Source organism: Oncorhynchus tshawytscha, linkage group LG33 (assembly GCF_018296145.1).
Source record: "Oncorhynchus tshawytscha isolate Ot180627B linkage group LG33, Otsh_v2.0, whole genome shotgun sequence".
Taxonomy (NCBI): Eukaryota; Metazoa; Chordata; class Actinopteri; order Salmoniformes; family Salmonidae; genus Oncorhynchus; species Oncorhynchus tshawytscha.
Window position 1 is genome coordinate 19,915,531 of NC_056461.1, and position 115,073 is coordinate 20,030,603.

A 115,073-nucleotide genomic window follows, 5' to 3' on the forward strand; every position below is an offset into this window, starting at 1 on the left:
TGCTATTTCTGACTAATGTTGACTACACAATATGGCGGATATCTTTTTGGCTGCTTTGTTTTCTGAACGCTGTACTCAGATTATTGCATGGTTTGCTTTTTCCATAAAGTTTTTTTGAAATATGACACAGCGGTTGTATTAAGGAGAAGTATATCTCTAATTCCATGTATAACACTTGTATAACACTTGTATGAAAATACATCAGCCTGGTTCCTCTCTAGGTTTCTTTCTAGGTTTTAGCCTTTCTAGAGAGTTTTTCCTAGCCACGGTGCTTCTACACCTGCATTGCTTGCTGTTTTGGGCTTTAGGCTGGGTTTCTGTACAGCACTTTGAGATATCAGCTTATGTAAGAAGGGCTATATAAATACATTTGATTTGATTTGTTTAGGGGGAAACATTTAAATGTCTTGGAATGGCCTAGTCAAAGCACAGACCTCAATCCAATTCAGAATCTGTGGTATGGCTTAAAGATGGCTGTACACCAGTGGAACCCATCTAACTTGAAGGAGCTGGAGCAGTTTTGCCTTGAAGAATGGGCAAAATTCCCAGTGGCTAGATGTGCCAAGCTTATAAACATACCCCAAGATATTTGCAGCTGTAATTGCTGCAAAAGGTGACTCTACAAAGTATTGACTTTGGGGAGGTGAATAGTTATACATGCTCAAAAAATTTTTTGTCTGGTTTGTTTCACAAAACAAATAATTTTTGCATCTTCAAAGTGGTAGGTATGTTGTGTCAATCAAATGATACAAACCCCCCAAAATCCATTTTAATTCCAGGTTGTAATGCAACAAAATATGAAAAATGCAAAGGCGTTGAATACTTTCACAAGCCACTGTGAACATGTTACCTCAATATTCTGAGTCATATTGTACATTTACACATTACATAACTGAATTAAATAGGGTAAATTGATGAGACGGAGTTGTTAGTTTTCAGTCGTAGTCATTCTCCAAGATTGAAGAAGAAACCTCCAAGACCATCTCACTAACGTACGCCATTGACATCACAGCTCCCCCTAGTGGCAGTAATCATATACATACATTTCATGTACAGTGCCTTGCGAAAGTATTCGGCCCCCTTGAACTTTGCGACCTTTTGCCACATTTCAGGCGTTCAAACATAAAGATATAAAACTGTATTTTTTGTGAAGAATCAACAAGTGGGACACAATCATGAAGTGGAATGACATTTATTGGATATTTCAAACTTTTTTAACAAATCAAAAACTGAAAAATTGGGCGTGCAAAATTATTCAGCCCCTTTACTTTCAGTGCAGCAAACTCTCTCCAGAAGTTCAGTGAGGATCTCTGAATGATCCAATGTTGACCTAAATGACTAATGATGATAAATACAATCCACCTGTGTGTAATCAAGTCTCCGTATAAATGCACCTGCACTGTGATAGTCTCAGAGGTCCGTTAAAAGCGCAGAGAGCATCATGAAGAACAAGGAACACACCAGGCAGGTCCGAGATACTGTTGTGAAGAAGTTTAAAGCCGGATTTGGATACAAAAAGATTTCCCAAGCTTTAAACATCCTAAGGAGCACTGTGCAAGCGATAATATTGAAATGGAAGGAGTATCAGACCACTGCAAATCTACCAAGACCTGGCCGTCCCTCTAAACTTTCAGCTCATACAAGTAGAGAAGACTGATCAGAGATGCAGCCAAGAGGCCCATGATCACTCTGGATGAACTGCAGAGATCTACAGCTGAGGTGGGAGACTCTGTCCATAGGACAACAATCAGTCGTATATTGCACAAATCTGGCCTTTATGGAAGAGTGGCAAGAAGAAAGCCATTTCTTAAAGATATCCATAAAAAGTGTCGTTTAAAGTTTGCCACAAGCCACCTGGGAGACACACCAAACATGTGGAAGAAGGTGCTCTGGTCAGATGAAACCAAAATTGAACATTTTGGCAACAATGCAAAACGTTATGTTTGGCGTAAAAGCAACACAGCTCATCACCCTGAACACACCATCCCCACTGTCAAACATGGTGGTGGCAGCATCATGGTTTGGGCCTGCTTTTCTTCAGCAGGGACAGGGAAGATGGTTCAAATTGATGGGAAGATGGATGGAGCCAAATACAGGACCATTCTGGAAGAAAACCTGATGGAGTCTGCAAAAGACCTGAGACTGCGACGAAGATTTGTCTTCCAACAAGACAATGATCCAAAACATAAAGCAAAATCTACAATGGAATGGTTCAAAAATAAACATATCCAGGTGTTAGAATGGCCAAGTCAAAGTCCAGACCTGAATCCAATCGAGAATCTGCGGAAAGAACTGAAAACTGCTGTTCATAAATGCTCTCCATCCAACCTCACTGAGCTCGAGCTGTTTTGCAAGGAGGAATGGGAAAAGATTTCAGTCTCTCGATGTGCAAAACTGATAAGAGACATACCCCAAGCGACTTACAGCTGTAATCGCAGCAAAAGGTGGCGCTACAAAGTATTAACTTAAGGGGGCTGAATAATTTTGCAAGCCCAATTTTTCAGTTTTTGGTATGTTAAAAAAGTTTGAAATATCCAATAAATGTCATTCCACTTCATGATTGTGTCCCACTTGTTGTTGATTCTTCACAAAAAAATACAGTTTTATATCTTTATGTTTGAAGCCTGAAATGTGGCAAAAGGTCGCAAAGTTCAAGGGGGCCGAATACTTTCGCAAGGCACTGTATAGTGTTGCAGTCCTCACCAGGAGAGACGGACACAGCCAGAACCTGCGCAGCTAAGTCTAGTGCCTATTTATAGATCCCACCTCATTAGACCTATTCTCATCGTATATCCTTGTAATTTTAAGGTGTTTAACCTTTCTGCTTTCAATAGGACATGGTGTTATGAACAATCATTGAAAGTGCCCCTTGTTCCAGTGTGTTGTACTGAATGTTTTTACAGCCCATGTCTATACTTTTGATATTGTAGAAGATGTCAGTATGGATCACGATGACTATGACCTGACATGACATGAGTTCGGGTGATACCGGCATGGGGGCAGTTTCTCTACCGGCTACGATCACAGGTGAAATTCCCCTCTAGTCACTGTTTTCCTTTTCTCATTTTCTCATCCCTCTCTTCTGCTCCTGCTGTATATGTGCCATATGGCCACACAGCAAGCAGCTCCGGGTGCAACAATGCTGGGATGAGAAAGACAACACATTGGGCTGTGTTTCAAGAATACAGATCTAATGAGAATCTCCTGCATTAGCACATACCAACACACACCATAGGAACCATGGAAACTACTGAACCTGCTGTGTTATCTCTGGAGGCACGACACATTCAGACATGCAAATATTCACTCATTTGTATTTAGCTGGATACACGCAGTGATCTGCACACTACATCCTCTTACATTTGCCCTTTCTGCCACACAGCTGCCTTTATTACATGACTAAGGAGGACCAGACCAACTGATATCAAAAGAATACATTGCCATGGAATGTCGGGTCATCTGCAGCAAAGAAGGGAGGAGAGACTATAGTGAAAAAGAGTTGATTACCACTGAGGTAAGACAATTTGAAAAAACATGGGAATCCATCCTCTGAGGTAATTATTTGTATGAGCATTGGACAAGTAACCGAAAGGTTGCAAGTTCAAATCCCCGAGCTGACAAGGTACAAATCTGTCATTCTGCCCCTGAACAGGCAGTTAACCCACTGTTCCTAGGCCGTCATTGAAAATAAGAATTTGTTCTTAACTGACTTGCCTAGTTAAATAAAATGTAAAAAAATTAAATGGTGTGGCTGAAATATACAAATCTACTAATTTGAAGGGGTGTCCACATGCTTTTGTATATGTGGTGTATGTCTGAACATCATTGCTTTTCCATTCTTATTATCTAAATGTAGAATGAAAATATACATGACTCAGGGGTAGGTATCATTGTTTTTTCTATTTTGTGAAAATCCTGCCTATAAATAACAACACAAGTGCTAATTGGTGGGTTGTGAGGGGGCAAGGGGTGGGTTGCAGTGGGGACATTCATTTCTCATGCCTACAACAATAGACCATGGTCGTGTTCAGCAGGCATAACATGGGGACTAATTTCAAATGTAATGAGGTACGCATTTCATTTCCTGCCGTTTGAAAACAACCCCAAGCTCTCTGTTTCTTCTTCTTCCTGCAGCAATACAAAAGCTCTCCAGGGTGAGTCATTAAGAAGCTGTGAGGTGTGTATGAATTTGGCAGAGTATGTGTGTTTGCGTGCATGCACGAGTGTGCAGTGTGTGTGTGTGTGTGTGCGTGCATGTTCAAGGTTTAAAGGGAAGGCAGTCTGCTTTGGTTTGGGATAACAGGACAGCTCTCCTCTAAGGCACCTTTTTTTAAAGCCACAAAATATTGGCATCTATTCTAGGCTAAAGAGTCAAATGATAGAATGTCATTATTCCGTGAGAAATTAGAACATGGAAATGTTCTAAATGACTAATGGGGTGAATGCATAGACTGATGTTTGCTTTTTCACCAGGTAGGTTAAAGCCTTGCTGTAAGAAACCCCAGCAGCTGGAGAGAAAAAACAAGTTAATGGGAATGTCTGAGGATGTGAATGTGAATGAATAAGAGCAGTATTTCAGTGTTATCTGTGCAATCAATCGAAGTTAGGACCTGGAATGAAAATTCTCAGAAATTGTGACACCATGTTGCCATATAGTGTTGTCCTTGTGGTAGTGGGAAAAAAGGTGCTGACCACAATACATACAGTACTTTAGCATTTAGGCAGATAAATTACATTTCTCATTTCGAACAGCTATTGTAGAGAACCTTAGTCTATTATCAACAATAAAATAAACCATTATTTTGAGATTAAGCCAAGGAGCATCTGAGTACTGATTATATAAAACCTGCGTGAGAATCTTCCATATCATCATGTTTCCTGGGGTTTTTGAAGCCTAATCTGTATAATTCTCCCCGGGATCTAAGCAGTATTAGAGTTGTGCCTAAGAACAACCCTTAGCCATGGTATACTTAAGCAATAAGGCACGAGGAGGTGTGGTATACAACCCTGAGCCGTGGTAAATTGCCCACATACCACAACCCCCCAAGCTGCCTTATTGCTATTATTATATACCAACGTAATTAATGGTCATTATAAACCGGATGGTTCAAACCCAGAATGCTGATTGGTTGAAAGCCATGGTATATCAGACCGTATACCATGGGTATGACAAAACATTTATTTTTACTGCTCTAATTACGTTGGTAACCAGTTTATAATAGCAGTAAGACACCTCTGGGGTTTGTGGTATATGGCCAATACAACACGGCTAAGGGCTGTGTCCAGGCACTCTGCAGTATATTGGCAATATACCACACCTCGTGTCTTATTGCTTAAATATACCACATTCCCTCAGGCCTAATTGCTTATTTAACCCCCTTAACCCCATCAGTCACCATACAATTGTGTTTGTGATGGCTAATGACAGTGAGTGGATGGAAGGAGGAGGACAGGTGCAAAGCGGAGGTTTGGAGAGGAAGATTTAGTTGTGGCTGATAAAAGCTGACCTGGCTCCAGCGGCTCCTCCTGTCATTGTAGTGCTGTGATACCATAATCCCCCTGCTCCCTCTTATGTAACGGACTGGAGAACACATTAATAATCCCAGCCTGCCTCTGTCTCTGTACACACACACACACACACACACACACACACGCATACACAGTCAGTCAGTCAATGAGTGGGCGCAGCGAGCAGCAGAAGCGGCCTGTTGTGGGGATAGCCAGGGAGCTCTGGATGCATGGCAGCAGCACTGGTAAACTATGGACAGGTATCTGTGTTACAGGGAGGTGAAAGGCTTGAGCAACAGGTTATTGGATTTACACCTAATCCAAGGATGAAGCCGTATTGTGTTTGTAATGTGAGTACAGTGTGCATATGTGTGAGCATGAGTATGTTTTTTAAATACACAAAGTCTAAATTTGTAGTGTGTCTGTGCGTGCGTGCGTGTTTTTTTTTTCCACAGCATCCATCTCTGTGTCTCTTTGTGATTTACGATGTGTGTGTGCGCCAGACTGCCAGGACATCATGCGAGGTCATAGGTCAAGTGACATTGAGGAGCTTCTGAGACAGTCTCACTCAGAGCTGCTGTGGATCCAGAGACAGCTGTCAATCATCGCTGCCAGGAACTCCCATCACCTGCAGGTCCAAGGGAAGGTAAGGTTCCACCCACGTGAGCTCACTTTTGGCCTTCTGACCTTGCTTGATCTTTTATGTTACCTTTTCTGTATAACCCAAATTGTATACATATCCTTGTTAAAGGTCCATCTGTTCATATGTTGTACTATAAATCAATTGTCAATGTGTCCAGGAGAGGACAGCATAGTTCTCTGAAAACACCAATGACTCTATGGTAAAAAGCAGTGTCTGGATTCACCAATCAGAGGAAGAAAAAGGGTGAAATCCATGTTGACGTGTTATTAGCATCTTTAGTGGGTGTGGCCAGAATGTCTTGTCAAATGGCACCTTGCTTCCTCAGACTCATTTACATTTTGAAGGGAGTGGTTGGATTTTGGCTGTCCAATCCCACCTAGGTTTTGCATTGTGCCTGAAAACCAACTGGCTTATAAAGAACTGTATCTAAGGACAGAGAGAAAGTGTGTACACTCAAAGCAGTTGGTGTTGCTAGGCAACATAATGGAGGAGATTGAGTTTTTTCCTCTCCCTCTCCATCCCTGTACATAGAGATCTGCTAACCAATACCTGCAGCTCTTATTTTATAGTCTCCCTAAAAGCACCACTGCTTTTAGAGGTATGATCTGGGATTGGGGAGGGCTGAGAGGGCACTGATGCTTATTGGTCAGTCAATGTGACAGTTAGTTTTGATTGGTCTGTCCTGGGGGTTTTGGTTTTTCCATTGGTCCTTGTCCTCCAGTACTTTAGTATAAGTGTCTTTTAGAGGTTACGTAGCAGTTAAGAAAATAAATGCATAAAGGAATCGAGATTAAAAAGTGAGGGATGTATGTCAGTGTTTGAATGGGAGGGGAGAAAGGATGATGAATAATGGCTAAGAGGATTGAAAAAGGAGCATTGAGCAAGGTTACATGTACCAGGGGAGGAATCCATTGACGCAGTGGGCTCAGGTCATGCATTTCTCTGTTTTAGAAAGAGAGAGAGAGATGGTGAGAGCGAGACGGGTGTGAGGGCTGCTCAGGGACGGCTGCAGGTAGGAGATGCGTGTAAAGGAAACGCTCATCCATGATGCAATCATTTACACAGGCCAATGATATGAATGCTCACACACTTCAGTGGGTTTGTCTGTGAATTCTTGTGACTGGGATGAAGAGGAGGGATGTGGACTGCACTGAGCATGTGCGTGCATCTGTGAGAGAGGGAAGGGAGCGAGAGAAAGAGAGATGGAGAAGTAGAGTAGGTGAGGAAGGGAGGGAGGGAGATAGTGAGTGTCGTGGTAGAGAACCTGAGAGAGCTACTAAGGAGGAGAGAGCGCGAGAGAGAGCGGGAACACAAGCAAGTGACAGAAATGGTGTGTGTGTTAGAGAGCACTAGTGTGTATCTGACTCTCGGAGGGTGTGTTGTTGCTTGAGTTTTCCTCTGAGAGGGCTGAGAGGCTCTCTCACTGTCTGTCTTTTGGCTCTCCGTTCGGCTACAAGCTGCAGACTGGACCAACCATTAAGCCTGCGGAACGCTCACGCTGCACACACTCGTAGGCACACACACACACACCACTGGGGTGTCAGCCCTGCCAGCCGGTGATGAGAGGGAGGATACAGTCGTTTTGACACAAAGGGGGAACTGCCTTTGAGGTATGGAGCTTTTTTACCCTCTGCACCACTATTGTTGTGCCACTGTCTCAGCGGGAATTGTTATTGCCATATTCCTTAGCAAAATGCAGCATACACATTTCTGAAAAAGCATAGGCATATACATGCTTGGTTACACTAAACACACACGCACACACACAAATCAGAATCAAAATGTATTGGTCACATATTTTGCAGATGTTATCGCAGGCACAGCGAAATGCTTATGTTTCTAATTCCAACATTTATACATAACAGTACAAAACAATACACACAAATCTGAAAAATAAATGAATTAAGAAATATCAGCACGGGTAATGTCAGAGTCCGGAATATAAATATATACAGTATGTACACTGTACACAAATAAATATGTGGACACCCCTTCAAATTAGGGGATTCGGCTATTTCAGCCACACCCGTTGCTGACAGGTGTATAAAATTGAACACACAGCCATACAATCTCCATAGACAACCATTGGCAGTAGAATGGTGTTACTGAAGAGCTCAGTGACTTTCAACGTGGCACCGTCATAGGATGCCACCTTTCCAACAAGTCAGCTAGTCAAATTTCTGCCCCGGTCAACTGTAAGTGCTGTTATTGTGAAGTGGAAACTAGGAGCAACAACGGCTCAGCCGCGAAGTGGTAGGCCACACAAGCACACAGAACGGGACCGCCAAGTGCAGAAGCGCCTAGCGTGTAAAAAGCGTCTGTCGTCAGTTGCAACACTCACTACCGAGTTCCAAACTTCCTCTGGAAGCAAAGTCGGCACAAGAACTGTTCGTAGGGAGCTTCATGAAATGGGTTTCCATGACTGAGCAGCCGCACACAAGCCTAAGATCACCATGCGCAATGCCAAGTGTCGGCTGGAGCGGTGTAAAGCTTGCTGTCATTGGACTCTGAAGCAGTGGAAATGCTTTCTCTCGAGTGATGAATCACACTTCACCATCTGGCAGTCTGACAGATGAATCTGGGTTTGGCAGATGCCAGAAGAACGCTACCTGCCTGAATGCATAGTGCCAACTGTAAAGTTTGGTGGAGGCCTCCAGAGTGGCGCAGAGGTCTAAGGCACTGCATCGCAGTGCTTGAGGCAATACTACAGACCTGGGTTCGATCCCAGGTTGTGTCACAACTGGCCATATCCGGGAGTCCCATAGGGCGGCATACAATTGACCCAGCGTTTACTTGGCTCATCGCGCTCTACCAGTTGTCAGTCGAACGGTGTTTCCTCAGACACATTGGTGCGGCTGGCTTTTGGGTTAAGTGGGCGGGTGTTAAGAACCGCGGTTTGGTGGGTCATCATTTGGGGGACGCAGGACTTGATCTTAGTCTCGCCCAAGCAGCGATGAGACAAGATCGCAATTGGATGTCATGAAATTAGGGAGAAAAAGGGGATAAAATACAACAATAAAAACAGTTTGGAGGAGGAATAATGGTCTGGGGCCGTTTTTCAACATTCGAGCTAGGCCCCTTAGTTCCAGTGAAGGGAAATCTTAACGCTACAACACAATGAAATTCTAGAAAGTTCGGTGCTTCTAACTTTGTGGCAACAGTTTGGGGAAGATGGCCCTTTCCTGTTTCAGCATGACAATGCCTCCGTGAACAAAGCGAGGTCCATACAGAAATTGTTTGTCGAGATCGGTGTGGAAGAACTCGACTGGCCTGCACAGAGCCCTGATCTCAACCCTATCGAACACCTTTGAGATGAATTGGAACGCAGACTGAGAGCCAGGCCTAATCGTCCAACATCAGGGCCCGACCTCACTAATACTCTTCCAGCAATGTTCCAACATCTAGTGGAAAGCCTTCCCAGAAATTGTGGAGGCTGTTATAGCAGCAAAGGGGGAACCAACTCCATATTAATGCCCATGATTTTGTAATGAGATGTTCGACAAGCAGGTGTCCACATACTTTTGGTCATGTAGTGTTTATAATGGAGTGTGAAGACAGTATGGCCAGTATATGAATAGAAAAGTTCTGTGCAGCAGTAGTTATATAGGATTAGCCTTGACTAGAATACTGTATATACATATAAACCGGGTAAAACAGTATGTAAACATTATTCAAGTGACCAGTGTTCATTGACTATGTACATAGTTGCACTTGCATCATAAACCAGATGTTATCCGTGACTTCCCTCTTCAATCCACTGAAGAGGAATATATCACGACTAACCAGGTGTGTGTGTGCTAGCACGCTTACGTGTGTGTGTTTGTGATTTGTACACGGTTGCCCATTGACTTGTTTGCGTGGGCGATACTTCTGTGTTGCCGAGAGAGCGACGTGTCTGCTGTGAGCCCCTCCTCAGCTCTACTCTGCTGTTATGAAAACTGCTATGGCTGGGACTGCAGCGGAAACAATCTAGCCTAGGCTGGGCCAGGCTGAGTAGCTACATTAGACAGGACCATGGCTCCATGGAGCTGGGAAGGCCTGTGGAGAGCTTGGCTAGGCTACATGCATGGGTCTAAACATGTAGGACCGTGCAGGCTTTTGTGCTTCTGTCTAGGGCTAAATGGAGCTAGCCATGGCAGGGCAAGGCAGTGTGGGGTTTGCCAGTGCCATATGCCATTTAACTGGGTTGGCTGGTGCCAGCAGGACTTGGCATGGGCTGTGGAGGGAGTGGGAAGAGTATAGGCTGGGTGAGGCTTCCTCATGGCTAGGGAGGTAGGATGGGTGGAACTGGGTAGGTAAAGCAGAGTTTAATATACCTGAGCAGATTTGACCAGGTAAAAATAATTTTTGTGGACGAAGCCATTGAGTGTGTGATAACTCAGAGTGAATATCTGTGTGTGGTAGCATGTGACTAGTTGGTATTGCTTTCAAAAGATGAAAAATGGAGAGAGAGTGAGAGAGAACGCCCCCACAGGCTGTGTTAGTATAGGAGTGTGTCAAGGTCACAGTGGGTGCTATTATTATTGAGGTTGACATTTAGCACATTGGATGTTGTGGCTAACAGACCTCAGGTTTTTTCCAACTCACTCCATTCCAGTCCATCTGCGCTGAGGTTGGCTTTCGCTGGGTTTCACTTCAATACAACCATCACAGGCAATGTCCCAAATGGTACCCTTATCCCGATATACTGCACTACTTGGGCTCTGGTCAAAAGTAGTGCAATATTGGGAATAGGGTGCCGTTTGGGACACAATCAGACTCATGAATGCCTTGATAGCACTGTAGTTCCTCCAAAATCAACCTCTGTGTGATGGACAGAATAGTTCAGGCTTCTAGCTTCTCATAGGGATGTTTATATATATATATAATTGTTCCAATTATATTTTGGCTAACTGGTAGACTAGTTATCTCTCCGAAGTAGTTGGGCTAGTGGTAGAATGGCTGCCTGGCGTTGTGTAGAAGCATCTGGCTACATTCACTGCTAGCTAAAAATCATGGTTAGAATATCTGGCTATATGAATGGTCTTGAAGCCTGTTTCTTCCAGCCTGGCTGGCTGGTTTTCTGATTGGGTGTATGATATATTGGTTTCCTTGCCCTGTATGCAGTCTATGGACAAGGTTCGATAGCAACCCGTGCTTTGGTTTTGTTGTCCACTGCTTCAAACTTTTTTAGCATTTGTGGCACAAATCCAATGCAAGTTAATGGTACCTATATTTGCATTGTTACACTTAATGTTCAAAGTATCTAAAAATTGATTGTGTATGTTACCTGAGATGATTTGGATATGAAGCGTGAACATACTTATATAGACATACATTTGAAACAGTGTCCAGGTAAACAAAATCAAAGCATGGGGTGCTGTTGTACCTTGTCCATAGACTGCTTACAAGGTAAGGAAATCAATATATAATTTTGTAATTTGGGTGAACTATCCCTATAACATTTAGGGGGGGTGGGGAATAAACAAAATCACACCTAATAGCAGGAACTTGGCCATCTTTGGTCAGAATCTGGTCATATCAGGATGTAGGATGGGACCTAAACATAACAACTTCAATTACTAATTTCTCTGAACAGGGAAAAAAACATTTTTATTTTATTTTTATTTAACCTTTATTTAACCAGGTAGGCCAGTCGAGAAGAAGTTCTCATTTACAACTGCGACCTGGCCAAGATAAAGCAAAGCAGTGTGACAAAAACAACAACACAGAGTTACACATGGGATAAACAAACAAGTCAATAACACAATAGAAAAATCTGTATACAGTGTGTGCAAATTAAGTAAGGAGGTAAGGCAATAAATAGTCCATAGTGGCGAAGTAATTACAATTTAGCAATTTACACTGGAGTGATATAGTTGCGGATGAGGATGTGCAAGTAGAAATACTGGTTTGCAAAAGAGCAGAAAAACAAATATGGGGATGAGTTAGGTAGTTGGTTGGATGGGCTATTTACAGATGAACTGTGCACAGCTGCAGTGATCGGTAAGCTGCTCTGACAGCTGACGCTTAAAGTTAGTGAGGGAGATATGTCTCCAACTTCAGTGATTTTTGCAATTCATTCCAGTCATTGGCAGCAGAGAACTGGAAAGAAAGGCGGCCAAAGAAGTGTTAGCTTTGGGGATGACCAGTGAAATATACCTGCTGGAGTGCGTGCTATGGATGGGTGTTGCTATGGTGACCAGTGAGCTGAGATAAGGCAGAGCTTTGCCTAGCAAAGACTTATAGATGATCTGGAGCCAGTGGGTTTGGCGACGAATATGTAGCGAGGACCAGCCAAGAGCATTCAGGTCGCAGTGGCGGGTAGTATATGGGGCTTTGGTGACAAAACGGATGTCACTGTGATAGACTGAATCCAATTCGCTGAGTAGAGTGTTGGAGGCTATTTTGTAAATGGCATCGCCAAAGTCAAGGATCGGTAAGATAGTCAGTTTTACGAGGGTATGTTTGGCAGCATGAGTGAAGGATGCTTTGTTGCGAAATAGGAAGTTGATTCTAGTTTTAACTTTGGATTGGAGATGCTTAATGTGAGTCTGGAAGGAGAGTTTACAGTCTAGCCAGACACCTAGGTATATATAGATGTCCACATATTCAGAACTGTCCAGAGTAGTGATGCTAGTCGGGCGGGCAGGTGCAGGCAGCTATCGGTTGAAGAGCATGCATTTAATTTTACTAGCATTTAAGAGCAATTGGAGGCCACTGAAGGAGTGTTGTATGGCGTTGAAGCTTGTTTGGAGGTTTGTTAAACACAGTGTCCAAAGAAGGGCCAGATGTATACAGAATGGTGTCGTCTGCGCAGAGGTGGATCAAAGAATCACCCGCGACGTCATTGATATATACAGAGAAGAGTCGGCCCAAGAATTGAACCCTGTGGCAGCCCCAGAGAGACTGCCAGAGGTCCGGACAACAGGCCTTCCCATTTGACACACTGAACTCTGTCTGAGGAGTAGTTAGTGAATCAGGCGAGGCAGTCATTAGAGAAACCAAGGCGGTTGAGTCTGCCGATAAGAATACGGTGATTGACAGAGTCGAAAGCCTTGGCCAGGTCGATGAAGATGGCTGCACAGTACTGTCTTTTATCGATGGCGGTGATGATATTGTTTAGGACCTTGAGTGTCGCTGAGGTGCACCCGTGACCAGCATGGAAACCAGATTGCATAGCGGAGAAGGTACGGTGGGATTCGAAATGGTTGGTGATCTGTTTGTTCACTTGGCTGTCAAAGACTTTCGAAAGGCAGGGCAAGAGCAGGATGGTTATAGGTCTGCAACAGTTTGGTTCTAGAGTATCTCCCCCTTTGAAGAGGGGGATGACCGCTGCCGCTTTCCAATCTTTAGGAATCTCAGACGATACGAAAGAGAGTTTGAACAGACTAGTAATAGGGGTTGCAACAATGGCGGTGGATAATTTTAGGAAGAGAGGTTCCAGATTGTCTAGCCCAGCTGATTTGTAGGTATCCAGATTTTGCAGCTCTTTCAGAACATCAGCTGTCTGGTTTGAGTGAAGGAGAAGCGGGGGAATGGTGATGGTGGACTTGGGCCAGTTGCTTATCGAGTGCAGAGCTATTGGCCGGGGTTGGGGTAGCCAGGTGAAAAGCATGGCCAGCCGTAGAGAAATGCTTATTGAAATTCTTGATTATCGGGTATTTATCAGTGGTGACAGTGTTTCAAAGTCTCAGTGCAGTGGGCAGCTGGGAGGAGGTACTCTTATTCTCCATGGACTTTACGGTGTCCCAAAACTGGAATTAGCGCTGCAGGATGCAAATTTCTGTTTGAAAAAGCTTTGCTTTCCTAACTGACTGTGTGTGCATCTGTATTGGTTCCTGACTTCCCTCCTGAGGTTGAAAGGCGCTGAAAGGTTGGGTGTGAGGTTATTTTCCTGACACCACACTCCGGGCATGCTTATTTAAGATTGTGAGGAAAGCACTTTTAAACTTGATTAACCAGGCATCCTATACATGGGATGTCAATTGGGCCAGTTGCTGGGGGATGTGTTGAAAGCTGTAGTCGATGAACAGCATTCTCACATAGGTGCCAAGGCCTATATATGTTCTTAGGGAAAGGGGCATGCTTATTTACTTTTAAAGATTAACCAGGCATCCTATACTGATGGGATGAGGTCAATATCCTTCCAGGATAACCGGGCCAGGTTGATTAGAAAGGCCTGCTCGCAGAAGTGTTTTAGGGAGCGTTTGATAGTGATGAGGGTTGGCCGTTTGACCACGGAGGCAGGCAATGAGGCAGTATCACTGAGATCTTGGTTGAAAACAGCAGAGGTGTATTTAGAGGGCAAGTTGGTCAGGATGATATCTATGAGGATGCCCATGTTTACGGGTTTGGGGTTGTACCTAGTACGTTCCTTGATAATTTGTGTGAGATTGAGTGCATCTAGTTTAGATTGTAGTACGTCCGGGGTGTTAAGCATATCCCAATTTAGGTCACCTAGCAGTACGAACTCTGACGATAGATGGGGGGCACAGCTGGGAGCTGAGGGGGGTCTATAACAAGCGGAAATTGTGAGGGACTTATACTCTCTTGTGAGGGAGAGATGGATCTTTAAAAGTAGAAGCTCGAACTGTTTGGGCATCGACCTGGATAGTATGACAGAACTCTGCAGGCAATCTCTACAGTACATTGCAATTCCGCCCCCTTTCAGTTCTGTCTTGACGGAAAATGTTGTAATTGGGGATGGAAATATCAGAAATTTTGGTAGCCTTCCTAGGCCAGGATTCAGGCACAGCTAGGATATCAGGGTTTGCGGAGTGTGCTAAAGCAGTAAAGCAAATTTTGCGATACATGATGTTAACATGTATGAACCCAAGGCTTTTACGGTTGCAGAAGTCAACCAATGAGAGCGCCTGGGGACACACAGGGCCTGGGTTAACCTCTACATCACCAGAGGAACAGAGGAGGAGTAGGATGAGGGTATGGCTAAAGGCTATATGAACTGATCGTTTAGTGCTTTGGGAACATAGAATTAAAGGAGCAGATTTCTGGGCGTTGTAGGATAGATTCAGGGCATAGTGTACAGACAAGGGTATGGTAGGGTCCTAGTACAGTGGGGGTAAATCTAGGGATTGTGTGATGATGAGAGAGGTTGCATCTCTGGAGGCACCAGTTAAGCTAGGTGTGGTCTCCGCATGTGTGGGGGGTGGGACAAGGGGGCTATCTGAGGCATGTTGAGCAGGACTAGGTGCTCAGCGGTAAAATAAAACAATGAGAGCTACCCTAAACAACAGTATACAAGGTATATTGACATTAGAGAGTGGCATAAAGCAATCACATGTGCTGATTGGGAGAGCTAAGACAACAACTGGTGAGACAACAACGGGTAAACAGCTAAGACAACAACAACAGGTACATGGCGATGAATGGGCAGAGATGGTCAGTTATCTACACACAGGGCCTGAGTTCGAGGCTGGGGGCGACAGAATTGGGTCCGTGGGTGGCTTCCTTTGGAATCCTTATATCATACTCATTGTTGGAATTTTGGGAGTCCAAATCAGATGTTATGTACTATATTTATTTAATATTTGAATCCTATCATTTAAAGTGGCCAATTTCAGTGCAGTCAATTAGCTTAATTTCTCAGAGATCAAATACATTGCAACAAAATAATGTTGCTTGAATGCTAATCTTCTTCGTTTATAACTACAGAAACAATTTCAGAACAATCTGAGATTGGGGGTGTCATGGCTTGCTGAAAAGACATGGAACGACCCTCTCTCTGGTCTTAATGGCTTGTGAATCAGATGTCTCGCGTATGTGTCCATCTGCCACTTTTCTGCTATATGAGCTGGTTGGCTTATCCGCAGGTTTGTCTGGCTGGCTTCCTGCCTGGTTTCCTGGTTGGTGTTGTGGCTGTTGGTCTATCTGTCAGAGGGGCTGTTGTGTGTGGGTACCAGCTGGATGGTTGACAAACAGTCTTCCAATGGTAAGTGTTAGTGATTTGCACAGCACGTGTGTGTATGTCAAGATTAGGAAATCCTACCCTGGATGGTTCAGTTTAAGATCCCAAACACATTCATATCCTAGGAATTAAATAACAAATAGCCCAAATAAAACACACACCTGTGGTCTTGGCTCCTGGTGTTTTCGTGACTTGGTTCATGTGGTTGGAAGACCTTCTGATCAGAGGTCACTGAGGGACCAAAGCTATTTATCTGAAAAGCTTTTAGAGAGACTAAATGGATATTCTGAAAAGCTTGTCTTTCAGACACATTTTTCTCATTATACACTATGGTCATTAAACATTTCAAAGAGAAAGATGTATCACAGAAGAGTGGGCATGGAACAGAACAGGAAGACAGCGCCATTACAGCGTACAGGGAGGCTTTCAAAGTAGTGTTCTACAGGTTGCTTTTGTCTAGGTGGATACGTTGCTTTTTATATCTCTAGATATTGGAGTGCCTGAGCCGGCTAAGTGCCTCGCTTAGGGGCTCAACAGGAGCACTACACCTCACTAGGGATTTCAAACTGCAGCTGACCAACTTTCAGCCCTACATCATTCCCCCATAATGCTTTGTGAGAGGCCTGGATGTCTTTTCGGCCCGGCCGGCCCTCTCCCTTTTTCCTTCCACAGAGCTGTGTGTGGGTCTGAGGGATATATCTGTTTGCTCATCAACTACCATTAACACACACACACACACACACACACACACACACACACACACACACACACACACACACACACACACACACACACACACACACACACACACCCTGAGGGGATGGAGTGTTTAGACAGAGTCATGGGGGAGACGTGTCCACTGGAGCGTGGCTAATTTCAGCAGACAGGGACAGAGGCAGCATTAGTGTTCCCTTGAGTCAGCTGTCCCGTCAAACTGGCCCTGGATCCCTAGTTCCATGCAGCCACAGCCACAACCCTATCCCCTCCCTGCTGTATGACAGTTCCTGGGGAGGACCTATGCCTGGGCACACATGTGAGACTGGCAATTATGAAATCATCTCATCTCCTATGTCTTCCTGTACAGTTGTCTTACAGAAATAATGTGCACTGTAGCACTGGGGGATGCTAAAAACGTTCATTTGGGGTATGGCATTTATTATGTCCTTGGTTTAAGGGATGGCACCCTTTGCAGGGCAGTGTCCCCATCACTGCTCTTGGGCAGTGGGGTCTCCATAGACCAGATGGAGGAGTTTGTCACTCTGTATTAGTGGCCCTCTAAATCTAGAACACCCCACCCTGTTTTTTCCCCCCAGGTTGTCTCCCATTCAAATACTGACCAGACCCAAGCCTATTCAGCTTCCTCTTTCAAAAGCCTGCATGGAGATTCAGGATAAGACTGCTGGCTAGCGTATATCTTTCCCTCCTTCTCTTGCAGCTGAGACATGAGGTTACTCCCCTGCACTCCACAGTTCTTTCATCCCACAACGTCAGCCTCTTCCGCCTTCTGGAGGATAGAAACCGAGCCCTAAAGCTTGAGGTGGCTACCCTTCGCCAGGAGAAACAGCAGTACAGAACACTGGTGAGTCTGGACTTTCTCCTCTCTCCTCCACACAACTAGCCCAGACAGTGCTCAATCACTAAAAGGTGTTTTGTTATGGGCCATCTATTCTCCAGAGTATAGCATATTACACCATATCTGTGTTTTTGATCAGTCTACATCTATCCCGATTACCCTCAGTTTGGGCCTTCAAGGCAGTGATTTATCATACTCTTTACTGCATTTATTTTGATCACAATATTTGTGCTCAGAGTATGTCTATTGTATAGACTAGCGAGTTTATGTTTCTTTCCTTAGTGGCAAATAGGTCTTTATGGCAAGCTCTCATGCATAGCAGATGTTGTGCGGTTTGTCGTGCCACTGTGTATTGTGCAGTCAGGTTAGTGTGTAAGATATGAAGAGAAGAGCAGAGGAGAACAGGGGAAGGGGAGGAAGTCCTCTGGGGCTCACCCTAGTCCCAGGGGTGAAGGTGCAAAAGCCGTTGCCATGGCAACAGGCCCACTAGCACGATAGGGACAGATTGGTAAAGGGAAACTGACAGACCGTAATGGCTGCTTGCTGTTGCAAGCCTCACTTGTTCCAAATCAATTTCACCCAATGGAGATGTGAGGTGGAGAAGGCAGAGATGGGTACTTACTTGTACACACAATATTGGCTTGTCATTGGCCAACACGCTTAGGCCTAAATCCCAGAACATGCTTTCTGGCATCCACATGACTTGATGATCAGCTGTCACGTCTGTCCAGTATCTTAATGCTCTCATGGTAATTTAATGTGGTTTACTATTGTGTATGCACTGTATGCATATGTGTATGTGTTAGGAGTGTATGTGCATCACCTGTTAACACATCCTCATTGTTGTGTGCACGTTTCATTTCGTAACTCCATGGTCCTTGTGCAGGAGGAATGCTTTCCCGTTCCAGCTGTGTGAAATGTAATGGATGATGAGTCACCAGAGGCGGGGTTGTTAGAGTGGGGATGTGTTAAAGTGACAGCGACTGGTTTTCTATGTGTTATGACATGCTGGATTGTAGTATACAGGTAACTGCCAAAATAAAGGAAAAACTTAATAGGGAGTTGGGCCACCATGAACTGCCAGAACAGCTTCAATGTGCCTTGGCACATACACCCTTTAAATCCCCTATCCTCTTTTGAGACCCCATCTTTCCAATTGAGATTTACTGAGATTTATTCTTCTAGCCATGTTAGCCAAAATAATGGGCAACTGGGCGTTTTATACCTGACTCTAATATGTATGGATGCATATTCAAGAAAGCGAACCGTATTATATAGAGCTATTATTGCATGGAACTCCGTTCCATCTCATATTGCTCAAATGAACAGCAAACCTGGTTTCGAAAAACAGATAAAGCAACATCTCACGGCACAACGCCTCTTATTTGACCTATATAGTTTGTGTGTATGTATTAATATGCAGGCTACGTATGGAACTCGGTAGTTAGTGATTTTTTACACGCTTTAGCACTCGGTGGTCCCATTCTGTGAGCTTGTGTGACCTCCCACTTCGCGGCTGAGCTGTTGTTGCTCCTAGATGTTTCCACTTCATAATAACAGAACTTACAGTTGACCGGGTAGCTCTAGCAGGGCAGAAATTTGATGAACATACTTGTTGGAAAGGTGACATCCTATGACGGTGCCCCTTTGAAAGTCACTGAGCTCTTCAGTAATGCCAATCTACTGCCAATGTTTGTCTATGGAAATTGCAAAGCTGTGTGCTCGATTTTATACACCTGTCAGCAACGGGTGTGGCTGAAATAGTTGAATCCACTAATTTGAAGGGTTGTCCACATACTTTTGTGTATCTCGTGACAGAGAGGGCTGCTGAAGCCCTGTTGCTTGTTGCCTGGCGACCCTCTGTGTTGGACAGGGCATGGCAGGAGTGGACCCTGGGTGAGAAATTACCTTCTGTGTGTCTTTAAGGAGGGCTCCCGCTAAAAGGCGACAGCCATCTTTCCGGACACCATCCCCATGGCAACACCTCCACTGTGCGAGCCCCGGGCACAGCCCCTGCAATGATAGTCCTCATGATAAGAACAATGTGGACGCTCACTGGAACAACGGCGAATTAACAATAAAGGCTAATGACAGTGTAGTGTCAGGGTCATAATTTGCATCACTAATGTGTGTTATTCAAATGCATGAAGACAAAATCACAGGGTTAACATATCCCATTCAAATTCAGTACATTGCAAACCTATTAGATCCCATTAAACTCACCCCCAGGAAATTCATATTGTTTTGACGAAGGGTTCCTAAAGAGATTTTCGTCACAGTCTGCTTTGGCTGAGGTCTCCATCCTCCCTAATTGAATTTGACCCAGGCAGAGCAGACCTCTTTTAGCTGTTTCTCTCTCGATCTCTCAGGCAGCCTCCATAAATCCATTATCCTCTCGAGGAGACCGCTAAAAGTACAGCCCCGTTTTCATAGAGGGAGGAAAAAATGTACAGGGCCGACATGATTCCTCTATTCCACAATGAGAGACACAGTAGCAGTATGGGAACAGAAAGGAGTTACCCATAAAATGTTGGGTTAATTAAGCAATAGATTGAGTGTTTGCCCCCCTCCTTTGCACAATCTGTCTGGATCCTACTTTACCCCCCACCACTTTATTTACCAAGCCCCACCACTCCTCTAACAAGTCCCTACGCTAGATGACTAATATGATGCGCTGTATTGAGGCCACCTTGCCTCCATCTCGGCACTCCCCCACCATTTACATTTTTTGGGGGGAAGCTATATAAATGCATTTATACATCTCTAGGTTTGTTTTAGCACATTTATTCTATTACAGACACGTTAATGTATACTTTTAAATTATATTATGTGAGCTAAACATATATATATATATATATACAATTTTTAAAAATACATGATTGACATGAAGGTCAGTCAATCTGGAACATTTCAAGAACTTTGAAAGATTCTTCAAATGCAGTTGCAAAAACCATAAATCGCTATGATGAACCTGGCACTCATGAGGACCGCCACAGGAAACGAAGATCCAGAGTTACCTCTGCTGCAGAGGATAAGTTCATTAGAGTTACCAGCAGTGTTGGAAAAACTACTCAACTTGAGTAAAAGTAAAGATACCATAATAGAAAATGACTCAAGTGAAAGTCACCCAGTTAAATACTACTTGAGTAAAAGACTAAAAGTATTTGGTTTTCAATATACTTAAGTATAAAAAGTAAATGGAATTACTAAAATGTACTTAGTATCAAAAGTAAAAAGAACATTTTTCAAGTTCCTTATATTAAACAAACCAGACGGCACAAATGTCTTGTTTTTTTTATTGATGGAGCATTTGTGTTTAGTAATGTTCTCTTGATAAATGTGTGAATTGGAAAATTTTGGAAAAAGTACATTATTTTCTTTAGGAATATAGTGAAGTAAAAGTTGCCAAAAATGTAAAGTACAGATACCCCAAAAAACGACTTAAGTAGTACTTTAAAGCATTTTTACTTAATAAGTACTTTACACCACTGGTTACTAGCCTCTGAAATTGTAGCCCAAATAAATGCTTCACAGAGTTAAAGTAACATACACATCTCAGCATCAACTGTTCAGAGGAGACTGCGTGAATCAGGCCTTCATGGTCGAATTGCTGCAAAGAAACCACTACTAAAGGACACCAATAAGAAGAAGAGACTTACTTGGGCCAAGAAACATGAGCAATGGACATTAGATCGGTGTAAATCTGTCCTTTGGTCTGATGAGTCCAAATTTGACATTTTTGGCTCCAACCGCTGTGTTTTTGGGAGACGCAGAGTAGATTAATGGATGATCTCCGCAAGTGTGGTTCCCACCGTGAAGCATGGTGGAGGAGGTGCGATGGTGTGGAGGTGTGTTGGCGGAGACACTGTCTGTGATTTATTTAGAATTCAAGGCACACTTAACCAGCATGGCTACCACAGCATTCCGCAGCGATACACCATCCCATCTGGTTTGCACTTAGTGGGACTATAATTTGTTTTGAAACTGGACAATGACCCAATACATCCAGGCTATGTAAGGTCTATTTGACCAAGAAGGAGAGTGATGGAGTGCTGCATCGGATGACCTGGCCTCCACAGTCACCTGACCTCAACCCAGTTGAGATGGTTTGGGATGAGTTGGACCACAGAATGAAGGAAAAGCAGCCAACAAGTGCTCAGCATATGTTGGAAAAGCAATCTAGGTGAAGCTCGTTGAGAGAATGCCAAGATGTGTGCAAAGCTCTCATTAAGGCAAAGGGGGGCTACTTTGAAGAATCTCAAATATAAACTATATTTAGATTTGTTTGACACTTTTTTGGTTACTACATGATTCCAAATGTGTTATTTCCTTGTTTTGATGTCTTCACTATTTTTCTACAATGTGGAACATAGTCAAAATAAAGAAAAACCCTTGAATGATTAGTAGTTGTGTCCAAACTTGACTGGAACTGTATGTCCTTGAAGAATTTAATTGAAATACTGTAGAATTCCAAGGGTGCCAGCTGTGCCACCCGAGACTCTGGGTTCGCGCCCAGGCTCTGTCGCAACCGGCCGCGACTGGGAGGTCCGTGGGGCAACGCGTAATTGGCCTAGCGTCGTCCGGGTTAGGGAGGGCTTGGCCGGTAGGGATATCCTTGTCTCATCGCGCACCTGTGGCGGGCCGGGCACAGTGCACGCTAACCAAGGTTGCCAGGTGCACGGTGTTTCCTCCGACACATTGGTGCGGCTGGCTTCCGAGTTGGATGCGCGCTGTGTTAAGAAGCAGTGCGGCTTGGTTGGGTTGTGTATCATAGGACGCATGACTTTCAACCTTCGTCTCTCCCGAGCCCGTACGGGAGTTGTAGCGATGAGACAAGATAGTAGCTACTAAAACAATTGGATACCATGAAATTGGGGAGAAAAAGGGGTAAAAATTCTCTAATAAATTCATACTGTAGAATTCCATTTATTCCTATGGAAGACTGCTCCTTCTAGGGAGTGCCAATATGACTGACCAGTGGCTTCAAAGCATCTCAATGGCCAATACATTGCATCAGCAATCCAGCGTTTATATTCATCATTGATGTAGCCAGCCAGGGCACTGAGTTCAGCTGGGCAGCAAGGTTTGTGTCGGCATTAATCAAAGCAGACTTGATCCAGATCTGAACAGACTGAGCCAACCCATAATCAAATTGGAGGCAGAGCAGAGAGCTCATTGCTGGCACATAGGCTAAGTAATTGAAAGGTCAGTTTAAATATATAACTACCTACCAACTAGGGCTGGGAATTGCCAGGGACCTCAAGATACGATATTGTCACGATACTTTGGTGGCAATACGATATGTATTGCGATTCAATCTTCCAAACATGTTGCTCACCATACAGTGCCTTCAGCAAATATTCATACCCCTTGACTTATTCCACATTTTGTGTTACACCCTGAATTCAAAATGTATTACATAGAGCTTTCCATGCCTGGCTTGTGCAACATTTGCCCATTTTTCTTTTCATAATTCTTCAAGCTTTCCTATGCAAACATTTTCAGGTCTTGCCTTAGATTTTCAAGTAGATTTAAGCAAAACTGTAACTCGGCCACTCAGGAACATTCACTGTTTTCTTTGTAAGCATCTTGTGTTTTCGGCTATTGTCCTGCTGAAAGGTGAATTCATCTCCCAGTGTCTGGTGGAAAGCAGACTGAACCAGGTTTTCCTGAGGGGGAATGGGCTTTGTTGTGCCCTCTTCACGACTGTCTTGGTGTGTTTGGACCAATCTAGTTTGTTGTTGATGTGGACACCAAGGATTTTGAAGCTCTCAACCTGCTCCACTACAGCCCCGTCGATGAGAATACTCCTGGGGAGGATGAGCTGACCAATCAATGGTCTAGACGAGGATGAGCTGGCCAATGAGCGGTCTCCTCACATTCATATTTTTATGAACAATATATGCCCACACCATTCTGTTGTTGGGGTATGCCCACACTATTCCAACACAGAAAAGTTGCTTTTTAACATACTTAATTATACTTTTTTTGCAAGGAAAGCTATTTCACTCATAGTGTAAGTAATGATAGAAATCTGGAAACACTAGACAGTTTAAGTAATTTTAGGCTGTAACAGCAGTGGGCACCCACTGATTAGGGCAATATGATATACAGTTATGAGGTGTGTGCGCTAGGGTTGAATGGTGAGAACCCGGTTACCAAGATTTACCAGGATTTACCAACCAAAACCACTTCCCTTTTCCCGGGATAAATAACAGCAAGGAACCAGAAATTATAATACATTATTTATATGAACAGCATGGCGTGGAATGGAACTATTACATTATATGCGATGTCGAAATCTGGCTTCTCTACGGCCTCTGCATGATGAATCATCAATGCTCAGGGTGGGGACAGACAGCCCATCTCAGTATGGATCACAGTTTGTATTTGTATTTATTATAGATCCCCATTAGATGCTGCCAAAGCAGCAGCTACTCTTCCTGGGGTCCAGCGAAATTAAGCAGTTTTGTACAATTTTAAAACATTACAATACATTAACAGATTTCACAACACACTGTGTGCCCTCAGGCCCCTACTCCACCACTACCACATATCTACAGTACTAAATCCATGTGGATGTATAGTGCGTGTGTTATTGTGTGTGTGTGCATGCATGTCTGTGCCAATGTTTGTGATGCTTCACAGTCCCCCGCTGTTCCATAAGGTGTTTTTGTTATCTGTTTTTTTTATCAATGTAGTCATGGCTCTATGTAGTACAGTGTGCCTCCCACAGTCTGTTCTGGACTTGGGGATTGTGAAGAGACCACTTGTAGCATGTCTGTGCATTCAACATGTCAAAACATCTCATAAATACAAGTAGGGATGAAGTCAATCTCTCCACTTTGAGCCAGAACCTTCCAGAAGGACAAGCATCTCTGCAACAACGCAGGTCCTACAGGCCCTAGTTTTGTCGCACCTTGACTAATGTTCAGTCATGTGGTCAGGTGCCACAAAAAAGGACTTTGGAAAATTGCAATTGGCTCAGAACAGGGCAGCACGGCTGGCCCTTGGATGTACACAGAGAGCTAATATTAATAATATGCATGTCAATGTGTTGTTAAGAAGGCAGAGCATTGCTTTATTACAGACAGCCTTCTTCCCATCTTAGCTACTACTGCATCAATATGTCTTGACCATGACAGTTTACAATCTAGGGTTACTCCAAGCAGTTTATACATCTCAACTTGCTCAATTTCCACATTATTTATTACAAGATTTTGTTGAGGTTTATGGTTTAGTGAGTGTTTTGTTCTAAATACAATGTTTTTAGTTTTAGAAATATTTAGGGATCACTTATTCCTTGCCACCCATTCTGAAACTAACTTCAGCTCTTTTTTGATTGTTGCAGTCATTTCAGTCTCTGTGGTAGCTGACGTGTATAGTGTTGAGTCATCCGCATACATAGACACTCTGGCTTTACTCAAATTCAGTGGCATGTCGTTTGTAAAAATTGAAAAAAGCAAGGGGCCTAAACAGCTACCATGGGGAATTCCTGATTCTAACTGGATTATGTTTGAGAGGCTTCCATTAAAGAACACCCTCTGTGTTCTGTTACACAAGTAACTCTTTATCCACATTATAGCAGGGGGTGTAAAGCCTAACACAAGTTTTTCCAGCAGCAGACTATGATTGATAATGTCAAAAGCTGCACTGAAGTCTAACAAGACAGCATCAATTTCTCTCAGCCAATCATCAGTCATTTGTGTGACAAGTGCTGTGCTTGTTGAGTGTCCTTCCCTATAAATGTGCTGAAATTCTGTTGTCAATTTTACTGTGAAATAGCATTGTATCTGGTCAAACACAATTTTTTCCAGAAGTTTACTAAGGGTTGGTAACAGGCTGATTTGTCGGCTATTTGAGATAGTGAAGGGGGCTTTGCTATTCTTGGGTAGCGGAATGACTTTAGCTTACCTCCAGGCCTGAGGGATCACACAAATCATCCAGAAAGTATACTTCTCTGTTGATATCACGTACATTATCAAGCATTTCACACATATAATCCACAGTTCCCAATGCATGGAGACCTATCATCTCATCATGGTAACTTTTTTTTGTGTGACAGATAGGCCTGCATTTGTTGCAGGATAGTCTATGCTACAGTAATTTAAAGACAGAAAGAAGGACTAATTTACCCATCTCCATCTGGCTTTCGGGGGTCACCTTATTTTGTAAAGATTATTATATTTAAATTGCAGCTGCAGTTTTAAAACAGCCTATCACTCGAATATCATTGCGTTAAATTAGTACTCGCGTGAGCTCTCTTTTGTAGTCTTTCTCTCGCTCCATCTCCATGAACTCCATTCAAATTACATCCCTCGATCCTGACTAGTCTCCTAGTCCCTGCCACTGAAAAACTTCCCACAGCATGATGCTGCCACCACTATGCTTCATCGTAGGTATGGTGCCAGGTTTCCTCCAGACGTGACACTTGGCATTCAGGCTAAAGAGTTCAATCTTGGTTTCAACAGACCAGAGAATCTTGTTTCTCATGGTCTGAGAGTCCTTTAGGTGCCTTTTGGCAAACTCCAAGCGAGCTGACATGTGCTTTTTACTGAGGAGTGGCTTCCGTCTGGCCATTCTACCGTAAAGGCCTTATTGGTGGAGTGCTGCAGAGATGGTTGTCCTTCTGGAAGGTACTCCCATCTCCATAGAGGAACTCTGGAGCCCTTCAGAGTGACCATCTTGTTCTTGGTCAACTCCCTGACCAAGGCTCTTCTTCCCCAATTGCTCAGTTTGGCCAGGTGGTCTTGGGGACCTTCAATTCTGCAGAAATGTTTTGGTATTCTTCTCCAGATCTGTCCCTCGACACAATCCTGTCTCAGCGCTCTACGGACAATTTCTTTGACCTAATGGCTCGGATGGCTCGGTTTTTGCTCTGACATGCATGTCAACTGTGGGACCTTATATAGACAGGTGTGAGCCTTTTCAAATCATGTCCAATCAATTGAATTTACCACAGGTGGACTCCAATCAAGTTGTAGAAACATCTCAAGTATGATCAATGGAAACAGGATGCACCACCACAGGATGCAATACTTATGTAAATAAGGTATTTCTGTTTTTTATTTTTTATACATTTGCAAACATTCCAAAAACATGTTTTCGCTTTGTCATTATGAGGCATTGTGTGTGGATTGATGAGTAAAACAATTATTTTGACAATTTTAGAGTAAGGCTGTAGCTTAACAAAATGTGGAAAAGGAGAAGTGGTCTGAATACTTTCCGAATGCATTATTATATACATAGGTATGTGGACACCCCTTCAAATTAGTGGATTTGGCTATTTCAACCATGTGTGTGTTGCTGTGTGTCTATGGTGTCTACCATGTTCTTGTAACCCATCACATCTGGCTTGCTATCCAATCTCCAACCATGTGTAACTGTAAAGTATGTAACGCCTGATTTTGCCATAAGCTGATATGTGATGTTAAATGGATGTACATAACATGATAGACACTTTATATACAAAAGTATGTGGACACCCCTTCAAATTAGTGGATTTGGCTATTTCAGCCACACCAGTTTCTGACAGGAGTATAAAATCGAGCACACAGCCATGCAATCTTCATAGACAAGCATTGGCAGTAGAATGGCCTAACTGAAGAGCTCAGTAACTTTCAACATGGCATAGGATGCCACCTTTTCAAAAAGTCAGTTTGTCAAATTTCTTCCCAGTCAACTGTAAGTGCTGTTATTGTGATGTGAAAACGTCTAAAAGCAACAACGTCTCAGCCGCGAAGTGGTATGCCACACCACACAAGCTCACAGAATGGGACCGCCAAATGCTGACGCACGTAGCTTATACAATTGGTCTGTTCTCGGTTGCGACAGTCACTGCCGAGTTCCTAACTGCCTCTGGAATCAACACCAGCACAATAACTGTTCGTCGGGAGCTTCATTAAATGGGTTTTCATGTCCGAGCAGCCGCACACAAGCCTAACTTCAACATGCGCAATGCCATGCATCGGCTGGAGTGGTGTAAAGCTTGCAGCCATTGGACTCTGTAGCAGTGGAAATGCGTTCTCTGGAGTAATGAATCACGCTTCACCATCTGGCTGTCCGACAGACAAATCTGAATTTGATGGATGCCAGGAGAACTCTACCTGCCCCAATGCATAGTGCCAACTGTAAAGTTTGGTGAAGGAGGAATAAAGGTCTGGGGCTGTTTTTCATGGTTCAGGCTAGGCCCCTTATTTCCAGTGAAGGGAAATCTTAACTTTACAGCATACAATGATATTCTGGAAAATTATATGCTTCCAACTTTGTGGCAACAGTTTGGGGAAGATGGCCCTTTCCTGTTTCAGCAAGACAATTTCCCCGTGCACAAGTGAGGTCCATACAGAAATGGTTTGTCGAGATCGGTGTGGAAGAACTTGACTGGCCGGAACAGAGCCCTGACCTCAACCCCATCCAACAACTTCGGGATGAATTGGATTGGCGACTGCGAGCCAGACCTAATCGCCCAACATCAGTGCAGACTTCCCTAATGCTCTTGTGGCTGAATGGAAGCAAGCCCCCACAGCAGTGTTCCAACATCTTGTTGAAAGCCTTCTCAGAAGAGTGGAGGCTGTTATAGCAGGTGTCGACGAGCAGGTGTCTAGGTCATGTAGTGTACTTTATTTCTGGTTTTAGTCATTTAAGTATAGACTGAAAACATTTTCCCTCACAAATTATAAAAAAATAAAAAATACTGCGGCCCATAAAAACACTATGCAGAAAAAACCCTGCACACACACACACATATTTGTGGCCAAAAATGCTTGATTTGGCCATTTTTCCTGGTAATATGCAATGAAAAATGTTGTTCAAAATTCAAAAGGCACTCGCGTATTTGAGCTCTGACAAAGTCCTTGAGGCTGATACGTGAAGCTTAGTAAAGAACAGTGATACTAGCAAGAGCAGTGTGCAGGTTTCTCGTTTCTCTCATGTTGTCCAATTTGTTGTGAAAATGCGCTGAAGAGGGAAACATTTGTTGACTTGTGGTTTGATTGAACCATATTATGCGGTAAATGTGCGGTGATCAGTTGAAACTGTGAGCCCTCATTTTGTACTGTGTGTGATGGGTCAGTTTTATGTGATGAAATTGTGATGATTTGACTGTTTTATGCGGAAAAAGTGCAGTGATTGGTCAAATTTGATTTTGAAAAAAAGAATTGGTGGCAGCGAATCACAGAATCCTGGAGGGACTGAACAGGTTCCGCCCATTCTGACTGAGAACTACAGTAGGCTATGTGTCTACAGTCAAACAGGTTCCACCCATTCTGCCCCTCCTGCTGCAGTCACAGGCAGCATACACTTTTAGCATGCTAGCAATTAGCATTGAGTGTTTGCTTGTGTGTGTGACAGAGAGCAGTATCAATAAAGCCCTGCCCAATTAGCCCCACCCCATCGATAATGCCTGCTCCACAGCTGCATGAAGGGGAGCTGCCGAGGGTAGGAAGGGATCGGAGGAGGGGACTATCCAGCCTCAGACCAACCCCTCAGCAAGCATCTCCAGCATTCAGTCAGTCAGGCAGCCAGCCCACTGGAAGCCCAGCCCCCGGCAGGCAGGGCAGCTTCCCCCTATAAGGACAGCTCCCGGAACACTGCTGCTACTGCTGCTGGTAGGATATGAATACAGCACCGGGGATTCTGTAGCTAGCTGCACAACCAGAGAGCGTGAGAGAAAGAGAGGGAAGAGAGAGAGACAGAGTGAGAGTCAGGAGGCAGAGAGAGAGAGACAGGAGGCAGAGAGAGAGAGACAGGGGGGAAGAGAGAGTCGGGCGGAATGAGAGAGAGAGGGAGGAAGGGAGGGAGAGACGCAGGCCCAGGAGCTGCTGCTGCTGATGCAGCCGCCTGACATTTAGCCTCCCAAGATAAGAGGAAGGAACACTAGCAGCATCTCAGTCACAATGCTACAGTGCTAGCTAGCCAGCAGATACGGTAAATACTGCTCCTTCATCACCACTCTGCTTCCACTAACTACTGCATAGTCTCTCGCTCTCTCTCACTCGTTCTCTTCCTCCCTTTATCCCTCCCTCTATCCCTTGGGTGTCGTGCCTGTGTTCTGAGCATGTGTGTGGTTGTATGTCTGTGGCTGGCTGAGGGAAGTCTCTCCCATTTACTGTGCCGGAGGAGAGCTGAGAGATGGAGGGGTGCAATAGCACATTGTGACTCTACTGGGACACAGTAGGGATGCTGGGCGCTCCTGCATTGTCACTCTCTTCTTCATTGTACGCTGCCACCTGTTTTTCATAGCTGTGTGTGGTCTGTGTGGTCATTAAGGCCTGTCATGTCAGCTCCCAGACTCAAAATGTAAATGTTCTATAGTACCTGTCTCTATACTATCGAAACAATGTACAATGTAATTGTGTGTGTGTGTTGTGTCTTTTCCTTATTTTGGATGTTGGTTGCGTAACCTGAACCTCTCCCTATGCCTGGCCAAGGGGTTGCCATGGAGACAATGGGAGTCTCCTCAGCAGAAATGCTATTTGATCCCAATACTGTGTTGTACCATAGATTTACAGGATGTAGATTCCGCTTCTACAACATAAAGACTGACTGCTTTACATTTTTTGGGGGACAGGATGGAGGCTTTTGGGAATATTGCCTTTCTCCACTTACTACATCATAACTGCATTGATTCTGGTCTCGACTACTGCTCTCTTCTCATAGGTGGAGGCAGGTTCTAGAAACAAAGCTGAAAGTAAATAATTTGCTCTAGTCACAATTATATTGACAAAGGATGTATATGTAAGTGTGTGTGTCTTGGGCGTGTGAAAGGGACCAACGGAAGATGAGTGTAGATGTGAGGGAGGGTATATAACCTGAATTCTCCGTCTGCAGTATTTCGACAGGCATGATTCTCTTTCTCTCTCTCTCTCTCGTTCTGTTGGTGTGAATCCTCAAACAACAGCAGGAGCAATGACATTAGTGGCTTGTGGGCACCCACCGCCTCTTCTTCCTCATTCTGTTCTTCATCCCTCTATTTTCTGCGCAGACTGGTAGCCACTGCCAGCTGAGCTCATCTGGATGCCAGGGGGTGAGGGGGGAAAGAGGAGGGATGAAGGGAGAGGGGGGGGGGACTAAACTTCTATTTTGAATCCCCAGCTGGATGATTTCCCCCCCTCTTCTCTTGAGATTAATTGAGGAATAGTCTGCCAGCAAAAAGACCGCCTTGACTAATCTCAATGTTCCTGAGGACACACAGCCAGGGAGAGGGCTCGGAATAGTCACACGCATGCTTGGGCATACACACACACTTACATCCATGTGCTGACACCCACAAGCACATATGCACAAGCATGCATGCACTTACATTTGCCAACACACAGACACACACTGAATCCCATCCATGATGCATTTGCTTGTCAGCACAGCATGTAGATGCATTTTTGCGTGCACACAGACACGTGTGGAGTACAGTACAGTGTGTAAGAGAGGCGTAAGCACAAAAAAACATCCTGTCTCTTCCCACTAATCCTGTAGTATCTGTATCAGTGTTTGCAGGTGAGTCAGACCAGATGACTCAATGTTCCCATGCAGGCTGCGTATCTTTGATAAATTAATTTACTCATTTAATTATTCCTTCCTGTTTGAATAACAGATTAAATAAGGAGCATTTGCTTACACTGCTGTTCTGCTTGCTCACACTTATAATACTCAAAAGAACATCTGATACTCTGGGATCTGAAAACACTGGCAGTGTAATGGTGCAAATTAGGTTTGTGGAAGCTTAGCACTTTTACCTCCGATATTCTACCTGTAAAAAAGGGTATCTATAGCAACCCCATAGTCTCCTTTCCCCACCTCCTCACAAATGTGAGGATGAGTGCTCGCAAGCGCACCATGAGCATTAGTGTCATTAAGCCAGTCGGCTTAAGGGAGTGGATAGCATTTCAGACCTGTGTGCATAGTAGTAGTAGTAGTAGTAGTACCACAGGCATTGGGCAGTTGCATTTTATAGTAGAAGGCTACAGTAGCTTCTTAGTCTAGGCTTGTTTGTAGTTTATTTGGTCGTTTGTAGTCTTTTGGTCATGTTGACATGAGAAATCTGTTACTCTGTCTTTTCCACAGGTACATAGAATAGCCCCCCCAACCCCCTCAATGTTTTACCCGAAGGAGCTCTACTTTGGTGGACTTTGGTACATTCTAATTAGGGCTGTATCCCACAAAAAAAAATCTTAAATCGACCGAGAGTTAAATTTGCCCAATCGGTTGGTCGAAATGTTAAAACGTGTATTTTTCCACATATAGGCACATCCTAAACTCAGCAAAAAAACGAAAGTCTCTTTTTCAGGACCCTGTCTTTCAAAGATAATTCATAAAAATCCAAATAACTTCACAGATCTTCATTGTAAAGAGTTTAAACACTGTTTCCCATGCTTGTTCAATGAACCCTAAACAATTAATGAACATGCACCTGTGGAACGGTCGTTAAAACTTCTTCGGGATCGGTGTCCCTTCCGCGGGACGGTTGATCTAACGTAGGCTAATGCGATTAGCATGAGGTTGTAAGTAACAAGAACATTTCCCAGAACATAGACATATCTGATATTGACAGAAAGCTTAAATTCTTGTTAATCTAACTGCACTGTCCAATTTACAGTAGCTTTTACAGTGAAAGAGTACCATCATATTATTTGAGGAGAGTGCCAAATTTTGAACATGAAAAGTTATTAATTAACAAATTAGGCACATTTGGGCAGTCTCGATACAACATTTTTAACAGAAAGGCAATGCTTCATTGGATCAGTGTAATACTTTGCACATACACTGCAAAATCGAAATAGCACCTGAGCTGGAATAATAAACTATGGCCTTTCTCTTGAATTTCAGAGATGATAGTACAAAAAAAATACAAAAGAACGGTTGATTTTTTTCTTTGTAGTATCTCTTACCAGATCTATTGTGTTATATTCTCCTACATTCCTTTCACATTCCCACAAACTTCAAAGTGTTTCCTTTAAATGGTACCAAGAATATGCTTGTCCTTGCTTCAGGGCCTGAGCTACAGGCAGTTAGATTTGGGTATGTCATTTTAGGTCGAAAATTGAAAAAAAGGGGCGGATCCTTAGACACTAACAGCTTACAGATGGTAGGCAATTAAGGTCACAGTTATGAAAACTTAGGACACTAACGAGACCCTTCTACTGACTCTGAAAAACACCAAAAGAAAGATGCTCATCTGCGTGAATGTGCCTTAGGCATGCTGCAAGGAGGCATGAGGACTGCAGATGTGGCCAGGGCAATAAATTGCAATGTCCGTACTGTGAGACGCCTAAGACAGCGCTACAGGGAGACAGGACGGACAGCTGATCGTCCTCGCAGTGGCAGACCACGTGTAACAACACCTGCACAGGCACAGTACATCCGAACATCACACCTGCGGGACAGGTACAGGATGGCAACAACAACTGGCCGAGTTACACCAGAAACCCACACCAGCAACCCACAATCCCTCCATCAGTGCTCAGACTGTCCGCAATAGGCTGGACTGAGGGCTTGTAGGCCTGTTGTAAGGCAGTTCCTCACCAGACATCACTGGCAACAATGTCACCTATGGGCACAAACCCACCGTCGCTGGACCAGACAGGACTGGCAAAGTGCTCTTCACAGACGAGACGCGGTTTTGTCTCACCAGGGGTGATGGTCGGATTTGCATTTATCGTCAAAGGAAATGAGCGTTACACAGAGGCCTGTACTCTGGAGCGGGATCTATTTGGAGGTGCAGGGTCCGTCATGGTCTGGGGCGGTGTGTCACAGCATCATCGGACTGAGCTTGTTGTCATTGCAGGCAATCTCAACGTTGTGAGCTACAGGGAAGACATCCTCCTCCCTAGTGCCTCATGTTTTGTGACATTGTGTTAGCTAGCTAATCCCCAGTTAGATAATGTGCACCTGCATGTTTTTTGCATTCTCCCTGGTGCACTCCTTCGTTCGTTCGTGACGTGAGCTGGTTGCTCGTTCTAAATCATATAAAATAATTTGTTCAAACAGTGGCAGCATATTCAGCAGTGGTCATTCAGTTTTCGACATGCAAAAGTGAAATAAGTGTATTTATGCACAGATCGCTTTATATATATTCTCAAAGAAAACTTGCTATTGTATTTGTGTCATGCTGCTTTGTTGAGAACTCCAACCACTTCGTGCCCCTGGTATTCAGCCAATCAGTGTCCGCCGCTGTAGTCAATGCTTGCTGTTCAGTTGCCAATCAACACACAGTAAATAGCGTTCTATGCGACACGACTCTGTGTGGCTGGCTATGTTAAACACACAATAGAAACCAATAATTAGGCTAAGTTGTGGATTTCAACTTGTTGTTAGTTTTGTCGCACCTGGACTACTGTCCAGTTGTGTGGTGAGGAAAATTACAAATGACCCAGAACAGTGCAGCACGGCTGGCTGTTAAATGTACATAAAGAGCTAACATTCATTACATGAATGTCAATCTCTCCTGGCTCAAACCTAGAGGAGAGATTGACTTTGTGACTACTTGTATTTGTGAGTATTGACATGTTGAATTCACTGACCTGTCTGTTTAAACTACTAGCATGCTGCTCAGACACCCATGCATACCCCACAAGACATGCCACCAGAGGTCTCTTCACAGTCCCCAAGTCCAGAACAGGCTATGGGAAGCGCACATAGAGCCATGACTACATCAGGTAACTGATGCAGTAGAATCAGATTTAAAAAAACATAAAAATACACCTTATGGAACAGCGGGTACTGTGAAGAGGGACACACACAGGCACAGACACATGCATACACACACATGATAACATATGCACTATACACACACGTACACATGGTTTTTCCGTTGTAGATATGTGGTAGTAGAGTAGTGGTCTGATGACACACATTTAATGTGTTGTGAAATCTGCATTGTCATTTTTTTTTATAGCTGCCTAAATTTTGCTGGACCCCATGAAGAGTAGCTGCTTCCTTGGCAGCAGCTAATGGGGATCCATAATAAATACATTACATTCTCTCCCTCCGTGTAAAGAAATTTGACAACAACCAGAGGTCTGTATATAATGACCTCTGGTTGGACCACCCTAGCAATGGGAGTCGTTGTCCCAAAGGCGGGAAGGCAGGCGACAAGCTTAGGTCCAAAATAAGCCTATAGAAACACATTGTGTTATTTTGGACTGATTTTGGTGAGTGAAACCTCTCGCTTTGCCTCTTCCTCTCTGCTGTGTTTTCCAGTGATTGTTGGTTTTGTGACTTACAGGTGCTTATCTTATCAATAGATTGCTACAAGGTGCATATCATTCATTCTAGCGGGAAAGGGCTAGAATTATTGAAATTGAAATTAAAAGTAGCCTAGTTAATATGAAGTGGAAAATGTAGCTGGCTGAAAAAGAGTCTGTAACCGGCTGATTAGCCGACAGCTGGCACTAATGGAAAACACTAGTTACTTCCACAACAGTGGGCTAGCTGGCACTCCCAGCTATCTACAAGCCCCTCGCCGCACGCTCTCTCTCTTTGGCTCTCTCTCTCTCTCTTTTTTTATTTCTCTCTGCCTTAATCGTTATACCTATTCTCTTTCCAGTATCTATCCATCTTCCACTCATGTATCCTCTCTCCATGTTCCTCTCTCTCGCTCCCCCTATCTCCTTGTCCTCAGTACAGTGGTGTTGTGCTTGGCAGTTGAATCATTCATTAGTGGAGGACTGAGCCACAGCAGGACTAAATACAGGCTGAGGGGACCAGGCCATGGGGACATTAGGGAGACTGTATATGGTTCTGTTCAAACACAGCCAACATGATAGCCACCTCTACCTGGGACTGCCCCTCAGTCACATGGTGTCACCGAGCTGGGCTCACTAGAGAAGGATGAGGGTCCACAAGCCAAACTGCATATACTGTAGAGTGTAAAGTCAACAATACAGGCTTACAGGACCTATTGGGATCCCCTTTTATGTGCTATACAGTACCATCGTCATGGAAACAGTGGGCTAAGCAACATGACAGGGTTCAGTGTATTAATAGCATACGTTTTAACTGTGCAATGGGGTCAACCTTGAATTATTTAGCCATTCTTCAGTTGTATGTTTTGCTAGAGATTTGTGTCTTGTGTGTTGAGGGATGGAGTCCTAGTCAGACTTGGGTAAGTCCTTGCCATAGGGATTTTTAAATCACCTCAAAGTTCACTGATCCACCTTTCGGGGGAAAAACATTTTTATTTACACTTTTATATGCTCCAGTGTGAGGAATGGGAGCAATAGGTCCCGGTGATGTCAATGTATTATGTCATCTTGATTTGATTTGATTCGATTTTTTGATGTATTAGGATCCCCATCAGCTGATGACAATGGCGACAACTAGTCTTGCTGGGGTCGGACATATAACGAAAAAGCCATTACTGTCAAAAAAGACTACATTTACATGTTTTTTTCTACATTGTCGATTAATAGTGAAGACATCAATACTATGAAATGACACATATGGAATCATGTAGTTACCAAAAAAGTGTTAAACAAATCCAAATATATTTTATATTTGAGATTCTTCAAAGTAGCCCCCCTTTGCCTTGATGTCAGCTTTGCACACTCTTGGCATTCTCTCAAACAGCTTCTCCTGGAATGCTTTTCCAACAGTCTTGAAGGAACTCCCACATATGCTGAGCATTTGTTGGCTGATGTTCCTTCACTTTGTGGTCCAACTCATCCCAAACCATCTCAATTGGGTTGAGGTTGGGTGATTATGGAGGCCAGGTCATCTAATGTAGCACTCCATCCCTCTCCTTCTTGGATAGCCCTTACACTGCCTGGAGGTGTGTTGGGTCATTGTCCTGTTGAAAAACAAATGATATTCCCACTAAGCGCAAACCAGATGGGATGGCGTATAGCTGCAGAATGCTGTGGTAGCCATGCTGGCTAAGTGTTCCTTGGATTCTAAATAAATCACAGATAGTGTCACCAGCAAAGCACCCCCACACCATCACAGCTCCTCCTCCATGCTTCATGGTGGGAACCATACATGTGGAGATCATCCGTTCACCTACTCTGCATCTCACAAAGACAGCGGTTGGAACCAAAAATCTCAAATTTGGACTCATCAGACCAAAGGACAGATTTCCACCGGTCTAATGTCCATTGCTCGTATTTCTTGGCCCAAGCAAGTCTCTTCTTCTTATTGGTGTCCTTTAGCAGTGGTTTCTTTGCAGCAATTTGACCATGAAGGCCTGATTCATGCAGTCTCACCTGAACAGTTGATGTTGGGATGTGTCACGCCCTGACCATAGAGAACCATTGTTTCTCTATGGTATAGTAGGTCAGGGTGTGACTAGGGGGTGATTTAGTATATGTATGTTGTATTCTAGTTTATTATTTCTATGTGGGCATTCTAGTTTTCATTTTTCTAGGTTGGTGTGCTTGATATGGTTCCCAATTAGAGGCAGCTGGTTATCGTTGTCTCTTATTGGAGATCATATTTAAGTAGAATTTTTCCACCTGTGTTTTATGGGATATTGTTTTGAGTTAGTGCACGTAGCATCTCTGTAGTCACGGTTCGTTGTTAGTTTACTGTTACTTGTTTTTGTCTTTGCTAAGTTTCACTTTATTCCTTAAATTATGTGGAACTCAACATCAAATGCACCTTGGTCCGATATTTATTCTAACGAACTCTGTAAAGCATTTATTTGGGCTGCAATCTGTTGCAGTTATCTCTAATGGACTTATTGTCTGCAGAAGAGGTACCTCTGGGTTTTCCTTTCCTGTGGCGGTCCCCATGAGAGCCATTTTCATCATAGTGCTTGATGGTTTTTGAGACTGCACTTAAAGAAACTTTCAATGTTCTTGAAATGTTCCGGATTGACTGACCTTCATGTCTTAAAGTAATGATGGACTGTCATTTCTCTTTGCTTATTTGAGCTGTTCTTGCCATAATATGGACTTGGTCTTTTACCAAATAGGGCTATCTTCTCTATACCACCCCTACCTTGTCACAACACAACTGATTGGCTCAAACTTATTAAGAAGGAAAGAAATTGCACAAATGAACTATTAATCAAGGCACACTTCATAATTGGAATGCATTACAGGTGACTATCTCATGAATCTGGTTGAGAGAATGCCAAGAGTGTGCAAAGCTGTCATCCACTTTGAAGAATCTCAAATATAAAATAGACTTTGATTTATTTAACACTTTTGTGGTTACTAAATGATTCCCTATGTGTTATTTCATAGCTCTGATGTCTTATTATTCTACAATGTAGAAAATAGAACAATTCCAAATTAGTAGGTGTGTCCAAACTTTTTACAGGTACTCTACATTTAAAAACATGAATATGCAGTGTGTGTGTGTGTGTGAATCTATCAATTATACATACATAACAGTACATGCACACAACAAGTAGGTCACATGGGGGAGAGGCGTTATGCCTTGAGGTGTTGCTTAATTTGTTTTTTAAAACCAGGTTTGCTGTTCACTTCTGCTATATAAAATGAAAGGGCTTTCCATGCACTCATTGCTCTGTCTAATACTGTATATTTACTTGAATATAATCTGGACCTGGGGACTGGGAGAAACCCCTGGTGGCATATCTGGTGGGGTAAGTGTGTGTGTCAGTGCTGTGTGTAAGTTGACTGTACAATCAATTAGGAATTTCCAACACATTGTTTCTTATATATTTTTCTCAATTCTCCGCCAAAAGAGACTGGCATGCATAGTATTAATGTTAGACCTTTGATTACAATGAAGACCAAGACGTGCCGCTTTGTTCTGGGCCGGCTACAGCTTAACGATGTCTTTCTTTGCAGCACTTAACCACATGACTGGACAATAATCAAGATAAGATAAAACTAGAGCCTGCAGGACTTGCTTTTTTTAGTGTGGTATCAAAAATCAGAGCATCTCTTTATTACAGACAGACAGACCTCTCCCGACATTTATAACCATTGAATCTATATGTTTTCACTATGACAGTTTACAATCTAAGGTAAAAATAGGGAAAGGGGGATACCTAGTCAGTTGTCCAACTTAATATATTCAACTGAAATATATCTTCCGCATTCATTACCAGATTCAGCTGAGGTCTAGAACTTAGGGAATCATTTGTACCAAATACAATGCTATTCATTTGAGATATGTTCAGGACCAGTTTGTTACTGGCCACCCATTCCAAAACAGACTGTGACTCTTTGTTAAGGGTTTCAGTGACTTCTTTAGCTGTTGTTACTAGAGGTCGACCGATTATGATTTTTCAATGCCGATACTGATTATTGGAGGACCAAAAGAGTCGATACCAATTTATTTGTAATAATGACAATTACAACAATACTGAATTAACACTTATTTTAACTTAATATAATACATCAATAAAATCTATTTAGCCTCAAACAAATAATGAAACATTCAATTTGGTTTAAATAATGCAAAAACAAAGTGTTGGAGAAGAAAGTAATATGTGCCAATATGCAATATGTGCCATGTAAAAATGTGCGCCATGTAAAAATGTCTGCATGTAAAATATGTGCCATGTAAAAAAGCTAACGTTTAAGTTCCTTGCTCAGAACATGAGAACATATGAAAGTTGGTGGTTCCTTTTAACATGAGACTTCAATATTCCAAGGTAAGAGGTTTTAGGTTGTAGTTAATATAATATTTCTAGGACTATTTCTCTCTATACCATTTGTATTTCATATACCTTTGACTATTGGATGTTCTTATAGGCACTATAGTATTGCCAGTGTAACAGTATAGCTTCTGTCCACCTCCTCGCCCCTACCTGGGCTCGAACCAGGAACACATCGACAACAGCCACACTCGAAGCATCGTTACCCATCGCTCCACAAAAGCCGTGGCCCTTGCAGCCCATGGGGAATAACTACTCCAAATCTAAAGGCGAGTGACGTTTGAAACGGTATTAGTGCACACCCAGCTAACTAGCTAGCCATTTCACATTAGTAACACCAGCCATTAGGCTGATAGGCTTGAAGTCATAAACATCGCTGAGCTTGCGAATAGCTGCTGGCAAAACACACGAAAGTGCTGTTTGAATGAATGATTACGGGCCTGCTGCTGCTCAGTCAAACTGCTCTATCAAATCAAACTTAATTATAACATAATAACACAAAGAAATACTTTGGTCATTAATATGGTCGAATCCGGAAACTATAATTTCGAAAACAAAACGTTTATTATTTCAGTGAAATACAGAACCATTCGGTATTTTATCTAACGGGTGGCATCCCTAAAACTAAATATTCTTGTTACATTGCACAACCGTCAATGTTATGTCATAATTACGTAAAATTCTGGCAAATTAGTTCGCAATGGGCAAGGCAGCCCAAACTGTTGCATATACCCTGACTCTGCCTGCGTGCAATGAACGCAAGAGAAATGACACAATTTCACCTGGTTAATATTGCCTGCTAAACTGGATTAGTAGTTATAACTAGTGATTATGATTGATTGTTTTTTATAAGATAAGTTTAATCTAGCTAGCAATTTACCTTGGCTTCTACTGCATTCGCGTAACAGGCAGGCTACTCGTGGAGAGCAATGGTTAGAGCGTTGGACTAGTTAACTGTATGGTTGCAAGATTGGATCCCCTGAGCTGACAAGGTGAAAATCTGTCATTCTGCCCCTGAACAAGGCAGTTAACCCACCGTTCCTAGGCCGTCATTGAAAATAAGAATGTGTTCTGAACTGACTTGCCTAGTTAAATAAAGGTATGAAAAAAAATATATATATATAAAAAACAGAAATCGGCGCCCAAAAATACAGATTTCCGATTGTTATGAAAACTTGAAATCGGCCCTAATTATTCGGCCGACCTCTAGTTGTTACTGATGCGTATATGGTTGAAACATCAGTATACATGGATACACATGCTTTGTTTAATGCCAGTGGCAGGTCATTGGTAAAAATAGAAAAGAGTAGAGGGCTTAAAAAGATGCCCTGCGGTACTCCACACTTTACATGTTTGACAATAGAGAAGCTTCCATTAAAGAGAACCCTTCTATTCGATAGATACATGTTTCTCTGAATCCACAACATGGCAAAGGTTGAAAAGGCATAATACATAGGTTTTCTGATCAACAGGTTATGGTCAATAATATCAAAGGCTGCTCTGAAATCTAACAGTACAGCTCCCACAATCTTCTTATTATCAATTTCTTTCAACCATTCATCAGTCATTTGTGTCGGTGCAGTACATGTTGACTGCCCTTCTCTATAAGCATGCTGAAAGTCATGCTGTTGTTCATTTGTTTACAGAGAAATAGCATTCTATTTGGTCAAACACAATTTTTTTCCAACAGTCTGCTAAGATCTGGCAGCAGGCTGATTGGTCTGCTGTTAGAACCAGTGAAGGCCGCTTTACCACTCTTGGGTAAAGGAATTACTTTGGCTTCCCTCCAGGCCTAAGGAAAAAAAACTTTTATCTAGGCTCAGAATAAAGATATGACAGATATGATTGGCTATAAGTTATTATAAGTTATCAATGCCAGGAGGTTTGTCATTATTGATTGATAACAATAATCTTTCCACCTCTCCCACGCTAACTTTCCAAAATTCAAACTGTTGCTTTTCTTCAAACTGTTACTTTTTCAATGCTTTTCTTTTATGCATGAATACGATGGCTCACTGTTCATTGTTGGCATTTCCTGCCTAAATTGGCCTACTTTGCCAGTGAAGTAATCATTAAACTAAATAGCAACATCAAATGGTTTCGTGATGAATAAGCCATCTGATTCAATAAAAGATGGAGTTGAAGTAATTTAATTTAAAGTATTCAAGTTTTCTTCCATCAATCTTTATATCATTGATCTATCTTGGCTTCATAATACAGTTTCTTCTTCTTTTTGTTGAGATTACTCAAATCATTTCTCAATTTGTGGTATGTCATCCAGTCAGATGTGCAGCCAGACTTATTAGCCACTCATTTTGCCACATCTCTTTCTGTCATACAGTTTTTAAATTCCTCATCAATCCGTTGAGCCTTAACAGATCTAACAACAAGTTTGTTAAAAGGTGCATGTTTATAAATCATTGGAAGAAGCAATTTCATAAATTCATCAAGTGCAGCGTCTGGATGCTCCTTATTAATCACATCAGACCAGCAAATATTTTTAACATCATCCACCTAAGAGTCACAGCAAAATCTTTTGTATGATCTCTTATACACCAATTTAATTTATGCCCAGCTTTTGGAACTTTGGCATTCCTGAATATAGCCACTATATTGTGATCACTGCATCCAATGGGTACGGATACAGCTTTAGAAAAAAGTTCTACAGTATTATTAAACATGTGATCAATACATGTGGATGGTCTTGTTCCTGTAGTGTTTGTAAACACCCTGGTAGGTTGATTAATAACCTAAAACGAGATTACAGGCACTAGTTACAGTGAGAAGCTTCCTCCTGAGTACACAGCTTGATTAAAAAAAAAAAAAATTCAATATTCAGGTCCCCAAGAAAGTAGACCTCTCTGTTTACGTCACATACACTATCAAGCATTTCACACATATTATTTAGATACTGACTGTTAGCACTTGGTGGCCTGTAGCAGCACCCCAAAAGAAAGGCTTTAGATGTGTCAAGTGAACCTGCAACCACGACACGTTAATAACTCTTTACATAAGATCTTCTCTAAGAATTGCAGAGATATGGCTCTGAATATATACAGAAATACCTCCTCCATAAGCATTTCTGTCTCTTCTATAGATGTTCTTTCATTGTACTGCTACTGCTGTATCATCAAATGAATTATCTAAGTGAGTCTCAGAAATGGGTAATATGTTAATGTTATCTGATGTTAGCAAGTTATTGATTTCATGAAACTTATTTCTAAGGCTACATATATTAATATGGGCTATTTTCTGCTCTTTCCTGGGTAGCTGTTTGACTGAAAGCTCTTTTTAGTCACGTCATCTGATGCGTGCTCTGCTCTCCCCTGAGGCTTCCTTGCCAGAGTGGAACAGCCCATGTCCCTCACAGCCCCGGGGCCCGTTTGTTCTCAAAAGGGGCCAATGCATGTCACCCTGGCCCCAGGCCCTACATACACACACAGACACGCACACTGCTGGATCCCTTCACTTATACACACACATACTGGCATACACACATACACTGCATACAAACATACTCACATACATGCATACGGACTCACTCGATCGCATGCACAGCATGAACTCAACACACATACACACACACAGACACAACCTAGGCAGGGAGGTTATGCACGGTAGAGGGAGATGAGGATGTGGAGGAGGTGTATTATGCAGTGAAGAAGTGAATCCTTCATGACTGTAGTGCGGGCCTTTCTCTTGGCAGTACTCTCCTCTGTCTCCTTTGTGAAAGCCTTGCTGAGACTCGTCCTGTTTAGTGGGGGCAGGCTATAGGGGTCTTTCTCTGTGCCTTTCACAAGCAGCCAGCTCGGGAAGAATAACCTTTACACGCATAGTTTATTCCTTTGACTGTGTAGTTGTTGAGACGCTAGCGATCTGCAGGAATATATAGGCATACCGCACCCACTGCTGATACCAATCCTAAATTATGTTGCTTACACCTGTACGATTCTCTCATCTCCGCAAGTACATTTAGGCTAGGTGTTGCTGATTTGTAATCGGGCGTAAAACTCACCCTTCACAAACCTCTCTTAGAATTTGTCCCCTAAAAGTGTTCTCTCTGGCCAACCCCTTCTTATATCTTGTATCTTTGCTCACACAGCTCAACTAAAACACATTAACAATTCAGGAGCTGGGCATATCACTTTATACCATCAATCCAACCTCTTCATTTTAGCCTGTGAAAAAGGACAAGGACAAACTCTAAAGTCTGGCCTGGCTTGTTGTTATGTTGGTGAGTCCAAGGCTAAGGCTGACTGTCATTTGGTCAAATAGCGAAGATGACAATCAATCAATCAAATATATTTATAAAGCCCTTCTTACAACAGCTGATGTCACCAAGTGCTGTACAGACACCCAGCCTAAAACCCCAAACAGCAAGCAATGCAGGTGTAGAAGCACGGTGGCTAGCAAAAACTCCCTAGAAAGGCCAGAACCTAGGAAGAAACCTAGAGGAACCAGGCTATGAAGGGTGGCCAGTCCTCTTCTGGCTGTGCCGGGTGGAGATTATAACAGAACATGGCCAAGATGTTCATATGTTCATAGATGTCCAGCAGGGTCAAGTAATAATAATCACAGTGGTTATAGAGGGTGCAACAGGTCAGCACCTCAGGATAAATGTCAGTTGGCTTTTCATAGCCGATCATTCAGAGTATCTTTACCACTCTTACTGTCTCTAGAGTGTTGAAAACAACAGGTCTGGGACAGGTAGCACGTCCGGTGAACAGGTCAAGGTTCCATAGCCGCAGGCAGAACAGTTGAAACTGGAGCAGCAGCACGACCAGGTGGACTGAGGACAGCAAGGAGTCATCAGGCCAGGTAGTCCTGATGACAATGATAGGTGGCATGTATTATGGAATGTATATCAAAGGATCCAAAAATATACACACTTCAGACAGCACAGGAGAGAGATAGCACACACCCTAGGCATGTCAGAAGAGCAAGAGTGCACTAGCAAAAATCTGCGTCCTAACTGACACTGGCCTATTCTGTCACGCCCTGACCATAGAGAGCCTTTTTATTTCTCTATTTGGTTAGGTTGGGGTGTGACTAGGGTGGGTACTCTAGTTTTTGTATTTCTATCTTGGCCTGGTATGGTTCCCAATCAGAGGCAGCTGACTATCGTTGTCTCTGGGGATCATATTTAGACAGCCTTTTCCCACTGGGTTTTTGTGGTATCTTGTTTTTGTGTAGTGCCTGTGAGCACTGCATTTGCTTCACATTTCGTTACTCTTTATTGTTTCATTTAATAAACATGTGGAACTCTACACACGCTGCGGCTTGGTCTATTTATTCCAATGATCGTGACAGAAGATCCCACCACAACTGGACCAAGCAGCGTGCCCGGGAGGAGATGGACTCCTGGTCTTTGGAGGAGGTCGAGGAGAGAATATTCTGGATTTGGGAGGAAGTCTTGGCAAGATACGAAAGCCTTCCGTGGAAACAGACGCAAGAAGAGAAGGGAGGACAGCGACGACGCCAATTTGTTTTTGTGAGTTTAATTTAATAAACATGTGGAACTCTACGCACGCTGCGCCTTGGTCCATTTATTCCAACGATTGTGACATATTGCCTTTATACTGTGTTACTTTTGACCAGGGACCATGGCCAAAAGTAGTGAACTATAAGGAATAGGATGCCATTTGGGATGCAACCATAGAGATTTGAGGGCAGATGTTGACTGAAATAGAAGTTGCCCTTTACCACAAGACCGGGTCTTGTTGTTTAAATCCTTATAAGTTAAGACTGAGGTTGTAGAAACTGACCCTGGACCAGAGCTTAGAGGCAGCTCCTCCCAAAAGCTGCTGGATATGCAAGCCAAACATATCCAGTGTGCACTGCTCACAGTGCAGATATTCTTTCTGCTGTACACTGAGCCAACTGTGTCTTGCCAGCACAGTCCTCGTTTCAACCTGGCACGGTTTTAGAAATGCCCCGTAGGCCTGCTACTACTGACACACACACAGAGCACATACACACTCATGGCGCGCGCACACACAGAGCACATACACACACACACACACACACACACACACACCAAAACACTGGATTAGCCCCACTCACTTGTGTTTTATGAATGAGCGACCTGTAGAGAGCCAACAGGGAGAGGTGAGAGGAACATTGTTAAGTATAATCAGCTGAAAGTCCTATCATAGTATGACTGTAGGCACATGGCCTCCCTCACTGCTGCTGAGAGATGGCTGGGAGGTTCTGAATCTTCCAGACCTGATGGTGCTGAATAAACAACTGATCCTACTATTAAGGTTATGGGCCATGTCACGTTCCCTTAGCCCTTTTGCTGTCCTACATCACACTGGACTAACACAGAGTGGGGGTGTGACATGGAGGAAATGGGGGCCAGAGTTACGAAAGATGGGCTGCGTTCCAACATGCAAACTAGCGTACCACTTAGAATGCATGCCAAATATATAGCTTTATCCTAAGTCGTGTGTTAGACTTGACACGTTAAAACATGGTTCAGTGAATACTGCAGTGCCCTCTATAAGGATATCTTCTGCTTTTGTTCTACATGAACTCTGATGCCCCTGATGATAGTGCTATGGTATAGCTCCAACACTGCCGTGTATCCCAGTGTGACCTGCCTGCCACTAATTCCATCAAAGAGACAATATGGAGGCCACCTAATAGAGGCACTGAGGGTATCCCTACAGTTCCGGGGAACAAAGCTGCATGTCGTCTCATTAACCTAGGAAATCCTCCCGGGATTTTAAAGGGACCAGCGGGAAACCACGGGGTCCACAGGGGTTGAATTTAGTCTGAAGGAACACAGACACACACATAATGTACACTACGTACTGTCTGTCTAAGACATTTAGGTAAATAGCTGTAGACCAACTAACCACGTTATATACATTAACACTACACTCTCACCAAGACAATGCTAGTGATGAAATAAGATGGGATTGGTAGACTGGAGTGTATAGGCCTAGGAGACGTTCAGTGCCTTGTTTCTGTCATCGTTTGGAGTGATTGGATGCCTAGTCATTGTCTTTAATATCTGGTAAAATAGCAGGGAATGATACCATGTCAGAAGACGATGATGATGACATCATCACTGCAGCTGCCAAAGCAGTGATGTTACCCTGACCTGCTGAAGGGGTAACATCTGAGGGCCTATGCCAAGTCTTTTCAGCCTCCCGAGGGGGAAGAGGCATTGTCATGCCTTCTTCACGGCTGTGTTGGTATGTGTGGACCATGTTAATTCTTTAGTGATGTGGACACCTGCTCCACTACAGTGCTCCGTTTCCTGTAGTCCACAATCAGCTCCTTTATCTTGCTAATGTTGAGGGAAAGATTGTTGTCTTGGCACCACACTACCAGGTCACAGACCTCCTCCCTATAGGCTGTCTCATCGTCGTCAGTGATCATGCAATCAGGTGGTGGATGTGTAGTTGCCTACCCTCACCACCTACGGGCAGCCCGTCAGGAAGTCCAGGATCCAGTTGCAGAGGGAGTCGTTCAGTCCCCGGGTCCCGAGCTTAGGGATGAGCTTTGAATATGGTGTTAAACGCTGAGCTGTAGTCAATGAACAGCATTATAACATAGGTGTTCCTCTTATACGGGTAGAAAAGTGCAATGTAGATTGTGTCATCTGTGGATTGAGGCGGTATGCAAATTGAAGTGGGCCCAGGGTGTTTGGGATGATTGTGTTGATGTGAACCATGACCAGCCTTTCAAAGCATTTTATGGCTGCAGATGTGAGTGCTATGGGGTGATAGTCATTTAGACAGATTACCTTGGTGTTCTGAGCGAGAGCGAGAGCGATCACTTGTGGTGAGAGAGAGAGAGAGAGAGAACGTGTGTATACAGGTGTTTCTCTCTGTGTGTTTTAAACATTGACTTAGTACTTTAAAATGAGACACTACCTTGACATGAAGATACTGCTGGATACAGAGGAGAGAAGAGTAGTCTTGTAGCCTTGAGCCATAACGTGTTTGCTCTCTAATCAGCTCCTACTGACAGAGATGAACCCTAATTTGAATCAGATACACAGTGACAGTGGCTCATAAGTGTAAGTGTGTGGATACAAAACAACAATGCAGTGCATTCGATATAATATGAACTGTGTGCGTTGGGTTATAGACAGAGTCCCCACACACTATGATCTATTTTTCTCTGGGCCTGTGTTCTGGGAACTGGACAGAGCGTCCGGAGCAGATGCAGTGCCACAGGTTAAATTAAAGGATTGGGATGATGATGAGGATGGAGGAAAACAGCCAGAGATGTCAGTGTGAATTAGTCACTGGGAGTGTTGAGGGCTCTCTCTCTCTTCTGCTCTGTCCACCCTCCACCCAGCAGGCTGGCACGCAAATATGGATTTTTAGACACACAGACACTGTCTGTCTGTTTGTGTGTTTCTACACCACGGCTCCTTGCTGGAAATGAATGCTCTTCAGCTCCGTTTGTTGGAGGATACTTCACTGCCTGCAACTGTACCCAGTCATCCCCATAAGAGGGGGGTCAGACCAGGAACGTTCTCTCTCTGTCTATCTCCCTCCTTCCCTGTCTTCTCTTCTCGCCCCCCTCTATTCTCGCTGTGTGTGACAGACAGCGATGTTGACTCTAAGGCCTTGACTAAGTCCTCTTAGGGCTAAGGTACAAAGTTGAGCTGTCACCTGAAGTACACTGACATCAGGATTATCCCTGTAGGGAGAGGAGTCTCCAGAGCCACCGTACAGTGTACAGTACACCGCAGGAAGAGGGGATGGGGAGAATGTGTTGCACCTCTGTCTCCATGTTGTCAACGATACCTTACCACCTACACACACACAAATGCATGCACACACACACAGACACTTACTCAATCACAGTGGCAGTCTGCTGTTTATTGAGTCCCTCCATATGTGCAGACAATTTGACGATAGGGAGCCTGCTGAGGCTTTATCCTCCCCACAAATCCTCCATCCACCCTGGGTCTAGATTTGGCATCTACCCTCACAGCTCTCTCTCTCTCTCTCTCTCTCTCTCTCTCTCTCTCTCTCTCTCTCTCTCTGTGTGTGTGTTCAGGACTTAAGCCTGTTACATAATTGTATTAAAGCAAGAGTCACTTCACACCTCTTTCACTGTGTGAGACTTAGCATAAACGTCTGTCAGAGGGAAGACCTCTGCCTCTCAACATCGTTGTCCCAAATGGTACCCTATTCCCTATGTAGTGCACTACTTTGACCAGGGCTCATAGGGTGCTGATTTATCTGCTGGGTCCTTGGAGATCTCAGGGTGGCACTGTTAATGGTGTCGGTCACACACCGAATGGAAGGTGACGTGTGCAGCGGTGTATTCTGTTGTCTCGATAACAAAGGGGGTTTGTGACCTGGATACGACAACCTGAGATGAATGTCTATGTGGTGTATAACAACACGTTTGCAGATGGAGTAAACGTACAAAATGCATTGTAGCCTATTGCTGTACTGTACACACTATTACTTTATGATTTAATACACCGATATCACCATTGACTGTACTGTCGCATTTAGACTAATTCTCTTTCTCCCCACCCTCTTTCTCTCTCTCCTGCCTATATTTTCCCTTTCTCTATCCCTCCGCAGAAAACTAAGCTCCAGGATGCGTTGCAGGAGAAAAATCGCCTGAACCTTGAGTTGTCCAGCCACAACCTGAAGGTATCCAAGTATGACCAGGTAGGTAAGACACTCGGTATGCATCCCAAAAGGCACTCTGTTCCCTACATAGTGCACTACTTTTGACCAGGGCCCATAGGGCTCAACTGCACGACAGCACAGCCCAGCACAGTGCTAAACTCTCTTGATCAATGGGCATACAGTTGAAGTCGGAAGTTTACATACACCTTAGCCAAATACATTTATACTCAGTTTTTCACAATTCCTGACATTTAATCCAAGTAAAAATCCCCTGTCTTAGGTCAGCTAGGATCACCACTTAATTTTAAGAATGTGAAATGTCAGAATAAAAGTAGAGAATGATTCATTTCAGCTTTCATCAGATTCCCAGTGGGTCAGAAGTTTACATACACTCAATTTGTATTTGGTAGCATTGCCTTTCAATTGTTTAACATGGGTCAAACATTTTGGGTAGTCTTCCACAAGCATCCCACAATAATTTTGGCCCATTCCTCCTGACAGAGCTGGTGTAACTGAGTCAGGTTTGTAGGCCTACTTGCTCGCACATACTTTTTCAGTTCTGCCCACATATTTTCTATGGGATTGAGGTCAGGGCTTTGTGATGGCCACTCCAATTCCTTGACTTGTCCTTAAGCCATTTTGCCACAACTTTGGAACTATGCTTGGGGTCATTGTCCATTTGGAAGACCCATTGGCGACCAAGCTTTAACTTGCTGACTGATGTCTTGAGATGTTGCTTCGATATATCCACATAATTTTCCTACCTCATGATGCCATCTATTTTGTGAAGTGCACCACTCCTGCAGCAAATCACCACCACAACATGATGCTGCCACCCCCGTGCTTCACGGTTGGGATGGTGTCTTCTGCTTGCAAGCCTCCCCCTTTTTCCTCCAAACATAATGATGGTCATTATGGCCAAAAAGTTATATTTTTGTTTCATCAGACCAGAGGACATTTCTCCAAAAAATACTATCTTTGTCCCCATGTGCAATGCAAACCATAGTCTGGCTTTTTTATGGCGGTGTTGGAGCAATGGCTTCTTCCTTGCTAAGCGGCCTTTCAGGTTATGTCGATATAGGACTCTTTTTACTGTGGATATAGATACTTTTATACCTGTTTCCTCCAGCATCTTCACAAGGTCCTTTGCTGTTGTTCTAGGAGTGATTTGCACTTTTCGCACCAAAGTACATTCATCTCTAGGAGACAGAACGCGTCTCCTTCCTGAGCAGTATGACGGCTGCATGTTGTTTATACTTGCGTACTATTGTTTGTACAGATGAACGTGGTACCTTCAGGCGATTGGAAATTGCTCCCAAGGATGAACCAGACTTGTGGAGATCTACAATTTTTTTTCTGAGGTCTTGGCTAATTTCTTTTGATTTTGCCATGATGTCAAGCACAGAGGCACTGAGGTTGAAGGTAGGCCTTGAAATACAGGCCTTGAAATACATCCACAGGTACAACTCCAATTGACTCAAATGATGTCAATTAGCCTATCAGAAGCTTCTAAAGCCATAACATAATTTTCTGGAATTTCCCATGCTGTTTAAAGGCACAGTCAACTTAGTGTATGTAAACTTCTGACCCACTGGAATTGTGATACAGTGAAATAATCTGTCTGTAAACAGTTGTTGGAAAAATTACCATTGTCATGCACCAACTTGTCAAAACTATAGATTGTTAAAAAGACATTTGTGGAGAGGTTGAAAAACAAGTTGACTCCAACCTAAGTGTATGTAAACTTCTGACTTCAACTGTATACAGTGGTGCAAAAAAAGTCTTTAGTCAGCCACCAATTGTGCAAGTTCTCCCACTTGAAAAGATCAGAGAGGCCTGTCATTTTCATCATAGGTACACTTCAACTATGACAGACAAAATGAGAGAAAAAAAAATCCAGAAAATCACATTGTAGGATTTTTCATGAATTTATTTGCAAATTATGGTGGAAAATAAATATTTGGTCACCTACAAACAACAAGATTTCTGGCTCTCACAGACCTGTAACTTCTTCTTTAAGAGGCTCCTCTGTCCTCCACTCGTTACCTGTATTAATGGCACCTGTTTGAACTTGTTATCAGTATAAAAGACACCTGTCCACAACCTCAAACAGTCACACTCCAAACTCCACTATAGCCAAGACCAAAGAGCTGTCAAAGGACACCAGAAACAAAATTGTAGACCTGCACCAGGCTGGGAATACTGAATCTGCAATAGGTAAGCAGCTTGGTTTGAAGAAATCAACTGTGGGAGCAATCATTAGGAAATGTAAGACATACAAGACTACTGATAATCTCCCTCGATCTTGGCTCCATGCAAGATCTCACCCCGTGGGGTCAAAATGATCACAAGAACGGTGAGCAAAAATCCCAGAACCACATGGGGGGACCTAGTGAATGACCTGCAGAGAGCTGGGACCAAAGTAACAAAGCCTACCATCAGTAACACACTACACTGCCAGTGACTCAAATCTTGCAGTGCCAGATGTGTCCCCTTGCTTAAGCCAGTACATGTCCAGGCCCGTTTGAAGTTTGCTAGAGAGCATTTGGATGATCCAGAAGAAGATTGGGAGAATGTCATATGGTCAGATGAAACCAAAATATAACTTTTTGGTAAAAACTAAACTGGTCGTGTTTGGAGTACAAAGAATGCTGAGTTGCATCCAAAGAACACCATACCTACTGTGAAGCATGGGGGTGGACACATCATGCTTTGGGGCTGTTTTTCTGCAAAGGGACCAGGACGACTGATCCATGTAAAGGAAAGAATGAATGGGGCCATGTATCGTGAGATTTTGAGTGAAAACCTCCTTCCATCAGCAAGGGCATTGAAGATGAAACGTGGCTGGGTCTTTCAGCATGACAATGATCCCGAACACACCCCCGGGCAACGAAGGAGTGGTTTCGTAAGAAGCATTTCAAGGTCCTGGAGTGGCCTAGCCAGTCTCCAGATCTCAACCCCATAGAAAATCTTTGGAGGGAGTTAAAAGTCCGTATTGCCCAGCACAGCCCCAAAACATCACTGCTCTAGAGGAGATCTGCATGGAGGAATGGGCCAAAATACCAGCAACAGTGTGTGAAAATCTTGTGAAGACTTACAGAAAACGTTTGACCTCTGTCATTGCCAACAAAGGGTATATAACAAAGTATTGAGATAAACTTTCGTTATTGACCAAATACTTATTTTCCACCATAATTTGCAAATAAATTCATTAAAAATCCTACAATGTGATTTTCTGGATTTTTTTCTAATTTTGTCTGAAATAGTTGAAGTGTACCTATGATGAAAATTACAGGCCTCTCTCATCTTTTTAAGTGGGAGAACTTGCACAATTGGTGGCTGACTAAATACTTTTTTGCCCCACTGTATCATATTGACCTTTCAGGGCCACAGGGACCCAGGGGTATCCCTCACAGATGCGGCTCTGCATTTCACTAACTAATAGAATCTGGGATCCATCTCTAATAGATTGATAACCACTGAAAGCCCCTTGCACAATTTCATTGCCTGTCTCCTTGGAGAGATCATGCTTGTCGTAGTTCAATGGAATTGAACACATTAGATGAGGAGTGTACCATGGATTGTGTACCATGGATGCTGGGATATCTGTTAGCCGTAACATGTTAGCCAGTGATAAATGATATTCACAGCAGCATGGAACAGATAGGCTACCGTATGGATGTTGTAGAGTTTTGTAGTTGAAGTGCATTGCCAATGGAGGTGGAGAGACCATGCTCATAGCACATAGCTGACAGGTGTGGCTTATCAAGAAGCTTATTAAACAGTGTGATCATTACACAGATGCACCTTGTGCTGGGGACAATAAACAGCCACAATAAAATGCGCAATTTTGTCACACAACACAATGCCATAGATGTCTCAAGTTTTTAGGAAGCGTGCAATTGTCATGATGACTGAAGGAATGTCCACGAGAGTTGTTGCCAAATAAGTCAATGTTCAGAATTTTGCAGTACATTCAACCGGCCTCACAACCGCAGAGCAACTGAAACCACGCCAACCCAGGACCTCCAAATCCAGCTTCTTCACCTGCAGGATCATCCGATACCAGCCACCCGGACAGATGATGAAACTGTGGGTTTGTACAACCAAAGAATTTCTGAACAAACTGTCAGAAACCTTCTCAGGGAAGCTCATCTGCACGCTCGTCGTCGCCCCCCAGGGTCTTGACCTGACTGCAGTTCGGCATCGTAACCTACTTCAGTGGGCAAATGCTCACCTTCGATGGCCACTGGCACCCTGGAGAAGTCTGCTCTTCACGGCTGAATCCCGGTTTAACAGTACCGGGCGGATGGCAGACAGCGTGTATGGCGTTGTGTGGGTGAGTGGTTTGTTGATGTCAACATTGTGAACAGAGTGTACCATATCATATGGGTAGGCATTAAGCTACAGACAATCAACACATTTGCATTTTATCGATGGCAATTTGAATACACAGAGATACCGTGACGAGATCCCGAGGCCCATATCATGTTTCAGCGTGATAATGCACGGCCACAAGGATCTGTACACAATTCCTGGAAGCTGAAAATGGCTCAGTTCATCCATGGCCTGCATACTCACCAGACCAGACATACTCCCCAGACAGACGCCCATTGAGCAGTTTGGGATGCTCTGGTACGACGTGTATGACAGCGTGTTCCTGTTCCCGCCAATATCCAGGTGGGACAACTTTCCACAGGCCACAATCAACAGCCTGATGAACTCTATGTGAAGGAGATTTGTTGTGCTGCATGAGGCAAATGTTGGTTTTCTGATCCACACCCCTACCTTTTTCTTTAAGGTGTCTGTGACCAACAGATGCATCTGTATTCCCAGTCATGTGAAATCCATAGATTAGGCCCAATTATTTTCTTTCAGTTGACTGATTTAATTATATGAATTTTAACTGAGTAAAATCTTTAAAATTGTTGCATGTTGCATTTTATATTTTTGTTATGTATAAATAAATGTAGAAAATCGGCAATCAAAATAAACTCTCTACCACAGCAACCATGTTATTTTTGCGAAGCCTATTTTATTCTGAGTTCGGATATATAAAGTTTGTATGTGAACACTATTTCTAACATGCATACAGTACTTTCAGTTTTTCTGAAATCACTTCACTCTCGTGTAAGACGGAGGCTTGCACATGTGGCACATGTGCAGATCAAATACACAGCTAGAACGCTGATTAAGCTGTTTACATGTCCTAATAATTCAAAAGATTGCTCAGAAAGCCAGGTTTTAATTGCCGTATGCTTACTTTGATTTTGATCTTATGCCAATTAAGATAAGCAGAGTAAAGTGTTTACATGACTATTGCGATGTATGGCCTTACTGCTATAATCAGTTTAATATTGAATTATTAGTGTTGTCGTGTTTTTGGCTATGCCGGATTAAGTGATATGACATGCTATTCTATAAAATCCTTTCTCCGTAATTAATATTACCTGATTGAGCTAATCATGTAAATATAATTAACTAGAGAGCCGGGGCACCATGAAAGAATATTTATGGAGCTGTTATCTTCCGAATAAACTCTTAAAGATCTAGTAATATTTTACATCAATAGCAGTCAATATTAATCGTCACCTTAATTCAGTCTCATCTGAAAGTTGTAAATTCTTGGTTATCTTCACGAACCCTGGCTAACAAGTTGAAGCAATACAAAATTGGGTTTAATTATTTATTTACTAAATACCTAACTAATCACACAGAATTACATATACAAAGAATGAATCATACCTTGATTACAAATTACGTCAAAGGAAAACGGAACAGATATGACAGCTGGTTACACAAAAGAAAAGGGGCTGGGTTTGAGTGAAAGAGCAGGAAGACTGAGGGACAAAGGGAGAAGCTGTGCTATCGTAAATACAGTATCTTATACATTCAAAATTAACGCCCATTTTGAAAGGTAAAATGCAATAAATATTTACTCTGAGCTGCGCTTCGGTAGGTTGGTGGTAGATGGAAGGCCGTGTTGCCAAACCGAGTCCTTTGTCCTATGAAGAATGTCTCTGGTGGTCAATTGAATACGTTGTAGTAACGTCATTGTGTGGTAGAGGGGATACTCTGTCTGTTCTTTCCTAGCCCGTGTTTGCAGCTGCTGTTGCTAACTCAACTGCTAGGAGGTATCACTTCTGTAGTGAATAAGAGTTCAAAGTTCATACCATTCGCAACCAAAGCTCACACTGAGGTTGGCTTAGTTCTGTAGTTGACATGTTAGTCCTTTTAACGCAGAGGCTGCAGACCTCATGTACTTGGAACTGGAGGTTACGTTGTCGTCAAGGCTTTATATAGGAAGGGAGAGGAGGGCGTGTTTGAAAAGTTTTATAACCCATGTCCCTTCACAGGGGCGGGCCACTGATTGAGCAGAGGCCTAACTTTATGAAAACCCAAATCTCTCATTTGGAAGCTAAAATTACATTTAATCTCTTCACCAATAATTTTATATTCAAACATTTAAATTGAACAACAATTCCATGTGAATTCGATAACTCTGATGTGTAGACTTTCCACTGTAGAGTTTATGTCATCCTATCATTGAGGAGAATATCTCAGATGACAACCGAACTGACATCATATTCATTAAGTACCACCGCATATGTTCAATTGGTCGGATTACTAGAATATAGTTAATTTCCCCCCACCTTCTGATGTTCCCAGAATCTCTATGTTAACCAAGGGGTTTTGAAATTTCACATCAATAGGGTGGAGAGAGGAAAAAGGGGGGTAGAGGTATTTATGACTGTCATAAACCTACCCCCAGGCCAACGTCATGACAGTGTGCATGTAAATGCACTCGATGACACAAACATCGAGAGCACCACTCCCCAGCCTCCCAGTGTGTCTATCTATCGCATTCCTGTCCGGCACGCACGCACGCACGCACACACAGAGTGAGTGAGCGAGTGACTGAGTGACTGACTGACTGTGAGTGAATGACTGACTGACTGACTGTGAGTGAATGACTGACTGACTGACTGTGAGTGAATGACTGACTGACTGTGAGTGAATGACCGTCTGTGGAGGGTCTGTGGAGGGAGGCGGCAAGCGCTAATAGTCTCACTTAAGGAGGACCAGTTTTAACACGTGTCAAGGGAACAACTTGGCTCTTGCCTCTGTCCTATTGCCCCAACCAGCTCCTCGCGCAACAAAAAGGAGCTGTCTTTCTCCGCCGGCCAAGACGGGTCTTTGAGATGAAAGACGGGAGGTACCAGTGCCTGAGCCTGGGTCTGATGCTACTACCTGAGGGGGCATGCTTAGCGTTAGCATCAGAGGCAGTAATCACAGGAGCAGTTAGCATTAGTGCTGGGCGCTAGCCAAGGTGCTCTCTCTCTCTCTGGGTATTAATGTAATGAGATTGTTGAGACTCAGTAAATAACCGCCTCTGTCTAACCCTCGCGTCAAAGGGGCGATTTCTCAAAGCGGACGATGTGAGATCGATGGGAGGTGTGAGTGGAGCAGTCTTCCTGTATCAGAGGGAGGGGATGCAGCGGGGGACAGAGAGCCCCAGATGGACGACAGGAAAGGGAGAGAGTAAACGAGTGCTGAGAGGAACTTGTCAGGACTGTCTGATTGATGGGAGGGAAGGCGAGGGACTAGTTACTGTGGGTGATTTAAGCCAGTCAGTTTGGTCTTTGTCATTATCATTTTCTCATTTTCCCCCTCATGATCCCCAGATGAACTTTAACTGACCCCTGTGTAGAGAAAGAATTGTATCACATCTAAGTGGAGTTGTCAGAATTATGGAATTATGGGGAGATATACAGTAGATTTGATTTTATATCAGAAAATAATATCTTGTCACAAACTTTACCCACAACCAAGAATGATTATAGATTCATTTGTTTGAGGGTCTGGCTGAAATCTTTTGTTTCAGCGTACAAGTACAACATTATGAATAACTTGTGTGGTGCAATTTCGTGGAGTCTGCAAATTACCTTGAATGAGCTAATCTGTCGTGGTAATTAATTAGTGACTTAAGGGGTTGGAAAGCGGTGAGGAAGGATTCTGTTCAGATGGAGCATAACTCCAGAAAACCCAACTGAACTCACCTTCAAGGCATTCCGATTGGTGATGAAATTAAGCCACCGATTTTGAGTTAGCAGCTACCTTTCATAGTCACTATAGAAATAGGCTGATTAACTTTACTTGAGTTTGTGAACTCTCCACCCCCCCCCCCCCCCCCACCCCACCCCCATGAAACTCTGATTCATGTAATGGTGTAAGACCAATCTTCATCAATTTTGCATGCCTCTGTTACTTCGGAAATACATGGATATGAATGAAAAAGAAGGATATTGTTGGAATAGAAGAAAAATTGGTTCTCTCCAATTTGTACTGTATATTTAACCTCTCTGATTTACTCTTCCCCTGATTTGATTTCTCTCTTTCCTTATTTTCTTTTTCTCTAGGTAAGGTCAGAATATGAGCAACTTAGACACACCTATAGCACTGTGAGTCAGGAGAGAGACTTGGCTCAAGAGGAGAGGAAACAGCTCGAAGGCAAACTGGAGAACCTCGAGCAGGTCCTCAAGGTGAGAATACATCTGCCCGTCCATCCATCCAAACATCAATCAATCCATCCTAGCTCTCCTAAATTCACTGCTACTGTTCCTCCAACTCAGCCAATCATGAGATATGAACTAAACATCAGCGGCACGGTTCTATAAGGCCTTTGCAATCTGATTGGTTTAGGTTAACGTAAGGCCAGATCACTTGTACCTTTTGTGAAAACCTGATTGGACAAATGCATCTATCTACAAAATCTGTCCTTCGAGTTATAGAATACATATTGTTTTTACAATAAAAGCTTGGAAGAAATTGGTGTAAGTCATGAGCTTTGTTATCTGCTTTGCAGGACACACTTTTTCATTAGACTCTTATTTGCCAATAGCAATCAGCAGTAGTCTCATAGCAGTGTGACAATGCTCTCATTACAAATCACTGCTTCCCTCCATTCCATATTGATTGTCTGTTTGTAAGGAGTGGATATGTTTGAGGGAAAAATGTACCCATCAAGAGGAAATTGACTCCTGCTCCTGAAAAATGAAAGAATTGTGTGTTGCTTTCTCATTGCCTATTGATTTGTACAGATGGGTAGATTGCATGTTGGAGAACATTATGTGGAAAGCAGAGAAAGAAGATTTCCCGAAGTGGAGCATTCTCCTTCGTTTCCAGTGTGCTCAATGTTGCAGGGATAATGACGATACCAATGACTGCGATTATGAAAATCTGTAGGCTATTGTCTGATCGCTGTGTGGGAGAGCAAGAGGACAGTTCATTCTGGAGCTTTTGAATGACCCCCACCACATCTGATAGAGTGAGCCTAGCAGATCAAATCAAATGTTATTGTTCACATACACATGTTTAGCAGATGATATTGGGGGTGTAGCGCAATGCATGTGTTTTTAGCTCGAAAGTGCAGTGAATATCTAATAAGTCTAACAATTTCACAACAATACACACAATTTCTAAAGTAAAGGAATGGAATTAAGAATACATAAATATTTGGACAAGCAATGTTGGAGTGGCATAGACTATAATACAGTAGAATAGAATAGAATACAGTATATACATATGAGATGAGTAATGCAAAATATGCAAACATTGTTAAAGTGACTAATGTTCCATTATTAAAGTGGCCAGTGATTTCAAGTCTATGTATATAGGGCAGCAGCCACTACGGTGCTAGTGATGGCTATTTAACAGTCTGATGGCCTTGAGAGAGAAGCTGTTTTTCAGACTCTCGGTCTCTGCTTTGATGCATCTGTGCTCACCTCGCCTTCTGGGTGGTAGCGGGGTGAACAGGCAGTGGCTCGGGTGGTTGTTGTCCTTGATGATCTTTTTGACCTTCCTGTGACATCCGGTGCTGTAGCTGTCCTGCAGGGAAGGTAGTTTGCCCCCGGTAATGCGTTGGGCAGACTGCACCACCCTCTGGAGAGCCCTGCGATTGCGGGCAGTGCAGTTGCCATACCAGGCGGTGATACATCCCGACAGGATCCCAGGGCCCTAACCTCCTCTCTGTAGGCTGTCTTGTCATTGTTGGTAATCTACTGTCTACTACTGTTGTGTTGTCTGCAAACTTGATGATTGAGTTGGAGGCATGCGTGGCCACGCAGTCATGGGTGAACAGAGAGTACAGGAGAGGGCTCAGAACGCACCCTTGTGCGGCCCCTGTGCTGAGGATAAGTGAAGTGGAGGTCTTCTTTCCTACCTTCACCACCTGGGGGTGGCCTGTCAGGAAGACCAGGACCGAGTTGCACAGGGCGGGGTTCAGACCCAGGGCCCCAAGCTTAATTATGAGCTTGGAGGGTACTATGATGTTGAATGCTGAGCTATAGTCAATGAACAGCGTTCTTACATAGGTATTCCTCTTGTTCAGATGGGATAGGGCAGTGTGCAGTGCAATGGCGATTGCATCGTCTGTGGATCTATTGGGACGGTAAGCAAATTGAAGTGGGTCTAGGGTGTCAGGTAAAGTAGAGGTGATATGATCCTTGACTAGTCTCTAACAACACTTCATGATGACAGAAGTGAGTGCTACGGGGCTATAGTCATTTAGTTCAGTTACCTTTGCTTTCTTAGGAATAGGAACAATGGTGGACATCTTGAAGTATGTGGGGACAGCAGACTGGGATAGGGAGAGATTGAATATGTCCATAAGCACTCCAGCCAGCTGATCTGCGCATGCTCTGAGGACCCGCTAGGGATGCCGTCTGGCCCGGCAGCCTTGCAAGTGTTAACACTCTTAAATGTCTTACTCAAGTCGGCCACAGAGAAGGAGAGCCCAGTCTTTAATAGCTTGCCGTCTCGGTGGCACTGTGTTATCCACAAAGTGGGCGAAGACGGTGTTTAGCTCATCCGGAAGCAAGACGTCGACAAGGTGGCTGGTTTTCCCTTTGTAGTCCGTGATTGTCTGTAGACCCTGTCCATACATCTTGCGTTTGAGCAGTTGAATTGCGACTCCACTTTGTCTCTGTACTGACATTTTGCATGTTTGATTATTTTACAGAGGCAATAACTACACTGTTTGTATCAGGCCATATTCCCAGTTACCTTGCCATGGTTAAATGCGGTGGTTCGCACTTTCAGTTTTGCGTGAATGCTCCCACCTATCCACGGTTTCTGGTTTGGGTAGGTTTTAATAGTCACAGTGGTACAACATCTCCTATACATTTCCTGATAAACTCAGTCACCGTTTCCGTGTATTCGAGAATATTATTCTCAGAGGCTACCCGGAACATATCCCAGTCCACGTGATCAAAACAATCTTGAAGCATGGGTTCTGATTGTTCAGACCAGCGTTGAATAGTCCGTAGCACGGGTACTTCCTGTTTGAGTTTCTGCCTATATGGAGTCATGATCAGATTTGCTGAAGGGAGGGCCTTGTAGGCATTTTGAAAAGCTGAGTAGCGCTACAATACGGGGCGGAGCTAGCATGTTGGAGTGAACGGCTGTGCGTGAGAGGCTCCTGCAACTTTTTTGCGAAATAATCTAATTTAACCTACTCTATGGCACTTTTTACAACAAACGTTTCTTTCTAGTACAAGATTGTAACTTTTTATATGAAAATGCCGAGTAATAAGCGACCAAAGGACAATAAATCCACAGCGGAGGCCTACTCCCCACTAAACAACGAGACAGACATGGCGGGAGGCACATGCAACAACGTGACACTTACAGAACTTACCCGGGCTTTGGGGGAGCTGCGTGTTGCTATAGCTGAGGATCTTAAGGCCACTATTGCTGAACTGGACACCAAAATCGAGAGCATCATTCGAACGGTCGCTTCGCATGGCCAGAGTATTGTGGACCTTGAGAAAGCTTCTGAATTCAACGCTGGTAGGATCGACGAGTTAGAGAAGCTATGCACGTCATTGCAGGATAGTGTGCAGAAGCTTTCTTTGAAAGTGGTGGACCTGGAGGGCCGATCCAGACGTAATAACCTTTGCGTTGTTGGTCTGGCAGAGGGGGTGGAGGCGGGCTCTCGCCCCACCGACTTCTTCGCCAAGCTATTGAAGGATGCAATGGGATCGGATGTTTTGGCTTCGGATCCCCAGCTGGACCGTGCACATCGCTCCCTTGTTCCAGTGCCTAGACTGGGCCAACGTCCTCGCCCAGTGATCATCTGTTGTCACAGTTTCAAGACCAAGGATCTTATCCTGCGTGAAGCTCGAATGAGGGGCACCCATTCCGGGCACCCATTCTGTGTCTATGAGGATTATGCGCCCGATGTGGCAAAGCATCGCAGCGACTACAGAGATGTCATGACCAAACTCTACAAACTCCATCTTCGCCCAGCCTTACTCTTCCCTGCAAGACTAAGAATTACCCCGCCTTCCGGTGAGAAGATTTGGCTCTCCTCGGTTTTGGACGCAGAGAAGTTTATCCGGGGATATACACCAATCCCCCGTACAGGTTAGAGTGCCTTGTTATTGCGTGTTAGGGTCTGCTCAAGGACTCGAATCCATACTATACCATATTGGGTGAAAACGTATTAAACGGGCTCAACAAGGGCTACCGAACATGTAAGACGCTGAGCAGACCAATGAATGGCGGTCAGAGCTCTCATTTAACGTTAAATTCACTTTCATCCCGGCTGTGCTCAGAGCGATGCATATTTTTTACTTCCAGGTTTGATCACTGACACCTTCGGACGGATATACTTATATTCCCCCACTTTTGTTTTGTTTCGTTATTTATTTTACAATCCTTACATTATTCTTACTACCATACCATTTATTTATTGCTTGCGGGGGACTGGGGTTGATGGTTGGGAGGGGGCAGACACCTGGTTAGCAAGTTGATGTTTTGTGCCGTTCTGCCTTTGTCTGGCCGTGGGCCTCTCTCCCGACTAGAGTGCCACCAGCCCTCTGCAGTGCTTATGTCTGTGTAGGTGTGCGTACATAGTAGTGCGTACTATTTGTACTTTATTACTATTTTCTCTTAGCATTTTAGTATTATGTATGTGTATATTTTAAATCAGTGTAGATTGTTATTCTGGGGTATGAATGTGTGTATGTGTATATGCGCATATGGATGTATATACATATTCTTTAAATATATATTTTTATATATGATTTTTTTTGTGTGGGTATGTATACATACATGTATATGTATGTATATAGGTGTGTATGTATATATATGTATGTATATGTGTGTATGTATGTGTATGTATGTATATGTGTGTATGTGTGTATGTATGTATGTGTGTGTATGTATATATATGTATATGTATGTATGTATGTATGTATGTGTGTACATATGTGTATGTGTATGTATATATACAGTGCCTTGCGAAAGTATTCGGCCCCCTTGAACTTTGCGACCTTTTGCCACATTTCAGGCTTCAAACATAAAGATATAAAACTGTATTTTTTTGTGAAGAATCAACAACAAGTGGGACACAATCATGAAGTGGAACGACATTTATTGGATATTTCAAACTTTTTTAACAAATCAAAAACTGAAAAATTGGGCGTGCAAAATTATTCAGCCCCCTTAAGTTAATACTTTGTAGCGCCACCTTTTGCTGAGATTACAGCTGTAAGTCACTTGGGGTAAATACAGTTTTATATCTTTATGTTTGAAGCCTGAAATGTGGCAAAAGGTCGCAAAGTTCAAGGGGGCCAAATACTTTCGCAAGGCACTGTATATATATGTATGCATATATTTTTATTTCTTTCTTATTAAACATGTTTTTTATGGGGGGAACGTTTAATTTAACAAATCCTTGTTCCGATCTCCTGACCCACAGTATGTAAAGGTACGGCTGACTATGTCGGTTGCGGATGGTTTATTTTTTGACCGGCAGTGCTTAGCAATATAATCTTGAGGCTATATCTTGCTTATCTCTGGGATTGACCCAGGATGACGCTTAAATGCGCAATATGTTTAAGTTGCAACTTATTCGGTTTAGGTTTATTAGATGCTAACTGAACACTTTACTCGCGGGAGCCTCCTCAGTTCATATGTTAGTAGAAGTTCTAGGATAGTCAGAGGTGAACGTATAGTTGGGATTTTATTTTTGTTTTACCTCTTGTTCGAGGTCGCGCCGTGCTTTTTGGCATCGGCCAGACAATGTGTTTATTATTTTTATTTTCCCTTTTTTTTTCTCCTGTTTGTACATGCCTGTTAAATGTGGGTTGATGGGGGGTAAGTGTTGGGGAAATTAGGGGTACAGGGTGGGAAGTAAAGGTGCTTGCAGGGGGAGGGGTGGGTTGGATACTGCTCGGGTGTAGGTGCTACATATGCTGATCGTGATGGTTTGGTGCGCTTTCTTACCTTTTTATCAAGTTACATGGTATGCAGGCCACCATAGGAACTAAAAACGAGAGGAGGGCGGGGCTTACATTCACTTCCTGGAATGTCAAGGGTTTAAACGAACCAATTAAGAGGGGCAAGGTCATAGCCCACTTGAAAGCACTCTCGTCTGATATTATATTTTTGCAAGAAACCCATCTGAAGAATAACTCTCATAGCAGACTTAAGTGTAGGTGGGTGGGGCAAGTGTATCACCCTAACTTCTCTGCCAAAACGAGAGGCACAGCGATTCTGGTACGGAAAGGAATTCCCTTTCTACATAAAACCACTATTGCGGATAAAGAGGGTCGGTATGTGATCGTAATAGGAGAAATCCACTCTACCTCAGTAACTCTACTAAATATCTATGGGCCAAACATTGACAACCCCTCTTTTTTCAAAAGAGTCCTTGCCCTGATTCCAGATATCTCCCATACTAACCTGGTCATTGGAGGGGACCTTAACTGTGTGGTAGACCAATATTTGGATAGATCCTCTACCCGGCGAACCCCTACCTCCTATTCAAGCGAATTCTTGAATACCTACATAAAAAATTAGAACTTATTTGATATATGGAGGATCGCTAACCCTACGGGTAGGGAATACTCCTTTTACTCTCATGTTCACAAGGTTTACACTCGAATTGACTACTTTTTGTTGGATGCTAGACTACTCCCCTATACCTGTAATGTGAGGTATCATGATATTATATTCTTGGACCACAGTCCACTCACCTTCTCCCTGAGATTGGGTGACATTGTACCAAACGAGAGGGTCTGGAGGTTGAATCCTCAGCTCCTCACAGAACCAACATTCTGTGAATATCTTAAAGACCAAATTACATTTTTCTTTGATACCAACGACAACACAGAGACCTCCCCAGCATTATTGTGGGAAACACTGAAGGCTTATCTGAGAGGCTGTAATCATCTCCTTTCAGGCTGCCAGGAGTAGGCAAAACAGAGGAAAACTGGAAGAACTGGAGGGACAAATTCACTTACTGGATAGGGAGAATGCTAGCCACCCATCTATGGAGAAACATAAAAAAATTACCTCTTTAAAATTCGAATATAATCAGATTCTCTCAGCTAAAATTGCTAAATCTTTTCTCAATGCCAAGCAAAAATATTTTGAGTTTGGTGACAAACCACACAAATTACTTGCCAGACAACTTCGAAAAAATGTGAGTGACCGAATGATTCACAGGGTTAAATCTGCATCTGGGGAATTACTCTCTTCCCCCAAAGACATCAATGACAGATTCCGGCAGTTTTATGAGACTCTATATACATCTAAAGCGGATCCTAACCCCTTAATTATGCAAACATTTTTGGAGGACTGTAATGAACCTGTAATGAACCTGCCCTGAACCAGGAAGATTCTAACTTCCTGAATAAGGAAATATCTCTTGATGAAATTCGAGAAACAATTAAATCTCTAAAGAGTGGCAAGACCCCGGGCCCAGATGGATACCCTGGTGAATTCTATAAAACATTCAGCAACATGCTCTCTCCCTACCTGCACAAAATGTTGGTTCAGGCCAATGAGGATGGAGCTCTCCCTTCTACTTTGGACGAAGCGTTCATTACAGTTATACATAAGAGGGGTAAAGATCCAGAAGAGGTAGGGTCATACAGACCAATATCTCTCCTTAATACAGACCAAAAGATTTTAGCAAAAACTCTGGCTAACAGGCTTAGCACTTTAATTGGCAAATTGGTCCATTCGGATCAGACCGGCTTTATCCCTAACAGAAACTCATTCTTCAATCTCAGGCGCCTATTCAATATTATGTATTCTCAGAGGTTACCCAACGTGGACCGTGCCGTCATATCTCTTGACGCCGAAAAGGCCTTTGACCAAGTTGAGTGGCCCTATCTATTCAAGGTCCTACAGAAATGTAATATTGGAGATAGGTTCATAAATTGGATCCAGCTTTTATATAGGAAACCTTGTGCCAGAATACTCACTAACCAATCATTGTCGCCCCGATTTAACCTCAATAAGGGGACAAGGCAGGGTTGTGCACTGTCGCCTATGCTCTTCGCCCTAATTATCGAACCGCTCGCTCAGACGATTAGATCTCATGCAGCAATACACGGCTATAATACTAAAGATACCCTAAATAAGATCTCCCTATACGCAGATGACATCCTCCTCTATGTAACAGAACCCCAGGCTAGTATCCCAGCTATTCTTGATGTGATCAATTTGTTTGGTACCTTCTCGGGATACAGAATAAATTGGAACAAGAGTGAATTAATGCCCATACGGTCGCAAAATACCTCCTGGCTAGAACATCTCCCATTCATCTCCCATCTTCAGAAAAATTTACCTACCTAGGAATTGTAGTTACCAAACAATACTCTTTACTATTTAAAGAGAATTTCCCCTCTCTGATACAAAAACTCAAAGCAAACATACTATTTTGGAGAACTCTACCAATTTCTCTGCTCGGAAGAATTAATGCCATTAAAATGATCTTCCTCCCACAACTGCTCTACCTATATCAGAACATCCCAGTACTCATACCTAAATCCTTCCATAAACAACTGGACTCAATTATCAATCCTTTCATCTGGGATTATAAAACACACAGGATAGGTAAAAAACACCTCTGTAAATCCAAGATGGAAGGAGGATTGTCTCTCCCAAATTTTATATTTTATTACTGGGCCGCTAACCTCCGCGTTGTTACGTTTCTGTTGGACGACGTACTTCCGGCATCCAGCTGGCTTAGTATGGAACGTGAGGAGTGTCACTCCTTCTCTATTGGCGCTGTGATTTTGTCGCCTGTCAATCTGGAGATGTCACTTTATTGTAACAATCCTATTATACATAGCACAGTCCGAATCTGGAAGCAAATTAAAGTCCACTTTGAGCTTAGACCAATGTCATGCATGCTCCCTGTTGCCAGGAATCCCTCCTTTGCCCCTTCTAACCTTGATAACACCTTTGAGCGATGGGGAGAGTTGGGGATAAGTACCATAGGGGATTTATACATAGAGGGGACCTTTGCTTCCTCTGAGTTGCTGAGGGAAATTTATAATCTTCCCAGAAGTAATTTTTTCAGACCTACAAATTAGAGACTACGTTAGAAAACACCTCCCAACATTTGGGAATGCTAAACCTTCCATGTTTGACGGATACATAAAAATATGCCCCACCTCAGATAAACTGATATCGCGTCTATATGATGCTTTTCAATCTGTTAGCACACCTTCTACAGATGCCATCAAGGCAAAATGGGAGGAAGAACTAGGGACTGACATCTCGGTGGCAGACTGGGAAGAGAGCTTGGAGTATATCCACACATGCTCCATTAATTCCAGACATCGTCTCATACAATTCAAGGTATTACACAGATTACACTATTCCAAAACTAAACTGCATAGGATATTTCCTGACACATCCCCTACATGTGATAAATGTCAGGCTACGCAGGGTACACTACTCCACTGCTTTGCCCTATGCTCTAGCTTGCATGGTTATTGGTGTGGAATTTTTGGGATCCTCTCTGAAGTTTTGGAGACTTCAATAGATCCAGACCCGCTTCTGATAATCCTGGGAGTATCTTTGTCCCTAAACGGATTAACCAACCCCCAAAAACAACTAATCTCGTACGGTCTCATCTCGGCAAAAAAACTAATCTTGTTGTTTTGGAAAAGGAGGGAAGCGCCCTCTACCAAATTATGGCTCAGTGAATTGGCAAACACTGTACACTTAGAAAGAATTCGATATATTCTGAACAATAAATGATCAACATTTGATCAAATCTGGCAGCCTCTCCTACTTGGACGAGTCGGCGCTGTGAATTTGTACTTACTAACGCACTCTCAATTGTAATATTTTAATCTACCTTTGGGCAGCATGTGCTGGCCCTGCCACCCGAGCAGTTGGGGGGGGGGGAATAAGAGGGGGGGTATGGGGAAATCTTCCCTCTTTCTTTCTATGTGTCCTTGTTTTGTATGTCGTGTTTTGTATTATTTGTTCTGCACCCAGAACTCTGGGTCTTGTTGTTCCTGTATGCTCTCTTATGTTTAGATAAGAATTGTATACCTGTCTTGTATACCTATACACCATTCTTGTGTGTGTTTAATAAAAATATTTGAAACAGAAAAGCTGAGTAGCAGTGGTCCAATGTTTTCTCAGAGCGAGTGCTACAGTCAATGTGTTGGTATTACTTCAGTAGCGTTTTCCTCAGATTAGCTTTGTTAAAATCATCGGGTACTTTAAATGCTGCCTCAGGATATTTGGTTTCCAACTTGCATAGCGTCCAGTGTAGTTATTTCAGGGCCATTGTGATATCGGCTTGAGGGGGAATATACACGCCTGTGACTATAACCCGAAGAGAAATCTCGTGGGATGTAATACGGTCAGCATTTGATTGTGAGGTATTCTATGTCGGGTGAACAAAAGGACTTGAGTTTCTGTATGTTATCACAATCACACCATGAGTAATTAATCATTAAACATACACCCCCGCCCTTCTCCTTCCCGGAGAGATCATTATTCCTGTCTGTGCGATGAACGGACTCAGACTATATATCACAAGAACCATGTTTCCTTGAAACAGAGTATGTTACAAGCCCTGATGTCTCTCTGGAAGGAGATCCTCGCCCTGAGCTCGTCAACTTTATTATCCAGAGACTGAACATTAGCAAGTAATATACTCGGAAGCAGTGGGTGTTGTGCGCGCCTCCTTAGTCAGACTAGAAGTCCACACCGAATACCTCTTCTCAGCTGAAGGTGTTTTGGATCAGCCTCTGGAATCAGTTCAATTGCCCAGGGGGGTACAAACAAGGGATCCAATTCGGGAAAGTCATATTCCTGGTCGTAATGCTGGTAATGCTGAGTTACCACCGCTCTGATATCCAAAAGTTATTTCCGGCTGTATGTAATAACACAAAAATAATTCTGGGCTAAAAATGTAAGAAATAACACATATAAAATAAAATATTGCATAGTTGCTTAGGAGCTAGAAGCACGGTTGCCCCAACTTGTCATGGCGCCGACAGAGGTACATGCCCTCCTATGAGAAAAATGCCCTTTTGATTGGTGACTATTTTAGTGTAATATTTGATCATCAAGCAAGCTAATTTCTCAAACCCTTGAATGCTGAAAAATACCCTTCCTCGCCCTCCTGCTACCGTGAGTGCGGCAGCGAGATGTCCTGTATGCAGAGCATATGGGTGCCTGGTGGCGAGTTGAGTAGTAGGCTACTTTGAAGTTGCATCTCTCACTGTCAGGGACTTGGAAGGGGGAAATTCGTCTGTTTGTTGAGGCAGATGTCAGCAGCAGAAAATCTAGTAAAGACTAGTTAAATCAGTATAGATAAATCAGTTATTTATCTACATCATATATACAAAAGAATGTGGACACACCTTCAAATTAGTGGATTCAACTATTTCAGCTATACCCGTTGCTGACAGGTCTATAAAACCGAGCACACAGCCATGTAATCTCTGTAGAAAGTTTTGGCAGTAGAATTGCCTTTCTGAAGAGCTCAGTGAATTTCAATGTGGCACCGTCATAGGATGGCACCTTTCCAACAATTAAGTACGTCAAATTTCTGCCCTGCTAGAGCTGCCCCAGTTAACTGTAAGTGCTGTTATTGTGAAGTGGAAATGGCTAGGAGCAACAACGGCTCAGCTAAGTGGTAGGCTACACAAGCTCATAGAACGGGACCGCCGAGTGCTAAAGCGCATACAAATCTGTCCTGGGTTGCAACACTCAATACCAATTTCCAAACTGCTACTGGAAGCAACGTCAGCACAAGAACTGCTCGTCGGGAGCTTCATGAAATGGGTCTCCATGGCCGAGCAGCCGCACACAAGCCTAAAATCACCATGTGCAATGCCAAGCGTTGTCTGGAGTGAAGAGTCATGCTTCACCATCTGGCAGTCCGACGGACAAATCTGGGTTTGGCGGTTGCCATAAGAACGCTACCTGCCCAAATGCAGGTAGGAATGCATGGTGTCAACTGTAAAGTTGTAAAGTTTGGTGGAGTGGGAGTAATGGTCTGGGGCTGTTCTTCATGTTTCGTGCAAGGCCTTTTAATTCCAGTGAAGGGAGATCTTAACTCTACAGTATACAATGACATTCTAGATGATTCTGTGCTTCCAACTTACTTTGTGGCAAAAGTTTTGGGAAGGACCTTTCTGGTTTCAGCATGACAATGCACATGCACATGGCGAGGTCCATACAGAAATGGCTTGTTGAGTAAGGTGTGAAAGAACTTGACTGGCCTGCACAGAGCCCTGTCCTCAACCCCATCAAACAACTTTGGGATGAATAGGAACGCAGACTGCGAGCCAGGCCTAATCGCCCAACATCAGTGCCTGACCTCACTAATGCTCTTGTGGCTGAATGGAAGCAAGTCCTCGCAGCAATGTTCAAACATATAGCGGAAAGCCTTCCCAGAAGAGTGGAGGCTGTTATAGCATCAAAGCGGGACCAACTCCATATTAATGCCCATGATTTTGGAATGAGAAGTTTGATGAGCAGGTGTCCACATACTTTTGGTCATTCCAAAAGAGTGGATGCTGTTATAGCAGCAAAGGGGTGTCCAACTCCATATTAATGCCCATGATTTTGGAATGAGAAGTTCGACGAGCAGGTGTCCACATACTTTTGGTCATTCAGCGTACATTAGCAATCAGCTAATGTCTCTGTGAACAGTAGCCTAGTGGTGCTAGCTTGGTTACAGTGTGTGATGACGGAGTGTGCTTTTGCACAGTATTTACGTATATGGTGAAAAAAAATTGTTAATTCGACTATAGGAGCAGTAGTAAATGATGAATTTGGGGAGGAAGGTTTCACATTGAGCACTTGCCCCTCACAAAGGAGCCTGGTGACAGTCCCTCAGTCACTGGAGTCCCCAGCAGAGCTTAAGACTCTGTGATTATGCAAAGAAGTGCCTGCTTAGCCCAAAGCCAGTAGGGGTGTCCGGGGTTATTCTTCCACTTCAAAAAAAAAGTAATTTCAGCAGCATGAATTTGGTACACTCTGAGATGAACTTTGAGAGATTAGAACATTGAGAGATTCAATCTTTTTTCAGGTAACTTTTTTCACAGCAGACACTGCCAGTACTCAATTACAATTACTACTGTGGGTCTCTCTACTCTGGAACACTCTTTAGTCTCTACTCTGGAACACTCTTTAGTCTCTGCTCTGGAACACTCTTTAGTCTCTACTCTGGAACACTCTTTAGTCTCTACTCTGGAACACTCTTTAGTCTCTACTCTGAAACACTCTTTAGTCTCTGCTCTGGAACACTCTTTAGTCTCTACTCTGGAACACTCTTTAGTCTCTGCTCTGGAACACTCTTTAGTCTCTGCTCTGGAACACTCTTTAGTCTCTACTCTGGAACACTCTTTAGTCTCTACTCTGGAACACTCTTTAGTCTCTACTCTGGAACACTCTTTAGTCTCTACTCTGGAACACTCTTTAGTCTCTGCTCTGGAACACTCTTTAGTCTCTACTCTGGAACACTCTTTAGTCTCTACTCTGGAACACTCTTTAGTCTCTGCTCTGGAACACTCTTTAGTCTCTACTCTGGAACACTCTTTAGTCTCTACTCTGGAACACTCTTTAGTCTCTACTCTGGAACACTCTTTAGTCTCTACTCTGGAACACTGTTTAGTCTCTACTCTGGAACACTCTTTAGTCTCTACTCTGGAACACTGTTTAGTCTCTACTCTGGAACACTCTGTAGTCTCTACTCTGGAACACCTGCATTTACAGTGTATTGCCAAAAACAACTCAACAATTACAAACATGGACTCTGACCTGTCTAATGAGCCAAGCTGATTAAAGAATACCACAGTACCCAAACACCCCCACTCTCTCACACACACACACACACACACACACACACACACACACACACACACACACACACACACACACACACACACACACACACACACACACACACATACACAGTGCAGCAATTCGAATCCATAGCTGCTTTATGTTTTTAAACTCCAAGAAACATCATATGTCCCTAACTCCAATTCCTACTGGCTTAACTCTGCAAATACAGTCCTAATGACTCAGCTAATTTGGGAGTGGCTAGATTTGGGTTTTGTGTTGGTGTCTCTGAATGATGGATCGCAGAAATCTGTGAGTCGGACTAGACGTAGTCAATACAGGTAGACAAATGTTATAGCCACTGAATGAAAAACAATATTTTTTTATGTAATGTGTACTTTTTATGTATTGTGTACTTTTTATGTATTGTGTAGCTGCTACGGGTGCTGTAAAAGTGTTTGGACTGTTGTGTGATCATTCTATGAACCATTTGGAGATTTTAAAGGCATAGTTACCTCACTATGGCCATGCACTTACTGTGTTATAATATATAACCACATATTGAACATGTTGTGATATGATTGTGGTCTCTCGAGCATTTGACCATGTATTGACTGTGTTGTGACTTGTTCTCCACAGCATATGCGAGAGGCTGCAGAGAGGAGGCAGCAGTTGGAAGAGGAGCATGAGCAGGCCCTGGCTGTCCTCACCACCAAGCAGCAGGAGATTCACCTTCTGCAGAGGGTAAGCCCATAATAACCCACCTCGCCTCCGTCCTAGACTCCAACCACCATGACCACAGTGGTCACAAGACAAATCAAATCAACATTTATTTGTCACGTGCGCCGAATACAACAAGTGTAGACCTTACAGTGAAATGCTTTCTTACAGACCCTAACCAGCAGTGCAATATTTAAATCAAAAATAGCATAGTTACCTCACACTGTTATCAATGGTAACAGTGTGACAGCCTATAGGGAGGAGGTCAGAAATCTGGCCAGGTGGTGCTAGAATAACAACATATCCCTCAACGTAAACAAGACTAAGGAGATGATTGTGGACTACAGGAAAAGGAGGACCGAGCACGACCCCATTTTCATCGACGGGGCTGTAGTGGAGCAGGTTGAGAGCTTCAAGTTCCTTGGTGTCCACATCAACAACAAACTAGAATGGTCCAAACACACCAAGACGTGAAGAGGGCATGACAAAGCCTATTCCCCCTCAGGAAACTAAAAAGATTTGGCATGGTTGCTGAGATCCTCAAAAGGTTCTTACAGCTGCAACATCGAGAGCATCCTGACCGGTTGCATCACTGCCTGGTACGGCAATTGCTCGGCCTCCGACCGCAAGGCACTACAGAGGGTAGTGCGTACGGCCCAGTACATCACTGGGGCTAAGATGCCTGCCATCCAGGACCTCTACACTAGGCGGTGTCAGAGGAAGGCCCTAAAAATTGTCAAAGACCCTAGCCACCCCAGTCATAGACTGTTCTCTCTACTACTCCATGGTGAGCGGTACTGGAGTGCCAAGTCTAGGACAAATAGGCTTCTCAACAGTTTTTACCCCCAGCCATAAGCTCCTGAACAGGTAATCAAATGGATACCCAGTCTATTTGCATTGTATGCTCCCTCCAACCCCTCTTTTACGCTGCTGCTACTCTCTGTTTATCATATATGCATAGTCGCTTTAACCATACATCCATATACATACTACCTCAATTGGCCCTACCAACCAGTGCTCCCGCACATTAGCTAACCAGGCGATCTGCATTGTGACCCACCACCCACCAACCCCTCTTTTACGCTACTGCTACTCTCTGTTCATCATATATGCATATTCATCATATATGTCACTTTAACCATATCTACATGCAAATACTACCTCAATCAGCATGACTAACCGGTGTCTGTATATAGCCTCACTACTGTTATTTTCAACTGTCTTTTTACTGTTGTTTTATTTCTTTACTTACCTATTGTTCACCTAATACCTTTTTTCCACTATTAGTTAGAGCCTGTAAGTAAGCATTTCACTGTAAGGTTGTATTCGGCGCACGTGACAAATCAACTTTGATTTGATTATGAGAGACAAGAATTGTGCAACTATCATGAAATGATCCCCCCAAACACTAACTCATGCTCCATGAAAAAAACTAAAAAACATTCTACCATTAGTCCTGGTGAGACTGATGAGAAAGTAAAAGGGGTCATATAATCAGTGGTCTCCTGTGATTGTCTGTCTCTATGGGCAGCAATAATCTGAGCCTCTAGAGAGCTGGGTGAATTCCTGTGTGTATGTGTTCTGTTCAGAGAGGAGCCATGACAGGCAATTAGCGCAAACGGCAAACACAGCACAGATCAGACTCCCCTGAGCCTAAACCGAGCACTTCACTTTAGAGAGACGCAGAGAGAATGTGTGTCAGCTTCTGTGTCTGCACATCTATCCGTGACTATCTGTGCTTCAATCCATGTGTTTGTATGCATCTGCCTCAGCGTGCTCGTTTGAGTCCTTGTCCTTCCTTTTTCTGTTTACTCCTTAACCTAATTTATTGTGCTGTGATTCCATTCAATTAGCAATTGCACAGATATTATCTCATTGGAGTAGAACAGCAGTTTGTCCTTGTCAATATCAAAGCCAATCTGGATGAAACAGATTGATTTCATGGGGCTATTCTGATGCACCTCAGTTTCAGGTTTTTGTGTTGGAAGTCATCGCGCCCCCTCTGTTCTTCCCCAGTCTCCCCCGGTCCTCAGATAGCCCTCAGCTGTGAGGCATTAACTGCCTTCTCCTCCTCATGCTGTGCAGAACTGACATCAGTTGTTGTTCAACTCAGACTGTCTATTCTACAGGTAACTACCAAAATAATTGAAACACCAACATAAAGTGTCTTAAGAGGGCCTTTCGCCACCACAAGTCAAAAAAATAAAAAAAGAGCTTCAATGCACCGTGGCATAGATTCTACAAGTGTCTGGAACTCTATTGGAGGAATGTGACACCATTCTTCCACGATAAATTCTATAATTTGGTGTTTTGTTGATGGTGGTGGAAAACGCTGTCTCCGATTCACTATAGAATCAACCCACTCAATTGGGTTGCAATCTGGTGACTGAGACGGCCATGGCATATGGTTTACATTGTATTCATGCTCATTAAACCATTCAGTGACTGCTCGTGCCCTTTGGATGGGGGAGTTGTCATCCTATGGGGACATAGCCATAGTAGCCAAAATAATGGCCAAAATAATGCAATGGCCTGCCCAGCATTTTTATACATGACCCTAAGCATGATAGGGACACTGAATGCAGTCATCGACTACAGCTCAGCTGGGTCTCGACCATGCCCTGTGCAACTGGGTACTGGACTTCCTGACGGGCCGCACCCAGGTGGTGAGGGTAGGTAACAGCATCTCCATCCCGCTGATCCTCAACACTGGGGCCCCACAAGGGTGCGTTCTGAGCCCTCTCCTGTACTCCCTGTTCACCCACGACTGCGTGGCCATGCACGCCTCCTCCTCCAATGACGAGACGGCCTACAAGGAGGAGGTGAGGGCCCTCGGAGTGTGGTGTCAGGAAAATAACCTCACACTCAACGTCAACAAAACAAAGGAGATGATCGTAGACTTCAGGAAACAGCAGAGGGAGCACCCCCCTATCCACATCGACGGGACAGTAGTGGAGAGGATAGTACGTTTTAAGTTCCTTGGCGTACACATCACGGACAAACTGAATTGGTCCACCCACACAGACAGTGTGGTGAAGAAGGCGCAGCAGCGCCTCTTCAACCTCAGGAGGCTGAATAAATTCAGCTTGTCACCAAAAGCACCCTCAAACTTTTACAGATGCACAATCGAGAGCATCCTGTCGGGCTGTATCACCGCCTGGTACGGCAACTGCTCCGCCCACAACCGTAAGGCTCTCCAGAGGGTAGTGAGCTCTGCACAACGCATCACCGGGGGGCAAACTACCTGCCCTCCAGGACACCTACACCACCTGATGTCACAGGAAGGCCATAAAGATCATCAAGGACAACAACCACCCGAGCCACTGCCTGTTCACCCCGCTATCATCCAGAAGGCGAGGTCCGTACAGGTGCATCAAAGCTGGGACCGAGAGACTGAAAAACAGCTTCTATCTGAAGGCCATCAGACTGTTAAACAGCCACCACTAACATTGAGTGGCTGCTGCCAACATACTGACTCAACTCCAGCCACTTTAATGGAAAAATGTATGTAAAAAATGTATCACAAGCCACTTTAAACAATGCCCCTTAATATAATGTTTACATACCCTACATTACTCATCTCATATGTATATACTGTACTCGATACCATCTACTGCATCTTGCCTATGCCGTTCTGTACCATCACTCATTCATATATCTTTATGTACATATTCTTTATCCCTTTACACTTGTGTGTACAGTATAAGGTAGTAGTTGTGGAATTGTTAGGTTAGATTACTCGTTGGTTATTGCTGCATTGTCGGAACTAGAAGCACAAGCATTTCGCTACACTCGCATTAACATCTGCTAACCATGTGTATGTGACCAATAACATTTAATTTGATTTGATAGGATGTTTAATTGCTTAATTAACTCAGGAACCACACCTGTGTGGTAACACCTACTTTCAATATACTGAACCCATTACTTTGGCAGTTACCTGTATGTCTGCAGTGTACCAAGAGCTATGCCACTTGTATGTTTGATGTAACACTGACAGAGAGATACTGTGCAGTGCTCACTGTGTCACCTGCAGGTCCTACAGTATATGACTGTGTTTCTGTGTTTTCTCCAGGCTCAGGTTAAAGCTGAGAAAGAGCATGAGGGAGCGGTCCACCTGTTAGAGGTAAGTGGACATGGAGGTCAGATGGGCAAAATGAGGATGGCTTCGGTGGCTGTTTTCAAAATTGCTGTCAATTGACTGATATGTGGTTTTGTTTGTGTATACAAGACACATTGATTGATGGATACTGTATGAAAAATACCTCCATTGTGTTGTTTGAATTCCACGAAATACATATTGCCTTTCATGAAAAGCTAGTTTTTTAGGTAAGCCTGGTTCATCCCAGGTCTTACTCCATACTGTATTTACACTGAACAACAAAAATGTAAACGCAACATGTGAATTGTACCAGACATTTTCCACATGCACAAAAAGCTAATTTCTCAAAAATGTTGTGCACAAATTTGTTAATATCGCTCTTAGTGTGCATGTATCCATTGCCAAAGATAATCCATCCACCTGACAGGTGAGGCATATCAAGAAGCTGATTAAATGGCATGATCATTACACAGGTGCACCTTGTGCTGGGGACAATAAGAGGCCCCTTTAACATTTTGAAATTTTGTCGCACAACACAATGCCACAGATGTCTTACGTTTTGAGGGAGCTTGCAATTGGCATTCTGACTGTATGAATGTCCGCCAGAGCATTGAACGTTCATTTCTCTACCATAAGCTGCTTCAAACGTTGTGATAGAGAATTTGGTAGTGCGTCCAACCGGCCTCACAGCCACAGACCACGTGTAACCACGCCAGCCCAAGACTTCCACATCCAGCTTCTTCCCCTGTGAGATCGTCTGGAGGGGGGACTCATTCTGATTGGCTGGACCTGGCACCCCAGTGGGTGGGCCTGGCTTCCAAGTTGGTGGGCCTATGCTGTCCCAGGCCCACCCATGGCTCCACCCCTGCCCAATCATGTGCAAGCCATAGATTAGGGCCTAATGAATTTATTTTATTTGACTGATTTCCTTTACGAACTGTAAATCAGTAAAATCTTTGAAATTGTTGCATGTTGCATTTATATTTTTGTTCAGTATATATAGCTTTTTGAGGCTTTCGTTGAGTGGTGATTTTAGTCTTAATGAGAATAGAACACTTTTACAGAGAGTTGGGTCAGCAAAACCTGCTCATAACTCCCTCCTTTAGGACCGCTCAACATCGCTGTTGCTCAGGCTCAGAAGCTCTCATACCAGCCATGGCACTAATGGCTCCTGGAGAAACCTCTTTTACAGAAAAAATTCAGAGCCCAACCATCCAGATGATGAAATATCTACAGTGTAGAGGAGATGCATTAGGAGCACTGGCACTGTTCACATAGAACTCCAATAGCATGCTCAGTTACTGAGTTAAAACGAGTTAACCTAGAGAGGAGATGACACTAAGATTATCTAGGGACATGAGTATTGTTCCTTTCCATATTTTCTGGTTCTCAACACTGTCTTGGCTATGATTTTGGGTGTTTTTTAAATATTTTTTTATATTTATTGTAAGTAACTTGATGTTCCCCATGGGGGACTCGTTCTTACTTGTTTTGTAAGGGTTCTCTTTTCTCATTTATTTACATGATTTTGCATGGATTACTGTATTACGTATGCATTGATCTCATACGGTGTAACAGTTTGATTTGGGTGTTTGTTTTCTTTCATCTTTGTTCAATGTCATTGTGTGTTTCTATGTGTTTCTTTTGTGTCTGAACAGAACCATTTGGACAGAATGCAGGTATTTATGTTTCCTACCCTGAAACATCTAGAATCCCCAATGTTCATCATCTCCATTGTCACATTTGTCCTATAACCTTTAAATAGTCTCAGTGAATCACTCAGGCTCTAATTCACATTAGTGCGTATGTTATAAAAGGTATGGTAGTTAGGCAATGAAACGTACTAATATCGTATTCAATTGAAGTATATCAGATGAACAGAGCCCAGTGCTGGTACTGCATCACACTATAGATCCTCTTTTGCCTCTGTACTCCAGTCCAAGGTTGTGTCCCAAATCACACCATATTCACTATATCCCTCAAACTCAACTCTGGACCTCCAAGCCAGTTCCACTGTATTTTATAATTGTTCCACTCTAATCAGGGACTGATTTAGACCTGGGACACTAGGTGGTGGCAATTAATTATCAGGTAGAACAGAAAACCAGCAGGCTCCGGACCTCATAGGGTAAGAGTTGATTACCCCTGCCCTATATGGTGCACTACTTATGACCAGGGCCCATAGGGCTCTGGTCAAAATTAGTGCACTGTATAGTAGTCCACTATACAGTGGCTTGCAAAAGTATTCACCCCCCTTGGCATTATTCCTACAGTATTTTGTTGCCTTACAACCTGGAATTAAAATGTATTTTTTGGGGGGGGTTTGTATCATTTGATTTACACAACATGCCTACCACTTTGAAGATGCAAGATATATTTTTGGGGTGAAACAAACAAGAAATAAGACAAAAAAAATGGAAAACTTGAGCGTGCATAACTATTCACCCCCCCAAAGTCAATACTTTGTAGGGACACATTTTGTAGCAATTACAGCTGCAAGTCTCTTGGGGTATGTCTCTATAAGCTTGGCACATCTAGCCACTGGGATTTTTGCCCATTCTTTAAGGCAAAACTGCTCCAGCTCCTTCAAGTTGGATGGGTTCCGCTGGTGTACAGCAATATTCAAATCAAATCAAATCAAATTTTATTTGTCACATACACATGGTTAGCAGATGTTAATGCGAGTGTAGCGAAATGCTTGTGCTTCTAGTTCCGACAATGCAGTAATAACGAACAAGTAATCTAACTAACAATTCCAAAAAAAAATAAAACTACTGTCTTATACACAGTGTAAGGGGATAAAGAATATGTACATAAGGACATATGAATGAGTGATGGTACAGAGCAGCATAGGCAAGATACAGTAGATGATATCGAGTACAGTATATACATATGAGATGAGTATGTAAACCAAGTGGCATAGTTAAAGTGGCTAGTGATACATGTATTACATAAGGATGCAGTCGATGATATAGAGTACAGTATCTACGTATGCATATGAGATGAATAATATAGGGTAAGTAACATTATATAAGGTAGCATTGTTTAAAGTGGCTAGTGATATATTTACATCATTTCCCATCAATTCCCATTATTAAAGTGGCTGGAGTAGAGTCAGTGTCATTGACAGTGTGTTGGCAGTAGCCACTCAATGTTAGTGGTGGCTGTTTAACAGTCTGATGGCCTTGAGATAGAAGCTGTTTTTCAGTCTCTCGGTCCCAGCTTTGATGCACCTGTACTGACCTCGCCTTCTGGATGACAGCGGGGTGAACAGGCAGTGGCTCGGGTGGTTGATGTCCTTGATGATCTTTATGGCCTTCCTGTAGCATCGGGTGGTGTAGGTGTCCTGGAGGGCAGGTAGTTTGCCCCCGGTGATGCGTTGTGCAGACCTCACTACCCTCTGGAGAGCCTTACGGTTGAGGGCGGTGCAGTTGCCATACCAGGCGGTGATACAGCCCGACAGGATGCTCTCGATTGTGCATCTGTAAAAGTTTGTGAGTGCTTTTGGTGACAAGCCGAATTTCTTCAGCCTCCTGAGGTTGAAGAGGCACTGCTGCGCCTTCCTCACGATGCTGTCTGTGTGAGTGGACCAATTCAGTTTGTCTGTGATGTGTATGCCGAGGAACTTAAAACTTGCTACCCTCTCCACTACTGTTCCATCGATGTGGATGGGGGTGTTCCCTCTGCTGTTTCCTGAAGTCCACAATCATCTCCTTAGTTTTGTTGACGTTGAGTGTGAGGTTATTTTCCTGACACCACACTCCGAGGGCCCTCACCTCCTCACTGTAGGCCGTCTCGTCGTTGTTGGTAATCAAGCCTACCACTGTTGTGTCGTCCGCAAACTTGATGATTGAGTTGGAGGCGTGCATGGCCACGCAGTCGTGGGTGAACAGGGAGTACAGGAGAGGGCTCAGAACGCACCCTTGTGGGGCCCCAGTGTTGAGGATCAGCGGGGAGGAGATGTTGTTGCCTACCCTCACCACCTGGGGGCGGCCCGTCAGGAAGTCCAGAACCCAGTTGCACAGGGCGGGGTCGAGACCCAGGGTCTCGAGCTTGATGACGAGCTTGGAGGGTACTATGGTGTTGAATGCCGAGCTGTAGTCGATGAACAGCATTCTCACATAGGTATTCCTCTTGTCCAGATGGTTAGGGCAGTGTGCAGTGTGGTTGAGATTGCATCGTCTGTGGACCTATTTGGGCGGTAAGCAAATTGGAGTGGGTCTAGGGTGTCAGGTGATATGGTGATATGTGATATGGTCCTTGACTAGTCTCTCAAAGCACTTCATGATGACGGATGAGAGTGCTACGGGGGCGGTAGTCGTTTAGCTCAGTTACCTTAGCTTTCTTGGGAACAGGAACAATGGTGGCCCTCTTGAAGCATGTGGGAACAGCAGACTGGTATAGGGATTGATTGAATATGTCCGTAAACACACCGGCCAGCTGGTCTGCGCATGCTCTGAGGGCGCGGCTGGGGATGCCGTCTGGGCCTGCAGCCTTGCGAGGGTTAACACGTTTAAATGTCTTACTCACTTCGGCTGCAGTGAAGGAGAGACCGCATGTTTTCGTTGCAGGCCGTGTCAGTGGCACTGTATTGTCCTCAAAGCGGGCAAAAAGTTATTTAGTCTGCCTGGGAGCAAGACATCCTGGTCCGTGACTGGGCTGGGTTTCTTCCTGTAGTCCGTGATTGACTGTAGACCCTGCCACATGCCTCGTGTCTGAGCCGTTGAATTGAGATTCTACTTTGTCTCTGTACTGGCGCTTAGCTTGTTTGATAGCCTTGCGGAGGGAATAGCTGCACTGTTTGTATTCAGCCATGTTACCAGACACCTTGCCCTGATTAAAAGCAGTGGTTCGTGCCTTCAGTTTCACACGAATGCTGCCATCAATCCAAGGTTTCTGGTTAGGGTATGTTTTAATCGTTGCTATGGGAACGACATCTTCAACGCACGTTCTAATGAACTCGCACACCGAATCAGCGTATTCGTCAATGTTGTTGTCTGACGCAATACGAAACATCTCCCAGTCCACGTGATGGAAGCAGTCTTGGAGTGTGGAGTCAGCTTGGTCGGAACAGCGTTGGACAGACCTCAGCGTGGGAGCTTCTTGTTTTAGTTTCTGTCTGTAGGCAGGGATCAACAAAATGGAGTCGTGGTCAGCTTTTCCGAAAGGGGGCGGGGCAGGGCCTTATATGCATCGCGGAAGTTAGAGTAACAATGATCCAGGGTCTTTCCATCCCTGGTTGCGCAATCGATATGCTGATAAAATTTAGGGAGTCTTGTTTTCAGATTAGCCTTGTTAAAATCCCCAGCTACAATGAATGCAGCCTCCGGATAAATCGTTTCCAGTTTGCAGAGAATTAAATAAAGTTCGTTCAGAGCCATCGATGTGTCTGCTTGGGGGGATATATACGGCTGTGATTATAATCGAAGAGAATTCTCTTGGTAGATAATGCGGTCTACATTTGATTGTGAGGAATTCTAAATCAGGTGAACAGAAGGATTTGAGTTCCTGTATGTTTCTGTCATCACACCATGTCACGTTAGTCATAAGGCATACGCCCCCGCCCCTCTTCTTACCAGAAAGATGTTTGTTTCTGTCGCCGCGATGCGTGGAGAAACCCGCTGGCTGCACCGCTTCGGATTGCGTCTCTCCAGTTAGCCATGTTTCCGTGAAGCAGAGAACGTTGCAGTCTCTGATGTCCCTCTGGAATGCTACCCTTGCTCGGATTTCATCAACCTTGTTGTCAAGAGACTGGACATTGGCGAGAAGAATGCTAGGGAGTGGTGCACGGTGTGCCCGTCTCCGGAGTCTGACCAGAAGACCGCTTCGTTTCCCTCTTTTTCTGAGTCGTTTTTCTGGGTCGCTGCATGTAATCCACTCCGTTACACTGGTTGTAAGGCAGAACACAGGATCCGCATCGCGAAAAACATATTCTTGGTCGTACTGATGGTGAGTTGACGCTGATCTTCTCGGCTGTATGTAATGAAACCTAAGATGACCTGGGGTACTAGTGTAAGAAATAACACGTAAAAAAACAAAAAACTGCATAGTTTCCTAGGAACGCGAAGCGAGGCGGCCATCTCTGTCGGCGCCGGAAGTTTAAGTCATACCACAGATTCTCAATTGGATTGAGGTCTGGGCTTTGACTAGGCCAAGACATTTAAATGTTTCCCCTTAAACCACTCAAGTTGTTACGGTTTCCTTCCGTCGAAGGAGAGTCGGACCAAAATGCAGGGTGGTAAGTTAGATACATGTTTAATAAACGAATAAACACGAATATACAAAAACAAGAAACGGAACGAAAAACCTATACAGCCTATCTGGTGATAACAAAACACAGAGACAGGAACAATCACCCACGAAACACTCAAAGAATATGGCTGCCTAAATATGGTTCCCAATCAGAGACAACGAGAATCACCTGCCTCTGATTGAGAACCGCCTCAGGCAACCATAAACTTTGCTAGAACACCCCACTAAGCCACAATCCCAAAACCTACGAAAAACCCCAATACACAAACACACCACAAAATAAACCCATGTCACACCCTGGCCTGACCAAATAAATAAAGAAAACACAAAATACTAAGACCAGGGCGTGACACAAGTGTTGCTTTAGCAGTATGCTTAGGGTCATTGCTGGAAGGTGAACCTCTGTCCCAGTCTCAAATCTCTGGAAGACTGAAACAGGTTTCCCTCAAGAATTTCCCTGTATTTAGCGCCGTCCATCATTCCTTCAATTCTGACCAGTTTCCTAGTCCCTGCCGATGAAAAACATCCCAACAGCATGATGCTGCCACCACCATGCTTCACTATGGGGATGGTGTTCGGTCTGATGAGAGGTGTTGGGTTCGCACCAGACATAGCGTTTTCCTTGATGGCCAAAAAGCTACATTTTAGTCTCATCTAACCAGAGTATATTCTTCCATATTTTGGGGGAGTCTCTCACATGCCTTTTGACGAACACCAAACATGTTTGCTTATTTATTTCTTTAAGCAATGGCTTTTTTTCTTGCCACTCTTCCATAAACCCGACTCTGTGGAGTGTACGGCTTAAAGTGTTCCTATGGACAGATACTCCAATCTCCGCTGTGGAGCTTTGCAGCTCCTTCAGTGTTATCTTTGTTCTCTTTGTTGCCTCTCTGATTAATGCCCTCCTTGCCTGGTCCATGAATTTTGGTGGGCGGCCCTCTCTTGGCAGGTTTGTTGTGGTGCCATATTCTTTCAATTTTTTTAATAATGGATTTAATGGTGGTCCATGGGATGTTCAAAGTTTCTGATATTTTTTATAACCCAACCCTGATCTGTACTTCTCCACAACTTTGTCCCTGACCAGTTTGGAGAGCTCTTTGGTCTTCATGGTGCCGCTTGCTTGGTGGTGCCCCTTGCTTGTGGTGTTGTAGACTCTGGGGCCTTTCAAAGCAGGTGTATATATACTGAGATCATGTGACACTTAGATTCCACACAGGTGGCCTTTATTTAACTAATTATGTGACTTATGAAGGTAATTGGTTGCACCATATCTTATTTAGGGACTTCATAGAAAAGGGGGTGAATAGATATGCAAGCACCAAGTAATTTTTTTCATTTCATTTTATTTTGTGTCTGTCTATTACGCGAACTCCAAATAAAAATCAATTTAAAAGACAGGTTGTAAATGTAACAAAATAGGAAAAGTGAATACTTTTGCAAGGCACTGTATAGGGAATATGGTGCCATTTGGGACGAGTACCAGATGTCCTGTAAGATCCAAGCACATTTGAATTCCTTGTTTCTTTTTTAAAACAATCAGACCAAAGTAGTGGCTCCCCGATGGCTGTTCATTCATCCTCATTTTCTGTATCTCAGCCCATCTTTCAGCTGAGTGTTCTGAATCTGAAGTATTCTGACTCTGAAGTGTTCTGACTCTCTAGTTTTATCACTGGGTGAAACCAACTTTCCTCGTGACTAGGACCCTGGCTTGCCTTATCTCTTACTGTGCAGGCCATGGTGTTTCAATCTTGTAGCTTTCAGAGAAAACCCAACGGTTGTTAACTCAAGGCTCTAAATGTAATCTCGGAGCTGCTTAGATAATGTCTTTAAAGTACATACTTTTATAAGCCTCTTAACTCGTCACACTGCTTGGCTTTGTTATCAAAGTGTATCAGCGTTGCACAGCCTCTACTTCCAGATCCTTTGATTACTCGGCAGGCAATGTTTTTGATATGAATGAGCTGTTCTAAGCTAGAAATGGCTCTTTTGGGATCCCGTGCCATAATTGGTTCAGCTTGCGATCTGCAGCACCAGTAAAGGATTTAAGCCAATGATTAGTTTAACTCATGTCCATGTAGTGGTATATTACTAACGTGTTATTAACATAAAACATGCATTGCAATTTAGTATATCCTGTTCAAAAGATTTGCTACATAGGAGCACAGAAACCCTCCTTCCATTGACCGTTTGTGTCTATCTCTCTCTCCTCCACACATCCCTGTTTACGGAAGGTCAAGGTTCGCGACCTGGAGCTGAAATGCAGGTCACAGACTGAACAGTTTGGCCAGCTGTCCAAGGACCTGGAGGATTTCCGTCTGGAAGCGGATACTGTAGACATACTCAGCACTGAGCCTTTCTCCAAACACAACGTTCCCTTTCGCCCAGAAAATAAACTCTCCCAAATCCTCAACGGACTGGCAGCCCAGGCAGGGAAAGGTGAGCACTCCCAACTCTGCCCACTGTGAGAACATTATGGTGTCAGACGATATAGATATGAAGCAGAAAAGTGCTTATCACTAGAGAATAAAAGTACATCATGTCTGGCATTTGATTCAAACAGTGTATCTCATCAATCAAGACCAAAATACAGTTCTGAAAGTCTATGTGCACAGTCTATGTCAGTCATTACGCCTGGGTAATTAATTAATTCAAAATTGAATGAGACAGTCGTTTAATCTAGTTGTCACAACAATGACCTTTGCCAGAACCCTGTGGGGTGAGGTTGGGAGAGTGGGAGAAAGAGAGGGAAAGTTGGCAACTAAACGGCCTGGTGTGAGTCACAGTAAGGCCCCTCTTTTCTCTTCAGTCCATCTCAGCAGAACAGGCTTCAAGGCCAGTTTGGATCACAGGAAATGGAAGAAATGCTGCTTTATTCATGATCAATGACACAACTCATCTGTAGCATAATGAACCAAATCCAAACACCAATAATTAAAATGTTATATTTTTGTCTATGATGGGAAATTACTTAGGCATGGCTTTGTGTAGGGGTGTGGCTGCTAGAACTCTGTGATGGTAGAGTCCCGTTCCGTGTCAGTTATGTCATCAGAGAATAGAGAGTGTTAAGCATCAGAGAAATGCCTTGCAGATGTGTCAGGCAGAGAGCAGAGCCAGGTGCTGGCCATAAAGAGTGTTTGCTGTGTACTCCCCTGAACAGGAAATCAATAGCTGTGCCATGAATGAGAGCAGAAGGAATGACAGATGCTCTTTATTTGGTGTGGAAATCGATGTTTCCCAGGCGATGAGAGCTCGGCAAACACTCGGCTGATATCCAAGTTCCTCCGCCCACTGCAGATCGGAGACAGAGACAGGCCGGAGCTGCTGTCTGTCAAACCCTCCGCCGTGACAACGAGCTGCCCCAGCAGCCCGCGACTGGCTACTCCCTCAGAGGTGGGTCCTGCTCTCGTCTCTTCTCATACAGAGACACAGTCCCATTGCTAAAGCATAAGGGTGCTATTGCTCAAGAGATGGGCTATTCATGGACGAGCTGTATACTTGCACTTGATAGCCATCAGCTGAGCAATAGCTGTAAAACCAATTGGTTTAGCACCAGACAGCAACATGAGTCTCCTGTGGCAATTGTCAGACAGTAGAACTAGACAGTATAAGAGTGCTGGGAAGTTTTTCTGTGTCAGATCAGTCATTCCACTGGAGACATAATTATGAGTGGCTATGATCATAAGCAAAGCCATTGTGTTTGAATTGGTTTGAATTGGATCAGAGTTATGGTATTTAGATGCAACTCTGTGATTGCTTCCCTGCCCGTGTGTTTCCCAAGATGGAGGATGAGATCCGTCGTGCACCCAGGTCCAAACCTCGCTACACTGGCACAGTCCGTCTATGCACTGCCCGCTACAGGTGAGGCCAGTGGGTCTGTCACACAACACCTGGGAAAGCTGAATCACGTATAGCTTGCTGACACCGAGCAGCGCCAGAAATCCACACATAACACTCTAGACCAGTGCTAGATCACTAAGTACCTCCACATGCACATCAGAAGCACTATTTTCTCCATAAACATCTTGTAGTATATATTGTAGTCAGGAGCACATCTACAGTAACAGTCAAAAGTTTGGACACACCTACTCATTGAAGTGTTTTTCTTTATTTCTTTATTTTCTACATTGTAGAAAAATAGTGAAGACACCAAAACCATGAAATAACACATGAAATCACGTAGTAACCAAAAAAGTGTTAAACAAATCAAAATATGTTTTAGATTTTAGATACTTCAAAGTAGCCACCTTTTGCCTTGATGACAGCTTTGCACACTCTTGGCATTCTCTCAACCGGCTTCACCTGGAATGGTTTTCCAACAGTCTTGAAGGAGTTCCCACATATGTTGAGCAGCTGTTGGCTGCTTTTCCTTCAATCTGCAGTCCAACTCAACCTGATCCATCTCAATTGGGTTGAGGTCGGGTGATTGTGAAGGCCAGGTCATCTGATGCAGCACTCCATCACTCTCCTTCTTGGTCAAATAGCCCTTACACATCCTGAAGGTGTGTTGGGTCATTGTCCTATTGAAAGACAAATGATAGTCCCACTAAGCGAGAAACAAATTAAATGTAGTATCACTGCAGAATACTGTGGTAGCCATGATGGTTAAGTGTTCCTTGAATTCTAAATAAATCACTGCCAATTTTACCAGCAAAGCACCCCCACACCATCACACCTCCTCTTCCATGCTTCATGGTGGGAACCACACATGCAGAGTTCATCCATTCACCTACTTTGCGTCTCACAAAGACAAGGCGCTTGGAACTAAATATCTCAAATTTGGACTCATCAGACCAAAGGACAGATTTTCACCGGTCTAATGTCCATTGCTCATGTTTCTTGGCCCAAGCAAGTTTGTTCTTATAATTGGTGTAATTTAGTAGTGTTTTTTGCAGCAATTCCACCCTAAAGGCCTGATTCAAGCAGTCTTGAATCAGTTGATGTTGAAATGTGTTTGTTACTTGAACTCTGTAAAGCATTTATTTAGGCTGCAATCTAAATCACATCAAATCAAATGTATTTATATAGCCCTTTGTACATCAGCTGATATCTCAAAGTGCTGTACAGAAACCCAGCCTAAAACCCCAAACAGCAAGCAATGCAGGTGTTGAAGCACGTTGGCTAGGAAAAACTCCCTAGAAAGGCCAAAACCTAGGAAGAAACCTAGAGAGTAACCAAGCTATGAGGGGTGGCCAGTCCTCTTCTGGCTGTGCCTGGTGGAGATTATAACAGAACATGGCCAAGATGTTCAAATGTTTATAAATGACCAGCATGGTCAAATAATAGGTCTGGGACAGGTAGCACGTCCAGTGAACAGGTCAATCTGAGGTGTAGTTAGCGTATCTTCTACAGCAGAGATAACTCTGGGTCTTCCTTTCCTGTGGCGGTCCTCATGAGAGACAGTTTCATTATAGCGCTTGATGGTTTTTGTGACTGCACTTGAAGAAACTTTCAAAGTTCTGAAATGTTCCACATTGACTGACCTTCATGTCTTCAAGTAACGATGGACTGTTATTTCTCTTTGCTTATTTGAGCTGTTCTTACCATAATATGGACTTGGTCTTTTACCAAATAGGGCTATATTCTATATACCACACCTACCTTGTCACAACACAACTGATTGGCTCAAACGAATTAAGAAGGAAATAAATTCCACAAATTAACTTTTAATGAGACACACCTGTTAATTTAAATGAACTCTAGGTGACTACCTCATGATGCTGGTTGAGAGAATGCCAAGTGTGCAAAGCTGTCATCAAGGCAAAGGGTGGCTACTGTGACGAATCTCAAATATAACATATGTTTTCATTTGTTTAACACTTTTTTGGTTAATACATGATTCCATATGTGTTATTTCATTTTCTTGATGTCTTCACTATTATTGTACAATGTAGAAAATAGTAAAATGAAGAAAAACTGTAGAATGAGTTGGTTTGTTCAAACTTTGACTGGTAGTGTATGTTGAACCCTCCTCTCTCTTGTTGTGTAGTTACAACCCTTATGATGGGCCTAATGAGCACCCAGAGGCAGAGCTCCCCCTGGTGGCTGGGAAGTACCTGTATGTGTACGGCACGATGGATGACGACGGCTTCTACGAAGGTGAGAGGGAATCCAGGGTTACTACACACTTCACCACTAGCATCAGTAGCAACATATGCAATCTCATTAGCATTATGAAGGCTTTTCAATCCATGGCTACGCTAATCCTCCTAGCATCCCCGGCCCAGACTTCAGCAGCTCTGGTGAGTCATCACTAGCTGCCATTGTTGGTGGTGGGTGAGATTGCCTAGTGTTAGCCTAGCTCCTGCCTGCCTGGCTGTTTGGAGATGGATGATGTTTGTATTTACCACAGGGATACTGGGGCTCAGACCAAGCTGTTGTCAAGATGCAGCCTGATCCCCGTAGCTAGAAGGCTAATCCGGCAACAGGGCTCTGATTAATCACAGACATATATTCCCCTGCAGATGGAGAGCCATCTAGGGCCTCCCAGCCTCACGAATGTACTGACTGGAATTACGAGATAGAGAGGGAGAGGACAGTTAGGCTGTCTTCAAAAAAGCAAGTACAGTACTGATGAGAGAAAGAGGTTGGTGGTCACTATAATGAACTGGGTGCGATTTCATACGCACCCTCTCCATTGTGCAGGAATAGTTTTTTTCACCCCCTGTACTTCCTGGAGAAATGAATGACATCATATCCCTACCTTTTCTGTTTGATTCAAGAGAACTGTCTCAACCTTGGGGACGGGCACCACAGAGTTTCTCTTTCCACACCAGTAGTACTCACACTCACAGATAACACTTGCATTGAATCACAAGGGCTCTAGTCATTATTTTCATGTATCTTTTTTCACTAATGGGATGGTCTATTTTTAGCTGATGGTAACATTTGCAGCAGGCATCATTAAAGGCTTGAGCGTTCCATAGATTCCCCCTGAGACAGCCGTGCGAGACTGGTGTCTTTACCTTCAGTCTGAGGTGTATCAAAACAGAACAGGGTTCCTGGAAGGTGTTACTGTGTCTGCCTGAATAATCACTCAATACAATCTTCACAGCCAGCTAATCCTGAGTGATATTACATGTTGCTGACAATTGAAATATCCATATTCTGCTTTACTCTTTTGATCTCGTCTTTACATACCTCGTTGCCATATAAATATATTAGACATTCCTCTATACATTCTAAAGGTACTTTTTCATTTAATTATTTGGAATATACTGTATGTTTTGGGATGAGATTAATTGAGGAATTTGAAGACATAGGGTTGTGAGTTTAATTTAGTTGATAATACAGTAAGCATCTCTTTCTGTCTCTGTCTTTGTGTGCTCCAGGGGAGCTGCTGGATGGCCAGCGAGGACTGGTCCCCTCCAACTTTGTGGAGTTTGTCCAAGACAAGGAGAAACCATCCATCCAGCCAGGGGACACAGGGGATGACCTAGGCTCTCTGGAAAATACCTCCCTGGGCCTAATGGGGGCCGATGGAGGGCCCCCTCAGGATGGGATACTGGGCTCCACCAACCCACTGGGCCCCTGCAGCAACGGCACAGGCCCCCTGGACCCTGAGGATCTGTCTGATGACATTGTGCCTTACCCCCGGAGGATCACCCTAATCAAGCAGTTGGCCCGTAGTGTCATTGTGGCCTGGGAGCCCCCCATGGTGACTCTGGGCTGGGGAAACATCAGCTGCTACAACGTGCTGGTGGATGGTGAGGTGCGTGCCAGCGTGCCCTACGGGGGCAGGACCAAGTCTTTGTTGGAGAAGCTGGATCTGGACACGTATACGCACCGCGTGTCCGTGCAGAGTGTGACAGACAGGGGACTGTCGGATGAGTTACGCTGCACCCTGATGGTGGGAGCCAACGTGGTGGTCGCACCATATGGCCTGCGTGTGGACGACATCCTGCGCGACTCGGCCGAGCTCTCCTGGTTGCCCAGCAACAGTAACTATGGACACACGGTGTTCCTGGATGGGGCGGAGCATGCGGTGGTGCGGCCGGGGAGGTACAGGCTGCGCTTCGTCAACCTCAAGGCCATGACGGTGTACAAGGTGAGGGTGGTGGCCCGGCCACACCAGGTGCCATGGCAACTGCTCATGGAGCAGAGGGAGAAGAAGGAGACTGCTGTGGAGTTCTGCACACAAGCTGCTGGTGAGGCTTGGTTCTTCTTAAGTCTAACTATTTATTTTGTCCAACATATGTTATATATTATTTTGTCCAATACATTGTTTTTCTGACATCTATAATGTGTTAGGGAAAGGTTGGATAAAAGTCCATCGGACTTAAGATATAGACCATTAAGATAGATACATAGATAGATAGATAACTCATGTCTTTACCCGTGCCATGTATGTCTGTTATGTTTTGTCCAGGTCCTGGACCATATTCCAGATCAGGTCAGAAGGAAGACCAGTTTGTTTATGGGAAAAGTAGGAAGTAGTTTTTGATTGGCATGGGTAACTGACACATTGAATGAAAACAAGCTAACAGCACTTTAAAACCTAAGAAATTATCGTAACTTCCTCAGCTTTTCCCTGCCATTGGCTTGATGCTAATATACATAATAAATTAATGTACGTCCCAAATAGCCAACTATTGCCTATATAGTACACTAGTTTTAACCAGAGCCCTGGTCAAAAGTAGTAGACTATACAGGGAATATGGTGCCATTTGGGACACAAGCCTAAAGCTGCCGAAGTAACTCCCTCCCACTCAATCCTTAACTGAGATGACCACATCAGTATCCGTGTGCATTTCCCTCTGCCTCAGCTGTGACATCACTGTGACGTCCTGCATGGTGTACCCAGTGAACCAGGAGAGAACAGGCTGGACTCATTCAACTCACACTGACGCCTCTCACACATAAGACACACACAGACACAAACATTGACAGATACACATAGACAGACTACATAGACGGTCGGCCACACAGACCCATGCACACACACACGCCCATACACACACAAACATGCACACATGCATACACACTAACACACACACACTCATGCTTTCAGGTGGCCTTGGGCCTCCCTTTGTGCCTTCTACTTTCAATATTTGCATCATACAATACATGGCAAGCAACAGGGCAATGCTTCACATAAAACATTCAAAATAGCTTAGCTTATAAATGCTATATCGTTAAATACACCTATATTCCAAAAAGTTTAGCTTATAAATGCTATATCGATAAATGCACTTTTATCTGTTTGAGTGTCATTACAAAGAGTTTGGTGTTAACCAGATAAGATGTTTCATGCATTTGGGATTCACTCTCAAAACAATCCACTCAAATTTGACCAGATATTGCATGACCATTAAATTGTGATTTAATTGGTGTATACAACCAACATTGGGAAAGGGAACTGCTTTGTGTATCATAGACATGTCACAATCATGTAGTTCACAACAGAAATAGATGGGATTCAACAAGTTAACAGCACTTGGTGTCTTATGAATGCTACACTCCCTCCCTGTTTGTGTGTGTAAAACCTGTGTAGACAGTATCTATTATTTAATCCCCCCTCCAGGCCCCCCATTACCCCCTCAGGAGGTACAGGTGCAGTGTGGCCAGGCCCCAGGGGTCCTGCAGGTGCGCTGGAAGCCCCCTGTCCTCTCACCCACCGGAACCTCCAATGGAGCCAGCGTCATCGGATATGCAGTCTGCACTAAAGGACAGAGGGTGAGTGAGAGAGTGTGCACTAAAGGACAGAGGGTAAGTGGGAGAGTGGGTGGTTGAGAGAGTGTGCACTAAAGGACAGAGGGTGAGTGAGAGAGTGGGTGGTTGAGAGAGTGTGCACTAAAGGACAGAGGGTGAGTGGGGGAGTGGTGGTTGAGAGAGTGTGCACTGAAGGTCAGAGGGTGAGTGAGGGAGTGGGTGGTTGAGAGAGTGTGCAATGAAGGTCAGAGGGTGAGTGAGGGAGTGGGTGGTTGAAAGAGTGTGCACTGAAGGTCAGAGGGTGAGTGAGGGAGTGGGTGGTTGAGAGTGTGCACTAAAGGACAGAGGGTGAGTGGGGGAGTGGGTGGTTGAGAGAGTGTGCACTGAAGGTCAGAGGGTGAGTGAGGGAGTGGGTGGTTGAGAGAGTGTGCACTGAAGGTCAGAGGGTGAGTGAGGGAGTGGGTGGTTGAGAGTGTGCACTGAAGGGCAGAGGGTGAGTGAGGGAGTGGGTGGGTGGTTGAGAGAGTGTGCACTGAAGGTCAGAGGGTGAGTGAGGGAGTGTGCATTAAATGTCAGTGGGTGAGTGAAGGAGTGGGTGCACTAATGGACGGACAGAGAGTGAGTCAGTAACTTTGCGCCAAATGACAGGTGAGTAAGGGAATACTCTAAGTGACAAAGAAGTGAGGGAGAAAGTATGCACTATGTGAGAGTGAGTGAACAACAGTGGCAGAGTATGTGTGTAATTGTGTCATTGTTGTTGTGCCACTGATCTACACACAAAACCCCACAATGTCAAAGTGGAACTATGATTTAAGAAATGTTAACAAATATAATTAAAAATGAAAAGCTGAAATGTCTTGAGTCAATAAGCATTCAAACCCATTATGTTATGGCAAAACTAAGTAAGGTAAGGAGTAAAAATGTGCTTAACGCACATAAGTTGAATGGACTCTATGTGCAATTATAGTGTTTAACATGATTTCTGAATGACTACCTCATCTCTGTACCCCACACATACAATTATATGTAAAGTCCCTCAGTTGAGTAGTGAATTTCAAGCACAGAATCAACCACAAAGACCAGGGAAGATGTACATTGCCACACAAAGAAGGGCACCTATTGGTAGATGGGTACATTTTTTAAAAAGCAGACGCTGAATAGCCCTTTGAGCATTTTGAAGTTAATAATTACGCTTTGAATGGTATAGCAATACACCCAGTCACTACAAATATACAGGCATCCTTCCTAACTCAGGTGCCGGAGAGGAAGGAAACCACTCAGGGATTTCACCATGAGGTGAATGGTGTCTTTAAAGCAGTTACAAAGTTTAATGGCTGTGACAGGAAAAACCTGAGTATGGATTAACAACATTGTAGTTACTCCACATTACTAATGTAAACGGCAGAATAATAAGGAAGAAGCCTGTACAGAATAAAGATATTCCAAAACATGCATCCTGTTTGTAATTAGGCACTAAAGTAATACTGTAAAATATGCGACAAAGAAATACACGTTTTGCCCTAAATACAAAGTATTACGTTTGGGGCAAATCCAACACAACACATCACTGAGTATCACTCTTCATATTTTCAAGCATGGTGGTGGCTGTATCATGTTATGGATATGCTCGTCATTGGCAAGGACAAGTGAGTTTTATTATGGTAAAAATAAATGTAATAGAGCTAAGCACATAATTTGGCAGTACGTCCAACCGGCCGCACAACAGCAGACGAACTGTAACCACGCCACCCCGGGACCTCTACATCCAGATTCTTCACCTGCGGGATCGTCTAAGACCAGCCACCCGGACAGCTGATGAAACAGAGGACTATTTATTTCTGTAATAAAAAAAACTATTCTGATTGGCTGGGCCCGGCTCCCAAGTGGATGGGCCTATGTCCACCCATGGCAGCGCCCCTTCCCAGCACTCGTGAAGTTCACAGGTTAGGGCCTAACAAATTGATTTAATTTTACTGATTTCCTTATTGTAACTGTAACTCAGTAACATCTTTGAAATTGTTGCATGTTGCATTTATATTTTTGTTCAGTATATACAAAATTGTGGGTGTTGTTTGACCTGTTTTTATTGCCAGCTTGAGTTACCTGTGGTGACAGAGTTCCATGTAGTCAAGGCTCTATTTAATACTGTCCGTTTCCCAGGCTCTGTTCTGGACCGGGGGACTGTGAAGGGACCTCTGGTTGCATGTCTTGTGTGGTACTCATGAGTATCCGAACGGTGGGCCAACTGCTTGAACAGACAGTTCAGTACCGTTCAGTACCTCGCACCAACACTTCGCACAAAGACCAATAGTGATGCAGTCAATCTCTCCTCAACTTTGAGCCGGGAGAGATTGACATGCGTACCACTGACATTCACCCTCCATGGACACAACTATGTGCATTACATTCTGATCTGTTCTGGACCAACGGCAATTCTCCAATGTTCTTATTTGCCACACATGACCACACAACTGGGCTGTAGTCCAGGGGAGACAACCTGCCTGGTTGATTTAGATGTCAAGAAAGCAGAGTAACGTCTTATCATGGACTGACTTCTTCCCATTGAGTCTTTATGTTTTGACAATGACAGCTTGCTATCAAGGGTTACACCCAGCAGTTTAGTCTCCTCAATTAATTGCCACATTATTCAGTAATAGATCTAGACTACGGGGCTGTAGTGGAGCAGGTTGAGAGCTTCAAGTTCCTTGGAGTCCACATCACCAACAAACTAGAATGGTCCAAACACACCAAGACAGTCGTGAAGAGGGCACGACAAAACATATTCCCCCTCAGGAGACTGAAAAGATTTGGCATGAGTCCTCAGATCCTCGAAAGGTTCTACAGCTGCACAATCGAGAGCATCCTGACTGGTTGCATCACTGCCTGGTATGGCAACTGCTCGGCCTCCAACCGCAAGGCTCTACAGAGGGTAGTGCGTACGGCCCAGTACATCACTGGGGCCAAGCTTCCTGCCATCCAGGACCTCTATACCAGGCGGTTTCAGAGGAAGGCCCTAAAAATTGTCAAAGACTCCAGCCACCCTAGTCATAGACTGTTCTCTCTGCTACCGCACGGCAAGCGGTACCGGAGCGCCAAGTCTAGGTCCAACGGGCTCCTTAACAGCTTCTACACCCAATCCATAAGACTCCTGAACAGCTAATCAAAGGGCTACCCAGACCCCTCTTTTACGCTGCTGCTAGTCTTTGTTTATTATCTATGCATAGTCACTTTAACTCTATCTACATGTGCATATTACCTCAATTAGCTTGACTAACCGGTGCCCCGCACATTGACCAGTATAGTACAGTATATAGCCTCGCTATTGTTACTTTCTATTGTTACTTTTATTTTCTACTTTTCACCAATAATTTTTTTTACTTAACAGTTCTTTTTATTAAAACTGCATTGTTGGTTACTTGAAAATGGCTGTCTAGTAATCAACAACCAACTTGACAGAGCTTGAAGAGTTTTAAAAAGAATAATGGGCAAAAATTGTACCATCCAGGTGTGCAAAGCTCTTATAGATTTACCCCCAAAAGACTCACAGCTGTAATCGCTGCAAAAGATGATTCTAACATTCAGGGGGTTGAATACTTATCTAATGAAGATATACTGTATTATATTATTTTCCTTTAGTCTTTAAGAAAAAGTTTACATTTTCTTCCATTTTGACATTGGAGTAGATGGTAAAATTGTGGAATGTAGAAAAAGTCAAGGTGTGTGAATAATTTCTGAAGGAACATTTAAACGTAACATGTAACGTTTTGGTTCCATGTTTCATGAGCTGGCATTTTCCATATGCACAAAATGCATATTTTTCAAAAATGTTCTGCACAAATTTGTTTACATCCCTGTTAGTGAGCATTTCTCCTTTGCCAAGATAATCCATCCACCTGACAGGTGTGGCATATCAAGAAGCTGATTAAATAGTATGATCCTTACACAGGTGCCCCTTGTGCTGGGGACAATAAAAAGGACATGAGCAGTTTTGTCACACAACGCAAATGCCACAGTTTTGAAGGAGTGTGCAATTGGCATGCTGACTGCAGGAATGTCTGTTGCTGTTGTTAATTTCTCTACCATATGCTGCCTCCAACGTCGTTTTTGAGAATTTGGCAGGACAACCAAACGTGTAACCATGCCAGCCCAGGACCTCCATATCCGGCTTCTTCACCTGCAGGATCGGGGGTGGGTGGGGTGGTGGTTCTGAGGAGTATTTCTGTCTGTAAAAAAACACTTCATTCGGCTTCCAATTGGGTGGGCTTAAAGCCCCCAAGGCCCACCCATGCTGCACCCCTTCCCAGTCATGTGAAAACCATAAATTAGGGCCTAATGAATTTATTTCAATTGACTGATTTCCTTATATGAACTTTAACTCAGTAAAATCTTTGAAATAGTTGCATGTTGTGTTTATATTTTTGTTCAGGATACATGGGCCTGTGAAAACACTAGAAATCACTCTCTCTCCCTCTGCTGGTGAACATAAATATTGACATCCTCCCTTTGTAGACTTGCAAAGGGTCTGTGTTAGTTAAACTATGTCTATAGTAGTGGACTTTGCTCTGAATTTAAGAGCAATAGAGGTGAAAGCAGTTGAAAGGAATGCAACAATTAATTAAATGTCAACTGTCTCCAACCCGAGTTATGTGTGTTGTGCTTCCTGTCAGATAGCGGAGGTGTTGTACCCCCTGGCTGACTATGTAACAGTGGAGCTGAACAGGATCCAGTGTCTGGAGGCCAGGGAGGTCATCGTCAGGACATTGTCAGCACAGGGAGAGTCCCAGGACTCCCAAGTCGCCCCCATTCCAAACAACCTACTGGTGCCTCTTCCTCACAATGCCCCCCTGTCCCCTCAGCACCTACACGCAGGGCCCCCTCCACCTCACCCCCATGCCCCCCACCCCACCTCCAGTCACCTCACCTCCCCACCCCCAACTACCCATGTCTCACCCCCAGCCTCTCTCACCCCTGCCTCACAGACAACCCCTCCCTAACCACCCTCCTCACCCTCAACCCCAGACACACCTCCAACCCCTGCAACCTCATCCTGTCTCCCAGCCCCCGACTCACCAACAGACTCACCCCCCTCACCCTGGTGGTCCTCCACAGCCACTGCACCTCCAGCCTCTCCCACCTCACCCAATGCCCCAGCACCGCCTACCCCTGCTGCCTCATCCCCCTCCTCAGCTCCACCAGAGACCAGTTAGTGCCAGAGACCTGAAACCGAAAGAGCAGGTGGCTCACCATGGGGGAATCCCCAGCCAGCCCTGGGACCCTACCTGCTCCCCCTCCGGCCAGCCTCCTCCTACCCCCATGCATGGACACACCCTGGAGGCGCCCCCCTCTGCTAACCTGCGCTCGCCCTCCCCCCAGAGGATCCTGCCCCAGCCCAGGGGCACCCCCATCCCAGACCAAATGGCCAAAGCCATCGCCCGCAAGGCAGCACAGAGGGTGGCTGCAGAGAGTGGCAGAGTGAGTCATTCATACATAAAGTCAATCAATGATACCCTGGTTAGAGCTCTAGTCTGATCATTTTTCTGTTGAATTAAATTACACATATCTTCCTATTGGTTGGGTTAGATGGAGAGGAGAGTCATCTACAATGAGCAGTGTCAGGCCTTCCACCAACAGAACTCAGATGAGGAGGAGGAGGATGAGGAAAGGTATGGTCGAAGCCGCAGGAGACAGGGGGCCTCAGTGGATGAGTTTCTCAGAGGGTCCGAGCTTGGCAGGCCGGTAAGAGACAGAATAAAAAGGATCGAACATACTCGCATCTCCGTAGTTTTGTGCAGATGCTGTATATCTTGGTATGATTTCACACCTTTTGTGTGTGCGTGTGTATATGTGTTTGCGTGTGTGTTTGCGTATGTGTGTGTGTGTGTGTCAGGCCCACTACAGCCACAGTGAGGAGTACCACAGTGACAGCAGCCGGGGCTCTGACCTTTCTGACATCATGGAGGAGGATGAAGAGGAGCTCTACTCTGAGATGCAGCTGGAGGAGGGACGACGACGCAACTCCCACAATGCACTCAAGGTAGGAATAACAAAGCTCCTCAACGCTCAACATTGAAATGTTACATTTTAAGTCTGGTTCTGATTACCACTCGGACAATGGAAACTTTATTACCTTTATTAACTTTATTACCCTTTATTACTGTTCGATAATATGGCACGTGTCGAGCCATGTGTCTACAGTAGGACACTTTACTCTATCTTGTTTGATTGATTGACCTTCACATTCTCCTTTATTTGGAGCAATGACATGCACGGAAGTCATTTTTGCTAGTTGTGGGAACATTAAACACTGTTTTTGTGGGATCTTTTTAAGATTGGGAACACCCTCTCTGGGGGTCGGCTGGATCGGGAGACGGGGAGAAGAATGCCCCGAGACGGTCCACAGCCCCAGAGACGCCCTCTCATGGTGCCCTCCATTGGTCAGTAGGGTTACATGAACACAGAGAGGACTCTGGGTATTGTAGTCTTTTTGTGCTTTGATGTTCTCCGTGCCCTAATAGATATTCTGCTTCCTGTTTTAATCCTCCATGAGCTCCTCGGTTTCTACAGATCACCTCTGTGTCTTTGAACCATGTTCATGCCTTCCCAGTACTGACAGCTTACTTATAGAGATCAATCAACACAGTATTATCAGCTACTAGAAAGTTCCCTGGATTCTAGGGTGATAGTGTACACAGACACATTTATCAAATTTCAATGAATATTCCAATTATAAAAAACTGCTTTTGATTTCTCTGTTTTTGGCCAGCGATATGTTAGGATTATCAAGGTTATAACGGGAAGAGACCTTAGAACGAACCAACAAATGAGTGACCTCCGCGCTTTAACCACCACCATCTGATTGGTGTTTCCTGTAGAGATAACCACAGAGAGTAACAGTGATGGGAACCTCTCATCCGTCACGGAGGATGTTTACTATGGCAGTGTAGCACGGCACAGGACATGGTCGTCCCGCCGACACCCCACGGGCTCCAAGCCTTCCTATAATGGTACGTGCAGTGGTTTCTCTCTCGCTCCTCCGCCAAAGCAGTGCCAAAAGCCACCAGTGCTAGTGGAGAGAACAGTCGTGACATCAACGAGTGGCTTAACATGCCTCAGAACGCCTAGCATGATCCACTGCACTGCACCAAAATGGCGGCTTACTGAGCTACACTGGGCCCATGTTGGCCACCCAATGTTGCGGATTGGAATGACTGCTGCTCAGAGAATGCTTCTCCCCTCCCTCCCTTGCACTGAACTCCATCAGATGCCTGCTAAACCCCTCTCCCTCTCAATCTAACCACCCCCACCACACCTTTACTGGGGTTACTATGCATGACTGGGTGGAAGGAGTCATAGTTGCTGGAGACACAGTTATATAGCAACACAGTTATACAGCAATGCTGTCCTTTCTGAGCAAACTCAATGACTGTTACAGAAGGTTATAGTGAAAATACATTTTTACATCTTACATAGAGACAAACTAATTTGTTTGTTTGGGATTTCATATGTGTACTTTGCTAATGGCCTGGTCTTATTTGATTGTTTCTAAGAAAGGGGTCAACTGAAGGACCGACAGCGACGTGTCTTTGGACAAACTGTAGGCCCAGCGTACATTAGAGGAGCCTAACACAATAGTCAGATCACTACCTCAGGGTTCAATAGTATGCATGCTTAACTCAGTCTTGTGGTCGATGTGTCTGTGTGCGTGTTGCTGTGTGTCATAGTGTTTTTGTCTATGGTGTCTACCATGTTCTTGTAACCCATCACATCCGGCATGCTATCCAACCTCCATCCATGTGTAACTGTAAAGTATGTAACGCCTGATAACGTCATAAGCTCACATGTGGTGTCAGATGGATGTATATAACATGATATACTTTGTGCTGATAATGGGACCAATTGATGGATTGACCACAGAATTCTGCTAGCATGCTACAAAATTAAGTGTTGGTTTAACGAAGCAAGCTCAATCCATTATGTAGTACTGCATGGTCACCTAAATGGTTTGGCTCTCTCACTTGTCAAACACTTGTAAACAACACACCTGTCTGTATATGCCATGCACAATAGCATGCGTAACTTGCCTCACTACTACTCACTAGTGTTACTGAGTTGCCAAACTCATGCTATATGAATCTGTGATTAATGTCATTTAATTTCAGAGTAACATAAAGCCATAGACCGTGACCCCATGAGATCCAGGTGGATGTGTTCTTCTCTCTCTCCCGTGTTTAAGAGGGATACAGGGACCGGGAACGCCGCTCCCCTCCTAACTACGATGAGTCGGAACCAGAGGAATCGTTCCGGATCTTTGTGGCTCTGTTTGACTACGACCCCCTGTCCATGTCTCCCAACCCGGATGCAGCAGATGAGGAACTGCCCTTCAAAGAGGGCCAGATCATTAGGGTGGGTGTCACACACAGGGCTAGGCCATATATTTTGAGATATTGTGCTTGTGTTTGAAAACATTGAGGTACAACATAAAACAGCATTGAAAAGATTATTTTCTTTCCCTCTCTTTGTCTCTCTTGTTGCGCTTTTTCTCTCTCTCTCTCTCTCTCTCTCTCTCTTTCTTTCTTTCTTTCTTTCTTTTCCAGGTATACGGTGATAAGGACACAGATGGTTTCTACCGAGGGGAGATCAGGGGAGGCAGGATGGGGCTCTTGCCCTGCAACATGGTGTCAGAGATCAGGGCTGAGGACGAGGAGACCATGGACCAGCTCATCAAGCAGGGCTTCCTCCCGCTCAACACACCAGTGGATAAAGTAGGAATAGGTAACCACAGAACTAGAATGAGTAGAACAGACATCCTCAGCAGCCATTTTGACTGTACCCATGTATTCTTTTTCAAGGGGTGTGTTTGTAAATTGCCTCCAGTGTGTCAGAGTGTGCTCTGGGTTGTTTGTAAATTCAGAGCATTTCACTCTCGGAGTAGATAGGAATTTACGAACTCACCCTAGGTAACACACTGGGCAGGGCACAAGTATCTCTCTGTGACTCTACACACATCTGTCACTATATCACCTCCTGGAGTGTCCTCTTGTTTCCTTTCACAGGGCAGGACAGACGAGGCTTCCGCCAGCACCAGGCCACCAGGAGAATGGTGGCCCTCTACGACTATGACCCCAGAGAGAGCTCCCCCAATGTGGACGTGGAGGTATTGCCACACAAACACACAAAACACACAGACAAACATACTGACTCTGCACATGTAACCAGATAGACAGACATTGTAAGGGTGTTAATGACGTTTCTGTTTCTTGATAGGCTGAGCTGACCTTCTGTGCTGGTGACATCATCTCTGTATTTGGAGAGATTGATGAAGACGGGTTCTACTATGTGAGTTTGCCTCTTTTCTTGGTTCCATGATGTGACTAACTTGTTTTATTACACAGGGCTATTCACAAGTTGTTAAAGTCAGGGATGTTTCAGTTACTCATTTTTTTAAAGAAATGCCATTGAATGAACCTGGTTCTTACACATATTATGTCCTTTTGCCCAGGAGAGGGCTCTTTCCCTGACCGCCAGAGTTCAGTGGGTCTAGCCATGGTTCTCATCCCCACTGCCCCCTCCTCTCCTCTCTCTGCAGGGTGAAATCAATGGCCACCGCGGCCTCGTTCCCTCTAATTTTCTAGAAGAAGTGCCTGACGACGTGGAGGTGTACCTGACGGACACTCCGTCTCGCTATGCCCAGGACGAGCCCGCCAACCGGGCCGAGGCCAAAAGGGTACATCGCCGCTCTCAGCGCTAGGCCCTCTGTCCATCCATCCTCCGTCTCTCTTGATTTACGTCTCGCTTTCTCCACTTGCCGTCTGTATTCTGTGTGTGTGTGTTGTCCGTGTTTGACAGTGACAGTGGTGAATATACAAACCTTATCCCCCACCTGGTGAAAGGGACAAACACAGTCATACCTTCTGATTGTTAGAAAGGAAGAAGCGAAGGCCAAAGTGGACAGAGAAATAGAACACTTGACCTATGTCAGTACGGGGCAGGTGATATTCACATAGCAGTGACAAAGGACAGTGGATATTTGAAAAAGGTTTAAGTCATTAATTGGGTACCCTCTTTGCACTGAAACACAAAACCAAACGCTGGATATTGTGTCTATTAATAGTGCTTTATGAACACATCTGAAGAGTTCCTGATTTCTATCAGTTGTTCTCCAATGGAAGTAAAGGATTTGAGTAAACTGTAGGGGTTGATAATATAGCAAAGCATGCCTTTTCAAAAATAAACTTGATACCTTTTATATAATAGTAGACTTTATTGGCCCGACTGCTGTATTTCCTGGGAGAGGCTTTGTTTCTTTTTGTATACTGCACACACTTAAAAATATATATATTTTTCAGGTCTTGATGAAATTGGATAGATATGCCATGTTTGATCTAAACCAGATGAAATAACAGCCACAGTGAGACATCCATACTGTAATGGTACAATGGAACAATAAAATCAGAAATTGGATATGAATAATTTTCATTCGCGACCTGTGTTCGTGTGTATTGTAGTATTTTTTATTTGATTTTTTCCTCATAGTTGTCGTTTGGGTTGTACTGAAATGATGATGTCACCACATCTGATTTCCTTTTTTCCTCACCTGCTTGGCAAATACACACAGAAGAAGATTGTTCATTTCACGTCATAAAATCTGCCTCGTACAGTAAGTGAGCAACTAGAGATACCAGCCTGACAGATCTAATTCTGGGCATTGTGATTATTACACCTGTGTTAAATGGTTTATTTGTAACCAGTAAACATTCTGCTTACACATTCAGAGGTGTATAGCAACATGGTCATTCATCATGCTTGCACATTAAAGTATCACATACCAGTTGGTGTAATGAGGAAAGTGTTTCCTCTTTTCAGTGTAACCAGAATGTTTATTTGCAGCATAAATTAGACATTGTTGCAAAGTTGTTTTTTGTAACACTTTTTTTGCAGTGAGTTAATGCCTGCAAAGTAGTGGACTACTACCACTCTCTGAGATAGTGCTCTATTTTGCAAGCTCAAAAGTTCCCTATATCTGTAGTCATTGATAAACCATTTACTAATGGGAACTGCAAATCCCCATTTGTTTCAAAGTTATGATTCCTCTTTAACTTTGAGATACCATTTTAAAGGTCCTAGGTGAACTGTGTGGTAGCATGTTTGGTTGCCAGCCCAGTGCATTAGACAAGAGGGATGGTATCTACAGTTGTGTCCCTGAGTGTTGTAAATTACTCTGTGTGTCCCTCATGATCGGTGACCTATCAGAAGCTGTGGTATTGTGATGTTGTGCTCTGTTTTCACTAGTTACCACAGCCACAAAGTCAAAATGGGATATAACGTAAAAATTCTGGAAAACAAAAATGTGCTTTTTGGTATTAGGGTTAGGCATAAGGTTAGCAGTGTGGTTAAGGTTAGGTTTAAATTCAGATTTCAAGAAGACACATTGTAGAAATAAGTGGGGTTTAAGGCTTTGTGGATGTGGTAACTAGTAACGACCTGTTTGATGGCTTCCTACTCAGTGTTTGTTTGTATAAAACCTCACCAGCCCCACCAACGTCTTCAGTCCCCCATCAACAGAGGGACAGGAGTCTAAAAGGAATAGTTTAAATAACAGTCCAAAAGCAATACCTGATTCATAACCTCTTTTATAAACGTCTTTGTTTCTTCTCTCTTGTTTTTAAACCAGAGGTGTAAGTACAGTACAATCACACAGTTTTGACACGCTGAATAATTTCACTCCATAGGTGAAAAACGTTATTGAGCTGGTTTCCTGGACATATTCAGCCTAGTCCTGAACTTAAAACGTATTTCAATGGAGAATTGAGCATGCCTTTCAGACCAGGACTAGGCTAAATCTGTGTCTGGGAAATCAGCCCATATATATTTGAAACGAGCAATTCCACGATAATGGAATTACGCTGAGATTCCGATTTTTTCACTTTAAAATGTATACCAAACAAAAAACATTGATTTCAAAGTTTAATAAACAATATAATGATATGCACAAGGACCACTTAACAACTTCCTCATAAAATGTTACAAAAACACATTTAAAGAAAGAACTGTGCAGATACAAAGTTTGGTAACAGAATAAAACTGAGGGATTATGTTTTTTTTTTATTCTAAATTGTTCAAAGTAATCATTGTGCATAGAGTTGCATGGTTTGTTAAACTTTAAAGTCAATGGTTTGCGTTTTGGCATACATTTTAAAGTGAAAAAATTGGAGACTTAGCATAATTACATTATCGCGGAATTGCCCAAACATTAATGTTACGTAAGTATTTGACACACATTTTAGTGGAAAACCGACAGTAAGTATAATGATCTGTAATGGCATTGTTGTATTTTTTTCCTATGACTTTATACAGAGTTATGTATGCATACTTGTGTATGTTGATAGCTATTGTTGAGAAGTCTCAAGGTCAACACACATAGCATATCAAATTCAAGTATCGTTGGAATTGTAATTAGACTCTATAAATTGATATTTTGGCATATCAACCCTTCATTCTATTTCTATGGCTGGGAAACTTTCAGTAATGATCTACTTGAGCACTGAACCCAAAGTCTTTTAATGTCCCATTGGACTTATAGTGTGACAGTGGGGTGATAGTGTTATTGAAGGACACAGTGCTGACTGTGTGTCCTAGTCCTACCTCAGACAGAGAAAGGGTAAGCCACAAAGGACAACTACTTGCTTTGTAATGCCCTGCCCCTACACCCACCATGGCATCTCTCTTCAGGTAGCCATGGATACCACAGAGAGTACGGCCCCGCCTGTCCGAGCAGCGTCCCCCACAGTGCGTCCCCTGTGTCCTCCAGGCACCATGCGGCCCATCAGCCCCGCCAGGGGCCCCAGGGACCCCCGGGACGACATAAAGAAAAAGGGACTGCTTTCCAAGGGGAAGAAACTGCTCAAGAGACTCTCTCCGGTAAAATAAACTGTCCCCAGCTGAACCCAGAAAAGATGCTGGGCCCAGTATTGTAAATTGCATACAGTACACACAATCAAATCAGCCGAATCTACAGCACACAACTACAATGGCTACGTGTTCGTATGTATTACAGGACAATATATGTGAGCCTAATCTAATATAGTCAGTGATACAACATTCATGTTCTAGTGATGAATACACATATTTACGTACATATACTCAGTGCCAAATTCAATGAGAACTTATACATACTGTATAACTGTGATATATTTGAGGCGGAGGAAAAAAATAGGAGTGTAAACTAGGACTTTCATTACATTTTACCACTGTTTTCTTTAATCTAATGGTTATTAAGGGACTTTGGAAATCAGGACAATGCTGATAATGCATTTGTGTGCATTTGTTGTAGGGTAACAACAGAGTAGCCTATTCTTTTTTGTTACAACCAGAGCTGGTTTCCATGGCAATTGTGCCAATATAAGGTCTCTAAGATACATGGTGTGGCAAAAACAAGTTGTTGTGATAGTCAGATGTCAATACTAGGAGACAGACCATACTCCTGGAACACTAGAGCAACAACTCAACGACACTGTTATTGATGGCATTCTGTCAGTAATGCTGGCTGCTAACACAGAGGCTTTATTCAGTGCAATATATCACGGACAGGAGGGTGACAAATGGTTGAATCACTCACAGAACCTAGAAGTCTGCAGGGTGGTTGGCCACAGAGCATTACAGCAAGGAGAGGAAGCTACATTGGGTAAGACGTTTGAACCATCTCAGTGGCCTTTATGATCACAATATGAGCATGACATTCCTCGTTTTCTATGGTTGAACAAGGTTGTTTTTAAACTAACACTAGTCTGCCAAGAACCCCTGCTGCATCTCTGCAGCTTTGTTTGATCAACAAAAAAAAGACGGTTATAAATAACCTTCTGTGTTTGCCTTCCAATTGCACAAAGGGGTATGTTTTGTCTGATGAATGGAAAAGCACTGTTGTGTGTGTGGGTGTAGGTGTAGGCTGTGTGTGTGCTCAGTGTGCATTCATGTCTGTGCGTTCTTTTTTTTCCCCCAAAAAAAGAGGACACGTGGTTAGGAGTCATGTGATCTTAGTGGTGTGCCGCTAACTACATTGCCGGTGTAATGTTCAGTAATGTCCAGTTCTGAGGGTTGTGTTACCCACTCAGCCATTTCAGTAAAGATGTCTAGGTGTGTGCCCTCAAGATTCTGCACCGTTTACTTGTTTACACTCTTATAGACCTATTGGCAAGAGAAAGGGAGGGATGACCTACATACTGTACCTACAACCTCCAAACCAGTAGTTGTGGCTTATGGGCTAAATGAGGGCTAAATAAAGGATGCATCCAGCTGATTGTCATTTACTGGGGAGGCTGTTATAGCCGCTAGACAAACATTGTCCTGTATTTTTGACAGCTTTTAAAGCCCTATATTAACCCATTTTCATAACCCATAATGCCATTCTGTAAGAGTTTAGCATCACTACAGTTGCTGTACAGCCAGCATTTGATGTGCATAATCATCAGGGACAATATGTCAATCCATGAGTCACAATGAAATATGTTGAAATGCGATTGATAGTGAAAACTAGTCGGAGAGAGACCCATCAGACATGCCCATCAGCTAAGATATTTAAGGCAAGTGTAATATCCCGCTGTATAATGATTACAGGGATCTTCTATGTTTATTAAAAAATAGAAAATCTAACGATGGATTGCCAAAAAGGAATGTATGAAGTGTTGAGCAGGCAAAATAGTTTATATTTTATTATGCATCCAAAGTTATGCATTATGTTATGCATCCATTTGTTAAAAGGTGTTCAAGTCATAATACCAAATCATTCATTTGTGAATGCGTGTATGTCTATGTTGTTGCATTTTTGTACTTTTTCCATTTGTCGATAATTTCTAAATGTTTATACTTGATTTTCAGACTGCCTTTTGAGTGCTTTAAGATGTATTCTTACTGTAAACAGTGCAAGCATTCTCCATGGTGTCCTCAAGATAAGATGTTTAAGTCTGTGGTTATGTGCTTGCTCTGTGAATCAAAGAGAAAAAGAAAAATATCATTTATGGTGATCAAATATTGTGTGCATGTGCAAAAAATTATTATTTTTTTAAAATCAAAAATAAATTTGATATTTTGTAGAACATCTGTGTTTGGATTACTTTCATGTATGTGTGATTCTTTTCTTTTTCTCAGTGTCCTATTCATGTAATTACTCACGCATGTCGCATGAATTAAAACTAATAACATCATTAAAAGTGGATTTTGAAGCACAGTCTTACCAGAGATTAAAGGGGAAACCTACTGAAGGGATCAGCTTTACTGCCTACTATTACACTTTTCATCCTATGGATGGCAGCAGTGATCTGGACCCGATGGCCATTTAAATGTGATAAGAACAATAACAAACTCACATGGAGGAGTGGGAGGGAGCTTCGGAGGTGGAGGGAACGGGCCTCGGGGGAAATGGAGTCAGGAACAAGATGGTTGTCAGGAGTAGTGCAGTATTATCATAAGGAGACATGTACTTGGAAAACGGAGGAGGAATGGAGGGAGGAGGTATAAGAGATGGAGGGTGAGCTTGAGTCTGATAAAAATTGTGGGAAAAAGGGAGATGGTTTGTCAAAGAAGAATGGTAGAAAGTGTAAGCAGAGGGAGCTGAAGACAGGAGGAGAAATGGAAGTGAGTGAGGGGGAAGTATCGGAGGTGGTAGGTGTGGTGAAGTTATCGGAGACCGAGGTATGCATCGAAAAGTGGACTCTTGCCTTGTGGATGATCCATTTGTAGTTTCACGGTGGGTGAAAAAGAGTTGTGTAATGTGGAATCGGTGAGGGTAACCAGAAGTGGTCTAGTGATAATTGTTTGTGTTTCTGTTGGTCAGAGGGAGAATGTGCTCAGAGTAAAACAAACAGGGGGGCAAGAAAAGTGACTTGTTTCACTCTCAAGAAAAGGACACCAATGAAAGGAGTGATAACTGTGGTAGCAGTAAATATAACACTTTACCAGCTGAGGGGAAAGATTCCCGGTGTATGTGACGCTTGTCGTTTGATGTGACGCAGACAGGCTGGCGAGAGTGGGGAAACAGAAGAGTCATTGTCTGTTCATTTGAGTTTTGAAGTTGAGGCTTTTCCCGACAAAGTGCAGTTAGTATGTATAAGTTATCCTGTACAAGCGTATGTGCCGAATACATTTTATAGGTGTCAAGCTTATGGGCATGTGGTAGCGGTGTGTAGGAGGGAGGGCCCAAGGTGTTAGAAGTGTGCAGAAATGCATGATACAAAGGAATGTGTAGTATTAGGGAAAGTAGTGGAATGTGTTAATTGTAGGGGTGCCCATGGAGCTGGGGATCAGAAATGTCCCGTGCGAGAGAGGCAAGTTGAGGTTTCCAGGGTTAGAGTAGAGCAGAAGTTGTCATGCTGAGGCAGTGAAGAAAGTAGAGGAAGATGGGTCAAGGTGGAGGAGTGATGAGAGTAGTAGAGATATACCAGTACAGATGGATAGACCAAAAAGTGATATAGGTTTCAGTAAGATTGAATTTTTAGCATGTATAGCAATGGTTATCAACTGTACTGCAGGGATGGAACAGAAGTTGCAAAAAATTGAGGTTGTGGTGGCAGCTGCAGAGAGGTATTTGGTGTGTGAGACTTGACATCAGAAAAGTTACAGGATGTGTTAAGTGGTGATGTCCCATCCTTTCAGGATGATGGCATGAGGTAGGAATAAATACATTTAGTTAGTGGAGTAGGGTGTTCATTTTATTTTTTGTAATTGTGAAATGAGTGAGTGTAGTGTTAGATGGTAGGGTATTTATTTAGTACATTTTAATTTTTCAAGCAAAGTATAAGGCTAATTGTACTCCAATCAGGCACTCCAGGCAGTGAAACATGTGAGATGCCAGTACTCAGCTCCTGTGAGATTCTGCCCAAGTCAAGCACTGTCACAAAATAATAAGAGGAAAAACAAGGCAGTGAAGGCCACTGTACCTTGACCTGCAGCGTGCCGCCGAGGTCTACGGGACATGCTTTCAAGCCAGCTGTGTAGTTACTCACAATCACAGAGTGGTAAAAGTGGGTTGTTATGGTACCCTCTTGACACAGATAAAGAGGTGGCATAATGTTACTTGTTCCATGCCCTGCAATCTAATTGCTCAATTGGGTTTGCTCTAGATGGGAAAGATTGAGCTTTCTAATTCATTTTGTAATCATGTCTAGTTGGTGTTTTATTAGGGTGCCACCGGAGATCCTTCTGAAGATCCTGTTGTACATGGATGCCTCTCTTCCTCGTAGGCTACGTCAACAAGCGCTTCTATGAGATGGTTCACAATAATTAAGGAGTGAAGTACTGGTCACATTGTAGGCTATTCTTCCTCCCTACAATCTTGCATGATCATTTTTGACCCACAGTATTTTGTTGCAGTGGAACGTGGCACGATATGTACTCCGCGGAGTATGTACAGAGTAAGAAGTGGAGGCTCAAGCGTATGGACAAGGGTCATTGAAATTACATTGTATAACACTCCTTTTTGCTTATCCCAACAGGGATGCTTGCTATGAGCACTATATGCTTGTAAGCACAGTACTTTTTGTAATATCATTGGTGTTTTCCCCCACCAGGTGCTGGACAAGCTGAGTGTGGTGGTGGTGGAGGAGAGGGCTACTGGAGAAGGCTATATTTCAGGACCATGGCTGACTTTAACGACACAAAGTGGTGGAAGCAGTTGAGAGACATTCACCCCTTCACAGGCCTGCCCAGGCAGACTGAGAGTGTCCTCAGGTTAGACTAACTGCAGGCAGTGCTCAAGTTGTGCTGCCTCTGTTGTTAAGTACAAAACACACAGTATATAAAACATATGCTACTGTAGTATTGTCACAACCTACTCATTGAAACTCATTGGACCAGGTTCAATTCAATTTAAAGTATTTTGCTCTCCTCTGCCTCAGGAGCCAGCATGTGACCTGGGAGATCAGTGTCTGACAAGAGGGGGTTGGAGGGGACTTTGAGCAGAGCTTGGCTGGATTATGTCCTTTCAATTTCAGGTTTCATTTCAGCAGAAAAGGATGATGGAATGCATGATAGATTAAATAATTAAATCATTCAGTCATTAATTCTCTCATTCCCTCCCCCTACTCCATGCAAGAGGACAAGCCTCCTTTTGATGACGTGGACCCTAACTTCGGCCTCCATGATTACATGCTCCGCATTATACTGGACAACACTCTAACCCAGATAATGGCCCGGCCACTTCTCTCAACTCTACTGCCGCAAAAGTAAACAAACCACTACCAAGAGAGTTTCTATTCTAGACCTACTGTATATACCTTGGGTACCAGAATGCAACTGTACCATACGACAGTCTGTAGTTGACTTTGGTTGGGGTTGTCCAGCTCAGGTCCATGATAGTGTCATCCAGCTGAACGTCATCAATAGGGGAAGCCTGTCCCAGCACACGCCTCTCTCTGGCAGAATCAGTATGCCCTGGAAGTGTGACGCTCTGGAGGGCACCGTGGAGGTGCACTGACTCCCACTGGTTGAGGTTACACTATATAGTAATATATGCTATTTAGCAGATGATTTATCGAAAGCGGCTTATTCATGCGTGCGTACCAATAGGCCTAGATGATGGGGATATTGTAATAACAGAACAGCAGACATAGACAGTCTCTTGTGCTCTCTCTATATGTCTTTCACTCTATTTCTTTCTCTCTATATGTCTTTCTCTGCCTCTCTGTCTTTCTCTCTATATGTCTTTCTCTGTCTCTCTCTCTGTCTTTCTCTCTATATGTCTTTCTCTCTAGGTCTTTTTCTGTCTTTCTCTCTAAGTCTTTCTCTCTATATAGGTCTTTCTCGGTCTTTCTCTCTCTTTCTCTCAAAATGTCTTTATATGTCTTTCTCTCTATATGTGTCTCTCTCTCTCTCTCTCTCTCTATATATGTCTCTCTCACTCGCTGTGTCTTTCGCTCTATACGTCTCTCTCTATATACAGTGGGGAGAACAAGTATTTGATACACTGCCGATTTTGCAGGTTTTCCTACTTACAAAGCATGTAGAGGTCTGTCATGAAGGTAAACTTCAACTGTGAGAGACGGATTCTAAAACAAAAATCCAGAAAATCACATTGTATGATTTTTAACTAATTCATTTGCATTTTATTGCATGACATAAGTATTTGATCACCTACCAACCAGTAAGAATTCCAGCTCTCACAGACCTGTTAGTGTCACGACTTCTACCGAAGGTAACTCCTCTCCCTGTTCGGGCGGCGCTCGAACAGCTACTAGCAGCTACTTCACTAGCTACTAGCCGCTACCGATCCCTTTTTCTTTTTCTGGTTGTTTTGTCTGTGTTCCTTTTCACACCTGGTTTCAGTTGCTTTGATTTCTGTGGGTATATAGGGCACCTGTTACCTGCCGTAATTCGTGGAGGATTAGACTTGTGTGCATTGCGCTCGATTGTATTTGATGTTTGTTGTTTTTTCGCTATTACGCACGTGTATGTAAAGTGTCGGAACTGTGTTTGTTCCTCCGTGCGTTTGCACGAGTTTCTGATTATTCGAGAGCGTAGTTTTGGGGTTTTGGTCTGTGCCGTTTTTGTATTGCTGGACTATATTATTAAACACGCTTCTCAGACATCCCTGCTCTCTCCTGCGCCTGACTCCTACACCTCTCACCAAGACGCATGTTATCACAGTTAGTTTTTCTTTAAGAAGCTCTCCTGTTCTCCACTCATTACCTGTATTAACTGCACCTGTTTGAACTCGTTACATGTATAAAAGACACCTGTCCACACACTCAATCAAACAGACTCCAACCTCTCCACAATGGCCAAGACCAGAGAGCTGTGTAAGGGCATCAGGGATAAAATTGTAGGCCTGCACAAGGCTGGGATGGGCTACAGGACAATAGGCAAGCAGCTTGGTGAGATGGTAACAACTGTTGGCGCAATTATTAGAAAATGGAAGAAGTTCAAGATGACGGTCAATCACCCTCGGTCTGGGGCTCCGTGCAAGATCTCACCTTGTGGGGCATCAATGATTATGAGGAAGGTGAGGGATCAGCCCAGAACTACACGGCAGGACCTGGTCAATGACAAGAAGAGAACTGGGACCACAGTCTCAAAGAAAACCATTAGTATCACACTATGCCGTCATGGATTAAAATCCTACAGCGCACGCAAGGTCCCTGTTCAAGCCAGCGCATGTCCCGTCTGAAGTTTGCCAATGACCATCTGGATGATCAAGAGGAGGAATGGGAGAAGGTCATGTGGTCTGATAAGACAAAAATAGAGCTTTTTGGTCTAAACTCCACTTGCCGTGTTTGGAGGAAGAAGAAGGATGAGTACAACCCCAAGAACACCATCCCAACCGTAAAGCATGGAGGTGGAAACATCATTCTTTGGGGGTGCTTTCCTGCAAAGGGGACAGGAGGACTGCACCGTATTGAGGGGAGGATGGATGGGGCCATGTATCGCGAGATCTTGGCCAACAACCTCCTTTCCTCAGTAAGAGCATTGAAGATGGGTCGTGGCTGGGTCTTCCCGCATGACAACGACCCGAAACACACAGCCAGGGCAACGCGAGTGGCTCTGTAAGAAGCATCTCAAGGTCCTGGAGTGGCCTAGCCAGTCTCCAGACCTGAACCCAATAGAACATCTTTGGAGGGAGCTGAAAGTCCGTATTGCCCAGCGACAGCCCCGAAACCTGAAGGATCTGGAGAAGGTCTGTATGGAGGAGTGGGCCAAAATCCCTGCTGCAGTGTGTGCAAACCTGGTCAAGAACTACAGGAAACGTATGATCTCTGTGATTGCAAACAAAGGTTTCTGTACCAAATATTAAGTTCTGCTTTTCTGATGTATCAAATACTTATGGCATGCAATAAAATGCAAATTAATTACTTAAAAAACATATAATGTGATTTTCTGGATTTTTGTTTTAGATTCGGTCTCTCACAGTTGAAGTGTACCTATGATAAAAATTACAGACCTCTACATGCTTTGTAAGTGGGAAAATGATGCTAAACAACAAGGAGCCCTTCTCCGACAACTACGAGGGCCAGCACTTCCTGATCAAGTACAAGGATATGACCCGGAGGGCAAGGTAAACCAACCCCATATGACCCAGAGGGCAAGGTAAACCAACCTCACATGACCTAGAGGGCAAGGTAAACCAACCTCACATGACCCAGAGGGCAAGGTAAACCAACCTCACATGACCCAGAGGGCAAGGTAAACCAACCTCATATGACCCAGAGGGCAAGGTAAACCAACCCCATATGACCCAGAGTGCAAGGTAAACCAACCTCATATGACCCAGAGGGCAAGGTAAACCAACCTCATATGACCCAGAGGGCAAGGTAAACCAACCTCATATGACCCAGAGGGCAAGGTAAACCAACCTCATATGACCCAGAGGGCAAGGTAAACCAACCTCATAGGACCCAGAGGGCAAGGTAAACCAACCCCATATGACCCAGAGGGCAAGGTAAAACAACCTCATATGGCCCAGAGGGCAAGGTAAACCAACCTCATATGACCCACGCATCAGAGGATAGATGAAGAGGCCTCTTTGTTTATTTTTGTGTGGCAAGGTTGGGTTGCTTTACTAGACACCATATCAGTGATAACATATATGTACTGTATTTATCACCCATAACTTAAGTAATTTAGCACATATGGGGAGCAGCAACCAGGAAGTGGATGTAACTTTTTTTCTCCATAATAACAGTAATGTATTTATTCTTTAGTATTGTAGGTGTGGCTGGAAAAGCAGAGACATTACTTTCTCCTCAAACTGGTAGTCTTCATCGCCACGGCCAAAGTCAGCAAGCACTTTGGGAGAGCCTACTGACACTGCATGTAGAGGAGGCACTGTACTACACACCTCTGTCATAATGATTACATCATGATGACGAGGTGTCCTAAACAGTCATGACAATTGTTTATGACATCTTGTATGTCACTGTTAGGACAGTATTAGCTATGTAGGCCTTATGCCAGAGGTTTCAAGTAAAAGTGCTTTGTAAATTGATGCCTTAGTTGAGTTTTGTTTTGAGCCGGCTTGAAGTAGTTCAAGCCGGAGGGTTTGCCCCTGCAAGTTTTAGTTTTCTTCCATGTCTTTATATCTTTGTATGCATTGCTTTGTGAATCATTTGTACACATCGGTAAAATGTGATCCTAGATATTATATAGAGTCAAATAAATGTGAAATGTGTTAAGAGAGTTAAGAACGTTTATGTTACAGATGGATTATCTGATTGTATGAAAACATTTTGATTTATATATTTCGGTGTTGTTTTTTTCGTGAGCCGTAGTGCATTAATTAAAATCACCAGTTGACCTAAATCAAAGGGAATTTTACAGCAGAGCGCTGTAGTAGCTCATTAGAGGGAACTGCCTACATACTGCTGTGTTAGACTTTACATCCTCAGGATGGCAGCAGTCATCTTCACCCATAATAGCAATATTTCCAGAATGAGTAAAGTGCAAAGGCCTTTGCAGCAAGTACTCCCTCACAGTGCTGGCCATGACCGCTTTCTTCGAAGCTGAGTGAAGACTCATCACACTAACTGTGCATACACCATGCACTGACGCCAACTGTCTAACAGCACAGATAAACCTTCTATAAGCATCAACATTATTATTTCTAAATACTGGCTGCAAATGCCCCCAAAAATATCAAAGCCTTCATTCATACAAGTATTTTTCAATACAGTACAGAAGCTAGTAAAGAGTTATTGATTGAGTGGAAAGCAGCGATGCTTCAGTACATTTGGCACAGGGGCTCTGCGTACATTCTAAAAAAAAAAGGCAAGAAAGAGAAAAAGACAGTGGAGATTACACTCATATATCACTGCATCCTGGCTCCTGTGCCTCCCTCCGGATCCTGAGTGAGCTGTTAGCTCCCAGGGCCTCTGAGGCCATTGGATGTTTAAAATGCTCACTGGCTTTGACCTCTCCATCTCTGCCACCCATTCTACCTAGCACTCCACCAGAGGGGCGGGACCAGTCATCTATCTTCTGGTGGCCTTTTCTGATGAATATTTTACAGGGCCTAATAGTGCTGTGTAAAACCTCACCATCACATCTCCATTACCCTCCCGGAAACCTCAACAGACAGCTTGGATCTCTACAAGGAGAAAGATGGTAAAGATTAGGTAGTGTATTGTGCCAGCTGACCTTCTGGTGCCAGGTGTGTGTTTAAATCCTTCATAGTTATTTTAACTGCTTTTAACTTGGCTTGAGAATGTGTTAAGGTTTAAAATAGCTTTTCCAACATCTATTGTGTGCCTGTGTGTGCATGCGTGCATGCATTCCTTTGTGTGTGCGTGCATGTGTGTGTTTGTGCGTTTGTTTGAGTCCTGAGTTGGTGCCATAATTAATGATGCCATATAAAAAAAGACGTATCCCTAAGTCAGCACAAGTGATAAATAGTCAAATAAAAAAGTGTGATCACATTGAATACCCTTCTGCCACT

At 43.6% G+C, this 115,073-nt stretch overlaps 1 protein-coding gene across 1 annotated transcript; it reads left to right on the forward strand.

The window, feature by feature from the left end:
* Nucleotides 1-5,511: 5,511 nt before the first annotated feature.
* On the forward strand, nt 5,512-106,749 carry LOC112230940 (RIMS-binding protein 2). The gene is given in 27 exon segments (XM_024397354.2): nt 5,512-5,858; nt 6,012-6,154; nt 17,494-17,637; nt 48,763-48,852; nt 57,234-57,356; nt 71,578-71,682; nt 75,734-75,784; nt 77,419-77,439; nt 84,244-84,448; nt 85,251-85,402; nt 85,791-85,870; nt 87,999-88,108; nt 89,341-90,156; nt 90,378-90,434; nt 91,533-91,684; nt 96,328-96,609; nt 96,611-97,132; nt 97,241-97,396; nt 97,548-97,694; nt 97,989-98,094; nt 98,533-98,664; nt 99,894-100,063; nt 100,255-100,432; nt 100,714-100,814; nt 100,925-100,996; nt 101,247-101,384; nt 104,390-106,749. Coding segments are annotated over 26 exon segments (4,437 nt in total). The 5' UTR covers nt 5,512-5,858; nt 6,012-6,025; the 3' UTR covers nt 104,588-106,749.
* The last annotated feature ends 8,324 nt before the right edge of the window (nt 106,750-115,073 follow it).